This window comes from Stegodyphus dumicola, chromosome 2 (genome assembly GCF_044657685.1).
Source record: "Stegodyphus dumicola isolate Sdum_Otavi_A_Nest chromosome 2, ASM4465768v1".
Classification (NCBI taxonomy): domain Eukaryota; kingdom Metazoa; phylum Arthropoda; class Arachnida; order Araneae; family Eresidae; genus Stegodyphus; species Stegodyphus dumicola.
The window spans coordinates 73598174-73742352 of NC_140769.1; the positions used below are offsets into that span (position 1 = coordinate 73598174).

Here is a 144179-nt window from a genome sequence, read left to right on the forward strand (position 1 = left end):
GAGCGAAATGAAGAAGGATTCAGCATAAGTCTTAGTCAACTTAAATGTCATAAACGCCCATCCAAGGACATAACCTTATTAGGACATAAAACGTATAAGAACTTATAAAGTACTGGACCATGTAGGACTTATTAGGGTACTTATAAGGACAAATTGGACTTCTAAGGACCAAGAATATAAAACTATTGCCTAGAGTCTGACACCGTTGTAAGTCCTCTATAATTTTCAAACCTAAAATCATTTTTCCATATTCTTCCGGAGGAACAAAGAAGAATAAAATGTTTATATACCTGTAAAAAAAATTAAAAAATGTCCCTCTCACAAGAGAGTTACATGTAATTTGCACTGACCGTTATGTTTGCGTGAATGAAGCGAAGTGTACATGTTGTGTTACCATGCACAATTACTCCTAATCCACGCTAATATAACATATCAGTATTGCGCGACTAATATCAAGTGCACCTTAGCACTTCAAAAGTGCATTAATGTTAACAAATGCAGGCAATGTCTTAATTACAAGTTTTGCAGATAGGAACTAAATTTTCACCCAATCATGTATAGGGTTCACTTGTTTTTAACTTCTAAGTGAGAATCGTACTTGCAGTAAGTTCTGATAGGAACTACACAGAAGAAGGGTTAAAAGTGCCCTTTATTAACTCTTTAAAATTTACAGTGCATCAACTCGACGCACACTACGCTTCCCCTAGGTGGTAACTGAAATCACAGAACTAAACTAAAAATTTGAAGATATGCACAAGTATTAGAACAAAGCTACTGGGACCAGATAATTCCTGTTTTTTAAATCCGCGTCGAAACACTTGGCAGCAAATAAATGTGGTTATACCACGTAAACCAGCAATATCGCTGGTGGATCTTGAGGGCATCAACCTCTAGGAGTTTCGACCTCTAGAGTTCGCGATGTGCTCTGAGGCCTTTGACTGCAAATAGAAGAATAAGCGCTTTTGCGCAACTTATATTAGTATCTAAATTAAAAACATGAAAATGTCATTTGCTATATGGGAAATGTAAGTTGAAATCAAAGTTGAAACTTAATAAACATAGATGACGTAGATTATATATCAAAGAATTGTATTCTTGCGATGAGGACTTCAAAATTATTTGCGAAGTATAAATGCACTAACACTAAAATAATAAAAATGTGTTGAAAGTTGATATGGGTTGAAGTAAGCTACAACAAAGTCCTATTCCCGCTTTGTCTGGGGCAAAGACCATTTTAACTTTCATACTGAACATCGGTTTTTAAACTGTTTCTTCACGAGGCAGAATTTGCATTCCTTCACGCGCGTTACCAAATTTAAATATTCTATCATTGACAATTAGAGAAATGAAGGCTTATAGAAAGTTTAAAATTAAACATTAATTCCCTTCCATTTGTCCAGGGGTTCTTTTCCGGGGAATTCTTCGGGTTGTCTGAGGCGTTGTCATCTGGTCAGTTCTTCTTTTTTGTGGTGGTGGAGGTGCTGGTGCGGCCGAAACTGCCCTTGATGCTGCAGCCTCTTCTGATTCGGAAGCCTGCAAGAAACTAATCAACACATCAAAGTCTTTACGTTCATAGTATAGCTTTAAGTGATCCGGACTGGACTTTAATCTTTCGCCTGAATCTGAAGTAATATAAATCACAGTACCGGCGATCTGTTCAACGACGTAAGACACTTCAAACTTATGAGCGAATTTCGTTGCAAAGTTCTCGTGCATTAGATAAACTGAATTTTCTTTTCAGCACCTTATCCCCCACTGTAAAATCTGATTCACGGTGTTTGCTATCATAATATAGCTTCTGTCGCTCTCTTACTACATCAGAATTCTTCAAAGCTTCATCAATTAACTTTTGGTGTCAAAATCTTTCGACCCAGAAATAATTCAGCGGGCGTTTTTCCAGTAGCATCATGCTTGGCAGTTCTTAAATCATGCTTGGCTAGTTCGTCAATGCAGCCATCCCAGCGCTTATAATAATTTTTAACATAACTTCTAATTATTTCAACGATGTTTTTATTAACTTTTTCCGCGATGTTCAACTCTAGCCTGTACGGGAATATGCCGTATGTCAGGCCCTTTACACAAGTTTTCGAAAATTTGACTAACGAGCTCCTTACTGTTGTCACTTGTTACTTTTAACGGTGCACCGTATTTTAATATACCTATTTGAAAACTCATCTGCGACTATTTTAGTCGACACTCGCTTTAACGGAATTAAGCCCACCAGCGGCCGAGCGGTAAAGTCGTTGAACACTGGTAGTTAGGTCCGAGGTTCGAATCCCGCGAACGGGCTGGCTGCATGGGCGTTTTCGTGGTTTTCCCCATGTGTAACGTGTATACGAGCCAGTTTCCCTTAGAAAGTCCTCCACGAAGACATCCCTCCTCTTAGGCAGATAGCCCTCGAGGCTTTGCCATAATCACACACACACTTTAACGGAATTATTTCTAATAACTTCGAAAATTGATCGCCAATCACCAAAAGATATCCGTTTTTATTTAATTCACTTTGGGGGAAAGGGTCAAGAAGGTCTTCCCTCCCAAATCTATTCCATTCTATCTATTCCAAGAATTTCATTAGGAAAAGCAGCGCAAATACTGTTTAAATATTTTGGCATTGAACAATTAGGGGAATGAAGGCTTATAGGAAAGTTTTAAAATTAAACTTTAACTTGTTAGTTAAAATAAATATAAATCCCTGCACATGGTTTAATTTTTCAAACTTCCTTTATAGAAATCAAATTTTTACAAGAATAAAAACTCTTTCATATCAGCGCTCATTAGCACTATTTAACTTTCATATATATTTTTCCAGAACTATATGGGGGGGTGGGCGATATTTAACATAATAATTTACGCTTAATCTGAACGATGCGGTTCTTTAAGAACACTTATTTCTTAATATCATCTTAATTATGGAATTATATTTCATTCTAAATATTGAAATACAAAATTTGACTTAAATTTAATGTATCTATTATCATTTCTCATATTTCAGTTTCCTTTAAAAAGTCATCCAGAAAGGCATCCCTTTCCCTAGGTAGATAGCCCTCTGGTACTTTGCTGTAACCAAATAAAATCTTTCCTCTTAATTTCACTCGATAATAATTCTTCGGCATTAACGCTGGAATGACGTCGCTCCCTTAGAATTATTCGGTAGATTCACCTTCATGTATGCTGTTCTGCTTGTCCTTCATAACTCCTCGCTGCTCCCTCTGTCCATCAGAACTCCATCTTAGGTTCACTCGTCATATATATACACAGCTCCGTTTATCTTTCAGAACTCCTCGGTAGGTTTTTTCCATTTATCATAATATGATTTTTGCTCTAGCCACGTCCGAAGTCTTCATCACTTCATTAATTAGCTACTGAGCTGCTTTAATTTAAATTCCTACTACTTTTGCTGAACATAAATGATTTATCTAGGGCTACCATGATTTTTGGGCCTAGAAACAGTACTGCTGGCGTTGTATCACTGTCTATTGTTGCCATATGCCAACTCCTCAATATGGATATTTTAGCTATTGTGATGATGGTTGGCCATAGCAAGAATTCGTCTACATTATATTTCTATTCGCTTTGTCTGAAATAATCCATTAAGGTTTGTATGGGGTCATTTTTATGTACAGGTCTGTACACAGCTTCTCAGACATATTACTAACATTCTGTGGTCCATCACTTGAAAAGATTTTGAGTGAGACCACAATTTTTAATATTTATTATTTTGAAAATACGTCAGCAGCTGACTTCGCAGATGTATGACACAGTGGTATTAATTCATCTACTATAAAAATGATCTACGACTGCTAACATAGAAGTGCGATCGGAGCCTAGCAAATCTATTCCGAGAATTTCATTCAGGGACCTAGATACTAATTTTAGTAGTCTGCTGGTGAAACATTTACGCATTTACACTTTTTACAAGTACTACAACTCTGGTACAAGCTAGCAACTAAATATTGTTCAGTTGCTTGCTTGGTCATTTTCTCTGTAGGTGAAAACGCTTTTTCAATTATGTGGATCTTTTCCTCTGAATGCAATGTTTGAGTTATCTCAGCACTTAAAGATAATACTAAAGATTCATTATTCGTATTTCTGAAAAACTTCCTGTTGTACAATGAGAGCAGTAGATGCCCTGAACGAAAATCATCATCGGTTGATTGTCAGCCATCTTTCAATAGCTCGAAAAACATAACCTAAGTAGTGAGCACCACAAACCTGTTTCTACATTTGGGTGGTCCTCCTTAAATTTCTTTTGAAGTTTAAAGCCAAATTTTGCGTTAATATACTGCTCGTGAACTTAAAATCTTTTGAGAATTACAAAATAAACACAAAAATCACTTAAGAAAGCAACGAAAATACGGTAACTAATCATAGTTTAAATATGTGGCAAAAGAAACGAATATTGCAAAGATCACTAACAAGCAATGCCACATATCAGACATTGCTGTCATACTTTACTCGTGAATGTTTCATATAAATCTTGCATTTACTGTTTGGGCTGCTGAACAAGCATAGCATACAAAACTTAATAGACACTGTTGCTTGAATTCGAACACTTATTAACCTAAGAATACAGAATCTTCATTTGGTATATTAAATATAACAGGATGAATATTAAGGAATTTAATACCTTCGTTATCGAGCATACACATGAAGTGTTTTCAATTGCCGTCTGCCATCTGTGGACATAGTTTGCCAGCATTAGCTATAAGATGATCCCACGAGGTTATCCATCCCACATAAGATGATATTTATATCATAATAAGAGCATACTATCAAAAATATATCTTTATTTATTTCTTTGCGCACTCAAGTTGCCAGAAACAATTTAGTAATAATATGGTATTTTTCATAGTCGTACAATTTGACGAAGATTTCTATGCTGAGGTTAGGTGAAAGCTGTCGAGTATCTATAATGGCATCATTTTAAATGCTTCTGTCACACCCATATTATGTATTCATAACTTGTTTTTAATCTGTAAGCCCGGTACACAAAACATTTAATGCTTTCAACAGCATCTCATTTACTCAGCGCCGTTTGCATATTCAAACCTCTCCTCTCATGAGACTGTTGTTGTCAAATACTCTTGTTAACATTCACAACTAATTGTCTCCGTGAGAGATCAAAGATTTAAATCTACATGTTTAGCTTCGCTGTTGTCTTTTAGAGTCCCAGGCACGTGCTCAGAGAATTTAGGAAGTGAGTGGATCAAGGAATGCAATTATATTGTCAAAACTTCTTGTGCATAGGAAATACTGAATTTTGTGTAATGGATGGAACTTGTTTTTCGGATTTTCTTTGAAACTCTGGAGGTCGTGTTAAAGTCACAGAAGAATATTTTTGAATAGTTATTTATGTATATTGATAATAACATATGAGAAAAACATTTTCAGAGACAGATTGGATTCGACGACATGGCCGTGTAGAATTACATGTGCAGCGCTGACGTAACTCATACTATTCATTTCCTTGGCGCAGTTTGAATAAAATTATTTATCGACAGCAAGTTCAGAATTCACGGAACCTGGAGACACACAGTCAAAAGATCTATGTTCAGAATGATTAGTCCTTACTTTGTGTTAACTTCCTTTTGTAGTTAAATTAATCACTCATAAAATGGTTGTAAAAGACAAATATTTATTTAAAGATAAATCTTAATAACCTACACGTAACGTATTCATAAACATACATAACATAACAAACGTACTTACTGCATCGCACCATTAAGCATTTCAAGCGTACATCATCTCAATGTCTTTTTTTAAAATTATACATAGAACGACAACCAGAAATTAGCTGTTGCCATTTCTCAATATATATTTTGTCTAATAACAATAAATAATTTACAATCGTGCTTACATTTGTTCCACACTGTATGATCTAACTCATTACTGATATTAGCCAAGTGCTTGTTAATGGTGCCCGTATTAAACAAGTACAACACATTCAGTTGTTCACTTATGGGCATTGTCCTTAGTACGAAGGCTTTAAACGAATCTGCATTGATCTAGTAGTCTTAAATTCTCCCCTTTTTATATGCTTCTGTGGTTAGTCATTTAATTGGTTAAGGCAATTTTTTCTTTACATGGTCTTAGCTTAATTTTGCACAGTAAGCAGTCAGATCGGTAAGCAACTTCAACTCTTAATGGTAGCACAAACCATGTCTGTTACACAAACAGAAAGCAGTTACAGATTAAACACTTTCATACTTAATACATCTAAATTAATAACAAGGAGAACAATTAGTTACCAGCAATTGTTCTCCTTGTTCCGCAAGTTTCATTCAGACATATTTGCGCCTTAATGTTTATTAGCAAAACATAGCCTGGCATCTGTATTATCTTATGTATAATCCTGCTACTGGCAAGAACAGTAAATAATTAAGGATTTTCTGCTATGTTACCAATGTCATGTTCTGTTATATAAATTTATCTTTTCTGAAAAGAGCATTCTCACATAACAGTGTTTCAAAGAACAAAATCAGCATAAAAGCGACATCCTGTTACTTTAAATAAAAATAAAATCTTCTTTCAACACACGTTAAGAAAAGTTTTAAAAAGAGCTAAAGAACAATAGAGATATTAAAAACAATTTAACTTCAAGCTAAGGACTCAGAATCGCAATCTTAGAAGTAACACAGTGAAGTTTTATATGAAAAAAAGAAGGTAGAGAAAAGGAAGGAGAAGCTTGAAGTAACAATGTCCCTTTCAGGACGCTGTATCTCCCATATACGCATTCCCTAAGAACGTCTCTTACAGCCGGGTGTCCCATCCACGCATAGAATCGGTTTCGAAGAGTTTGAGTCGAAACTCTGGTACCACTAACCCTTTGAAGGTGCCTTTGCAAGAACGTGCGATTTTTTTCTGGCCGTTAGTGTTAAATACTAATCCTCATTCTGTGTTATTGCAATCAATCTTCGGCCCTCATTTTCAGTTTCCAAAAACCGATTCCATAGTCTGAAAATAACACTTTAAAAAACTTCTAACGCTTCCGCTATAAGGGAATGCGTTTGATCTGTCTCTAAACGACTGATAGCCCTTCAGGCTAACGATGCAACTAAGTTGTATTGCTGAGAAATCGTACTCACTATCATAAAACATTCAACGCGTGTCAATAGTTTTTAATGTCCTCCTATAGAAGAAAGGTCGCTTTTCACTCCTTGTGTAAAACGCGTAGTTTTTGACGTCATAGACAAAATTTATCTAAACTTCATAAACGGTACAATTTTCCTTTTTGACCTTCTTCTGTTTTAGACATCTTCGGTTATATGGTTATTTGGGCAACAGCATAGAAAAACCTTAACAAACCCTTTTTGGAGAACCGTTAAAATCTAAGCCATCTCATACTTTTTTTTTGGGGGGGGGGGGTTGGGTGTTTACTTTCTGTTTTTAATTTTTTCTCTCAAAGTATAAATTAGAAATATTATTTCTATTGATATGAATACATATATTAAGTCCGTTTGATGATATATATCCTCGTACCTATTGTAATGTAAAACAATGTAATATTGGTAAGACTAAGCTGTAGATGCTTTTAACACTAGAAGTTTTTTTCGGACACTAACGATCATAAAATTATTGAAATAATATATTAACCTGGCAATTTTTTATGTTCACTAGTATTATGCAAAAGTTTATAATTTTCCTTTTCTTCCGTGGCTTAATATCTATAATATCTTGGAGAATTTACATTCTACTGCACTAATTTCGAAAAAACTGAATTTGTGCAAAAACTCTCAATCGGTTCTCAATTTCTGCAGAGGAGATAATCTTATTACTATTCACTTTGCAATCTAGAAGACAATTTCTTTCACCTGTCCAAAAATACAGCATGCATATGTAGTAAAACGACCATCTGAACAAATAGACACGGATTCTTTAAAAAGATATTCACCGTTGGAAATTGAGGTAAAGCCAACGGTCAACGAAGACTTTGTACAATGAATCACAAGCAAGCCTGTTTATACATTGCATTAGAATCAAGTCAACCTAACATTTTTTGTGTGCATCCTACTCATTTATGCATTTGCGAAATTAATATTTGGTAAAAATTGTTTATTTTTAAACTATTAAGTTTAATTCAGAAGCGTCGTTTCAGTAATAAATGAAATTATTGCTTTGATTGATTTTGCACATAATAAAACAATTACAAATTACTAAGTATAACAGTCAAATAATAATAAAATTTAAATTTACCAAGGGGAAATATTCGAAATATCAATAATTTTTAATAAATGCAGCCTGAAAGACGATGGAAATTTCACATTAACATTAGCGTTCCGCTTAGAAAAACTTATTTCAAATTTCATGTTTTAACTCTTTTTTAATTGAAACAAAAATGCGTGGTTTTCCAAAGAGTAATAAAGTATTTTAATAATAATTTAAAATTTTGCTGTAATTAGCATAAACGAATAAAGTAATCTATTCGAGAGCTGAATCTGAGCTTTAAACAATGAAATACTCACAATCATATAATAAGGCTTTAAAAATATCTTTTAAAAATTGCATAATATTTCAAATATTTGTGATTATTAATTGAACATATTAAAGATGAATTTAAACTAAATTAATTCAATATTAAAAATAAAACAAAAATGTAAATTGTTAAGAAATAGGCTTACCTTTATATCGCTGATTTTTTTCAGAGTGCAGTAATCTGACAGGTAAATTAAAAATCTTATGTGATATTAAATAATCGTAATCTGGAAATTGACTATTTGTCCGACAGAGCAAAAGATGAATTAATAACCTATATTTCGTGCAGTGGTAACGCCACTAACTTAACTTATGATAAACATACGTTATCGTAACGTTAGTATAATATCTATCTGTCCAAAGATTTAGAAAGACTCCCTTAAAGATTTTTCTAACGTCGAAGGAAAAAAAGTAAAATAAAAACTAAATAAATGGAAAAAAGAACTGATATTTTTTTTAATATAAATAATAAATATAACTTTTTAACGTAGAGTAAATAAAATAAAATTAAAAAGTATAATGCAAGCCATAATTGGTAACAACTCTACTAAATTGTAAGGTATTACTCCCTCCTTACCGCATGTCATCGTGATATAATGGCAAACACGTCAGACTGGTAATCGAGAGGTCCAACGTTCAAATCCCCGGGAAGACAGTCGATTTCCCGGCTTCAGAAATATTCTAACGGCAGTGGCGCCCACGTTAAATTGTGCCACGTTAAATTGATAATTCCATTAGGATTTCGTGACTTGGTCTTCGCCTTCTTATTCGCTCTTTACTTGGAAGAGAATATAAGGTATTTTCTCCCTACTTACCGAGAGTAATTGTAAGCAAGTCCGGCTATCATAAGGAGACTCGGAGCTCGAATTCTAGAGAAGACATTGCACACTCTTTATTGCCTGCTTCGGCAAACCTAATGACTCTAGAACGCGGTCATCAAACAGAAGAGAAACATGCCAATGTAAAATTTAATCTATGCAAAAGAGCAGCTTAGTATGATGTAGATTTTGGTTATATCGATTCTGAGGAGATCATGTATAAGTACCTCTTCTTCAGGAACAAGAAAAAGCATGGCAAAATACGCTTCCGAAATTCGACAGAATTTTAATAGAAATCCAGGAAAAACTATAGTAGCTTTTTTAACTTAAATTATATGATCACATTATTAAAAAAGGAGTCAGTTAGATGAACATTACTTTTAAGTAAATATTTAAAATCTGTACTAAATACCATGATTTTTTATGCCATGGATTTCATTTCTCATAACTTTCTACGTTTTTCTCTTATTATTTAATTCCAACTAAAATGGTAAGGCATTAAAAACGTAGTCTCGTCTGCATTGACGAATTCATGAATTTTCCTTACAAGTGACATAAATATGACCCTGTTTTCTTTAGAAATCTTCTATGAAAGCGCTTTCTTTCAAAACAGATATCACTCAACTACTTCGAATTTAGCAATTGATCTTACTAATTCAACCCACTGCAATTAAATCAATTCTCAGCTACTCTCTAATGCTACCACATCTGCGTCCTTAATTATTGCTCATCATTGGGTGAATGGAAAAAAATGTGCTGAGTATTAGTAGTTCAGCCTGGGTTTAAATTCCAGAAAAAGAAGCTGGCAGCATGCATATTTTCATGGACCTCCCTGTATATAATATGAATGCCAGCTAGTTTTCCTTACAAAGATCCTCCATGAAGGCATCTCATCTCTTAAACAGATATCTTTCCAGTACTTCGCATAATCGATTGAACAACCAAGCGAATATCCATTGGATATGTGTGCATCATTGATTAGGCACCACTTAAAGTGTACATCAGAGCAAATTGCTTAGTCAGAGAAAAAATATCTAATCGTTCGGAAATAACGATAGACATAAAATACAGAAGAAATAAGATTACGGGGAAGAGGAAGAAACTTAGTTTAAGCATACAAAAATATATGAGGGCAAAGTGTTTAGCATAACAGTTAGCTATAATATACTAAAAATTAAATTCATAACAAATCGCAAACTATTTAATATATATGTGTACAGACCATCTGTAGACGATTTGTACTATATAATATATATATAAGTTTTTCAAGATATATAGAGATGTATATTTCAATAGGGTGTAGAATGTAGTTAAGCAATGCGCATATATAGAAAAATTAAGGCGAACGTAAACTCAGCTACATATTTGCCGCGAAATTTGTTGTGATACTCACTTTGTCAACGGACTGACAACTTTTAAGGGTGCTCTCCGGCCACAGGCATCTATTATCTGTAGATGACATTTTAAGCAACAGTCTTTGGGCATATTTGCCTTCAGAGACATTTTGGCCCGAATCACCAGATGGTTGATAGGTGCATCAAGCATTTTCTTATGCTGAAGCGAGGGGATTTCGTGCGATGTCTTGACTACCTAATAATGAAAAGACCAAGTGTGACGATTATGCGATAATATTTCCAACTCAATAGTTCTTCCGTACCTTTTTTCAAGAAAATGTACAGTAGCGCTTTCTTTCGAGATACTTGCCACTTTTCCGTTCATAGATTCCGCAAGTTCTTTTTTAGTTGTGATCTTGAGAATGGTATTTTCTAATGGCTGCTATTTTGGCCGTGTCATTTGCCTATATAACAGTATGAACATGGACTCACTTTTGAATAAAAGGTTTATTGTATTATTACAGGTTATGGTACATTTTAACAAGACATATTATTTTCTTCTTTAAACACTCTAGCCATTACCAAACGACCGCTGAAGATAAAGTTGTTGTGTTTAAAACTACGGAACATACCATCTCGATCACGAAAGGGAAGTAATTCCTTAAGATCTGGAATTATTCTAGGAGAAAAATCTTCAGATCTTTCCCCCCTCTGAAACTTGATTTAAAATCTGCAGATTGAAATCGCATCTGTACGTTAGTATCCGATCTATCAAAGCAAAGAAGATACGCATATAGTTCTGTTCTTGGGCAAAGAAGATCCGCATATAATTCTGCTGTTGATATAAGTTTGGATAAGCATAAGATCACTTACAAATTTCCAGTCTTCTTAAAGATTAAAAGCCTTCTTGTGCCCGTTATCTTCTAAATCTGCTGTTTACCTGGACAAAATGAAGAAGGCAGAATTACCTTTCAAGGACTACCCAAAAATTCTTCTTAGGAGCTTCAGAATGAAGATACAGATAAACGACAGTAAAGAAGAACGAGTATAGGATAGAAATTATATCACAATTTGGATTCAGATTCATAAGACCTGTTCATTATACGAATTTGGAAAAAATAAATTTCGTAGTTTACTTTCCGAAATCATTGTGCCCTGCGAAGAATGTAGGGAAATAAATTTAAAATGGGACTTGAAACAGCGGCGGAGATTTTTGAAAAATGAGATGAAAGGAGTCGAAAACAGTGAATTGCATGTTTTACATTCTTAGAGGCGTGCAGGCCATAAATGATTATGCAGTTAGCATGATGGAGGGCAGAGATACATCTGGTTGTTGGTCATAGAACTTGGAACACAAGCGTGGAACACCGTTGTGCTCAAGTAAATACACATTTTGATCTGTAAGAACTTAGGGTACGAGATTTGGAGGTCTTCTCTTTACACAGATCTTCTTGAGAAGAATTTACATGACTTTTATGATGAGGATATTAATTATGAGGCTTTTTTGTACTTTTGTGGATGAAGAGCGGTCTAGTGGCCATAACTGTAATTTAAAAATTCATATAGTAAAATCATAAAAAAATTGTGATTTTATAAAGTCTATTAATCAAGTTAATTTAATATACAATGCAAATAAACAAAATGTCAATTTATTATTTGTGTAAAATGTAGTACAGCCTAAGACAACCACGCAGTGTTCGACAGAATAAGATTTTTGAGGAGATAGTTCACCGTAGAGAACATAAACTGAAGCGGATAAAATGTACCAGTAAATATATGCTTTATTTTTTCTTAGAGATAGTCGCTTAGGGATGTCGGCGCATTGGAAGATCTCACTGTGGCTGTGTGTACTTATATACCACAAACGAAACCTCTCCCTGCGAACTTATTTACTTGCTTATTTTTATTTTAGCTTTTTTGAACACGGGATTTAGAAAATTTTGTTTTATGACCGAAAAATTCAGAGTATGGTAGAGCAGCAAAATATAGTGCAGAAGTAAATAGAATAATACTAAAGGGAATAAAACACCTACTTTTTTTGAAATACATGTTTAGGTCAATAATATTAATACACTATTCCTATACCCTTTCCAATATGCTTCATTCGCTAGAAATATGAGTACACTGCCTAATTTTTCCCACTCGATTTGCAGGGAGTGAAGCAACTATTAAATTTTAACGTTCTACAAGAATAAAAAAGGCTTCTAATTCTATATATGTATATTAGGAGAAATATCATAATTGAAGAACTGTATGATACAAAACTGTAAAAAAAATTGCACATTAAGCACAAAAAACATACTTTTAACAAACTTATCATTCTATAGCATTCTCTAATATGTGCTATTTTAGAATTACGGAGTTATATTACCCTTAATTTTGAAAACTTTTCGTACTCTTAGACCCACGATATTTTTCTACAACTTCCTTTCCTCGCCTTCATTACTGATTCAAACCTCAGAGAGAAAGACACGATCGCATAGAGACGGAAGATAACTTATCTCGAAGAACCCGATGACAGTTAACGTCATCTTGGTATTTTCGTCTGTCTGCAGAGATTTTGCCGTCGACATTGTAGCTCAGTCCTGACTGCAAGAAGAAAAGAAAATCTCTCTTCCTTTGATATCGTAGGGGAAGAGAGCAGGTGCAGCTTCGAAAGGCTTTCGTGTGGAGTAAATGCTTCTAAATACTACGACCTACTATTAAGGGAAAAAGAAGCCAAGATTCCAACTTCATACTGAAACAGCATTTCAATGAAATTTAACATACTTAATATGAATATAAATTGTAAATTAAACCAAGCCAAAAGTATACCATTAATACCTGAAGGGTTACTGTTGAGTCAAAAATGAATATCTAAAAGGAAAATATGCTTTCCCGTCGGTTATTTTTGAACCTCGAAATCAGTTTTCGGATTAAAGCTTATTAAAATAAGCAAAGGAAATAACATTTTTCCCTCTTAAAACCAGTTTTCTGCTTATTTAAAATAAAAATTAAGTTAATTAGTATAAATTATTAATAATTCGTCTTTCGAAATTTTCACGATTTTTCCAACAATTAACATAAAGTACATTGCTCTAAAAAAAACTGACTTCTGTAAAAACATTGTCATGTGTTTCAATTTTAAACTCTAGGAGCACACTTGTATATAAATGGATAATATCTTTCAGTACTTGTAATTCGATCTGTCTTCCATAATAAATAAGCCAAAACAACTTCCATAATTAAATAAACCAAGTCTCGCGTAAAGAGAGGTTGCATGAGTGTTTCCGTAATTTTGCCCAGGAAGTAACGTGAATGTAATCCAGTTTCCTTTAGAAAATCCTCCCCGAAGTTATTCTTTCCCTTAAGTAGACCACTTCAGTATGCTTTGCTATAATCAAATAATCCAAATCAATCAGGCTTTTCAGATTAGGATACTTAATTTTAAGTTAATAACAAATTACACAAGCTTACATTAAAAATTTTTAAGATCAAATACCGTCTCCTTTCATGTTTTCAAAAATGACATTGAAAAAATAGACTATTTAAATATTTGCCCTTGTAGATTTGAAAAATCAGAAAGCGGTAAATAGATTAGATTTAATATGTTTAAAGCCATTTAATAATATTTCTTTTTAAATAGTATTCTAACACATTACTTCTCGAAATCAATTCTTGGGATTGAAAAGAGTAACTCTTCGCAGGTTTCGCGCCTTCACACGTATTAAAAAAAGTGAATGTTCTTCAGATAGTTTTAGACGATAGCTAAGTTAGGTTACCGAATATAATAAATCCCATAAGGATGTCTGTCTAAAGCAGGGGTCGCCAAAGTGGTCTATATAGACCCCTAGGGGTCTATTTAACAACAGTAGGAGTCTATCTGACCCAAGGGGTCGAATGGGGGTCTATTGGGACTCGAAGGAAAAACAGTTCTTAATACGCAAATCACACATATCTAACTGCGTACGTAAAAATTTAAAATATTTTTATAATTGACTTAATATTATATTCTTTATAGAAAATAAAATAATAAATCAGAAAACAATCTGCCCCTTTTTTCCTTATGAGTTTTCGTATGTATACCCTGACGTCACAACTTGACCTTGTGACCAGTTTGTAATTTGCACATAGTATGTAGCCAGAAGAGCGATTGAGGCTTATCCGTGTCTCTTGCTGGTGAACCCATCAACCAATTAGGAGCCTTTGGTGCAGACTTGGCGAGCGACGACACTACCGTTGGCTTTCTATGCATTAAGCGCGAAGGGAATCTTCAGTACTCCGTTTTCTTTCTTCTTATGTGTGTGGTTTTAGTTCTTTTAGTTCTTCTACTTTTTTATGCGGCTGTTACGCATCGTGTCGTTGGTTCGCCCTTTGTCTCCATCGCAAACCATACGAGCCTTGCATATGTGCGCTTGTCCAATTCTACACTGGATGCTACAAACGCAAATATCATATGCATTTTCAGTTATCTTTGTGAACTGTGAACAGTATTAAATGCTTGTAGTGTCATTATTACTACTATTATATCTACCATTGGATAATTAGTTATTGTTTCTATAAAACTATTCGTTTAGTTTTGATATCAATTTTAATTATTGTTACTTGTGAAAAGGTAAGTTTTAATAATGTGGACTAGTATAATATACCAACTTAATTTTAACTTATTTACAGAACACTAATTTAAAAATGACAGCTTCAGTATCTAAAAAGAAATGTCGGTATTATTCATTGGATTACTTAAAATTTGGATTTATTTGTTCACAGACAAATGAAACTATTCCTATGTGTCTTATATGCGAAAAAACTTTTGGAAATGAATACATGAAACCGTCAAAAATGAAAGATCACCTTGAAAGGCTTCATTCAGATAAAAAAAAAAAAAAAAATGAAGAATTAGAATTTTTCAAAAAACTCAAAGAAAAATTCACATGTCGACCAAGTCTAAAAAGTTTTATGAAACAGTCTACTGAAACTGAAAATGAAGGAGGATTAATTGCTTCGTACAAGATTTCGCTTAATGTAGCAAAGAGGGGAAAACCCCACACAATCGCAGAAGAAATTGTAGTACCTGCAATTAAAGACGTCATTGAGAATGTGATGAAAAAAGACTCTACTAATGTTTTAAAGTCTTTACCATTAAGTGCAAATTCTGTAAATCGGCGTATTGACGAAATGGCCGAAAAAATAGAAAACACAGTAGTTTCGGAGTTAAAAAAATTGCAAGTTCTCTATACAACTTGATGAATCTGTTTTTGGCGTTTCTGCTATTCTTATGGCGTATGTTAGATATTTCAGTAAAATTAAAGGAGAAGTCATTGATGAATTTTTAATTGCTAAATATCTTGAAACCGATGGGAAGGGAGTGACAATTTTTAGATGTTTACAAGAATATTTAAATAAATATGACATTCCGCTTGAAAATATAATAGCAGTAGCCACAGATGCCGCACCTTCTATGGTAGGGCGTTACCGAGGTTTTGCTACATGCCTCAAAGAAAAAGTGCCCGGTATTCGTACTATTCATTGTGTGTTGCATAGACACAACTTAGTAGCAAAATATCTGAGTTCAGAGTTACATGAAGCTTTACAGTTTTGTATTAAATTTATTAATCAAATTAAAGCTCAACCTCTTAAATCAAGATTATTTGCCAAACTTTGTGAGGAAAACAATGAGTTATTTAACCAATTACTTCTGCACACCGAGGTTAGATGGTTGTCTAGAGGTGTATGCTTGCAACGGCTCGTCAATTTATTTGACTCCACGACAGAATTTCTGAACGAAATAAATCCTGTTCTAAGCAATGAACTCCAAAACAATAAGAACCATATTTTTTATTTAGCAGACTTATTTCGAAAATTTAATGACGTTCAAACAAAACTGCAAGGAAAAGATGTAACAATTATCCAAGCTCGGACAATACTGTTAGGCTTCCAAGTAAAATTAAATTTATTTAGATCTTCAATGCTACGTAAGGATTATAAGTATTTTTCAAATCTGCAACAATTAACAATTAAAGAAGACTTGGAAATATATACAAATCATCTTCAAAAATTAAGCGACGATTTTAAACTGCGCTTTGTTGATTTGGAAAACATCGACATCCCTGATTGGATTATTGCGCCATTTTCGGCGCAAATTGATAACGTCGACATCAACATACAAGATGAGCTTGCTGAACTATTGTCCGATCTTGAAGCAAAAACGCTTATTAAAAATTTGACAATACATAAATTTTGGACTAATATAAATATAAAGCAAAAATATGTGAAACTTTACGAAATGCTGGCGTTTCCAAGTTCGTATATGGTTGAAGCCGGTTTCAGTCACGTTAATTCAATTTTAACTAAAAACAGAAATAAATTAAATGTGGAGTTTCGAGGGGATTTACGGTTAAAATTGACTAATTTCGAACCCAATACAGCGAACCTTGCCAAGAAACACCAAGCACACCCATCTCATTAAGAAGTAAAAAATCTGTAGCTACTTTACTTACTGTTTCTGATTTATTAAATATTTAGACTAATATATAGTTTTATTTTAATTACCTGAAAATTACCTTTGTGGGGAGTCTATGGAGATTTCGAAAAATTATATAGGGGCGATGATCAAAAAAGTTTGGCGACCCCTGGTCTAAAGGAAGAAATGCCTTCATGGAGGACGTTTGAAAGGGAATTAGCTCATATCCATATTACACATGAGAAAAACTCTAAAAACCAAGCATGCACCAGCGCGATTCGCCTGTTATTGAATCCAGGCTAAATTATCAGTATTCAACGGTCTTAATCACTCGATTACTGGTGGGGCTTCTCCACAAGAACATATGCTAAGGAAGAAAGTCTTTAACATTTTTGTTATAATAAACAAAACATGTAATGAAATATCTTAACTATTACTAACAATGTACAATTTAAGTTAGGAAATTTTTTAAAAATTTATTTGTGATATTTTTTCCAGAAATATACATGTATAATTTTGAAATTTCAATACAATTTTGCAATGATGTAGCATGAGCTTGCGTGATGAATTTGTAGCATGAGCAAATTTATGCTTTTAATGTATTAACATTACCTATTTCTGTACTCCTGAACGTCTTGCAATATTACTTTGTTAATTAAACTGTTCTTAAAAATATACCTACATACGGTACTTTAGTAGAGTTATTTGTTATCATCACAGTTAAGTATCCGTCTGACGGCAATCATTTTTCACACACTTCTAGATGAAAAGACAAACAAATAAAACAAAAGCTTTATTTTTTTACGCTTGGAAGGGGATAATTAAACTAAAAGAGGTAGATTTAAAAGTCGATATCTTCTCAACAATAATCTTAATAGTTAGGCGATCTCGTTGGTCTATTATAATTACGAAAATAAAATTTTCTCGATCAAGACACCTGGTTATTTTGCTCAACTAATCACTATAAAAGCACTTAAAAATTCGAACGGCAAACAGCGATCGCTGCGGCTTCTGACAAATAAAAATTGACGCTAATTCTTAGAGTCGTCAAACAGCACTTTAGCAGAAACTAGCGGCTCCCAGCAGCCGAGCGGTAAAACCGCTAAACACGCTGGTAGTTCGTAATGGGTTCAAATCTCGGGAAATAGGCTGCTTGCAAAACCGTTTACGTGGTTTCCTCTCTTGTGTAAGGCGCATACGAGTTGAGTCCCCTTAGAAAGTCCTCCACAAAGGCATGACTTTCCTTAGGCAGGTAACATTCAAGTGCTTTTTCATAATCAAGCTGACTAACCTAATTAGCCTTAAATTCTCTTCCGTATATTCTTAATTTTCATAACTTTCTTGTACAAGCGAATGCATATGACATGATTCAAAGGAACTAGAGACAGTGTTTAAAATAGGCTAAACTGTTAGCAATAGATTATAATAACTGCGATAATTTATAAGGATTGTTTCTTTTTATGAAACATTAGTTTATGCTTCTGGAATTTATGATGAGTCTAAACGAATGTTTCTCAACTTTGATACCTGTAAAATATGTAGCTCTAAATGGCTAATAAAAAGCTATTCCCATGAAGCTTAATGTAAAAATTATTAAATTACGTTTTATTTTAAACAACTAACAAAATTGTATTCATTCTTTTCGTTAGATTTTAATAGACACAAAACATTTGTTCTTCTGAAAGATTTCTGGTGAATGATTTAATTTTTCCCTTAAAGTTAGCCATGAAAATTTTCAATGACAAAAAAACATGTTTTCATTATGTCATGCATCATAGCATTGATAATATAGAATCTTTTGATAAACCATTTATAATCTGTAAATAAGTTATAAATGCATCACTAATATTAATTTTTTGCTGATATTAATTGTATTTCCTGATATTAATTGGTTCTTGATACCTTCCATAACCAATTAAAAAATCACAAACACTAGCTAATTGCTTAGGGCCAAGTAGCGCTTCTATATGTTAAAAATAGGCTGCTTTTAAATGTCAAGATATGCAGAATTTATCCAAAAAAGCCGAAATTTTATTTTATCTTTAGGAAATGAAATCGTATAGGTAGTTTTCTAAACTAATTAATAGAACTGTTGAGAAGTGCAAATAGAGCGTAAATGTTCTTTGCTATAAACATAAAATGATTGGAAGAAAAGTAGGGTTAATATTTTTGAAAATGATCTATCTTTAAAACAAAAGTAAAATACTCAATTGATAAGACATTTCTTTTTCCATTTATGTCCAATACGATACTGGTCTGAAGCTGGTGGCTTGCGGGCCGCATGCGGCCACCGAAACCATTTTACGTGCCCCCATTCCCTGTAAATTAACTAGCATTATTATAACAAGATTTTGTAAATCTCCGGAATATCTAGAAAAGGAGATAATTAATTTACAGTGTGATATAAATCTTATTCAAAGACCTGAAAATACAAATTTGATTAACGTTTAGTAACACTTGTCAAAAGATAAATATCCTCAGTTAGGAATATTTCAAGAAGAAGAATTTCTTGGAAATACATTGATATGTAAATAGGTTTTTTCGCATAATTGAAAATTTATAAGTTTACGAAAAGAACCAGACTATATATGAGTATCTACCATTGGTGATGTAGATACTTTCTTATAATTTTTCTCGAAATTTACAAACTTAAAGAGAATTGAAACATGAGGTATTATAGCTGAAAGATGTAGTAAGAAACAAATAAGTTTATAATTATTTACAAGAAAATATGTATTTTTCTGGGTACGGCGTATAAAAATGAAGTAAATAAACAGAACATATTATTTATTTTCAAGTTTGGTCTCTTGGAGACTTCACGTACATTTTTTTTTTAGTTTAAATTAAAAGTAAGTTATTTATTTTAGTAAATTATTTTATCCTAATATATTTACTTCAATATATCAGGATTATGTGAATAAATGCCAATCTGAAAATTTTAATATTTAGTTGTCAATGTATTTTAATTACAAACGGTGATCAATAAATTTTTTTGCGCATACCAACCTTTAGATTTCAGGCAGAAAATAATAATAAATTTGAATTTTTCCTTTTCTGCATTTTTATACGTGTATTTTGAGAAATATCTTGTATTCTTTTAATTATTTAAAAAAAATTGTTTTATTAACAAAAAAAACGAAACAAAAAACTCCCCCCCCCCCTTTTTTTAAATTGCAGCTCATCAGTTACTATCAAACTCTGTATTTGAACCGCGTGAAATTTTAGCTTGAAAACACCGAAACATGGCATCAAACGGAATAGCTGCCACTTTAGAATACGCAACTTGTATACCTGAAACGATTCACCGTGCACGGCTGCAATGCTGAATGGCGAATCATTTTTAATCTATGAAATGAGTAAATAATAGCAGAATTTCAAATTACAGCAATTTTTATTTAAAATATATATGTATCAAATTTAAATATCTTTTGACAAGTACTAAAAAAATTCATAAAATTTGTGCATCACAATGTAAATTATTAGCAACACTTTTAAGAAGGAAGTTCCATTGAATAAGTTTATTCTTTACTGAAAATCGATCCTCACAATGTAAAATTGGATTTGTTAAACTCTGCCAAAATTATGTGATTTCTCTAGTATTAAAAAGATCAATTTTAGAGACAAACAGAGTTTAAATTTTATTACTTAAAATTTCAGTAATATTAATGCGGCTGTCTAAATTCTCTATATATTACCTTAATGCAACAGATATCGTTTAAAAATTAGCGTTCGAAATTGTAACCACAAAAGTACCTATATAGCTTTCCTAAAATTTTGGTTAACGATATCTAGTTGTATTTTTTTAATCAAAATGTGAGATTTGAACTTTTTTGTTACTGTTGTTTTGCTTGTTCCTTTAATTCGATTCGGAAAAACTGTCTTCTTATAAAACATCATACGCATAAATTACCTGTTAAAAATACTTTGAAAACAAACTTATATGATTCATTTTTTAATCTAGACCAGAGTTTCTTACACTTTTTGGTGTAGGAACCCCCTAATATTTATGAAAATTTTGTGGAACCCCATAAGCATCGCACAAATCTGACACACGCATAAGTGTATCAGTTTCTTCACTTGTACTGTAACATACTACTGCAGTTTTAGGTCATTAACTTTAATTTTTAAAGTAAAATGAAAGTTTCTATTATTATAAAAAAGGCGTCGAAACGTTTTCATTTTTCCTTTGTCTGTATGGTCTTATCTTTATCTATTTTCAGATACATTATGAAAAAATATTTGGTAATTGTAAAATTATTATAATAGGTTAAGGAAATATTAAAATTGCTAAACGTTTTGGCGACCCCCCCTACTGCATGTCCCGCAACCCAGATCGGAGTCCCGACCCACAGTTTAAGAAACTCTGATCTAGATAATACGGCTACGGCTAATCACGAAAGATATTTATTCACTTTTACGATCTTTTTGACATAAATGCTAAAATGAGCTGTTATCGTTATGAAGAAGAATGGACATGAATAAATTCCAAAGCGCAATAAAAAGTTGTCATAAATGATTACGCAAACAATGGCCGTTTGTACACATTTTACTAATTCTTACCTATTCGGACGTTACAAGCATACAGCTTATAAAATATTAGTGAACTCAAAGTGATGCAATCTCTCTTATATCACATTAACTAGATCTGCTTTACTAAGTCTGGCTGAAAAGCCAATAGGATTAGGTGGTGAAGAATTTGCGACGGTTTGTCACGCAAACTATGTCTGGCAGCTTTCTGGCACGATGCCAGAAACAGGAAAAGCCATGGAAAAAATGTGCCTCCGGCATTTTGTTCTAATATTTCAGCGTTTTTCTTTTAAGATTTTGAATATTAAAATAATCCTGTTATCCTGTGTAGGTATTTGTAAGGAAGAACATGAAAATCAAATATTAAACAAAAAAGTAATATTTTTTACTGCAAAGTTTGAATAAAATGTAAGTACAGATGTAATTTTCTGCTGCGGTATTAAGTTTCTAAAAAATTCAGACTTTTTCTTTCTTTTGACTGTGTTGCTGCAATGGTTCGCCGACCGAACAGGTTATTCACAGATCCCGCACCCAACTTCAGAGAGAGTGCACAGTTTTTCTTGTTTCTAAACTTTTAATGTTGTTCACATCTAGCCCCCGAATTAAAACAGATATAAACAGTTCACAAATTAAAAGGATTTTCTGGAATTTCGTAAACAACAATTTTTTCTCTGCAAATGTCAGATAAACTTATAATTTTAGATTTTTTCCATTTTTTTAAATTTCTGCAATAATTATTATATTATTTATTATTATTACCCTGCAATAATTATTTTTATTAAATTATTGCTGAAACTGCACAGTGCACAACGTGCAGTGGCTGTGTAAATTGTAATTGCACAGTGCACAGGGCCTGTGAAATGTTGCGCAGTGCCCGTACAAAGTATTATGATTAAATTTTTCCAGCCGATCCCAGTAAGCTGCTCACTGATAATTTGCGAAAATGATTATATAGAATCTTACTTATTTTAGTAACATACACTAAGTCAGTACCCTTAGTAAGACTGTCCGCGACTTCTTGCTAAGTCCTGCAAAGTATAACAGATCACTGCTAGGGGCGTAAAAGGCCCTTCTATTAAGAACTCAATAAGTTGGACAGAAGGCACTCCCGGTGCTTACACATCAGCCAGCATTTATGGCGTGAACTCAGAAGTAGAATGTTAAATTAAAACTAAGTATTAGCTAGCCAAAGGCTAAGGAGAGGTATTTAAACCAGCAAATTGGCTTTTAACCTTCACCGGCGTAGCAGCAGTATCTGCAAGACTAAAGCAAAGTCGGTGACAGGAACGATTATCGTAGATTAACAACTAGTAACGTGGCCTTCAGCAGGCAGCTCTAACTAAAACAATATCAAACCCTCACACGAGCTAAATTTGCATTCTGGTAGAAAAAATGAAAAAGACAAGTGAAAGCATGGATTGGTAACATAAAAGAAATGGTTAATTAACACAAATACCTTGCAATTATTAATACATTTCAGAACTCTTGCATTAAAATATCGCCTATTATAGAAATAGAACTGAATGTAATTATTTGTTTATCTTATAGAGATAAACAAATAATTACATTCTTGCGGATATCTTTCATAACGGATTTAGTAACTAAGCAAAGAAAAGTAACTTATTGTATTTAAAAAGACTTACAGTGTACCTGCAAACTACCTTTTGTTCCCAATCTCACCTTAAAAGGTTAAATTTTTACAGCATTTCAGAAATTCAAAATGTATACTTGAAAAATTAAAAAGGACTCCAAGAATTAATTGACATCTAAGAAGCAATTCATGAGTTCCATGAACTTGCCGAGATATATTTAGTATACTATGCAACGTACACGAAAGGCTAAACAATAAATAATTTGCATTATTAGTGTATTTTGCCATAGTGTGCTTTGCCATAATTAACTAAACCAACCAAGTTCCAACGGTTTTCATAAAAAAACCGTGATATTGCTTGCCTTAGTCTCAAAATACGTACTTGTGAAATTTCCCAGTATTGGAAGAATTTTCGATAAACTTTCTGCAGGAACACAAAAATTTCCATAAAATTCTCATGAAAGATATTTATTCAACAAAGAGGATGATTCAACAAGGGGACTGCAATGAGATGTGTTAGGTGGATAGCCGGTGTTGCCGAGGTTTGAGCTAAAAGTCTCTACAGTTCTCTGATGTTTTTAAGCGAAAGCAGGTGGCTGTGTACTTGGAGAAGAGAATATCGCAGAAAAATTGCAGAAAGATTTTAAGACGAGTGTAAGAGTTTTATTTTTAATGCGTTATGAAATTTTTATTTAAGAACTAAAATATGGATTTAAAATTGTTAAATTATGTTGACTTTTCGAATATTGATAGTGTTAATCAACTTAGATAAATATCGATAAATTGAGAATCTCTTTGAAATTGTCTCAAAAACCACCAGCTTGTATCCGATAAGTAACTTTCACTTTTTCATCTGTAAAAAATTCTCCAGAGTTGGGGCGTTAATACGTAAGTATCGTTTTCGGAGATTATCTATCTCAGATCACCTTGAAAATTCACAATGGTGAATGACTTCAAAGACTTACTATACGATATTTTTTCAAGATAACCGAACAGTTCCATAACTGCTTTCAAAGCATCTGATAAAACGGATTCTATACTCAGTATGTTCAAAAAGTTAGATTTCTGGGAATTTCATTGGAAAAAAAAAAATGAGACCGAAATATTCGATACACTTTACAAATTCTTGGTAACAGAAATTAGCATCTGTTTACAAATGACGTCAAAGAGAGCATAAAAACTCACTTAAAAGGCCTCCAAAGGTCGTTCAAACATTACTTGCTCAAATGAAGTGACAAGAACAACTAGATTTCAAATACTATCAATGAAAATTCGTTTAAAACAACCTGAAAGTTATCATTCTCTGAAAAAAAAAAACACTTTTCTGACAGTAATATTTCCTTTTTATTAATTTTATAGTATTAAAATAAAGGCATTGTAAGATATATTGCGAGAATACTGAATATAGGTTTTGTAAGTTCTTAAGAAGGGGGTTTTGGGATACTTTATTATATAGTCTGACTCATACAGGGACAGGCGAAATATTCAGTCTGTTTAACGGGTAAGTGGAAGAAAAAAGGTTGGGAATCGATGTGGGTAAGACAGATAAACTCCAGTAATTCATTAAAGGCTTCTTGTTGAACGGAACCAGAGATTTCATAGTTTTCTCCATGTGTAATGATAGTAAGAGATAATTTATCTTAAAAAGTCCTTCCCGTAAAGACAAATGGTTTTTATGTACTCTGCTAGTGTGAATTAACTATGACACCAAATCTTGAGGCCATTTTATTTTGTATGCAGTCAGTTTAAGAATATATTTACAGTATTTTGCAATTTTTATCCTCGCTGTTTGTAATTCGGGCTGACGATAGAAAATATCACAAGTTATTTTAGTAGTTTTATCAGAAAAATATATGCATATAATCGTCTAAGATAAGTCTTCAAAGGCTTTTTGTGCACTGCAGTTAAAAAGAAAACTTTAAAAAATAGCTTAGATAAAAGTACTTCTCACCATTGTTCGTTAGTTTTGAAAAAGAGCACACAAGTGAAAAGGAGGGCAAGAAGGCACTTGAAATATCAAACAAACTAATTCTTATTTAAAAAATACAAAAGAATAAAAAATTCTTATTCACATGTTCTTTGAAAAAAGAATGTTACATATGAATAAGAATTTTTTGTTCTTTTCCATGTTACACTCTTGGACTATCTGTCCACGAATATGAAATGTGTATAATATGCACACATGAAAATGCATAAAATATGCACAATATAAGATATCGAAACGAATTTGTCTGTTTTACATATGCAATTATCAATTCAAAATATATACTATAATGCTTACTTACGACCTTCTCTTTTATGGAAACAGAAAAGAAACACTCTAAGGGAAATATAAAATTAGTAATACAACCTTGAGATTTATGTAAAAATCTCAGTCGATTTCGAGGATAAAAAGTGCATGTCTCTCTTCGCCAGAGGAGCCCACCAGCGGCCGAGCGGTAAAGACGCTGAACACTGGTAGTTCGGACCGAGGTTCGAATCCAGCGAACGGGCTGGCTGCATGGGCGTTTTCGTGGTTTTCCCCATGTGTAACGTGTATACGAGCCAGTTTCCCTTAGAAAGTCCTCCACGAGGGCATCCCTCCCCTTAGACAGTTAGCCCTAGTGTGCTTTGCCATAATTAAACACACACACACACACACACCCCTCCACGAAGGCATCCCTCCCTTTAGGCAGATAGCCCTTGTGTGCTTTGCCATAATTAAATAATTCAGTCCAATGTAATCCTCTCTTCGCCAAGAGCAAAGAAATCTGCAAGACTAGAAAACAATTTGCGCAACGGTCATAGTTATACTCAATACAAAAGCGAACGTTCAGCCCATTGCTTTTCAGTCTTGCAGATTTCAATGCTCCTGACGAAGAGGGACCTTTACCTATTTTACCACGAAATTCATTGGGATCTTGACTTTAAATCTACTCCAAACTCAGGGTTGTTGTTTACTAATTTTATCTTCTTTTTTATTCTATATTTACCAATAGCAAGTGCTAGGAGTTCACATTAACTGTGATAATCGGGATTCTCTGGTAGGAACCCAATTATATAGGATGTATGTAGTTCAGTTCTCTATGGTAGTAATTACATAGATATAAAAGTATTGGATTTTATGTAATTTTATGTTAAATTGAATGATTAATCTTTTTTTTGGCTCTGTGATATTTAGTGACTGCTAATATTTTGGCTTTGTTACACTGAATGACTGTTAATTTTATTTGACTTTGTTACACTGAGTGATTGCTAGCTTCTTCTGAAAAGTAATTAGTAATCCAATGCATCGATAGCGATTATTATATTTGTCAGTTTACTAAATGAAAAATTCATTGAAACACTTCTCTTTTTTGACTTATGTTTTAATTACTCCAGTAATGATATCATGGCATGGCTAAACATATGAGAAAAAATGAAATAAAATATAAGAGAGATTGTATATTTTTAAAGGTTAAGGATCTCAATGTAAATATGGTATCATCATTTCAGATCCAGTATAAGAAATATGCTGAATTTCAACATCATTTTACACTTGTTTCTGAAACAATTTCGTGCTCTCATTCAACCACTTTTATAAGAAAATTATTGTAAAATAAAAGTGAACTTTTATTTAGTTTCTTCTAAAATTAATCAAAAATATTTTCTGTTGCTGTAGATTCTTCTAAAAACAGTGGTTAAAACTAGCAAAGAAATATTGCTGTATTCATAGTATTTGCAACTAAAGGAATTTTTCTCAAAAGGATTAACCGAGTTACGGATTTGGATTGGATTATTTAATTATGGCAAAGCACACGAGGGCTATCTGTCTAAAGGGAAGGATGCCTTCGTGGAGGACTTTCTAAGGGAAACTGGCTCGTATACACGTTACACATGGGAAAAACCACGAAAACGCCCATGCAGCCAGCCCGTTCGCGGGATTCGAACCTCGGACCGAACTACCAGTGTTCAGCGTCTTTACCGCTCGGACGCTTGTCGTCTCTAACCGAGTTACGATGTAGAGAAGCAGGAGACATGAAAAATGAGCAGTGCCCTCGCTGGGACTCGAAACACGGACCTCTCGAATACGCTAGGGAACCTAGTCGCCAAATCCTGGTGGTGGAGAATCATCATCCAGCACTTTTTTTTTTTTTTTTAAAGTTTGGGCGCCACTATAGAAACATTAGGTTTTTTTGAAGCGGGAGACGTGAAAAATGCGCAGTGCCCTCGCTCTATACGCTCGTATCTATGTATACGAACCAATTTTCCTTAGAAAGTCCTCCACGAAAGACAGATAGCCCTCGAGGCTTTGCCGTAATTAAATAACCTAACCTAAACCTAACCTAACCTAACCCAATATTTCAACAGGTGTTTATTTTTTTGCTATGAGTAAACCTACAAACAGGAAACTGTGAGCTACCATCAGTGAGCTGGATCGGGGTTCTTGTCTGTTTTATACTGCTGGACTTTCTGATTGGTGATTACTTCTTTTTATTTTATTCTGTGTGTGATTTTGGAAGCATCCCTTGCAGATAAGAAACATTTCACCTATGTCTATTTTTCGCAGTGACGTATTTATCTTGATTACATCATGTTCTTGTTGCTACTTGTTTAAAAAGATTTATAAGAAACCACGCAAGCATAAGATACATCTAGCTTGATATTTATATTACGCAGTTAGTAAATATGAATTATTTCTCTTCTAACATTGGCATAATTCCATAAATGAAACAATCAGAAAAACCAGTTAGGTTTTTAAACAACGGGAGATAAGCTGATAATAATCATTATTCAGAAGTCAATTCCTACTTTCTATGCCATATATTTAGAACATTGAAACTTATTTGATGACATTTATAAAAATAATTCAGATCTTAGTGTATTTGAATCTTTGATCAAAATGTCACATGATGTTACTAATTTAAGTCTATAATATTACGCTTTTCATCATTCCTGTATTGAACTAGTAAATACATAGTACTGTAAATGAAATTAATGTTTCATCTGTACCACTTGATTCCAGTCAATTGTAACTAAACTATGAAAAATTATCAACATTTTCATATGTATTTTACGAAATTTCACTCTATTTTCATTGCATATTATTGAAACTTTACAAAACAGAAACATATATAACGAGTATCTAAGTTTCAAAAATAAGCAGTAAATTGACAATAAAATAAATTTCAGTTCGCTAGAACAAAATGTTATTGGATAATATAAAGCTAGAAAAAATCTCATTCCGGATTTGCTGTTCCCAATAGCCAGATATTTGGAGTTTTACTGTATTGTGAAACCGTAGATGACATGATGTAGCGAAACGTTATATCTAATAAAGCAAACGACGGCAGCCATTTCGAATTAAAGTTTTCACCAATTTAGAGTTACCTGATAGCATTAGTTTTAAAGTACTTTACATTAGTTCTTAATTTTCTCAATATAATAGAAAAAAGTAGATAACATTATCCATAGTTCATATCACATCTTTTCACTTTATTTTACAATTCATCATTTTTTTTTATTTGAGAAAAAAATTTGCTATGGTTATTTAGATTATGGCAGAGCATTCGAGAGCTATCTGCGTAAGGAAAGGATGTTTTCGTGGGGTAAGTTTTGAAGAAAAATTTTTCGTTTTTAACTTACACACAGGAAAACCGTGAAAATTTCCACGCAGACAGCTCCTTCACTGGGATTTGGTTTCGTTTGGTTTATTAGATTACGTCAAAGCACTCGAGGGTTATCTGCCTTAAGGGAGGGATGCGTTCGTGGAGGACTTTTTAAGGGAAACTGGCTCATATACACGTTACACATGGGGAAAAATACGAAAACACCCATGCAGCCAGCCCGTTCGCGGGATTCGAACCTCGGACCGAACTACCAGTGTTCAGCGACGTTACAGATCAGCCGCTGCGCCACTGGGATTTGGACAAAGGTCAAAATTATCAGTTAGTGACATTAAAAGAATTTGCGTAGAAGCTTTGAAGTATCGAACTACATATATTGTTACACGCTTTAATATGTCTGCTTTGTTTCAAACACTAAAGCTTTTAAAATGCCTAATTCATAATTTTAAAACTTCTATAAAATACCCTCTACAGCTTTTTTGTGAACATTTCTTGCATTATCGCCATAATGATCTGAAGTCTCCTGGGCATCAAAATGTCCGAAATTTTATGAATTTATGGAACTCAAAAAGAAATTATATTTTCATGTTAACAGTTGTACCGAAGCTTCTAAAAGTTATATGAAAAATACAGCATGACTTTTACAATAAATGTGAATGAAATACCATAAAAATTAGCGTGAATTAATTAACCACTTACCATAATAAATCAAATATGAATAATGACAATGTAAACAATGAAACTTTCAAGTTGCTCGGGGTAACAAAATCAAACGTATTTTCGTATTTTCTGCCCATTTCTTAATTAGTGATTACATAAAATCATTAATTTTTCCCTATTTATTGCAACATGGGTAAAGACTGTGCTTTTTACCCCCTTCATCAAGATTAACTTCCGCACTTACGCTTTCAGTTGTATTTTTCGAACCAGAAACGAGCATAAAACTATCATCAAACTTATTATTAATGAGTAATTCTGAATTCAAACGCAATTTCTGTTGTTATGGCAGTAAAACAAAATCCAGAAACGTTTGGCGTAACAAACGTTTATTGATATACTTCAAATAATCTTTCCATGCATTCGCCTCACTTTTTGTTCCTTTATTTCTTTGTCGTGTAGCATCTAATATCTAGTATTCAATGCGACTGTCAAAAGACCTTACGTTTAATTTTCGTAATAGCTCTCTGTCAAAGAGTGTGCTTCCCTTTTATTCCTTTCCACTTACAAATAAACCTATTGGTTCATGCAGAATAGGACTGAGTTCATCCTACAGAAAAGTGATTACTGCAAACTATCATTCAGCATATATTTAATTTTTAAACAGTCTCGTTTTAAGTCATTGCCATGCTTAAATTGACCATAGGGCTTTTAGTTACAAAGCTAAGGATGAAATGAAATTCACGTTATGACTAGGGCAGCAGTTTTATCGCGAGTTGAATTTCAGCGAATTTTCTAACATCTCATAAATATCAGGTTTTTCTGAAAAATGTGAAATAAATCCAAAAATTTGGGTCTTACTATACCTTTTTAGAGTCTATTATAATTGTTAATATTTTTTATATTTAAATAATTGTCATGCTATTTCAATCAAAATGTCCGCAAAATGCTCTACAAAATTATATCATGTTCTGAAATTGAAAATAGAAGATTGAATTTCTAGTTACTCTAACTACCCTAAATATTGCCAACTGCTGGAAAATGAGAAAATGCTGTTTTCCGAAGTTACATAAGTAAGTCTTCCGATGTTTTTCAATACCGATAAGATGTTTCGATACCGAACAATTTTAAAATAATGTTTGATGAAGTGCTATTTAATAAAGAAAATCTAGTGCAATGTATGGAGTCAGCTTCCATTTGCATGTTAATCTTACTTAAAAGTAGCTATATTGAACAGATTTCTAGGATTTAGTTGGTTTGCAGATATAAACTCATTTCCAAAATTACCTTTGCATGTATAAAATCATGGATTTATCAGAAACTATGAAATATAATTTTTGTAAATTGGTGTGGAATGCTATATAATTTCGAAACACATAACTACAAAAGAATTTACGAGGATTGCATGTGATATAAATTAGTAAAATGAAACACTAAATATGGTAATATTTTATTACTTGGAGGGTTCAGGGAAAAGATGAAGACTTTTCAATTTAATATGGAATGTGATCTTTCCTGATTTGTACACATATATCACAATATGTTTTCAAATTGGCAATAACTTACTTAACCTCACAGTTTGGAGAATTAAGTTCAACTTTCCATTAAAGCGGTCTTCCGGCATCGTACAACTGCTTTTCCTAGATAGTCCCGTAAGTTCTCTATCTGGTTAGGATCGGAAAATTTAGCTGTCCATGACATTGTCAACCAGGTTTGCTCGATGTCTGCAAGCATTATCGTCTGTAAATAAAACGTCAGATCCGTATTCACCTCTCAGAAGTCTTACATAAAGTTCTAAGACCTCACCTCGATATCTCTGGGCGATCATAGTTGAAACTATAGTAACTATTGTTGAGAAAACATGTAGGGATAAAAGTCTATCGATATCACGCCTGCATTACCGAAAGGTTTATGTTCTGTAATGTATGCTCAATGGAAAATTTCATGTTTCTGACTCCTCCAGATATAAACACATTTAAAATCAAATGATGAATTAGCCCTCGACTAATCAGTAAAGAGGACATGAAATCTCTTCAATTCTGATATTTTTCGCACCAAGTGAAGCGGACCCCTTTTTGTTGCGAAAAACATTAAATGCATATCCTTGCCGGAAATAACAGTTTTAGTGGCAGTTGCAAGCTCTGAAGTTAACTGCTGAACAATAGACTTCCTGTTAAGGCGAACAGTTACTGTCAGATATCGATCTTGAGAAGCAGTTGTTCCAGAATTCTGAAATTGTTTCTATAGAGTAGAGCGTGTGTGTCTTTAAAAATTCAAACATCTCACTGCTTCTGTGATTGTCTGCAAAGCTTCTAAACGACCGATGATTGCCATTTCACAGATTCTCGCAGTGATTCTTCAGACAAACTTCTTTTAGTCCTTAGACATTTAAATCAAATGCTGCATTGCCGAAAGTTCACTGAAATATTCACTTTTCACTCTTTCAGATGATCTATCCTCTTGATTTACATAGCAGAAACAATGTGGTCATTTTTGACTGCGTAATGTTTATTAGGCTTGTCCTTCACACATTCTCTGCACAAATACTTATTTCGATCTCCGTATCGATTGGATATTTTATGGAATAGCATTATTTTTGGTACATAAAGATAAATATGAACATGAGTGTAAAAGTGTAAATTTAAAAAAAGTGTAACTAAACGTTATTTAGTTATTAGTTTTTTGTGCTATAGTTTCATTTATGGTTCTCTTTGTCCCTTATACATATATAGATAGATAGATAGATGTAATGTTAACATAAACATTCCACCGAGAAATTCTTCTTGCAAATACATGTCTCTTTCGCTAATTTTGACTATTTACTCCATAACCACCTCAAGAATCTCGTGAATTTTTAGGATTTTTATTACTTTAATCAACAAATTATATAATTTAGACCTTTACTTGCAGACTCATTAGGTTATTTTGAAGCAGAAGACGTGAAAAATACGCAATGCCCTCGCCGGGACTCGAACCTGGACTTCTCGAATTCTCGCCGAGTGAGCTACCATTACACCACAAAGGCATGCAGAAAGGAGGGAAAAAATAACTTTTATACTGTTACTTCTTCTTTCCATTTCCACTCCAGAATACAAGTCAACTCGCGTGTGTATAAACTGAGTTTTTTAGATTTTAAGACTGCGTTTTGTCTCTCGAGGCTACGTTACTAAGTTGCTGCTAACTCAGATAAGATTTATAGCAAACGTTTTAAGTTGGAAATTGGAAATCTTCTACAAACAGCTGAAATTTTTTTAAAACGATTAATTGAAAGAATTGCTCAATGATGAACTTCTGTAGTTCAGACATCAAATGACTTGAAAATTGAATGTACACATTTTTCCCTATTAACCTAACAGCCTACATGTTAAAACTGGTTTCCTAAGAATTAATCTTAACTGCGTTTTTGAGGAACTATTCTTGTTATTCTGAATCTTAGCACACACAGTGAACGGACACACGTTCAACGGATACTTTTAAATAGAGTTCAAACGTTGATTCCCAACCGTACATTATCAAATATGGAAGTTATCTCTTTTTCACGCGGTAGGCGTTATCTTCTGCAACAGCTTCTTCCTCCCACAAGTGGAGACAGATCTCAGAAGGGGATGTCGCTTACCCGACTTCCTGCGGTCAAACAAATACTTCGACTGAACTCAATCGAAATAGATATCGGCTTATCGGGGATTGGTTCTCTGCAGAAGCTGGACATCTCTCCGCCCTGGTGATGCTATTTTTGAGAGTATAAAGCAAAGTATGCGTTATAAAAAGCAAAGAATATGCTTCCGGACGGATAGGCTTATTGTTATCTAACAGTGGGATTTTTCAAACTGATAATCAGTGAAGAATTATCGTGGAATAACACGTGGAAATAAAAGCAGAAATAATGAAGTTTAACAATATTGTGTTTAAACAATGTCCTGCTTAACCGAAAAAATACTTTTAAAAGCACGAGTGTGGTAAACAGTTCTTCGTAATCGGGCACTGTTCGGGCTGTTTGCCTTACTCATGACTTAAATTCTCGCCTATTTTTTTCCATTGGGTTTTGAGGTAAATTTAAAACGTTGGTTTTGTGAAATATCCCCTTTTTCTGTCACACATGAAATGAGAATTTCTTCATTGAAAATTGAGACTTGTTGTTCTGTTCTTCTTTAATTTAAAAGAATAGCTGACTTTGAATCAGGCGCAAAACAGAAAATCAACGTTTTGAATAAATAATATAAAATATTTTTATTCAAGCATATGTTGAAATACGCAAAATATTTATTTTTATCAGATATGTTTGCAGAATCATTGAGCTAAATTCGCCTTATCGATAAGATTATGATTATTACATCTTTCAAAAAATAGTCTAGAAGTAACATATTAAAATCAAAATAACTCTGACTGTACCTTTTTCTAGAATCAGTAACTTAAATATTATGAATGTAGTACAGCTACAAAAGCAGCATGCAGTAACAATCTAATTAAGCAAGCGAAGTATCTAATCAATTCAGCAGCGTTTGTAAGTGAAGTACTGAAATGAATTTACGTTTTAAAGGATCAACTAGATTTATCTCTCTGACAAAATATTATCATTTCAATAAGCCAATATAGATAGTATCCAATTTTATGCCTTTGTGCAATAGATTGTCTGTTTAAACATAACAGTACATTCAGATAGAACATTCGAATTCCATGAATCTTAAAAATGATTCCATATTAAAAAATTGGAATATGTGTTCTTTTTACCTTATAAGTATTTTCTCCCTTCTTTCCGCATGCTTTCGTGGTGCAACGGTAGCACACTCGGCGCATATTCGAGAGGTCTAGTTTCGAGTCCCAGAGAGAGCATTGCCCATTTTTCATGTCTCCTGCTTCCAAATAACCTAACGACTCTACAGTGGAGCCCGAACTAAAAGGTGGTGGACAATAATTCGTCACTACAAGGATTTGGCGATTGAATCCCCTAATACCCATTCTCCCTTTAAAAGGGGGAGTGTATAAAGTATTCTCTCTCCTTCCAGCCGGTAGCACACTCATCGGTGCGTATTCGAGAAGTCCAGGTTCGAGTCCTGGCGAGGGCATTCCGCATATTTCACATCTCCTGCTTCAAAAATCCCTAATGATTCTCCAGTGTCATTGCATTATTTTGCATCTTTAGCCTTTAAAGAAACATCATCAATCATGAAAAGATTAAAATTATTGAAATCTAATAGAAAAATTATTAAACAAGACAGGAGATTTCTGCAAATGTGGAAACTTAATAATCCTATCTCACCGTAAGGTCACAATGTAACTGACTGTCACAATGCAAGCAGACTGTTATGAAAACTTAGAAAAACAAGTCTGATTTTTCTTACTTTTCTGAGGAGCATTTAAGGTTCCGTATTTAGTATTTATCTATATTTCTCGAAATTATTCCTTCGCCATTCCAGACTTGCTGTGAGGAAAAAAAAATAGGAAAGGGAAAAAAGTTGTTACTCATTTCCTTTTTTTTTTAAAAGGACCGAATGGACTATCAATCTCTAAACGCGATTTTGTATGATTTATTGTAAATGCTTCACTTTTCATTCGATTATGTTGCCATTAGGAAAACGTAAGCTGTTATTCTTTCATATGTAATCTGTCTGTTAATAATTAACAAGTTAACTATTTAAAAGCAGTAGATTTAGCTGTTAATATTTTTATAGAATTACATTACGTATTTTTTCACTTTTTAAATGTAAAGTACATGTATATATGTATATATATAATGTTCCTATGTTAGTTTTAATGCACATTGATCCTCATATCGTATAAAATATTTTGCTATTATTCCACCTGGACCACCTCTGTCAATATCTCTATTGATAACTTAACCTTTTTGGGCCATCATTAAAATCTGAATATTTTCAGATTTTAATGATGATTTTGTTTCATAGTTTTTCTATTTTGAAAGAGAAACGAACTACTAGGTTCAAGAATATTTATTTCACGCTTCGTTTGCTTAATTTCATTTTTATGTTCTTAATAAACATGCAGTGAACCCTATTTAAGATAACCATCCATAGCTCGAAAAGATTTTAGTATTTTAAGAAGGTAGTTGTCTTACAGAAGATGTTTTCAATGCGGACCTAAATTTCTGTTCTCAAATATAACGGTTATAGAAGTGATCGACGTAAGAGGTTTCATTATAGACGTGTGTTTAAAACCGTATTTATAAATTTGGTTTCAGTAATCGCAGATTTCAAATTTTGGTTGTAAGAATAAGAAAACAAATAAAAATAAGAAGATAAGAAAGGAAAAAAAATGTCTTATCTTTGTAGAGATCCTCACTGTGTAACTCTCAGTTACTGTTGAACGTGAAGAACTGATAAGCGAATAATCGCTTGAGTTCGTCTGATAGGAATCAACAAGTAGGAAGGGTAAAATAACCCTTTATTATTCAAAATAATATTTAACAAAACTCCATCAATAAAGCCGACACTTGGGCTTTGAACTTAAGGGACTAAGAATAATACTAAACTAATCTTAACTAAAGAGATATAGCCGAAGCTATCAAGATTCTAACCAAGTTGGCCCCTTAACGTTAATAGACTACGAAGCTATCAATAGCCTAAAGTACGGCCGAGCGTGATAATAGCTTACGAGAGATTAGCCTAAAAGAGGCGGATGCATGCAGACAGAATACCTGGTATCTCTCTCACTAAGACTAAAGAACTTTGCGGTTAAATACCGCTCTTCCTCATTATGTATTCAGACGTCATTCTAAAACTAAGCTCTGGCCGGAAGTAGTAAGTTGATGTTAAGAATCGACAGGAAAGAAACTTTAACTCAAAATTGAACTGTTAATAAAATTAACATAATCCTTACATCTTAAATTTTTTTAATTTAAGTTTTAATGTTAAACCTTATTTTCCCTTCTCATTAATTTTATACAAAAGTTTCGAGTTAGAAATAGGATTGAAGAAAATTTAAGATTCAGGCTAAGATTTAAGATTCATATACATACACGGTGCTTCCAACAATTCAGACCTTGGATAAAAAGAGAAACTATGGGTATTTAGAATTAAAAATTAGTGTAAATTATTACTTCTGGGCCACTGAGTCGGTGATGCGCACAGTGAGCGGAGCCTACAAAAAGAATCGCAGAGGGACTCAGGGCACGTGCGACTGCTATGTTATTACGGACGCATTGCAGTTCCTTTAGATTAACTCCTTCCTAGTTAATCACGGACGTCAATCATGCGTCTAACCCTGTTGTGACCTCATCTGGATTCCACAGTTTCCATGCACATGCTTAGGGATGCTATCCTACTAACAGGCTTCATTCTGTGGGGGGAAGCAAACCGGACTCCACATCCTCGTTACAACATGTCCATACTTATTTTGTACTCTTGACGCAGAACGCCTGCTGCTGCAACTCCTAGAGGGGATCCCTGGAAGCATATACTACCGATCAACACACGGGGACAAAACTGGGCAAAGTTTATTTTTGTCCCTCTTGCTCTAGGGCTTGGGACATCAGTAACCGTGTTTAACTTTAACCTATATCATACCAAGCATTGAAACAAATTAATACTTAATTGCTTTCAAAATGCATCGAGAACCAAAACTAACTCAGCCTGAATTTCACCCTGAACATAACGCACTTGCTTTCTACGCTTTGGTCTAGCTGGACTGCAGTCTGTCTGCTCCTTCTTTTTTAGTGCAAATTTATCTAAAATGTTAACTTTTTGGAATAGGCACAATTAATGGGCCAATTTGATTGTGGCCGCAACATGTTTATTGAAATAAAAGCTGAATTAAATATATCTTGACCGTCGAGTGTGTTACCGTTATACCACGAAGCCATGTTGAAAAGGAGGGTGAAAATTCTCCTCTTTTTAAAGGGTGGTGAAATAATTATTTTTCACTACCTTTTAGTTCGGGCGCCACTATAGAGTTATTAGGTTTCTTTGAAGAAGGAGATGTGAAAAATATGCAGTTTCGTCGCCGGGACTCGAACCTGGATCTTTTGAATTCGCTCCGAGTCTGCTACCATTACACCACGCATGCTTTAAAATGGGAAAAAATATCTTATAATCTATACATCCTTTGGGAGAAAAGTTCCAGGACAGTTATTTTTATTTCTGATTTTGCATTACCGAAGAAGGAACAAATGTTGTTTTTATGTTGCCTGGTATGTATTCTTACTTGGCATAACCTTGGCCATGTTTCGACGTAAACTTACTTGGTGGTGGAGCTGTGCTTAGCACATACGTTTCGTGTCACATTCGTTAAGGTGACACAATGGATGCTCATTGTGAGCAAAGAGTGAAAAGTAAGTTTTGCACCAAGACGAGAAAAATTCCTAGTGAAACATGGAACGTGATTAAGCAAGCAAATGCAGGCGAGGCACTTTCAAGAAGTCGTGTCTCCGAGTGGTACGAAAGGTTTCGCGAAGGCACAGAATCAGTGCAAGAACATCCCAGAGCTGGTCACCCGTCTATAGCACAAACCGAAGCAAACGTGAAGAGTGTAAAGTAGTTATTCGCGTATGATATCAGAAGTAACTGTGCGTATGATATCAGAAGAACTCAATTTAAATCGTAATGTCTATCTTAAGAATTTGCTCAAAACTTTAGAGAAACGGAACCTTTTTTGCAAGAATCGTCCCTTTCTCACTAACAGGTGAACAGAAAAAGAGGAGAGATGAAGAATTTCTGCTAAACTATTTGATAGAGCCAGACGCGATCCCACATTCCTATCAAAACTTATTGTGATTTTTTCTTATTTCCGTGAGTGAAAAGGTGACTGAAGGAGAGCTTCATCAACATTACTGCAGGCATCCAACGGGCTATGAGAAATGAGCTTTCAAGCATCGCAGTTGAAGGTTTCCCTGCTTCCAAGATTCCAAAAACATTGGCAGTTGTGTATAGGTAGACAAGGCAACTACTTTGATAGCAGCTAGGATCATTACTTGGCAAATGCATTTTTCTATTTTTTACGACCTTTGTCCTGAACGTTTTTCGCCAAAGGATGTATGATTATATACAAAAATTCACTCTCATTTTTTTAACCAAAACATATGACGAGCCAGATGCTTTCATATCGTACTTTAGTCCCGCATATAATTTGAGACCACTGCATTAAGATTCTGAACTGACTTTCTTAAGGCAAGTGTTCCTATTACCACCCATATAACTTCCGACCTATTGTTATACTATTAATGGGCTCCAATCTGAGTAGATCATTCGCGATGGCACCTTGTTGATATCACATCGTTTGGTTGTTGCTAAGAACAAATACCTGTCCAAATACGGTCCAATATAATCTTCCAACTGTTATCATCTCATTTCACCCAAACTGGAAGGAAATGCTGAATCACGATACATTATAATTAGATTCATGGTTCCTGCATCAGTGGTTTTAAGTAATCGAAATATGAAAGTTTATCACCATTTATACCTTTTCCTTTTAATTTACAACTCCTCATTTCTACAATCCATGTTATTGACAGGAAATATATGTGCATGCGTATTTATACTGTTTTCATATTCTTAATGTGCATTTATTTTTAACTTAATTATCATACAGCAAAGAAACTATTATAAACATGTAATTTTATTTACTTTCTAAAAGTTCATAATATTCAATACCATCGTGTATTTTTCCCAAATCGGCAGGCAAAAATCTTCTGATTCAATTCTTTCTCTTCAGCTGCTTCTTTCACTTCAGAGCATTAGTTTGGAACAAACAGATTTAACAGCTTTTTTGTAATATTATGAGCGGGTTTAAGCAGAGATAAATAACACTGTTTTGCCCATAAGTTCCCATAAAGTTGTCTGGCTATATAGCCGGAATTTAATCTCAGAGCCAAGCAATTAACATTTCCTTTGTTATGAATAACGAGATGTTCGCGCTGTTTGATTTTAGGATACTTCAAATTTTGTCTTGTTGTATCAGCTCTTCTAGTTATGTCTTACGAACAATATGTAGACATAATGTTCCTCCCAAAATGTCAAAGGGTTCTGGAAGCTTTTCGTCATTAATAGATTACTCCGATATGTTTTCGTAGGCTTGACCAAAGTTCAAACGTTGGTAGACGAATAAGTGACATTTGCATTAGCGTGAAGTGAGAACCATCATACTCAGCACTGAAATTCTTGTACAGTTGCAGATGCATTGTGGCTAAGTCATGTGGGATGTATTAAGAGAAGAATTCTAAACACGATGTCTCTAAATTCACAATATTGTGAGTTGGACAATATAAACTCCTGTACTTGGCGTACTTGCTGATACGCATGATTTTTCCATTGAAAAGCGTGCGTATAACAAAGACATTGTTGCCAATATGTGTCAGCTTCTTTGGGAGGGCATCTTTAGTCAATATCCATTGCGCTGAAAAAGAAAAAGTAATTATGAGTCATTTGATAAATGAAAAATAATTCTTGGTCTTCGTATATCAATTACAAACCCTTTTTTGTATTTACAAATATTTACTTTCTTCTTGAGAGTATTATCTTTTTCTTTTCGTTTCCAACTGTGATTCGGCGGAATGGATACTTGTTAGGCCTATAATCCATATTTTTAGAATTTCAAACGGAATCGAGGACGTTCAGCATATCTTCATTCAGAGGCATAGGCTTATTCTCATACTGGTATTCTAAGTCCATCTGGAAAATATAAATTCATAATACAAACGATGCAAGGACTAGAAAACGCTGAATAGTAAATATAAGTATAAACATATACTAAGAACAAATAAACTAAATTTTAACATCTAAATAAAAATAGTCGCCCAGACAGGAAAGGGGTTAGTGACTCTGACTGCGGTATTGAAGGGCCTGGGCTTGAAACCTGGAGAAGGTATGGATGTAAATTATCTGTCCTTTTATAGCAGGTAACGGTGGCCGCCTATTAGGTGCCTCCATAATAAAATGTCCACCATTCTGTCCTCAGTACTGGGCAAAGCTTAAATGGCTATAGCTAGCCTTAAAAAAATGTAATAAAAATAAATAAACTAAATGTAAACATCTAATATCTAAAAACGTAAACTAAATATTAAGACCAAATACATAAGTACGAACACAAAATGTAAAAATGTGTGATGAAATACTTCGTGTAACAAATCTTAAATAAGATGAACGAAAGCAAGAGTGAATCATACAACATAATAGCACGATTCGAAATGATGGAAAATGGCTCAACAAAACCTTGATTAGATTTATAAAATTCAGTCAGAAAGTACCGTGGGTGAAACTGTCGTGCTCTAACGGGAATTGTTGAACTAAAAGAAAATTCTAGTAAAGAATATGTATTCAGTGCAATCACGTAGCGGATTTGGCATGCCATTAGAGCAAAAGGCGTTCTGCATCAGGAGTGCAAAATAAATAGACATGTAACGAAGATGTGAAATCCGGATCACTTCACACCAACAGAATGAAACGTGTGATTGGCGCTTATGATAATATAACATGCCTAAACATGTACATGGAAAATGTGGAATCCGAATCAGATCGCAATAATAGGATTAAACGCCTGATTGACGTCTGTTAGCAACTAGCAATCCTTCTTAAACGTGATGCAAGGTGTTTAAAGTTTTGCCAAGGTATAAAACCGCAATGTTGCTTTTTAAGTCAATTTTCACAGTTAGTTTTAAGTTACATCAGTGCACATTCAGTTTGCCAAACTGCTAATAAAAGCACTTGTTAAGTTTGAGGTTAATTTATTTTAAAGAAACACGCAAGAGATATCTGCAGTATAATGGATAGCTTTGGGAAAAATATAAGTTCTTTTAAGGAATACTAGCTTATATTCACATTATAGATTGATAAAAGCTAAAGAAACATCACTGGGAATCGAATTCAGGACGAAGTAATGGTCAGCGGTCTTATATATACTCACTCATTGGTAGGTCAAAATATATGTTTAGAATTATTTTCGTAGTGCGTCATTTATCTTATAGCTTAATAAGTTAATGCACGCAGTTATAATTATATTTACAATTACTCAAAAAGAGTCATGCCCTCTGAATGATTCTTCGTTTTCGGAGCCAGATAATGTAAAGGAAGCAATAAGATCTGAAAATTACGCGCATGAACAAATTTATCATTATATACCCGAATATAGTTTTATTCCCTGAAATATTCAATCGATGTAACTCATTTTTGCGGGTACTATGTGAAAGACAAGTTTGCTTAGCATTATCCAATCGAAAGTGATCAAATGGTTCCTGATATGCGAGTCAAGGTATTACCTCATCTGATAGTAAATTGTTTTGCGCAAAAAGAATATCTCAGCCAGTTTCCGTAATACAGAGTTTGATTCCAGTGTGTGTTAACTCAAAAAGTTTTTTTACGGCTCAAGCATCTTTTGGAAGAAGTGGTGTGGCGAATGAACTATGAAGTGGCGAATCATTGGCCGTTAAAAATCAGGGTAGTCAGTTATGGAAGCAGTGAGATGTGTGAACATTTTCAGACAGACAGTCTCTGTGCTATGGAAAAATTTTAGAACTCTGGATCTGTTTTAAATAGGCTTGGATAATGTCGTAAACGAATATAAAGTGCTTCAACCGCCACTAGAACTGTTGTATCCCTGCAAACTGTATATAGAAGGTTTAAAGAAAAAGGCCTTTATGCTAAAAAGATAAAGGTATGTGTTTCGCTGTCTTTACAACAAAAGAATGATTTCTTTAATTGGTGCAAAGAACATCAGAATTGGAATGAACAAAAATTGTCCCATGTTCTCTTTACTGATAAGTTGAAATTTAGTTTAACATCTGATTCTAAATGTGTTTGTTTACATTTGGAGGTAATCAGGATCTCGAAATCTTCCTTCGAACACTGTGAAAAGTGACTGTTTTCGACACTGCAATTGCGACGGCATAGGGGAAATACAGGTCGATAGATGTTCGACCCTACAAGTTTCGATCGGCCAGAGATATCGGGATAAGGTCCTAGGATCTTCTTGTGAGACTTTTTAGAGGTGCCTATGAATCTGACTTCATATTAATTGACGATAATGCTGCTCTTCAATGAGCAAACCTCGAGACGATTTTCTTGAAAGTGAGGACACTGAGCAAATAACGCGGTCAGCAAAATCTCCGGATTTTAACCCCGTAGAGAATTTACAGGACTACCTTCTAAAAGAAATTGCATGGAGACATCTTTCTTCGAAATAAGCAAAAGCCCTAAAGACCACATTGTTGATGGAGTGGAACATAATTCCCCAAACTGTGTTTAACAACATTATTGCCATGATGAAATCTCATTATCATATAGGTAACAAGACAGAGGAAATCCCATTCCATATTGCATTCATAAACTTTATTTTTTTCATACTTCTTTTTTTCCCCTGAACTCTACGTCTAATATATTATTACAATTTTTATTGTTTCGTGCTACAGTTTTATACCATATTCTTAATTTTTTCCCTTTGTATTTATGTATTATGATGTTACATGTCATTCCACACTAAGTCATAAAATTATAATTCACATTTTCTGAGAAATCCATGATTTTATGCATGGAAAGATAACCTTGGACACGAAGTGCATTACCAGTTGAAGACAAGTTGACAAACAACCACACATTCTTGATTTTATTAGCAACTTAGGCATAAAAGTTAATTTCACGGAATTTATTGAACTTAACTGTAATTTATCTCACAGGAACAGGCAAATCTGTACTTTAATGCGGATGTAATGTCGGTTATAAAGACTCTATATGTTTCGAGCAAGAGTTCACGTATTCAGTGGCATATTCCAGTTTGATGCTTTCGCCTTCCAATACTTGCTTCGCTTAGCCAGCTAGATCGGAGCAGTTCTGGATAACTCAATTTCAAATAGAAAATGTTTCTTGGAAAATTTCTTAAAAAAAAAAAAAAAAAAAAATGGGTCGAAATCAATTTTAATTTATATGATCGCCTAGCTTTCACCCGCGGCTTCGCTCGCATTGATGTCCTTAAATAAGTTTCATCTAATTTTACACAGATCATTTTCGAAAATATAATTTTTGAATATATTTGCAAGGAAATAAATTTCCATTCCAAACTTACTTTTCATTTAGTTTAGATAAAGAACTTTGTATACATACGTATTTGCATTGGAAAAAAAAAAGAAATTTTTATGGCAAGACTCAAAATAAGCGGTATTTGGCACTTTTCTTCCCAGCATCTTGACTAAAAAAACGAATTCATAGAATGACAACATTACATTACAGTTTATTGAAATCCCTAATACTTCCGGTTTGGATAGCTTGTCCACGTTTTTCGAAATCAATTTTAATTTATATGATCGCCTAGCTTTCACCCGCGGCTTCGCTCGCATTGATGTCCTTAAATAAGTTTCAGCGCAGCCCATATATTTATTGCCGAATTATCGAGAGTAAATGCGACTTTATCAGCTCCTGATGAAAAGGTTTCAACTCCGCGTGAATTTTAAAAATACATTCCGCGAAATATTTCAGTAAATACTGCCCTTCTTCAATACCAATAAGCCGCGGATATTTTGTATATACGCGGAGTGTATCGCCACGAAATCTAGTAAAACTGCTACGTATATTTCCTAATGACTGAAAAATGTTTTTGAAAGAAGAGCCAAAAGCCAGAAAATCTGAAGGATTTTAAGTAATAAATTAAACTAAACAAATAAAAATTAATAAACGCTTAATTAATAAATGTTACAATGTCACGCTTTCACGCCTTAATTACTTAACTGATCATCATGAAATTTTCAAGAAATATTTTTGATATATTATAAAAGTTTATAAATAAAATTTTTACTAATATTTATTGTCTATAAAATGTTTGCGTGGTTTAAGCCACGCGCCTGCGCGAGCAGAAAAACTTTTACATCGTTTAACTTATCGTTATGAAACTTTCAATATTTAATATTTATACAACGACAATCATTTAAAGCTATAAAACCTATTGTATACTTTAAGATTCAACAGATCAAGTTACATTTTATAGCCTATAACCTTTTCTAATATATTAAAAATATTTCTTGAAAATTTCATGATGATCTGTTAAGTAATTAAGGCGTGAAAGCGTAACAAACAAACAAACTCACATTCGCATTTATAATATTAGTTAGGAATCATCGACATATTTTTGATAAATAACCATCTTTTCAGGTTAGAGATTTCACAACCTGTAACTTACCTACAAATGTGCTGCGATCTCCTGTTTACATTATAAATTATGCTCTTAACATTTAAGTAATGAGAAAACGAACAAAAAATTCTTTAGTAACTAGTTTTAAACTTCCTGATTAAGTACAAGTTTCTTCTTATCGGTTAAGAAGTTTTTTTTTATGTTTACTCCTGAAATGAGGGACTACGTACCTGTCTTTCAAAACGAATTTAATTTTTTTACGCATAGACGCGTGAACTTCTTAGGTAACAAGTCACGTGCCAATGCTTTGCTACTTTGTTAAAATTAGATTTTTACGAATACTTGTAACCAAACTACAATGCATTCTTTATTTCGTATTTTAATATAGACCATCAACCATAAAATGAACAAACAATACTAAACATTTTAAGTAAAGTTTTGATAAAACACAGTTATCTCTTTTCTTGTGTGGAAAGAGAAATGACTAAAATATTTCAAACCTGTTGGAAACATTCCTTTACTGATTCCAGACATGTTTGCATCGTAAAGGTTAAACGTTTGTCGATAAGCAAGCTTCTCAGTTAAACGAATTCCCGAACTCCCAAATTAGGCCATTTGTGAAGGCAGGAGACTCAAGAATCGGTCTTCTAAATCCCCAAGGGCGTATTCATTCTGAATCCTTCTCTGACTAATCACGCTCATGACACCCACTAAAAAGATTATGCCGCTGTATCTCCATCAATAAAGAGTTCGGTCGACAATAAAGCACCATCGAAAGTGAAGGCAACAAAAAAAAAAAAAAAAAAAAAAAAAAAACCCATGGGCTGAAAGGAGGCCATAATAACTTATTAAAAATAGACCCCGAAAAATCTTCTGGATTTGATAATTGCTGCTATCGACGAAGGGTGCGGCTAAGGTTTACCAACACGGCGTTCGCGTGCCTACCTGTGGGTGCCACACCCCGTATCACGTGACCTGGCAGTAAATATTCTGCTCTACAAAGGGAGATTCTGTCAAAAAAAGGTTCAATATACCTATTTTCTTGGGATGGAAATGCTGCGCGCGCTCCTAACCATGACCCCCGTTTCCTGCGTCGAGGGTCATTAAATGACAGAGTCTTTTTCTGCGAGTTGAGGAAGAGGTGCATGCTCACGGGAGTGAGAAGTAATAAATTGATTTCTGTTAGCGATCTGTCCTTCCAGAAAGAGTCACGCCACGATACGGGCCGGAGGTTTCCTTAGATTTCTTCTCTTGGCCATCGGTGGACGCCGTAGACTGTTCATCCTTTCACGCGATAAATGCTTGCTTAAATGGCGAAAAACTGAATTGTAGTTATTTTTCTTTATTAAAGTAGTCTTTATTAACTTACTTAAGCTTACTGCGACCACGAAAAACCATAGGTTCAATCAAGCTTGCGATTCTGAAGAAGAAACTCTGACCTAGGTTCGGATTTAATTGACGTTTTCCATTTGTTCTGGAGTAATATCTTGAATTCCTTACAATCATTCCTTGAGTTATTTTGTCCAAGACATTGCTTTTTTTGCTTTTTGTGAGCCATTCATGGACCAATGTTTCACAAACCTTTCAACATCATGATCCGCATGCATAGGAATTGGGATTTATCGTGACTTAGCAGCATAGATTTGGATTTATCGGATTACAGCAAAGCACACTACTACTGTCTACTTGAAGTCTTTAGATGATTGAAAGGCCGCGAGGACTATTTGTCTAAGTGGACTTTTTAAGGAGAACTGACTAATATTCACGTCACATGAAAAAAATCATGCCAACTCCAGTGAAGGAAATCTATTCACACAGATGGGTCTGGGTCATAATCCCGACAGCCGAAATCCCGACAAGCCAGAATCCCGACAGTCCGACTGTCCAAAACCCCGACAGGGCCGAAATCCCGACAATCCAAAGTCCCGACACGGTCGAAATCCCGACAGGGTCAGAATCCCGACAAGCCAGAATCCCGACAGGGTCAAAATCCCGAGTGTCCAGAATACCGACAGGGTCAAAATCCCGACAAGTTAATATCTAAATATAAACACTCAATTTAGCTTAATAAAATAAAATTTTTAACTAACTAGTACATATTACTAATTAAAAGTTTAAATCAAAAAAATCATAAAAATTATGTCATTACTTAAAATAATTTTTAACAAATTGAAATGACCGTTAAAATTTGAAATGAAGATTTATAAAATTCTCTTTATTAAGAAAAAGAAAACATCACACATGCAAACGACATATTTACAGTGACACATTGTGAGCGATAGCACGAAGATATTCCATCACAGGTCGATTATCACGATCGTCCACAACAGTCATAATTCTCCTTTCTCTGTCATCATCTACCTTCCTACGTTTTGGTTGTTGTTCTCCGCGAAGAATGCATTCAACTTGGTATTCCACATGCTCCTGTTCTTTTTGAAATCCTTTTATGATGTTATAAACGCCGACATGGACCCGTTCAATTAAGGTCTCCCATCTTCTGTGCCAATCCTCGACAGCATTTTGAGTGCGCGGAGCATTTATAGCTGCCTTTTCTAGATCACTAATGATTCTAGATGACCTCAGTTCAATATTATTTTCTTCAGCGAAATCAATTAAATCTTGGAATAATCTTTTGTAATATTCTTCAGATTTGCTAGTCATCAAAGCATATACTAGTTGCAGCTGTGGAAGTATGTTAAGTATGTTTTTGCTAGTCATCAAAGCATATACTAGTCTGTGGATGTATGTCATTAGGCCTTATTGGCATTTCGCCCTTGTCGGTATTTTGACCCTGTCGGGATATTGGACAATCGGGATTTCGACCCTGTCGGGATTTTGGTTTGTCGGGATTTCGACCCTGTCGGGATTTTGGCTTGTCGGGATTCCGTCTGTCGGGATTCTGGCTTGTCGGGATTATGTCCGGATACCCACACAGATATGAGCCTGAATCGAACTACCAGCATTCATAATTTTCGGGCACTGGTGCACGGGTTCTATACTTAGGAGAAGGGGTATTTTCATTGAGAACATTTTAAGCGAAAATTGGTTTGTATTCACATTAGATATAGCGAAACCCACGACTATACCCGTGTACCCAACTCATTCGCCGTGATTTAAAACTGGGTCGAGCTCCCGGTTTTAGTGGTCTTATCCGCTCGGGAGTTAGTAAGCTCTCCAGAAACACGTGCTTTCTCTCTGCAAAAAATACTGTGAAAGAAAGAAGGACACTTCAAAGAAAATTATGTAACAGGTAGAATAAGAATGTAATCTCTGAGGGTATTCTTGCAGAGAGGTCGCACTTTCTTTAGATCTGACTTATGTCCTATTTATGTGAAGATAAATCTAATTGTTTTCTTCGAGTCAGTGATTAGTGTATGCAATAAGTGTCCTAAATTTTGTGGAGATACGATGTATAGTTACAGAATACATAATTATTAACAAATAATTAAAAATGTCAGTTAATCAAATAACAAAGCGTAAAACTTCGAAATATTCGTGACCCATCAAACATTGTCTCACAACTCGCATTTAATGAAACTTTATTACAAATTAGGCGCGTACAGTCGGTAATGTTTACAACTCTTTGATGCCGTTCGCCAGTTGTTTTGAGAGTCAGTTATGGATATGACTACTCGTTTATGAATAAACTGAATTTACGTTTAAAAGCCAAATCAACTAATGAATGGTATATAAAAAAATGTCAACAAATGGAATTAGGTTAAAATGTTTGCAATCTCAACTTTAAAAGCAAAGGCTTTATTAAGTTTGGAAATCTCTGCGTGAAAAGTATGTAAACAGCAAAAATGTAAGAAAATAACTGCCGTTTTAACACAGGATATTGGGAGCAGATTTAAACAATTCGGAAAACATTTTCTTCCAGTATATTTCTTTCTACGATCTCAACTGTTATTACTCTCATCTGCGAAATAGCAAGCAGAATGTATCGAATAACAATACGATACAAAACTAATTAATGAATAATCGTTTAGCGATTTTTTTATCCGTATCTATCTAAGAAAAAATTATCAGCACTTCATAAATGCCTTTTTGTTCTGAAACATGCTCTAAAATAAAGTCTGTCTGCAAATATTTTTGTCCTGAAACGTACAAGACGTAAAATTAAAAAAAAGAAGTGCTTTGAAAGCAGCACGTGAATATATTATCCACAATCGCGATTTTTGAATTACATGACAGATAAAAATACGCCAAATTTGGTGCAATATGTGTCACAATTTTATTTCCGTTACGTGGCCTAGAAGTTCTAAGAGTTTGGGCATCATTGCTGTAGATCAATGGTCTCAAACTGAACGAATAAACAAGCAAAATGCCACGATCTAAAAATAACTGAGGGGCCATTTATTTTTCTTTTTTCTTTTCTTTCTTTATATATATATATATATATATATATATATACATATATATATATATGCTACCGGCAATGTATGAAACGCCGGCATTCTACAGAATACTTAGGCATTTTATATAATGCCTAGTGTTTTTAGACAAAGTATAAAACATGATAATTATTATATACATTACCTAGGCAATGCATAGACAACCTAGGCATTCTATAAGATAACAAATGCTCTTTAAGTAAAGTATGGAAAAAAGTCATCATAAGGCTATTATTTAAAAGAAGTTCAATCCTCAAAAACGCAAATGTTATTTTGAAAAAATAATGAAAGATTGCCATTAAAAAACTTTAAAATTGTAAAATAAAATGTGAGATGATCTTAATACACCATAATAAATTTATATTCTCTATCGACTGGAAATCAATAAGATCTATCCGACAGCGAGAATTAAATTCAGAAAAATCATAGGTTTCACAATAATGCTCTCTTTTAATGCCTTTTCGTCTTTTATGACAAGGTGGTTGTGCAATTCAATATCATTCCGTGTAACATTCATGTATTTGGTTTAGAGTTCCTTCAACATTCTGTCACGTTCTCCGTGTCTAAAGGCCAAATGAATTTCATGAAGTACATGAAATAATTTACGCTTTCTTTAACTGGATAAAGTAGTGTTTGCTTTTGTTTTCCACAAACATCACTTCATAGCGATTCAGCAACTAACAGTCCCGTGGTTCCTTCTTAGTAGTCATTTTGGCTTTTTTACATTATTTATTAACCTCTGGCAAGTAACTTCGGCTATTCGAAAAGATTCGCAGATGTATTTATATTGCTAAGGAACGCGCACAAACTCAGTTAATACACAATAATTTAATATGTTCATTATAATGTAGATTTTTTGTGGCAACAGTGATGTTTTGTTATATATCACTTTGAGCTTGATAACGTATGGAATGTTATTCTTTCTGTAATGTTTAGAATGCTAAATAAATAAGTTCGTTGTTAATTAAAAAGGTTTTCTCTGTGAAATATATTACCATTCGTCCGAAGTTATTAAATAAGTCAAGAAATTGATTAATTTCAAACAACTGGCGTCCGGTGACAGGACGGAATGGCTATTTGAAGAAAACGAAACAATGGTTTGAGAACGAAACATCGATTTCGTATTGGAATTTATCAATTGAGTTTATGATTTATTTGATTATATCCTTTATTATTTGAATATATTGGACATATTGAATTTAAAATCATGGAATTTTTATTACGAATGCGTAAGCCTCTAAGGCAATCGTTTACGATTACTGCCAGTGCGTTAGATGCTGAAATCCTAAAGTCTGACGTGGAGGTCAACTCCAAGTATTGAGCTCACAGTTGGAAGAAAAATTTAAGAGATTCGATGAAGTTCAATCATAAATTTCCGAACTTTTGTTGCAAAGTGAAAACGAAAGTGAATATTTGGCTGATTTTGACACGAATGAAACATATCGTGATAAATATATCAGTTTAAAAACAAAAGTAGAAAACAAAATGGTAAATTACACTTCTGTAATTACACCTGGAATTTTAGAAAATTCCACGAAAAGGAATTTTAAATTACCAAAGTTCGAGCTTCAAAAATTCAATGAGGAGACCCGTAATTGGTTAGGATTTTGGGTACAGTTTAAGAAGATCGACGAAGATGTAAATATAAATGACAATGATAAATTTCAGTACCTATTGCAGGCAACGGTCGTTGGATCCCCAGCGAGAGAGCTCATAGATAGTTAACGTCTCTGAGGCGCGAATTATAAAGAAGCTATCCACCAGCTAAAATCTCGTTTTGCACGAGAAGAATTACTGGTAGAAATCTTCGCGAATTATTAAAGTTGGCTTTGGCCCAAGCTAGCAAAAAAGGAAATATGACTCTATCCAACTTATATGATAAGTTAGAGACGCAACTCAGAGCTTTGGAGACGTTGCGGGTAAAAAGTGAGATTTATGCAGCTGTGCTGTATCCTCTTGTAGAGTCTTCACTACCTGAAGAAATTGAGGGCATGGGAGTGATCTCGCCAGGGTAGGGAGTGTTGCACACACTGAAAATTTGGAAAATTTATTGCATTTTATCCGAGTTGAAGTTGAAAGTGAAGAACGTCTTTAGTTGGCCCGTACAAGTTTTTCTGCTCCAGACAAATATAACTCGGTTCCAGCCACAGCAGCTTGTATTTATGCAGGAGATTCAAAGAAGAAACAGCTTAATTTTTGTGTTTGTTTGACAAGGAAACACATAATTCTTATGAGTGCTTTAAGCTGCACAGCCTTTCATTGGAAGATAAGAAAAATTTTCTAAGAAAGAAGAAAGCTTGTTTTAACTGCCTAAAAATTGGGCATGCTGCCGAAAAGTGTAAAAGTTCTGTGAAATGCCTATTTTGCAACAAACGTCATGTAACGGTGATGTGCAGAGAACTAAAAGGTTCTGGAAGTTCAAAAAAGGAAGCACCTAAAATAGCTAACGAAAGGAGTGAGACTATTTTCAAACCAAAAACTGCAAACAACTCTTCTCCAAACTATTATGGTGAAGATTGTCCATAATGGAAAAAAGGAGCTTGTGAGAACACTTTTTGACAGTGGGTCACAAAGACAAAGATCTTACTTACAGAAAGACATAATAAAGAGACTAGATTCAGGCCCATTAGATCAAGAGAATTTTGGCCACAATTTATTTGGTGGAGTTGAAACTGAATCTCAGGTCCATGGTATTTTTGATATCGAAAAACAAGGAACGGAAAATAAATTCAAATGCGAGATATCGGTTATAGATAAAGACAAAATTTGTGGATACACTCTTAGAATGAAACTCAAACATATATGTTGCTCACTTCAAGAACATATAATCAAAATCAGTGATTCTGGTAGAGGTACACCAGATATCGGATTGTTAATAGGAGCCGACTATTCCGTACTGAGCGCCGCCTGAGATAGCCACTGACTTGACTTTGTTGTAAAAGTCTTACAGTGTTAATAGTCATCCTGGCAGAAGGGAAAATTTCCTCCGTGTAAAAATATACATATAAATATTACATGGGCATACAAGGCCTGTGTATAAGCATAAATATGTTGATTACAATCATTGTCTTGTATAAGTTACATATGATAGATACATAACATCATGACAGCTATATGTACATTTAAACATTATATGAATTCATATTTACAATACTTTTACTGAGATAATCAAAATTAAACTTGTAATTCATTTACACATTGACTGGATTTTCAATATCATTTAAACTGCTTTACAATATTATTTTTATCAAGTACATACAAACTGGATAGTAATATGCTTACATTACAATAGTTTTGCTCTTACAGTCCTGTTATTATTATACGGGGTGAGCTATTTTCCTAGTGTTGATATTCAGTTGTTGTAGTATTTTGAATTGCTATTAAAATTATGCTGCGAAGATACAATTCTCAAGGGAGGGGGGAGAATTTCTTAGTATCTTGCTGAGCAAAGCATGATTACCTCCTCTATTTTAGTTTTCGTCTGCTTGTTGCCGCGGGTATTCTCCGCCAATTGCTGCCAGTATTCACTGTTTGGCATTTTTAAATGCAGTTTATCGGTTTGTGGGCAGTTGAAGAGGAAGTGATCTGCATCACCTACCGCACCGCATTCACACAAATCTGATGCTCCTATGCCGAATCTCTTAAAATAATGTGGGAAGGGACCATGGCCAGTGTAGAATTGAGTTTGTGCTCTGCTGTATGTATTAACTGAGCACGTGACTTTTGGAAAGAACTTGTAGGTTCTCCTCCCTGTGCTTTCCCTTTCCCATCTTTTCTGTCATTCTTGTAAAAGACTATTGAGCGTGGTTTTTTTAAATTCCGTACTGTTGATGACGAATAATATCATTTCAATTGGCAAAAACCTTATTGCCATTGGAACGAAATTGGGTTGGACCCTACGAGGCCCAGTGCAAAGTCATAATACTTTGCTTGATACCGTCGGACTTTGTTATTTGGATCTCACAGAACTATGGAATTTAGAGACTATTGGCATTAAAGATCCGGCGGAAGTGAAGACTAAGGAGAATTTAGACAATGAAACGATCATATTTTTTCTAGAGAACATTAAAGTAATCGAGGGCAATAGGTATAAAGTCTGTTTGCCTTGGAAGGATAGTCATCGGATTCTTGGAGATAATAAAGATAAAGCGGAAAAAAGACTTTTCGCCAATACACGAAAACTGCTGAAGATGGGATTTTTCGAAGAATATGATGGTATTAAAGGCTGGCACGAGGAAGGTATAATTGAAATAACTCAATAATAGTGATAATGATCACTATTTATCTCATCAAGCAGTAATCAAGGATTCCAGTCTGACTACGAAAGTGCGTCCTGTATTCGGTGCATCATTAAAGGATGAAAATGGGAATTCCTTGAATGCTTGCCTCGAAAAGGAACCGAATTTAATGGAAATGCTTCCAAAACTTTTGATACAATTCCGGCAACATGTAATTGGTGTTACTGCCGATATAAGGAAAGCTTTCTTACAAATCAGTTTGTGTGCCAGTGACAGAGACTTTTTGAAATTCCTGAGGTGGAAAGATTCAAACAAAACCGAGATTGTTACCTATAGACACTGTCGTCTCTGGGACTCTCATGGGACACCGTGAATGATGAAATCTATTGCAATTTAACCCCTTTGACATTTTCGGAGAGTGCCAACACGAAATGATCTCATCTGTCAGTCTCACAGAAGATATTCGATCCCATCGGATTTACAAGTCCAACCACGTTAATTCTAAAACTCATTCTGCAAAAAACATGGAAGATGAAACTTTCCTGGGATGAAAATCTTCCACAAGGTATAGAAAGAGAATTTCAGGCTTGGCTCAAAAGACTACACTTCTTGAATTATTATAAAATTTCAAGAAGAAGAATTGTGATTGGACCCTTCGATGGCTGCTCTATCTCTCTACATTGTTTTAGTGATGCTAGTAAGGTATCTTATGCAGAATGCATTTTCTTACGTACATATTTTGAGGGCAAAACTTCAGTACAATTGGCATTATGTAAATCAAGATTAGTGCCTGCCAACTATTCCCAGATTAGAGTTGTTTGGAGCACATATAGCTGCTCGGCTGTACCGTCAAGTCATTGACGCTCTTAAATTGACAAAGTGTCAAGTGTACTTTTGGATTCACTCATCTGTAGTTCTGACATGGATCGAAAAAGACTCCCACTGGAATGTTTTTGTGGCAAATCGTGTAGCTGAAATAAGGGGATGCACAAATCCGGAAGACTGGCATTATGTACCAAGCTCAAGTAATCCAGCTGATCTTCCTTCTAAAGGGTGCAATGCCAAAATATTACTACAGAGCAGATGGTGGGAGTGGCCGGATTGGCTTAAACAAGAGCCGGATAAATGGCCTCTCTCTGAAGAATCAGAACTAGAAACTGATGTATAGAATAGTAGAGAATATGTTGCACTTGTAAGGATCCTAAGTTTTACTAACGTTTATTTTATTTTAAATCTTTACTATCACTTCTTATTTTCTACTTCCGGCCAGAATTAAAAGCTTTAACTTATTTATGCAAATTTGTCTTGCTAACGCCAAATACTTAAGTTGTGGCTTTTTGCCAAGCAAGAGAGAGGAAGGAGTTATTAGAAGCAGGCCGCTTGCCATAGTAGTTTTACTCGGTTGCTGGTTGCCTTCAAGGCCAGAGGTTTAGTCCTCTTGATAATTTCAAACGTATCGTAGTTTTAGCAGCTCTCTGTACTACATACGGATTTTGTTAAATAATGGCCAATCTTAAAGTTAGGCACTTGTATATTAACCCAAAGTTAGTTTTATTTAGAGTTTTAGTTAGTAGTTTTATATTCTTACGTTCAGACCACAAGTGGTTGGTCTCTGTATTCCGAAGTTCCAGAAATCTCTGTAAAGATAGAAAAATAAAGGGTTTCGTATACCCTTCCTGTGTGTATTGTCTACTTCACAATTTATTGAACATAGCTTGAGTAAGCTCCCTGTTACGTGTCAGGACAGTTCATGTTTCCAAAGCAAGTAAAGAGGAATACAAGTCCTGATACACTTTCCTAAAATTGCAAGGTGAGAGGATGTTAAGGAACATGCACGAACTCAGTTAACACACAATAATTTAATATGTTCATGAACATATTAAATTATTGTGTATTAACTGAGTTCGTGCACGTTCCTTAACATATACTTTGCCGGTTTGTTATTTATAATTTCATAAAATGCCTAGGCAATATGTGAAATGTTTAATCTTTTCATACATTACCTACCAGTTTTTGGCATTCTATAAAATGCCTAGGCATTCTGTAGAATGCTGGATTTCATACTGAAAATATTTTATTAACAAAATAAAAAATATATTAATTTTCGCTTACCAAATTTTTGTCAAAACATACATAAACAAACTGAAAAAAGTCTAATTTATGTTTCATTTCTACGTAAAAGTTTGATACCTGGAACACACCTTTGTTGGTTACGCTTTGTAATTCAGATACTACCGGCAAGCCCGCGAGATAAGCGGGTTGTAGCCAAAGCTAAGTTCCATGTACACCTGAATAGAAAACGCATAAAAACATTTCAGTATGAAGGAAATGCCTAGGCAATATGTGAAATGTTTAATCTTTTCATACATTACCTACCAGTTTTTGGCATTCTATAAAATGCCTAGGCATTCTGTAGAATGCTGGATTTCATACTGAAAATATTTTATTAACAAAATTAAAAATATATTAATTTTCGCTTACCAAATTTTTGTCAAAACATACATAAACAAACTGAAAAAAGTCTAATTTATGTTTCATTTCTACGTAAAAGTTTGATACCTGGAACACACCTTTGTTGGTTACGCTTTGTAATTCAGATACTACCGGCAAGCCCGCGAGATAAGCGGGCTGTAGCCTAAGTTCCATGTACACCTGAATAGAAAACGCATAAAAACATTTCAATATGAAGGAAATCAGCTCATTCTTTCCAAGAAACAACCAATTCGTAAATAATTTTTTGTTGCCAAGCCAGGAAACAAAAAATTTGACACTTCAGGTTAATACCTATGCGTATGACGTCATCATTTAAATTTTATGTAATATAACCGCAGCAATATCATAACGTGTCAGTTATCTTAACCTGAAACTAAAAGGTTGCCAACAGCAGATTTTTTTTTATTTAAAATGCTGGCACTAATGAGAAATTTTCGACATACAATGACGTCACATGCAATCGCGTGCTTTCTTAAACGTCAGAATATGAAATACATAATAATAACATATTTAATATTTGACAATGCTATTTTTGTTTCATATTTTGTAAAACTTGCAAATTTTTATTAACAAATTCTATGATTTGAAAGCAAGCAGTAGCAACACATTTCGAAATAAAGCATTTTTATCTTCAGTGACTCCCGGGACTGTTCGCGCTTGGAAAAATGAGTGCGAAATTAGTGATTAAAAATTTTTAATTAATATCTTGGCTAATTCAAGTCGTACAAACATGAGAATGGTTCAAATGACCTCCCGCGAATTTTTGGAATCCGGGGGGGGGGTGTACCTCTTTCGTAGCTCATGTCAAGCTGAAATTTTGACTGAAGCATATCTGCTGAAGTATCTCTACGGATTATTTGCCAGATATGCAGCACTTTTGCTGAGAATTTTCACGTTTATTTTTCCCTGCTGTACTTAAAATTATAAATTCTTTATGTCACTAAATATGCTGCCAAAGTAAAGAGAGCTGAGAGGTAGTACGCCTTTTTTCTAACCTAGCGTGCGGGTTCTTCCAGGAACTACTCCGACTCGGGATGACGAGAGCCCTTTCTTCTCTCGTGATCAGCTACAGGAAGATGTAAAGGTGAATGTGGGGTGAAAGCTCCCCTCCCCGTTAGTGATTTTCTGGCGCAGTCTGGATGCACGCAATTCTCTAATCACAGAGCGGCATTTATTACACGTGACATACGCACATCACTCTGGACCTGGGTGGGCAATACTAAGTGGAACGCTAGGGAGGGGAAGATGTTATTGACATGGTAAGGAATAGCCATGAATCTTTAGAACTTAATGCTTAATTGAACGGCCTTTTCCCTCCTTCCCTTCTCAATGATCTAAAAGTCTCCGAAATTCAAGCACAATCTTTGGGATGAAATTTTAGTGTATCTGTACTTGCTTGTCAGCTGATTCTGTGACCCTTGTTTCGGTAACTGGGCTTTTACTAATGAAAATGATAATTTTATCATAAGGGATTCTCAAAGAGAAATTTTTATTCAGCATTAAATATCTCATGTATCTAGGTTATCTGCATTAGAAAATTAGGAGGAAAAGTAGAAGATTGGAATTGGTATAGGTTAAGTAGAAAATTCTACCGACTTCGAGACAATCAGATCGCTTTTTCAAAGAGTAAAGGTATTCTGATGTAGAGAGTGTAACCCAAATAAATAACTCAAAAGATCTGAAAAAACGGAAGAATCATTCTATCCAGAACATCTGAAATCAAAAATTAAGAATTTAAAAGTTTAAAATCTTCTCCACTCTTTAGATTAAAATTTGTATCACTATCCATAACAGGTAGAATTGTGAATGTGGAAGGCTAAAGAAAATTTAGCTCTTCCGGATATTTAAGCCGATGAAAAGCGAAAGTATGGTTCAGGTGCAGCAATGATTGGCAAATGCAAGAGATTTATTTATCTTCTCTTTTCTATGAAACCACTTTCAGTCCATTGTTAATTTCTGCAAACCTAATATTTCAGTATTAATATTTAGTCATTAATGGCAAATTAAATCAGAAATGGCTGAGCGTAATATAGAAAAACAATTGTGATCAAAAAATAAATTCATATATATATATCTTATACTCGTATATAAGCGACTTAAGTGTTTGTCGCCGACAGTTTATTGGTTGCTTTTGTAACTGTAAATTGTTTTATTCCCCGTGCAGTGCAGCGCGTGACGAATATTATGAGAAAGCTAAGCCCGAAAAATTAAAAATACAAGAGCACGTGCATTTAACATTTAATAAATAAATTTAACATCTATTTGTCGCCGATAGTTTATTGGTTTGCTTGCGTAACTGTACTGAGCGCCGCCTGAGATAACCACTCACCTGACTGTAAAAGTCTTACAGTGTTAATAGTCATCCTGGCAGAAGGGAATATTTCCTCCGTGTAAAAATATAAATATAAATATTACATGGGCATACAAGGCCTGTGTATAAGCATAGATATGTTGATTACAAACATTGTCTTGTACAAGTTACATGTGATAGTTACATAAAATCATGACTGTTTATGTGAGTATCGTTTGCTTCATTTTATTGTTGCAAACAGCGTAAATTTCTTTTGTTTTTCTTCCTTTAGTTTTGAACTTTATGTGTGGCAACAAGATAATTGATTGATAGAATTTTGTTTGTGACAGCCATGTAGAATGACTCACTTATTTTGTATCAATTATTTCGCATCGCTGACATCTTATTTATAATTAGTGTAATGAAATAAAAGTGAAGGAATACAGTCCATGTGTTAAGTGATTATTTGTTTTTGTGAAACATATTAATTAAAGATCATTTATTATTGGTCAAACGTCTATCCGGAGTGCTAGTGAAGATAGTGACTGTTCTAAGCGCATTGTAACAACGCAAATATGCATATGGTTGGTGAAACATTACTGCACTTTGTGAGGTAAGTGGATTTTGAACATTTATATTCTACTAAAAATTCGTTTATAACTGATTTTAAGAACAATGTTGTGTAAACTTCCTTTTGTAGTTAAATTAATCACTCATAAAATCGTTGTAAAAGACAAACAAACATTTATTTAAAAATAAATCTTAATAACCTACACGTAACGTATTCGTAAACGTACATAACATAACAAACGTACTTACTTCATCGTACCGTTAAACATTTCAAGCGTACATCATCTGAATATGTTTTTTTTAATTATAAATAGAACGACATCCAGAAATTAGCTGTTGCCATTTTCTCAATAGATATTTTGTCTAATAACAATTAAATAATTTACAATTGTGCTTACATTCGACCATCCTGACTTTTCAATTGTCCTCAATTGAACCAAATCTTGTCATACATTTAAGCAACAAATAAACAACAACAAAAATATAATAATAGTTAGGAAAAAAATAAAATGAAATATAATTTTAAAAAAAAATCCTATAAGTTCTACACAAAGTCTCTATAGCGCAATGGTTTGCGCACTGTTCGCTTGGGCCTTTTAAGTTCCTCCTCGTCTGCGTCATTATCGTCAACGTCGTCATTGTCATCATCATCATTTGCTTCTGCATTTTTCCAAGATTTTAGTTGACTTACATGAGCAGTTGATGCATAAAAGCGACCATCGCAGGCTTCTTCTAGTTGTGATATTCTATAAGTGTCGCCCGGAAGTACTTCTGTCACAACCATTGGTCCACGATACTTAGGTTGAGGTTTTGGTTGATTCTCCTGGTGTAGATTTTGAATTTCTTTTAACTACTACTATTTCTCCTTGCTCAAATGATAGAGATCCCGATTTCTTCTTGTCATAATAAGTTTTCATTTTTTCTTATCTCTAACTTCTTTTTGTAGTTTTTCCGGTTTCTTCCAAACTTCTGCTTCTTCATTAGCAAGTAATCTCAAAACTCCATCTTGAAATCGTGGTACATATCCATGAAGTATTTCAAATGGTATTTTTTTAATAGTTTTACTGATTGTGTTATTCAAGTTTCTCTCAACTTCTTTAATTCTTTTGTCCCAATCCTTTTGATCTTTACTTTTCATTGATGTTACTATCGTTGATAAAATTGCTGTGTTCGATCTCTCGACCATACCATTTTCTTGTGGGTGGGAGGATGAATTTAATGTATGAAGAATTCCCTTTTCCTTGCAAAAATTTTGAAATTCCTTTTAAGTAAAACAAGAACCTCGATCTGATATTATACGATCTGGTAATCCAAATTCTTCTATGAAACTCATCAATGATTTCAGTACGTTTTTCGAAGATGTGTTTTTCACAGCATACAATAGAACGAATCTGGTCATATTATCAATGAAGACTAACAATTCCTAGTTTCTTTTAGAACTTGTGATGAAAGGTCCAAGATGATCAATGTGTATTGTTGCAAAAAGTCTGCGGCCTGGGGGTATAGGATGCAGAAGACCCTGTCTTTTCCACCTGGAACTTTGTTGATGACGCATTCGAAACACATTGATATATGTCGACGAACATATCTCTTCATAGCAGGAAACCAGTACAGTTCTTTGATTTTTGAGACAGTCCTACCAACAGCAAAATCTCCCATAAGGTCTTGAAACTTCACAACTATGCTTTTTTTCATGTTTTTCGGTACGACGTATAATAACTTCTTCTTTTCTCCATCCTCCACAATACGGAACATTCTATTCCTTTTCAAAATATAACTCTCCACATTATGATTTGCTTCTTTGGTTCTTTCACTTGGGTCTTTCTTCAAAATTGTTATTAATTCTCTTAACTTTTCATCTGCATGCTGTATCATAAGAATTTGTTCGTCTAAATTTAAGGTCAGACAAGCTTCTAAATTATCTTTTATCAAAGAATGCATGGTGTTTGATGAATTAATAACAGGAGCTCTACTGATTGCATCGATATGAGACATTTTAATTCCTGGCTTGTGGCGTATTTCAAAATTATATTCTTGAATAAGGATACTCCAACGAGCAATTTGGGGATTGCTAGATTTCTTTGCATTCATGTAAACCAATGCTTGGCAGTCGGTAACTGCCGTAAATTCAATTCCGAGTAAGAATTGTCGAAGTCTATCTAGAGTCCAGACAATTGCCATTAGCTCAAGTTTACTCGAGTGATAATTCTTTTCAGCTTCTGTTGTCTTTTTACTCACGCAGTAGACAAGATACCATTTGCCGTCACTTCCGAGTTGAAGTAACATTCCAGCAATACCCTCTGAGCATGCATCAGTATGGACTTTTGTTTGAGCTTTAGGGTTGTACAAAGCTAAAATTGGTTCCACCATAAAATTGGTGGAACACTTTACAGTTCATTTTTCAGCACTGTAAAAGAATTCCGCTGACTTTCTTCCCATCTGAATGTTTGATTTTTCTTAGTTAGTTGAGTCAATGGTCCAGCTTTAATGGCATAATTTGGAATAAACCTTCTAAAAAAACTTGTTAAACCAAGAAATAGTTGAACGTCATGAAGGTTTTTTAGGTTCTGGGAATTTTGATATTACTTCAACTTTTCTTGATCCCGGCTTTATTCCGTTTTTATTGATTATAAAGCCTAAATATTCTATTTATTGTTTGGCAAATTCACATTTCGGTAACTTCAGGGTTAGTTTAGCTGCACTCTTCCTTCGAATACTAGTCCTTCGAATACTTTAATTAATTTCTGAATCATTTCTTCCCAAGTCCTTGCTGGAACAAGTATATCGTCAAGGTAGCACAACACTTCTTTATTACATAATGAAGATAATGCATGACACATCAATCGTTGAAATTCCGCAGGAGCGTTAGTCAAGCCAAAAATCATTCTTACAAATTGTCCACTTTCATCCGGTGTTACGAAAGCAGTTTTCAATTTTGCACTTTCAGTTAATGGAATCTGTAAATATCCGTGTGCTAAATCTGGCGTTGTAAACAGACTACACTCATGCAATTGTTCTAATAAATCATCTATTTTAGGCAGGAGAAATTTATCCTTTATAGTCTGACTATTGAGACGTCTGTAATCAACAACTAATCTGTATTCACCGGTCTTTTTCTTTACTAGTATGACAGGACTAGCATATGGGGATCGCGTTTCTGTTACAATTCCATTTTCTTTCCATTCTTGAACTATTTCTTTGATCGCAGCTCTTTCAGAGGCATTTGTTTTATAAAGCTTCGTACATACTGGCTTTGAACCTTCGATTTCTTTAATGTCCATTTTTAGGAGATCTGTGCTATTTTTCTAGTGTTGATTTTTAGTTGTTGTAGTATTTTGAATTGCTTTCAATTGCTGCCGTTTCAATTGAGACGTAGACAATTTCCTGTAAAACTTGTCTTTGCTATGACCATCAATAAGTCTCAGGGCCAAACGCTCAAGCGTGTTGGAATTTTTTTACTTGAGCCTGCATTTGGACACGGTCAACTTTTGTTACCTGTTCAAGAGTTCGTGAAAGACAGACTTAAAATTAAAAATAATTGATGGTCCTCTACAAGGCTAGCTGAAAAATGATGGAAAAAGATCTTTGACATGTTAATTAAATTTTATTATTTAAATTACCTTTATTTATTGAGATAGCGGTGGCTCTTAAGAAATGTACCGCCAGTGGTTTCCTTATTGCACTCTACTTTAAGCAATTAAGCAAGTAGAAGGGGAAAACCCCGTGGGGCAGTAAACAAAGGAGCGTCCTCGCCGCCTGCGCTGGGTAATTCAGTTTGAATCAGCAGACACCTTTGCACAAATCATTTTAATTACAATTTATAATATCTTAGAACTGGCAGAAATCTGATAGCTTTATTTTTAAGAAAGTGTCAAAGAAATGAATATCTTAGCTAACTTTTGCATCTCGTACTTGTTTAATAAACTGATTATGACGAATATGCTAGGCGTATCTGCCCAAAAGGGAGGATTTTATCTTAGAGGGTATTTCTACGGATGTAGAATTATGATTCTCGTTTGTAGAGTTTTATGTTAATTAATCCAGTTATTTTATTATTTTCCTTCACTTACGGTTCTAATTTAGTCAGCTCCCACCAAGATAGAGTTTAGTTAGTGAATGTAAACGCAAAGTTTAATACAAATCACTTTGTTGTATCTTATTTGTGCTAGTGAATTGCTTAGTTGGCTTTAACTCCGCTAGCCACAACTGCTTCGTGAAATCTTGAGGCCGATCTAAAGGGCAATAGAGAGGTGGTATTTCATATTTAATATTTTAATTTGACTTCTGATTTTATTCTTAGTTTCCTGCAAATTAATACCATGTGGAGGTTATGTGCTGTTATATTTTTAAGTTCCATGAAGATATCAGGCGGCTAACGTGTCGGTTTTTCCAAAACTTTTATCTGAGTTTTTAGTTACTTTGCTTTGGAATTACAACATGATGATAAATCATCTGTATATTCTACGATCTGACGCTTGTATATTCTACGACCTGAAGTCGTGTCGAATCATACATGTATTTACATTATAGGTGAAAAAACTATAAAACCTGATGGAGCCACTTTTTTTATCTGAAAGGGTGTTAGCCCAGAAGGGGTTTTCATTTCGTTTTGGGACATTTTGCATCGAATCACTTTAACGGAGTATCACTTTTCAAATTGTTGCCACCAAATCTTAGAGCCCTGCATTATATTTAAAGAAATTAAATGATGAAGAATCTGATTGAATGTATGATTCGCATTGTGATAAAACAACGATACCTAGAGCCATCAGATTCTGAATAACATAATCCTCCGCACAATTATGACATCTGGAAGCCCAAATTTGGGATTTGCTTTATTATCTATTTTATATTTTGTAAAACTTGAACGAATTTCTGGTTAACAAATTCAACGATTTCAAAGCGAGCACTGGCAGCACTGTAGGAAAAAAAACATTTTTATCTTCAAGCTCGCGAGACTGTGTATCGGAAATTCTAAAGATATGCTCTTTTTAAATTCTTTTGATATATTGCTATTGAATTGAATTTAATGAGGTAAGTGCGAAGAATACGATACTTAATAAATAAAGGTAACACACAAACGTTAAAAAAAGCCCTTTCCGCGTAATATAAAATTTGAAAAATTTCAGATTTTTTATTTTATTTATTTATTTATTTTAATTATTTATTTATTATCTTTGACAAGAAACGTGTCCCAGCGAATTGCTAATTTTCTGCAGGTTTGCCTCAAATGTCAAGAATTTGAATCATTCATTGGTCTTTCATCTCGACCTTAACTCGACCTTCATTGGTAGAGAGCAGTTGTAATTCTGATAAATTATATTTATTTATCTTTGCCCTTTTTTCTATGAATGGGTAATTTAAAGAAAAAAGAGGTCTCTAAAATAATATTACATCCTTGTGACAGAAGTAACTTTGAATAAAGTTTGAAAGTTAACAAAATACTGAAAGTTAATAAAATACAATAAAAAAACCTCTACATGTATTCCTGATTCTTAGTACATGGCGATTAAAGCTAGTTTTCTGAAGTTTTGGGCTAATACACCACTAAATAGCGCATATCGCAAACGACAACATGAATGAGAAAAATTAAGAGTTGACAAGCGCATTTCAATTATATTCGAAGTCAAACTTGACCTAGAGTAATACATTTAGAGAGGATTTGAAAATTAAGATATAAATTACTACCATTCCTGCATAATATGTCCAGCATTGTTGTGAAATATACATAATAAGATGACCTAAATTCTAAATACTTCGGATTTAGATGTGATAATAAATCACTTGCGAAAGTTTGCTTTCCTTCTGTGATCATAACAGAACAAGCAGAAGTACTGAAATTGCATTATTTACTGTTGCTGGATGCTGTTTATAATTTGGAATAAACTGTATAGTTCAGAAGTTGCTCAAGCAACAATATCACATATTTGCATACACCAATAACAGTACTGGTGTAGACCGTGTAAGTAATATTTATAAAATATTAGGAATTTTGTGTATATTACTAAATACTATTACATTTTATATATTTTTGATAGAAGAAATCTTCAGAAGTAACTGTGCCCTTGCTGCGAAACTGTATCGAATCTACCAAATTATGGAATGGAGGGGTTAATTCTACGTCGCAAAGAGCGCTTAGAAGGTAAGAGTTTTACTGATATAAAAATGACAAAATGCAAACAGAATAAAGGAGGAAAAACTTACTTTCATACAGATTAAAATTAAAATTAAATGAAAATATCATCGTATAAACTTTATGACACTGATATTTCATCCTGAAAAATTAGAGATTTTAAGAAATGGCATTCAATAATTGGTACAGAATATTAAAGGAAAGCTAAGACGGAAAATTAAAAATACAAGAGCACGTGCATTTAACATTTAATAAATAAATATCTCTTTTTGATTTCGAGAAAGTGCTAGAAAATTCTCGCGCATTTAAAAAGCTTATATAAGCGGCTTGAAAACCTCTCAATTTGTTGTTATTTGTTGACTGTAGCGAATTCGCGGATTAGCTTTCTTTAGATGTTTTGAATTAAGTTCTCTTGAACGCTTGAATAGCTAAAAGATAACTACTGTGAGATATTGTAATACTGCACGAATATCTGAGAAAATTTAAGCAATTTTGTTGTGATAATAATAAATTTTGTTCATTTTTCATCGGACGTGTGCATTCATTTCATAATGAACCCGTACGCACGCAACAATATTTAATATTAAAATTATGGTCATACTATAAACATTAACGCCCATAAGATTGATAAAAAGTTTGCAGTCTTATTTTGTATTCGTAGATCTTTGCCAGAAAAAATACGCAGTCCTCAGTGAAAACTTGCTGAAAAAATTTGGCATCTCTTTAGCAAACATTTCAGCAGTAACTGCAGAAAATAATGAAGAAATACATCAGTAAAGCATACTTTTGCTGTTGTCTGTAGCTTATATTTTTGTGACCATTCAGCAATAAATTTTATTAATAAAAATCATCAGTTACCTCTTGAAAGGTGAATACAGTTTGGTAATAATTAACATAATCTAAAGAAACAAAATTAAGTGAAACCATAAAGAGGCTATAGAGTGTGTGTGTGTGTGATTATGGTAAAGCTTCGCGGGCTATCTGCCTAAGGGGAGGGATGCTTCCAGGGAGGACTTTCTAAGGGAACTGGGCCCACCAGCGGCCGAGCGGTAAAGTCGCTGAACACTGGTAGTTCGGTCCGAGGTTCGAATCCCGCGAACGGGCTGGCTGCATGGGCGTTTTCGTTATTTTCCCCATGTGTAACGTATATACGAGCCAGTTTCCCTTAGGTGTGGTGTATTTAATTACGGCAAAGCACACTAGGGCTATCTGCCAGAGGGATGCCTTTCGTGGAGGACTTTCTAAGGGAAACTGGCTCGTATATACGTTACACATGGGGAAAATAACGAAAACGCCCATGCAGCCAGCCCGTTCGCGGGATTCGAACCTTGGACCGAACTACCAGTATTCAGCGACGTTACCGCTCGACCGCTGGTGGGGCAAAGGGGCTATAGGTAAGAAAACTCTTACGTTAATTGCATCCAGTTAGTTTTTAAAAGAGTACTGAAGATATTGAAGATTTTTTGAAAATAATAATAATGTTTCTGAAGTACTATCGAATAGTATTAGTAATTACAATTTTTAAATCCTTCACAGAATGCACAAATAAGTTCTCTGAAAACAAGCGTATGGAAAGAAGTCAAAATATTCTTCATATCATTAACAAAAGTTGCAAAAAAAAAAAAAAAATAAATCACGAAACGTTTTCTTTAACACTAGATGATGCAAGATAATGTAAGGTTTTAACATGTTAATAATGCAAATTATACTTTTTTGGGCAACAGTAGAAATAATGCAAACTTTTACGAAAAGGTTAAATGTAAGTTACTTCGTATTCAAAGACTCAAAAAAAAAAAAAAAAAAAAAAAAAAAAAAAAAAATCTGAGGCATGGTCTTCACAATTCGAGGATAATATCAGACTTCGGCTGCTTAGAAACTAAATACAAAGAAATTAATTTCAGCATCGTCCTGTACTAAGTCGCACTTGCATTCAGTTCAGAAAATGTTTGACCGAGGGAATATTTCGAAATAAAAAAAATTCGGCTCGTCGATATATAGTTAACCATAATCTTTATATTTTTGTTAGCGAGACTCATTGCTTTCAAACCATCAAAGTTCAAGCAGTCTATAAGTCTTAAGATTTTGGAGTTCGCATTCGAGTCTTGTGCTTGTAAAGCTCTACCATCTTATCATCAAAATCAGATCAAAGACTTTGCGCAATTCTTGTTCTGCGGCCAAGCAAGTTTTGTGAATTCCTGATCGTAAAACAAGTACATCATCCTGCACTAATTCAAAAGTCTGGACGGTTTATTTTTAAATTTTCACGGTTAGAGCAAAGTCAACATTTCTTTCGTCATTTATGAAAGGCTAACTTCTTGGGCTATGGGTTAGTTGTCTTCCGACGTAAAGCGTTTCTCTTGCAATTTGCTGTTCCATTTTTTTTTTTTTCTCCATCGACGCTTCTGTTGGTATAAAGTACCTCAAAACTAACGACCTGCAGATCTGTTGCTGTTGTCTTGCTTTACCTTGCAGTGGCGTAGCCAGAGCTTTTGTGCCTACGGCAATCCATTTGCCACCCCTCAGGCAAAACCTGCTGAAGTTCAGCACAACCACCCTTCCTTCTTTCATGTTCCCAAATACAAACAGTAATAAAAATTTGATATCTTTCTTTTCCAATGAAGAATTCTTCATTTATACCATTGTGATCATAATTTTATTGATATGCGTATGTTTTTATTCAAACGTTTTCAAGGAAGTATGGCAAGGGCATGAAGATGTTAAAATCTAGCTATGATTCCTTTGAACATCGTGTCTAGTGCAAAAGTAATCCTCTTTTCAATTTTTTCACAGCAATTCAACATCTCATTATTCTTCACCTCATCAATAATCAAGTGGATAAGACGATTGAATACTCATACTTCGATCTAGATCAAATCCCAGAGAAAGGGCTAACTGCGTGAACGCTTCTATGGCCTACGCTATGTGCAAGGTAGAACACGTAATACTGTATTTACGCATACATGACATAAGTGGGAGACAGTGTGCCTTTCATAATGTAAATGAGTCATTTAATAGTTTCTAACCCTACCATCTAGAATTTTAGTCCTCCACGAAGATATTACTCTCTCCTCAAGCAGATATCGCAGTGAGTTTTGTTACAATCTAACAAGTGTCAATTCTACTTTCCGCTCCATTGATCCGGTTGACTCAGGCCTAAAAAATTATATTTCACATGACAATAGGTCTTCCGAAAAATGTGCTGCCAGGATCGGGCCGCCCACTTCGCCTTCCGCGAGCTACTAAAAGTAGGCGCCTAAATAATGAAATGTGTGCATTTGCACTGCCAAAAGTATAAACAGTTATCTTCATAAATTTATCAAGGACTTATTACACTTTTATTATTTGGCATATAAAATTGTAAAAGAATTCTGTAAAGCGAATTATTAAAACTGTTGTTCTCATTAAACTACGTGAAAAGTTATTTAATTAAACTATAAGAAAAATTATTTTTCTCCTTTTAGTTCATTAATAATTTTATGAGTTTTTAAATAAAAGCTTATTTTTTATTATATTTATCTTTAGGGAATCTATTTAAGGATGAGGAAAGCGTCACGTGCATCGATGTGTTTTAATAGCCTACTAGTAGCCTTACATGTATCATTTGCATTTATTTGCATAATCCCCAAATGCAAGTCATACATATATCATTCGCATTTGCTTGCATAAGCCACTAATTCCCCCTTAGATCTGCAAGTATTTTTTTAAGAAAAGAAATGTACGATCATCAAAAGAATAATGCTGTTTGTATTTTGCATGGATATCATTCACTTTATTTATTTTAGTCAAATAAGTAATTGATAAAAAAAAACTTCTGATTTTTACTTTCTTTGGTTATATTGTATAAAAATTAATATCATACTCTAATTTAATATAATACAGATTTTCTGAAAACTGTCAAATGGACAGCGCACTTTGAGATTCCTGACGTATGTGTTGTATGTTTATGTCTCGTGTTAATTAATTAAACATTCCTTTGTTCAAAATTAACTCAGTTTTCCTACTGCAAATGTTTTAGCTACCTGTTGAAAGAAGCTAAGATGTCTAATATAGGCTATTTTAAATTAAATAATTAGGCAATATATGACATCAGATTTTCCACCTTATAACTTCAGAACTACCTAAATTTTTATTAAGTAAATTCAAAGTTATGTTAGTAAATCTGAATACATTAGTAATTTTTATTTAAATGAGTTAAATAGAGCACAAAAGATGGCTAAGTAGTTAAAAAAATTGCATGTATAATCTAAGTACTCCTGCACCAGAATCAGCCTTAATTTAATTTTGCATTAACATTATCAATAAATTTCTCGAGAAGTGAAAAATTGTCTGTGTATTTTAAACACTAACACTGGCCTCATTTTCAATCAAATGCTCAAGCTGTAAGGATCTTAAGTTTTACTAACGTTTATTTTATTTTAAATCTTTACTATCACTTCTTATTTTCTACTTCCGGCCAGAATTATAAGCGTGAAGGTTTTTATGCAAAGTTTGTCTGGCGAACGCCAAGTATTTAAGTGTGGCCTTTTTGCCAAGCGAGGGAGAGGAAGCAGTGAGTTCGAAGCAGGCCGCTTACCTTAGAAGTTACGCAGTTGCTATTTGCCTTCCAGGCCAGAGGTTTTAATCCTCTTGATAAATTAAACGTATTGTAGTGTTCACAGTCTCTGTGCTACATACGCTTCCTGTTATTATAAGGCCAATCTTCCACGTGTATTATTCTAAAGTTAAATTAGAGTTTAGTTTTATTTTTATACTTTTACGTTAGACCCCGAGTGGCGGGTCATTGTATTCCGAAGTACGGAAGTTATTGTATATAGAGAAAAATAAAGGGTTTTGTATACCCTTCGTCTGTATCCTGTCTACTTACTACAATTAGTGAACATAGCTTTAGTAAGCTCTCTGTTCCTAGTCAGGTCCTTGTATGTTCCCGAAAAAGGTTAGAAGGAACATTGAACCTGATAGTGGCGCCCAACGAAGAAGAATAACCATGGCCGAGTTTCAAGAAGAACCTGTGCTGCCTGCAGAAACGGCTCAGAATCCAGAAATGCCAGCTGCTGCCCTGGAAGGATTCGGTTACATCGTCCAGACCATGCGCGCTTCGATGAAACCAGAAGCAACGTTTATCGGAAACTCACCGGTAACCAGTTTTTTGGAAAAATTGGATGACCACTTCATGCTCTACCCCGTGCACGAGTTTCAAAAAGTTACCTTAGCTACCAGCGCTTTGAGGGGCCAAGCGCTTAACTGGTTCAAATGTATCGGCAGAAATCTCTTGGGTCAAGCAGGAAGTCCCACCTATACTTACGAAAATTTCAAGACTGCCCTACTAAAATCCTTCCCTGTTGTAAGGGATCGTGCGAAATTAGAAACGGAACTTTTTAGTATATATCAACAAAGAATCGAAAACCTCTCGAGCTTTATTTTAAGAAAAATTCACGTTTTCAAGCTCTTGTATGGAAACCGTCCGGATCCTGAAATAATTCAAGTGATTTTGCCGAGGTTAGTGCCCCAAGTGCAAGACTTTATTGAACTAAGAAATCCGACTACACTGGAAAAGTTATTTGAGCTAGCAATCCAGTTTGAAAGTAGAAGAACGGCGGACGTCGAAAGAAGACGCCAATATCAACAGCGAAACCAATTTGGCACGCCAAGACTACAGCAAACTCAAGCACATGGCTACGGAGAAAAAGCGAATCAGTGGGCAAGGAAACCCGAGCATTCAAAAACAGCCGGCGAACGTCGACAGTTCAATAGCAACCCAGGAAAAAAGTCTCAAGGCCAGGGGAAAAAGAAGGAAAGCATGGAAAGGAAAAATAATTTAAACTAAAACGGATTTCTGCTGACGAGAGGGTGCGGAGGCATATTACCGATATGCTACGTAAAAAGATCATAACGCCCATCTCAAGTAGTTATGCTAGCGCGGTGGTTTTATGTAAGAAAAATAATGATTATCCTTTGGAGCATCCAAAAAGGTGGAGATTCGCTATTGATTACCGTAAATTAAATTCCATAACGAAATATCCGGTATATCCGTTACCGATCATAGAAGAAATTTTAAGGAACATAAAATCAACCAAATTTATGACGACTTTAGACTTAACGACTGGTTATTTTCAAATAGGGGTGAGGCCTGAGGACGTGCCTAAGACTGCTTTTATAACCAAGTCTGGCACTTATGCATTTTTGCGTATGCCGTTTGGCCTTTCAGGCGCCCCGGCAACATTTCAGCGATGCATGGACATTGTGTTAAGACCTGTTCTTGGAAAGTCCACATTTATCTATTTAGACGATATCATTATTACTAGTGATAATCTGGACCAACATGTACAGGATTTAAGACAGGTGTTTTCTTTATTAAATGAGGCCGGTCTAAAAGTTAATGTCGAAAAGTGCAAATTTGCAGCCCCTGAATTAAAATATTTAGGTTACAAAATATCGCAAAAAGGGATCGAGACAGATGAATCAAAAATAATCGCTGTACAAAAGTATCCGACTCCAAACACGGCAAAGAAGCTCTCTTCTTTTCTAGGACTTTGTTCATATTATAGGTCCTTTATAAAAGATTTTGCGGCTATCGCTGAGCCATTGTTAAAATTAAAAAGGAAAAAGGCAAGATTCTCGTGGACGGCCGAAGCCAATAGTGCTTTCGAAAAATTAAAACAAGCATTAACGCAAGCCCCTGTGTTGAAATTTCCTGAAAAGGATGAAAATTTAGAAATTTCAGCGGATGCTTCGGATTATGCGGTAGGAGCGGTACTTTCGCAAAATCAGCAGCCCGTGGCATTTTTTAGCCGAACTTTAAATCAAACACAAAGAAACTATTCCGCGACCGAGAGAGAGGCACTTGCAGTTCTGTTAGCAGTGCAAAAGTTCCGAGTCTATTTTGGAAAGGCGCCGATAACAGTATACTCTGATCATGCGGCGGTAACTAGATTGTACTCAGGGAAAAATTTATCCCCAAGGTTAATAAGATGGGCACTCAAGCTGCAAGAATATAATCTGGTAATCAAGCATACCCCCGGAAAGGAAAATATCGTAGCAGATGCCCTATCACGAATTAAATTAGACGAACAGGGTAATACCGTAAAAGTTGCAATGCTTACAGCGTGTACAATAAATTCCCGAGAAACTGTAATAACCGAACTGGGTAAGGATCCTGAGTTTGGAAATATTTATGAGTATTTGAAGGATCCTGAAAATTTTAGCCACCAAGATATTGTGACGATAAGAAATAGGGCGGCCCATTACGAACTAATAGATGGTCTATTATTCTATACAAAAACTACGAATTCCAACAACGAATTTCGACCTGTTATCCCAGCTAGTCTTAGATTAAATATCCTGCATGAGCTCCATGACAGCCCTTTAGCTTCTCATGCTGGTATTCGAAAAACTATCCAACGCGTACGCGAGGCAGTCTACTTTCCTGAACTGCAAAAGTTAACAAGGGCGTATGTCCAGTCCTGCCCAACATGTCAAGCAGTTAATTATATTAATTTCCGCCCGGCCGGGTTTCTAAATAGTATTAAATCCGAATTTCCAAATGAAATAATTGGCATCGATTTATTGGGCCCTTTCCCAAAAAGTCAGTTAAATAAAAGTCGCTATCTCCTTGTTATGGTTGATCATTTTAGTAAATGGACCGAAATTGTTCCCTTAAAACCAGCCTCCGCGAAATTAGTTACTGATTCTATTTTAAATAAATATATTTTAAAATACGGGGCGCCCCTAAAAGTTATATCGGATAATGGTCCTCAATTTGTAAGTAATATATTTGAAGACATGTGCCAAAAACTGGGCATACGTCATTTAAAAATGGTCCCGTATCGGCCGCAATCAAATATAGCGGAACGGGTCAATAGAAATATAGTCAAAATTATTATAGTTATGTTAAAAATTTTCATAAAAGCTGGGATAACTATGTCAATGAATTTGCTTTCGCCCTTAGGACCGCAAAACATGATACAACGGGAAAAACTCCTGCTGAGTTATTTCTAGGCAGAAAGATTATAACACCGTTAGATAAATTATTTTATGTGCAACAAAGAGCCCCAGAATTTAAAATGGGTGATATATAAAAACTAATAAAAGAAGCAAAAAAGAATACGGAAGTAGCACAAAAAAAAACAGAAGTTATATTATGATTTGAAACGACGAGGAGTAACTTATAAAGTAGGGGATGAAGTTTTAAAAATTAAGCATTCACTTTCTTCAGCACCAGAAGATAAAACTGCCAAATTTTTTCCACGATTTGAAATGCCATATGTTATAGAAAAAATAACTCACGCTGTTGTAGTGTTAAAAGCCAGAAATGGTGAAACCTGTTCCGCAAACATTGATCAAATTAAGCCCTACTTCGATCGTAATAAAATGCAAATCTTTTCAGATCTTTTGCAGGATCCGGCACGGCAGACACCGCAGGTACAAGTTCCAGAGGTGGGAAAACGACAAGTACAAGGGCAAGCCAATGAGAGACAGAAGCAAGTGAAAAGAAAATTGCCCCGCGGAAAAATTGAATGTAACAAGAAAAAGAAGCCGTTCCACCGTCCAGAAAACAGAGTTCACGAACACCCCCAGAATGAAGAAGGGAGAAGGACGACGTATGTGAAGAGGACCAGGAGAAATGACGGGCAACTATAACCCGGCTTTAAAACGGAAGATCTACTCATCCGACAGAACTCTCCGCAGCAAAAGTCGCCGAACTGCGGAAGGGCCATCAGCGGCGGAGGAAAAAGTTCAAGGAAAGTTTGAACAGCCAGCAACGAGGTCCAAGCAAGAACACGGAAGAAATTTCCCGGTTCCGCCAAGACCAGCTGCCATCAAACGGCAAAGACCACAAGCAGAGGAGAAAAGGAAAGTATTCAAGGGTGGGCGTACTGGTGAAAAAAGGAAGCTTCCAGAGGAAAGCACTGAAGGGCGAGCCCGTACAAGAAGGAGGATAAACCAAACTACTATCTGCAGTACCTTTAAAGACTGGGCCCAGAAAAGGATGTCCGAATATTAGAAAGATAAGTAAAATTTTATGTTACTTTGCAAACTTAAGTTAATCTTTCATTCTTACTGCAAGTGGCAGATTTCAAGAAGTTTTACCTCATGCGAGGTCTACCTTTATCGCCAAAAGGGCGAGAAATTAGTTGTGACCGATTTTCGTATTATGTTTTTCAATTACTCGCGCGTAAAACTAAAGTTGATGTATAATAGCGTTGTGTAAAAACTTAAATATTGTAAAAAGTTATTGTATAAATTTTATTTAAAACATTCTAGCAAGAGAGAAGTTTTAGTCTGAAAGACTTTTTGAAATGTAGTATTATTTCAATGTAGAAAGAATTGGCACTTGCTTTGAAAAGAATAGAAGTTAACAATGTACTACTAATGTATGTTTTCAAATCTGTAAAATTAACGGCATGTTGATATGAACTGTTATTTTAAATGTTAAGAAATACCCCGTGATATGGTAAAAGTGAAAGTAATGTTAAAAATTTGTTATTCGTGTGACTGTAAAGATTAAATCATGGCGAATATGTGGTAAAGGTTGAATGATGTAGTTAGGCTCTCTGACGCTACACTTTAGAGTTAGCCACTTTTAGAATAGTACCTCAGGGTTTAGAGTTGAAATTAGGGTGTGTTAAGAGGTCTCGTTATGTTGAATTTTAACACGTTAGTGTTTTGATTGTAGGAGGAAGTGTGGCACACGTAGACAGAAACACATTCGTGTTTGGTGTTCTTTTACAACACATGTCAGAGAGCACAGGGAGAGATAATTAAAATAGTCATGAATGAAATAAGAATGTTAAGAGAAGTATATTCTATATGTTATTTGCAATGTCATTGTGTAACATTTCATTAAACTAGTTTTCCTTCCAGATCTCTGGAAGCAACCAGAATTGAATAAAGCTCCTGTTTAGATGCAGTACAGATGAAAAAAAAAATATTGTTGTATATCCTGGGAGCTGCTATTGTAACAAATTTCTTTCTTTTAAATTTCTAGTTTCTAGCAAAGTTATAATTGTAAAAGATTGGCCTCGCGTTAGGTTCTAAAGCTAAAAGTTTTCAACAAGGTCGTTTTAGACCTCAGTTTCAAACTAATTAACTCTGGCGGAAAGTATGTAAGGATCTTAAGTTTTACTAACGTTTATTTTATTTTAAATCTTTACTATCACTTCTTATTTTCTACTTCCGGCCAGAATTATAAGCGTGAAGGTTTTTATGCAAAGTTTGTCTGGCGAACGCCAAGTATTTAAGTGTGGCCTTTTTGCCAAGCGAGGAAGAGGAAGCAGTGAGTTCGAAGCAGGCCGCTTACCTTAGAAGTTACGCAGTTGCTATTTGCCTTCCAGGCCAGAGGTTTTAATCCTCTTGATAAATTAAACGTATTGTAGTGTTCACAGTCTTGTGCTACATACGTTTCCTGTTATTATAAGGCCAATCTTCCACGTGTATTATTCTAAAGTTAAATTAGAGTTTAGTTTTATTTTTATACTTTTACGTTAGACCCCGAGTGGCGGGTCATTGTATTCCGAAGTACGGAAGTTATTGTATATAGAGAAAAATAAAGGGTTTTGTATACCCTTCGTCTGTATCCTGTCTACTTACTACAATTAGTGAACATAGCTTTAGTAAGCTCTCTGTTCCTAGTCAGGTCCTTGTATGTTCCCGAAGAAGGTTAGAAGGAACATTGAACCTGATAAAGCAATGATAACGTACACTGTGCACTGATAAATCTGATATCACCATTCAATAATGGGATAGAGGAGTGACGAACTGGCCTGGAAAAGCGGTTCATATCTGAATTAACTTTTACTAAAATCTGAGCAAAATGCATGTTATGAGCGTACCCATTTGTATTGGCAATTAAGTAATAAGAGATGAGCTTGCTTTGTTGTTTTCATAAACACAAATACCTCATTAGGTACTCAACTGTAGCAAATATTTAATTTCTAATGATTTTGAATCCGCTTATCTTTTAATGTACATACAGAAATGCATAAATTTGTTAAGCAAAATATCAAGATTAATTAGAATGCGGTTTGCATAAAGAAGAGGTATTCAAGAAATTAACATCTGTTAATGTTAGATTTATTTTACAATAGCTGAAATAAATTTTTCCAGCTAATTAAATTCGCTCAAGATGAAAACTAATATGCAAAAATAAAAATTCGTGAAACAATATGGTTTCTCAATTTGTTCCTAGATGGCAGCACAAGATTTTGTGAAACTACTTTCTCATAGTTTTCTTGTAAATGATGGTATTTATTACATTTCAGACTCCGCTATGACGAACCGTCAGTTACAACAAACGTTGGCATAGCCAGGGAGGTGCAGGGGAATTCCCTTGCACCCCTCTAAACAAATGCAACTCTCTTTAATTTCAACTCATACAAGTTGGCGAAAACTTTTTCTCTGTGTTTTTTTTCAGTCTTGAAGTTTTAAAAGTAAGCAACTGCCGACCACCACTTAGGGTCGCAACACTCTTTTGTTGTCTTAAACGATATGAATGAGTAATGAATATCTGGTTGTATTTCCCGGAGTTTCCTGTAAAATCAGCAAATTTAATAACTGCGCATCAGTGTAATTTAATCTTAATACTATCTTTAAAGATTTAGTTAGTTCATAATAGCAAAGAAAGCGAGGGCTATTTGCCTAAGGGAAAGGATGCCTTCATGGAGGACTTTCTAATCTATTATCTCTAAAACTGTGATTTATTTTTTACTTCTTGTGGTAGATGTGACAATATTAGTCAGTTTCTTATGATTCATCATTCAGTTCTGACGCTTTTTGGCGTAATCAATTTTGCTTTTTGGATTGGATATAACAAACTACCGGTTACAGAGTTCCAAATTTCTGGGTCCTTGAAGTTCGTTATAGAAGGGTTCTATTGTATTTAGAAACGTTAAAGTTAGTAACTTTCATAAAGGCTTCATTAGCTTAGTTCAACAAAATTTATGTCATTCTGCTTTTCTTCTGTGAATATTTATTAGCGTTACTTTTGAAAACATTGGAATACTTCTAACAGCTAGTTACATACGCTTCGAGTTTAGCTTTTAGTACAGATGAATGCCAATTTTCTTGTCTAACTGGATGACCAAATGGGCAGTGCGAAAATACAACGGTACCCATAGCAATCAAATTTTGAATAACGTACTCCTCCACCCGAATATGAGCACCTAGAAGTTCGACTTTGGTTTATTATTTTATTTCATATTTTATAAAATCTTAACGAATTTTTGATTAAAGATCTCAACGATTTCAAAGCGAGCAGTGGCACTGTACGGAATAATTATCTCCAGCGAGTAAGACTGAATATCGAAAATCCTAATGATATGCTGTTTTAAATATTTTTAGCCCAAATGCTTTTGAAACGTGTATGTGCGTGTAAATGAAAAAACGCCCTTTGGAGGGCCTTTGGAAAAAACGCCAAAATATAAAACTATATGTTTAAGAATGTATGTCTATGTGTTTAAGAATTTACCGTGATAGCAGGAAAGACAATAAAAACGGAAAGTATAGTGTCATAAGTTTACAACCCCTACCTGAACAATATATTACTGTATATCAGTTTATGTCCTACGCCACGCCTGAACATGTATCACCTCAAGCTGCGATGTTCTTCCATCGTTAGCACATTACACCAAGTGACGACGAACATACTCTAAAATATTCCTAATACTTGTAAAACACTAATGTGAATATTTTACATATGAGATGCCAGAAAATTAGGTACAAAAGTTCACAGAAAACCTGATAATTTCAACTGAGAAACTGATAAATTCACTGAGAAACTGAAACTTTTACTGTTGTTACTGCAGGATAAAGTAGCAACAGTAATAATTATACAATTATGTTTTTGAATCGAACTTCTAGCTTAGACATTTTTTCTTCCTTTTTTCTTCCTTACATTGCGGCTTAAATTTATGCTGTTCTTTATCATTGTAATCTAAAAGTAATTGTTTCCTACCTTCTATTTTATTCAACGTCTAAAAAACTCGTAAAACTTTACACTGGTGTAATTTGTTTTCATTTGTACTAAAATTACATGGTTTCTAAGAATTAAAAGAATGGCAATTAACTACGTTGTGCCAATTATGTGCAGTTATAAACTAGTAATTTTTAAATTTTTTACAACTTCCTAAAAAGCTGAGACTTTTTCTCACTTGCATCACAATAATTCAAAAGATTTGTACCAATCTTAGTTATACGAGGATTAACTTAGAAACTCCTTTCTCGTTACGGGAATCTTTTTAAGATTTTTTTCCTTATTTTATGGAAGTGTTTGTTTCGGAGGTTACTTATTATAATTTTTCAGGTGAACCGACTATGATAGACTTTTTCGGATAAATTGAAGCTAAAATTAAGAACTAGAATCCAGGTGTTTAGTGGACTTCACGGATAGAATTGTAGACTTTTAATGGCTTAGGCTAGTTGCGTATTTCAAAAAGTAGTGTTTTTGGTCTTGCACCTTTTTTCATGATAGACTATGTTATTGTTCAAATAAAAGTTTTTCATTAGTATTTAGTTACCTGTAAGTTTTGTATTCCTACGTTAACAGTCAATTGCCTTAATATTTAAGTAACATAAGCTAGGTCCAAATCAAGATTATGTAAAGGATTTAATTTCAGAGCTCCAATATGAATTGTTTGATCACATCTTGTAGTAAAGGTACATTTTGTTAGTAAAATGTCTTAATAATAAGAAGTTTCTTGCTATTAAAAATATTTCACAATGACGAATTTTATTCATTAAGTCAATTTCTGCAATTTCCAACTATCCTTGAAGTAAGTGGGAAATTAAAAATATGATTATCCAGTAGAGTTCCATATTCGCGTATAATTTTGGGTTCGATAAAAATTTATTAATGGCTGGGCTCATCAACGGCTGAAAAGGCTGCTGAAGGGTGATAGTGGGACTTAACGGTCTGATCGCATATGCACTTTTAGGATTTTCTGGATGTGTAACGCGATTACGAGACAACTACATTGGGAATGTCCTCAACGAAGGCATCCCTTCCTAAAAGCGGAAGCCTTTACTTTGCTTTGTAATAATCTAATAAATCTAATCCATCCTATGAATATCCGATAATTAGAAAGCATTTCTGAGCTAGAACCTCACAGGAAAAAGAACATTATCTATTATACTGCAATCTATTCATTCACATCATAAGTTTAGACCGTCTTCTGCTTAACTTCTTTGATCTGACAGAGTCTATATCAAGTTCATGCATTGATGATGGCTAAGACAGAGCCATTGCCTGCTGAACAAGGCTTTGAGACAACACTAAAAATCACAGGCGACGGAAATCGAGGCTATATTATTTCTTTTTCCCTATCATCAGCCTCGTGAAGGGACTTTGCACTCCCCCATTTTTAACATCCTCTATGTCTCACGGGCACTATACATTTGCAAACACCCATGCCTTTTCTGGAATTCAAAGCCAGTCATATGACAGTCATCTTCGCTAATCATCATACCGAAAAGAGCGGCATGATGAATATAATATCGTTTGATAATATAAATTAATGAGAAACAAAGATTATTTAGATATGATTTAACTGTATTACTATTATTGTACATATCTGTAACTATTTAAATCCTTTTTATTGCATTGCCATAATACTGTGCATTGGTTTGCTTAGTTACTCGTTAATTTGCTTTGTATTTATTGCCACGTATTTTCAATAAATCTTTGTTTCTCATTTGGAATTGTTGATCTTTCGGTTCTCAGCATGGCTGCGTTTAAATTGTAAACATTAGCTCATATATAACATGACATATAAGTAAATAAGCTTCTCACGGTCCTTGGCCACCAAATCTTCGCAAAACTTCGTACTGCGCCAGACCCGTGCTCGTATTATATTACATAAATGCGGCTCCAAGAACTCAGATGAGTTTTCATCCTCGTACCGAATTACATTAATTAGAACTTCAAACTCTTGGTCTCCTTTACGGAACTGTTTGAAGTTTTTGGGAAATGCTGCTAAGAACAGTAAAATCATAGAATAACCGCTGCAGTATCTCAGTATAGGACGAGTTGCTATGTTGTTACTAGTTGTTATTTGACTGTGAGATTTATCAAGCGAATGGCAATTTAAACTTTATTCTGGAAGTGAATCTGGCAACTGATGATATTTCTGATGTGCTAAAGACTTACTTAATAACCATGTAATACTTGAGCTATTTGCTGATATTTATTGAGCTTCGCATATTTAAATTTTTGTAATAAACTGTTAATTTATTCCTATTGCCTGGAGTGATCATTTAGAGATATATCAATGAACTCGTAGCCTGCAGCAATATAGTACTATAGTTTACAAAACATAGTAGATATTGCAAGTAACAGCTAATAATGTAACAGTATTACTGATAGCAGATATTTCTCAACAAATGAAATGTTTAAAAGCCTGCAGCGTATATAAAACAATTGAACGTTTTCATCAAGTGGAGGACTTTTCACTGTTTCTTGGGAACATCGCCAGCAAAATATGCTGGCATTGTTCCCAAGGATAATAATCACTAGCATTCCCACTTCGCATGCGGATATTTAAGGCTTTCTTTATTACTTAAAAGTAATATGTTGAAAACATTGGAAAGTTACCGAGAACTGCGGAAATTCTCTTCACGTGTTACTGCAATGGTTCGACTTCGGTTTACTAAATTGGTAGAATTATTCAGATGAAGATTATCAGCGTTGTACGGAACGTTTTAAGCAGATACTTGTAAACACCTCAATTCATCCCAATGCTTACAACAGAAAAGAGTTGTTGATTTAAACAGCACTATACTACGCAATCACAATCAGTTCCTGGTCTATTTTTACGTTTGTTTACATTTCAGTCATTGTCACATTTGCCGCGTGAAAGGTTGCGAAGTTTACGTGTCAATATGTCGGTTAATTTTAACTTTTAATAACATACATGTGTTTATTTTATGGTAATAATCATACAATAGTCCCCAGATGCAATTTTGGATATTACAAAACTAAAAATAATTATCAAATTAAATTAATTAAGTAGGCTTAAAAGTTTAAACTTCTCTTACATTTTGTGTTGTATTACATAAGATATACATATAATATGCGTATATGTATGTATAATCCAGACATTTTCAACATTAAGCTTAAGAAGAAACTAATATTTTAAAATGAAGATTTTGCATTTCAAGTAACTAAAGAACTCATATTTTATTTCATAACAAAGGTACTGCAAAATATTATTTAATAAATATTCATTCTTTTAATTGAGCTTTGAAAGTAGCTGAAACCTTGAAATATTTAAAGTGTATATCGTGAATTAATGATTATAATCTATGGTCACAAACAAACAAGTCTATTTCTTCATCAAATAAAATTCATTTCTAAGCTTGCATAATGCTTCTCATAAATAATATATACTATTTTAAATAAATTAAATTCTTAAAATAGAGTTTATTTTGAAAGTCATATACTTGTTTCCTACAATATATTCTCTACAGAAATTAGATTAAATGCTATATAATTAAAATAATATATATCAAGTTAGACCATACAAACTTCTGACGTTTTTCTCAATTTCTTTTTTTTTTTTCTTTTTGATTGTTTATTTGCTTGTTTCAAAATAAACACAACATTGTAATAAATCAAGTTTCAGTTTTACAGATAGGAAATGTTAATGCATTTTCATTTAAATGTAAATGATTTTCTTTATCATTATGCAAGTATTTTGGGGCGATTTTACTTGGAATGCACTTTATCTTAAATTCCATATTACTGCAGTAATGTAATGAGGTACCTTTGACTAGAATAAAAAGCTTATTAGACTTCATGTTGTTTCCAAGGCAACTAGGAGAAACCATATGACGTTTCCCAAGTGTAAAATTATCAGCCGCTGCTTCAATCATTTAAATCTTGATTTCTTCAAATTAAGGTGAATAAAGGACCTAGAAAAATTTATCTTCTTTAAATTTTAAAATATTAGTTTATTTCCAAAGCAGATTAAAGACCAACTAATCTTTTAGTTGAAGCTGAAATTATTTCTGCTATTCTATTTTAAGCTGAAATTAAGATAGCTGTTTACTTCAAATTTTAAAATTACGTACGTTCTTCTTAGGTATGGATCATTTATTAAAATAATTATTTTTATCCTACGATACGCAACAAACTTTCGAAGTTTCGCTTTCTTCGCAAGTTGATTGCCGTTTAGTATACGCAGCAGTAACTGTTAAATTAGCAACTGTCTTGAAACTCACAGCAGATCTCAGAGACCTTATGTTACCATCATTTCTACTAGGTAGATTACGAAGTTTTTGTTTGGATTCTTCATTTTCAGGATCAGCTATGGCAAGAACAACGAAACTGCCATCGACACCCCCAACAACAACTGACAGACCATCATGGGTAGTAGTGAAATCACTGGCTTCAGCGGCTAATTTGTAATTTGCAATCATCTTTCCATTACTAACACGAAACAATCGTATTGTTTGCCTTCCACTGTGGTAGTATAAAACATAGTTGTCAGTTCTGTTGAATTTCGCAGTAACGGCAAATACACCTTCACTAACAGGTGGTATAAGTACCTTTACTGTTTTTCCGTTCCGTAGTTCGATCATTTCTAAGCCACCCTGGTTAGGGGCGACTAAACCGTACCTTCCGTCCCTGGTGCAGGCTCCATTCCACCTTTTGATTCCACGAACAAGTCTCTTAGTTTCAATATCAACAATCCATGATGCATCATTGCTGACGATGACGATGGTCGATGCTCGACCAGGAAACTGGAAGATCCCGCTAAATCCCAAAAGTTGTATGCTGACCAGAGGTATTTTGAACATGAAATTTCCCTTCTTAATATTATGCACCAGAACCACTTTTTGAATTCCATCCATGCTTAGTAATCCAAGGTTCACATTGTTTTTGGTAATGACTGCAGGTGACGGAACTTCACACGGAAAGTTGAAAGAGTATGATAATTCACCAGAAGGCACCTGTCGCATGGAACACTTCGATTCCTTATCACTTTCAGATGTGATGACAATGATAATCTTATCTTCTATTCCAAGAAGTAACTGTTTGATGTTTGCATGCTTTTCACGAAATATGACACATCCCTGCGAAAGAAAAAAAGGCAGTGAAGATACAAGAGTTATTATAAGGAAGTAAAATTAGCAATTTTTATAGCATTTAGCAGCTTCTTACCATTTTCATTAATAGTATGCGTACCTCCTCATAACAAAACCTAAACCATACTTTGTATACTATTAATTCTTATCGAGCATTTATTTGGATTTTATAAAAGATAGGCATAGTATGGACCGATTGTGTTACCCAACTCCGATAGATATTATAATGGAAGTAAAGTGGATCATATATTCTCTGACCTCGATCAACACGATTCTTGTTGGCACCTTTCCAAGCGTTTAAACCATTATCTACAAAAATATTCACTTGCTTGGCAACATAGAAAGACTCAGGTAAGACAAAGTTTCCAAAAACATTTTAATGTGCTTAGAAAAACATTTAACTGGACTAAGTTACTACAATATCCGCTAAGTTTGTTGCAAAAGCTGTTCAAATATTAAAAAAAATGCTAAAATATTATGGAAACTTTTGGAATGTACAAAATATTTTCAGATATACCTTATTGTAATTTACACTAAATAATAAGAAGGAGAAGCTAATCCTTCCTCATTAAATATTCCTACTTAGTTACTCATTTGAAACTATGTTTCAGATCACTAATGTAAGGTTAAATATTCATATTATGCGTGTATAATTTCTATTCCCATAAGTAATTATTTATTAATTCTTTCTTCTTGAAAGTTATGAGTGTTTATGAATATCTGTAACCCTTAATACACTGACTACCAATAAGAATTTAGACACATGTGATAGAAAAGAAAAACTAACTTTATTCAAAATCAATAGTTGGTAGAGCCTCCACGAGAGGTAATTACAGCGTGGACCCTCCGGGGTATACTTTCCACAAGTCTTTATATGACAGCTAGTGGTATTTTCTTCCACTCGGCTTAGAGAAGACATAGAAGTTCCTTCACCGATTTTGTACGGGTAGTGCACCCCTGAATTCGGTGATGCAAGTCGTCCCAGAGGTTCTCGATAGGGTTCAGGTCTGGACTCTGGACAGGCCAGTCCATTCGATGAACTCCATTGGCACCATACCAAGCCTTGGTTAACGTCGAAACATGACAACTGGCATTGTCGTCCTGAAAGTAACAGGGGTCCAACCCGTAAAACTGCCACAACGTAGGAAGCACATTGTCATCCAAAATTGTGCAGTAGGCATCGGAGTTGAGCTTACCATGAATGGGGTCCAAGGGTCCCAGCTCATACCAGGAGAAACACTCTCAGATCATATTCCACCTCCGCCGAACTTGACTGTTGGCACAATGCATTCTGGCAGAAGACGTTCTCCAGGTAGACGCCAGACCCAGACCCTGCCATCCGAACGGTAAAGGGTTAACCTTGATTCGTCACTCCAAAGAACCCGTTTCCACTGATCTACGGTCCAATTTCGATGTGCTTTGCAACACATTAACCGAGCAGCGCGGTTGGACTTTGTGATCAAAGGCTTATGGGCAGCAGCACGACCATGAAAACCAAGCAGATGTGCTTCCTTACGGATGGTATTCAGTGAAACAATACTCCCGGATGCCTGTTGAAACTCCTCGCGGATGAGGGCTATCGGTTGGGTGCGGTTCTTCCGAATTTCTCTGAACAGCATACGTCGGTTTCTATCCCTCAGTTTCGTTGGTCTGCCGACTCGGGGCACATTCCGACAATCACCGCTCACCTTCCACTTCTTAATCACATAGGCCACTGTCGATATTGGGTACTTCAGATCGCTAGATATGTCCCTTAAGGATCGGCCACATTTGTGATACCCGATAATTATACCTTTCTCGAAATCAGAGAGCTCCGAACTGCGAGGAATCTTGCATGCGACTAAAGCCGATGCTGTTTCCTACACGATATATACCGGCGGAGTCCGTGGCGTACCTTGGGACCGCAGATATCGTCATTAGCATTAGGTGTCCAAATACGTATTGGTAGTCAGTGTATGATAGTGCTAGCAAGCGTCAAACTGCAGGAGAAAAATAAAAATATATTTTTAATTCTTTAAAATTTTGCAGTTGCGTACATCAATCATTTAAATCTATTCTTGTAATTTTTTATTACAATTTATCGATTACTTTTATCTTTAAACTGCCTTCTGGTTTCTAACAACTGCCAAATTTTCTTTTACGCTCTTCAAAAAAAAAAAAAAAAATTCTGAAACTTGATCGCAGAGTAATTTTAAAATATATATTACATATTTTGTTGCTTAAATGATAACAATATTTTATTACTATTTGCAATATTTGTGTTTCATACTATCCTCGTCTCTCAATGCGTAAAAGACACGTGTATTAGTTTCATTACCAAAAATTGGTAAATAATATGGTAGCATCAATTGTGTAGTTTTTCTGACATACTTAGACCGGTCCGGGTGAGATACCTACGGTATATAGTTTCGAGGGTGTCAAAGAATATTCAAGCTTAATTTATTAAGAGTACGTTGAGTTGTATTGAAACCATAACTTTTACTTTCATATATATTTAAAAATAAGATTTTTGTCATATATTAAAATATAGTTTTTACCCCAAGTAAAAGTTCTAGTAAAATGCAGAATTTTATCATCCTTTTAATACATTTGTTAAAAAGTGCGGTTTTTAACAAAGGAACATGTCATATTTTATACTCATCTTTTTTCAATAAGATTGGAAGGATTCATTGCATTCCTCTTGCATACTTTGGAGGTGTAAATGATTAGCACATCTAGCTGGCAGCGGGGTGTTGAATGGCTCGACTTTCGACAGAGGCACAGTAGGTGTCTAACATTCCCACTTCTGAAAAGCCTAAAACTGTTTAAGATTTTCAGAAGGCTCTAGACCTTTCTTTAGGCCTAGAGTTTCTGAAAAGCCGTCATCACATGATGTCCATCAGTATCACGTCTACAAACTACCCTCAACAGCACGACGGCAGAAACATTTCCCAGAAATTTTATTTTCGGGATATCTGATTGGTTGACTTGTGCGAAAATTATTTTAGAGAAATCGTACAAGGAAGAGCCCTTCAAACTAAACATTTTCAGTTCAGTTTCCAAAAGTCTCGTGTAGCGAACTGGCTTTCAATGAAGCATGTTTCGGCTAGGAACCCTTTAGTGGTAAGCACTGGACTAGCTCCCTTCTAGGAAACGTTTCTTCTAGCGTCTAGCCTCATGCGTCTTCAGATGTGACAACGCCGTAATAAATCTGATACTGGTGCTCATGATAGACATCTCAACATCACTTGGATTTGGTCTACCGGATATCGTGCTTTTTTCCAGTTGCCTCTTAGCGGGACAAAATATAAGAAAATACCGCAATTTCCCTATGTGCTCTTGTAAGTGGTTGGCATATCCAGCTAACAGATCGAAGATCCGTAGTTCAAATCCCGAATAGAGTACAATGCTATTTTCGTGTTTCCTGTTTCAAAAGCTTAATATGCCTTTACAAAGTTACGTTATCTGATATATTCATTATTCCTGTGTACTTACTCTTTAGTATTTCACATCTAACATCCCCCTTAGAAACTAACATTGACAGACTTTGGAAATCTATAACCGCGGATCACCGAGTGACCCATTTCATAATTTTAGATGACCACTCGAGTTCCGAATATATAATATACAGAAATAAATTATAAAACATAAATACGAAATCAGCATTTGCAAAATACATAAAAAGTAAATTTAAATAATAACAGTAACACTTTTGTTTGATTACAAAGTTGAAGTACCGAGCATGCATTTATATTTTTTAATAAAAATTCTAACATAATTTCAAGGAGAAATCGATAAGTTTTGCAAAGCCTATCCATAATCCATAATTTTAAAAAATGCCTTTAGAATTTTGCAAGCAACTTATAAGTGTAAGATAATATTCTTATGGATAAAATTTATTTTCAATGAGAAGAGAAGCAGCTTAACTACCGAAAATTCAGATGCCTGAATTCGTCTTAAGACAATTAACTATAAACCAGTCCTGACTAGATGTCACAAATTGTTAGCATCAAGGGACCCATTGCTATTTAAGAGAAAAATAAGTTCATTAAGTTTTTAAAACAATTAAAATTATAGTTTTAATTTTTATGTTTAAAACTGTATGCGTATTGTAATTATTTCTTCCATGAAATTGATCTTACTATTCAAAGGAAGACTGTTCTAAAATGAAAATACCACTAACCCGGAACGTCTTCTTAATACACAAATTTTGGTTGCTTTTGACCCGCAGCCAAACATGTTTGCCGACGTTTGTAATAGAGCATAAAATATATGCATATGTACAATATACACAAATGAAAAGGCTGTATTACCACTCTTTGGCTTTTACTTTGTCAAGAGATGGTTAGCCACTGAGTAACAAACCCCCTTCTTCTGAAGAATCTTCTTTCTTTTCCGTACACTTAAAATTAACGAAGGTACTAAATACAGGATGATTATAATTAAAGTTGCAATTTCAAAACGCACTAACTTTAAAACTACCGGTCAGAATGACTTGATATTTTACCAGAACAATCGTGAGGCAATAGAATTTTGCTTGGTGAAGAAAAGAAAAAATAGTTCCAAAATGTGCCTATAGATGGCGTTGTTAGGGTTCACACGGCTTTTGTGGAGGAATGCACATTACTAAGACATATTACATGTGCCGCACAGACATAGCTGTAATAAAATGCAGAACACTAGCGGAGCACGTAATGCTTTGCCTGAGTGCTTCATCATGGCTGACAAAGAAGGACCGCGCTCTGCCCGTGAATCTTTTCTATCAGAACGGTGACTCTGCGTTAACAGCTATCAGGAAGTTCTGGACATGAAAAGGCATAAAATTCGGCCTCATGACCACTTAACGGCCCTCGGAGAAATGATAGATAAATTCGAAAAGACGTTTATTTGAGGTGAAACGAGGTAGCGAACAAAAATCAGTTACGGCGGCGGCAGGTACAAGATGGGGCCACAACATTCATTACAAGAATAGACGAATAGTGATGCAGGAATCAGCAGTTTACGGTTATCAGCAAGTTGCGCAATGTCCTATGGAACATCTTGCGCTGTTATCCGTGCAAGATAACTCGTGTACAGAAGTTGCTACTTGCACGTGAATCGTTTGTACATTGATTTCTTGCCTGAATGGAAGTGAACAATGGATGGCTAGAGAGCATTCTGTGGTCTGGAGAAACCCATTTCCATTTGCAAAGTTTTGTAAATACTCAAAATTGAAGGATATTAGTGATTTAGAATCCGTTCACGCTACAGCCATTACCTCTTCAGTCTAAAAATGTCACTGTGAGGTGCGGAATAATTGTAGCGTTTGTCATCGGTGCGTTCTTCGTCAAGATCACACCTGCGGTCCCGTTAACTGCACCATTTTTGTCAAGCAGTATGAAGCATTTTTGCTTAACCATGTCCTTGGGGCAATTCTGCAGCGTCAGTGTGCGGATCGCACAATATTCATGCAAGATGTTGCTCCTCCGGATATTGCTACTTGTGTGAAGCAGCTGCTGATCGCTCATAAAATTATAAGCCGCCATTCTCCAACAGGGTGGTCGCCACGTTCACGCGACTAAACCCGTGTTATTTTTCTGGTTTCGAAGATACCTGAAGAATGTTGTTTATATTGGGTAAATTGGAAATCTGGCCGACTTGGAGGCAAGCATCACGCACCACATTCATAACATCAGCACAGATATCTTCCTAACTATTGTGGAGCATGCCATTTTGCGCTTCCAACTAGTAGCGGAACAAGGCGGAACCCATATCGAACAACATATGCGTTAATCATCCGTTAGGTGTTTGTTTCTTGAAGCTCCTCTTTTTCTCTTGCCACTGTTATTGGTTTCGCTCTATACACGTATTATTCAAACTGTTCGCAGTGAACATGTCTTTTCGCCTGTCGTAAACCCTTGTAGTCTGTTATTTCCTTTTGTCTAACAACATTCCTGTGTTTAACCATTAGAAATTTCCCCTGATAGCGCCATCTATCGGCACATTTTTGGAACTATTTATACTTCGCCAAACAAAATTCCATTGCCTCACAATTGTTCTGGTAAAATATCAAGTCATTCTAGCCGGTAGTTTTAGAGTTAGAGCATTTTGAAATTGCAACTTTAATTATAATCACCCTGTAAATAAATAAACGTTTTTTAGCACTTCCTAAAATTAAAAGTGCCTCTCCTACAAAAATAGTGTCTCTGTCTCAGTTTTCATAAAAATGTAAAATGCAATAAGTAAAACTTTATAAAAGCTCCAAGATATATAAACAATATGAGACTTGATTTACTAATTTATGTTAATAAAATTATAAAACTAATAATTAATTCGCTTCAATAAACTACAGTGAAGGAAAATAATTACAAAAAACAGTATCCAAGGTTGAGGAATCAACTTTCTTCTCGTCAAGATGTTTTCTTAGATTGTAGACTATTCCAGCTTTTGATGACTGTCTTTGAATGAATTTCATAAGAATTTTATTTACTTTCAAGCTTTCAACGAGAAAAATACTTGTTGTTGTTCTATCTAGGTACATTTAATCCGCTTTAATCTATCGCATTAATTTTAGCAAATACTTTCTTGGAGATACTAGTAAATGACCTTAATGGTAGGAAAATTGATTTTTTTTTCTTTTGTAGTAGAGCCTTATTTCTTGGAGACTGACAATGCTAAGATACGGATAATGCCCTGTAAGCTGATCTGTGTTGGTCTTGTTTAATTTAGTTTCTGGGTAGATGTTGCTGCTCTCAATGAGAGTAAAGGTATTGAAAGTTATGATAGTTATGATATGATCGACATAGCTGTAGGTCTAGGTAATGTTTTGTAAATCATTAGATAGGAGTGCACGAAGGCATTGAAATTCTTTAGAAAGAAAGATACAAATTACAGATATGCGACGAAACATTTGTGCCCATTGGGATGTCTGTCACACACACACATAAAACCCCAACCATTTCTGAGTAACCCCTTAATACTTCAGCTGTTTTGGCGGTGTTTCGTGAATTAAGTTGAAACAGAAAAAAACCATGACTTCTTTAATAGGGAAAACGATATTTTGTGCACCTTTTTAAAAACATTTTTACCTTTCTCAAGCTCCAAATAAGAAGATTCCCTGATTCCGAACTTATCACATGACGTCCATCGGCTGTGATCACAGCATGCGTTACAATGGCCCCCACAGGTGAATCCACCAGTTTACTCCATAGTTTACCAGTCGGTACACTCCAGACACCAACGCTGCTTCTGGTAATAGTTACTGCCAATTCATCATCGGCAGAAAGAGTGACGGCATCAATGGCCATATCCATGCGATCAATGGTGTAGACTTTCTCGAAAATGTTCTTGATGTTCCAGACCTTTATAAATAAAAGACAATAAGTATTTTCAGACTGTGGAAATTATTTTATGTTTTACCAACAGTTATCTTGATTTAAACTCTGTCATATCTTTCCTTAATTCATATAACATAGGTTAGAATAGGTACCTTAATTCTGTGCCACGAGATGGCGGTTCTACACAGTCACATTTTAATGTCTTGAAAATAGCATGCTAAAATTGAAATAGCTTTACGCGAGTAGAAATAACTTAAAATGCGCATAATCGTTTTCTTATTTGTAAAACTGTTTCAAAAAGAAAAATGTATGATATTTTGCCTTGTATTATTTTTCTCAATTTTTGTTTTTAAATAAATGTTTCAAGCATAGTTTCATTACGTTGTATTTTGGACAATCACAAATATAACATTAGTCTAATTATTGATTTTTATTCATATTCTATACGAATGTATATACGTTATACTTAGTTATTGGTGGGGGAATAATGTTAAGACAGTCGACCGTAGCTGTTCACAAAATCGCATTGCAAAGTGTGTGTTGATTTTTCTAAGTGTCTAAAAGAAGTTTCCTTTTGTGTGAATCCAATTCATTATATTTTTTTCAGTAGATGCATATGTAAGCAAATGACGCGTTACACCAAAAAATGGTGTTATTTTTGCTATTAGAAAAATATACTTTTTTTCCCAGTTGAGCTGGAACAGGTGTCATACCAGAAAGTTATGTAAATTAAATCCTCCGCAAGAGAGTTTAAAACGTAGCGAAGGCTAATTTCAGTTTATGCCTTAAGAAACTAAAACCTGCCTTGCTGTTCATCAGAGCTAATGCTAATGTGTTCGGAAAGAGTTATTACTGGTCGGAGCCAGTGCCTTTGTGGCATGAGATAGGCAAGACCCCTTTAAAGAGATTGACTAAAGTTAAGACCAGGTGACTTCTCAAGAGATGATTTTAGTAACTGTAAATTTTAAAGCAGATAGCCTAATGTAGTAAAAATGTGTGTCGATAAGAAACCGATCCTTTTCATTGTAAATTGACGCTTCACTTGTAACCCACTAGGACTTCACAAACGAACTTCTCTTGAATTTTAAATCTGTGCCCTGCACATATGTAAGTTGATTGTAGCGAGGGAGATAATTAGCAAAACGTTTTAGCAAATTATGTTCAATAAAGTATTGTTAGTTGAATATGCTTTAAGATAGTTTATGTGGTAGCATTGCATGATGTTTCAAACGTTTTTCAACACACGAATATTGAATAAAAATTGATTTTCAAACATAAAATTTAAAGCAAATCACAATTTCATACTATGGCTTTTACTGTGATGTAAGTGATTTTACTGTCTACTGTTAATTTCAGTGTTTCCGCTTCGGCAAAATGGTAGTGTGCGTATGTTACTTCTTCGGCGATTAATTAAGTTTCAAATTTCCTGTAAAGGAGACTGTTATCTTTTCAGAAATATTGGCATTTTAAGTCCATCGAGCCTGATTTTCTGCTGAAAGATTTGTGACAGGTGAAGAGATAGATTATCTCTTGACTCCCTCCTACGGAGATATTACCAGACGAAAATTGGATGCCTCAAGCAAAGCATAACGATCACTACCAATTCTTAACGGCTGTGAACAAAACCATATGCAAAAGCGATCCTTCATAATTATTCCCGTAAACTTAACGGTATGGTTTCGAATCCAGAATTCGTAAAGAGCCACAATGGCGAAAATAATTTTTTATATTTTGTCGTAATACACGGTTAATTATTTAATGTTGCCAAAGGACTAAAAAATTAACTGGCTCTTAGATGGATAACTTCTCTGAGTAAAGCTAACTTCAGGAAGCAAGAAAAACTAGCTCATATGCATGCTAACACGAGAAATCCATGAATATCCATTGCAGCCACCCTTTTGCAGGAAACTACCATGAGCTTTAGTGACTGTGTATATAAATGTTATGTGTGCCGTAGTTTATGATACTTATTTTCATTCTTTGACTTGCAAATAGGCTATGTAGCTTCTGCTTCCTTTTGTTAATAATTGCTTTAAATGCCTTAATTGCCAAAAATGTATTTATTAATGCCTTAAATATCCAAATTATTGTATAAGTTGAGTCCCTAGATTCATTGCCTTCAACTATCTGTAAATTTTCGGTGCGTGGTTGTTCTATGCATGGAAACCATAATTCAAACCTATGCTTCTTAACTCCAACAAAATAATTTGAAAAAACAAATATTATTAAATACTGTAAATCTTATAAAAAAATAAACTTTTTTAAACAACTCGTTATCTATACTCACAGGGAGAAAGCAGATGAGAATACTATGCGACTTTATTTCCGAGGATGGTTGTTTATGTAATCCGAAACCAAATCACCATACAGGTTTTTAAATATCTAATTAAAAAAAGTGTGAAATGGATTGCAGAATAAATATTCTGCAAAGCGGGTTAAGCTCATTACTCGAGGAATTCAAATAAAAGGTAGTGGCTTATTCAGAAGAGACAGGTTGTCCCAAAATTATGCTGAACTTTCAAACTTAACGACAATAAGGATAACTGAGTACTATATTTGGCTACTGATACAAGAAACAGATTTACATTTCAATCGCAAAATACAAAGAATTTCTAAGAACGCTTTTACACTCCTTATTCGAAGAAATATTAATGGTGATATTTTTGTAAGTTTCATACAGCTTTTATTTCGTTCATATTAGTCATTATCACTATATGTGCTAATTCAACGGGCAAAAAATATGAAAACGTGAAAAAACGCAAAATAAGGAAAAAACAACCTTAGATGGGAGTAGATTCTAAATAAAATTCTATTGATTTCGAGGGCGATTTTAAAATCAAAATTTTTCATTTTGTCTAATTTATAGAAAAACACAAACTCACTCTTCAATATAATTTTTTTCAACAACACATTCTCAGCGAAATTGATTTGATTTCATACTGATGTAACCCTGGTCATGAAAGTATAATATCTAATTATTTTCTATAATTTTCAGATTATAAATAAAACGAAGCAGAGGAAAAAAGCTGCAATTTATTGCTTATGTAAGTCTTATGATGATCTCATAGCTAGAGAACCTAGTCACAAAGTTTTGAGAAACAGAGACCATTCATTTTAGTATACTGGTATTAAATTCCGAAGCTTAAGTGCTGGATGCCTGATAATGGAAAGCCTAGCTCGTCTCAGTCAGGCAGAAATGATTCTTAAACATGAAAAGTCTTAAACCTTAAAGTCTGAGGTTCTCAATCAATGCAGAATTCTTTCTCCCAAGGGGGGATGTGATCCGTCTTTTATTTAGTGGTTACGTATTTAATTTTAGTTTTTTATAAACATAAAAAAACTACTTGTAATCAAAAGTTTAGTGTTTACCAACATTTTCTATATTTTTATGCTTAATTTATAAAATACATTAAAAAGTAATCTAAATCTTAAATAAATGTATACACGTATTTTTCAGGATATGTTCGATCAGGGTTTCTTAAACTTTTTTCAGTCGCGACCTCTTTTTATCACTGAGATTTTTTCGCGACCCTCAGGACCCCATAATATTTATAAAAATTTTATGGGGGCCCCCATAAGTATTGCACAACTCCGACACACGCGGGAGTGAAACTGTCGATTTTTTTACATGTACTGTACTATACTATTGCAGTTTTAGGTCATTAGATTTAATTTCTAATTTTAAGACATAGGACAATGTGAAAATTTTAAATAATTTAAAGACGAAAGGACAGCGTCACGTGCAAAGCAAGGAAAATGAACGTTTATATTATAAAAAGAATAAGTCGAAATGTTTTCGTTTCTTTCTTTCTCTGTATTGTCTTATCTTTATCTATTTTCAGATACATTGTGTAAAAATATTTGGTAATTGTAAAATTATTATAATAAGTTAAAGAAATATCAAAACTGCTCAAATTTTTGGTGACCCCCTGCTGAGTCGCGACCCACAGTTTAGGAAACCCTGCGTTAGATGATCTAACGGACACCGTTGAACACTTCCTCTCGGGATCTTTATTTTTTTCTCTCTTGATGTGTATAAATAGTGCATTTACCAAAGGATTTAGTTTTGTAAATGATTAAAAAGTTTTCCTGCTTTTTTTAAGTATGATGTAAATTCTAATGTAATTGCGAATTTTATCTGTATTTAAAATATATTAATTTATATCAGTATATTTATAGTTTATATTATTCGCCTTTAAATAGTAGCTGATAGAGCGTTTTTGTGATTAGTTTAATCTTTTCTAGATTAATGGTTTTTAAATTAATAATAAATGTAAATAAATATCTTGAAATTAAAGCATGCCGTGTGTTTAAGTAAAAGGAATTTTGTTTTAATTTTATGCAACAAAAAAAAAAAATAATAATAATAATAACTGGAATCTCTTTTCTGAAGCACTTATTTTATAACACAACCGTCAATTCATTTTCTATCACCTAGTGCAGTGCTTTCAAACTGATATTGGATCGGACAGAACGCGCGATCTGAAAACGGCTCACGGGTCAGAATTTATTTTCAACAAACTGAAAAAAAAATTATTAACAAAATAAAAACCATTTAAATAAATTTTAAAATTCCCTTACTAGATATTTATCAAAACATACATAAACAATAATAATAATATCGCAAATAAAAAAATCAAACTTATATTTACTTTCTGTCTGAAATCTGAAGTTTGCTATTAGTAAGATACTTTTATTGGTTACACTTTGTAATTCAAATATTTTGCTATCTAAATATTAAGTTCTTAGACTGAAATTTCTTTTAAAATATTCTAATATGCTTAATTAAGCATTAAATAACTTATTTTAATTTAAACTAAGAATAAACATATTATGAAAACTTTCTAGTTTTCGGAAGAAAACTAACAAGTGAGACAAAACTTGAGAATAAATAATAAAAATTCAGTCCTTCTCTCATATTTATTAAAATTGTCTTCGATGCATAAATAAAAATATATATTTTCGTATATAAACAATTGTAAATTTCTTAATTTTTTTAAAATAACTTGACACTTGATGGCGTTTTGTTTCTGATAAAATTTGCAGATTTGAAAAAATATCTTCATCACGGACTGCAGATGCAAATCAATGCAAATAAATTTAGTTTTTATTCATTTTCAATTATATCACATTGTGAATTAATTATCTCCATTCATAGACTTTTTGATGCGCAATTCATATTCCTTTTTAATGGAAATGAATATAATATATACTTGGATTTCAAATAACTATAAAATCTTGAAATCTGTGAAACTGTATTTGCAACAAATAGTTAATTTAAATGTTTTCGCCACATAAAATTGCTTCAGGGGCCGCAAGTTTAAAACCACTGATTTAGCGTGTGTGTATGGGGAAGACCTAAAACAATGTAGTGTTATTCTCAATTTCGTGGCTACGTTCATCGTGTCAAAGTAATTAGAAATAATTCATTTCCTAGCATGAGGGATATCTTTTACAAGGAAGATTCAGTATTTTAGCCATTTGCAATATCCGCAATTTTTGACAAGATTGGCAAAAATATTACTAATAGAACATTAGTTATTTAAGGGCAGTTTCAGCATAGTATATTTTTAAAAATGGACATACTATTTCACTTCTGTGATTATTTTAGTTGCAAAACTTTTTGTCTAACTGTCGCACTTGTATATTAAAGCCTGCGAACTATGGTTCCAAAAATTATTAAACGTGTGTTTTGTTGTTACTAAACTATTAAAAATATCATATCTAGCACAAAATGTATCTAATTTCCACTTTTAGTGTGGCTGATGACTATAACAAATATTTTTGCCACTCCTAAATCAATAAATTTCTTCTCTTTAATAATATTCCTATGCAGTCCCATAGAATTCAAAGTCTAATTCCATATAATTGTGTAATGTTGCGCGCTTCCAACCTGCACGCAACAATAGTGGTGACTGCTAAGAACTGGAAAGTAGACAAAGTCTTGAGAAGGGTTTAAATCCCTTTTTATTCAACTTTAGAAATTACAAATGCGTGCTCTTGACGCTCACAAACTACGCCAACCCGGCGGTAAAATAAAAATAAGAAACTAAAAAGAGATAATAACAAGTGACTAACCACGAGGCTCTCTAAACGTAACTAACCTCACCGCGTTCTAAAATACCGCTGATAATTCAGCAAACTTCTGAATATTACGTTGAAAGATTAACAATTTGCCGAGGCAAGCACACAGGCCGAAACGCGTGGTTCTTCAATTTCTAACTAGCCACCTCCACGCTCGTGAAGCAAGAAAGCACACTTTCGAACTCGTTTCCCTTCTATTTAACTCAGATTACTTCCGCTGACAATTTGAATCCTTGCGCGTTCTACTAAAATTTACATACTCTGGCATTGGCAATTCCAGGGGAAGGTAAGGCTTGACAGGAAAGATAGTTTAAACTTAAAATAAATGTTAGTTAAAATAAATATAAACCCTACATTTTCCGCTGCCAGAATTTGGTAAATTTGGAAGGAGGTCCTAGAAACGACCTGTTGAAAAGTTTCCACAATTCTGAACTAAATTTTAAGAGCCTCTTTTACATAAAAAAAAATCTGTTATCTCACAAAAGGTAGAATAAATTTCTGTAGATACTTGTTTAATTCTCTCTTCTTACAGCAACCTTTCCTGGACTTCAGCAATCAATCTGTTCTCTTCCTTCCAGCATCTGGAAGGAAGAGAACATCTGGAAGGAATAAGTATCAGTATCTTTCTAAATACATTATAATTTACACTTTCTTGACACTGAATAAGTTTTTTGTTTTTGAACGATTTAATTTCCTTAGTTACTGCTTAATTCACATTCATTCAAGTATTCAAACATGAATTTAACTTGGCTCTCCACCGTGTGTGGTGTCAAACGAGAATATTCGTGTTTTAGTATTGCAACACTTCCCCTAACCACAATGATTTGTTAGAATTCAACGACCAAATAGACACACCTTACTCGACATTCTACAACTCGATGAGCTACTTTAACATTCTTAAAATTCAAGTGTAGGTGGAGAACCTACAAAACACATTCATTCTAAATTCCCCCTCATTCATCTTTAGGCATGCAGGCTTTCGCTCTAAAGCATGATTTTATCTACAGTTTAATACTTAAATTTGAATTCATTGCTTTTGAGCATTTACTTTTAGCATCTAAAATTTTATACTTCTAGACTAAATTCTACTTTTACATAACTTTCAAGGATTTACGTATATTTACAAAATTCTAATCCATATAATTTTTACAATTTACCATAAAATGAATAAGAGAAAAATAAATTTTTACTTTACTTATTCTTCGCCAAGCTGGCGGCACTGAAACTAAAGTTCTTATTAATACAAGAATACGAAGTTATTTTTATCTTTGGCCAAATTTTGGCTTTAACATAACAGAATTAGTCTTTCGACCAACAGAAACTGCTTGTTCTTAGATTTTATACTTAAAGAAAATAATACTTTTGCCTTAGCTAAATAAAGTGAAATAAAACTAAGTCTCAACAGAGACACATTGACTTCCGTCAAAACATAGAACTTCGTATTTACGCATAACATTTCGGAACAAAAGAAAAACATTTTATAGAAGATTCTAACTTATCTTTGAGTTTTCGATGATTGGAACTCCGACATCCTCTTCTGGCAGAACTGCTCCCACGTTATAGGTTTCATCGACGTCAGTCGTCTCCTTAGGGTCCTTCGAGTGTCGTCCACGTTGCTTTTTCATTTTCGCCCTCTGCATGCTGGCCTCTTGGAGTGGTAGTCGTCGGGTTGCTCTCTTTTCCGTTTTGCCCCTGGAAGGCTGGTCTTGGTGTCTTCCGGTCTGGAATCATGCTTGAATTTCTTCTGTTGGTGGTGGTCTTTTCGTTTCTCCTGCTGTCTTTTCGTTCTCGGGAACGGCGGCCTTGTTTGCACCTGACTCTCTGGCCCTGGAAGCGTTCTCCTCGATGTAGAATTTCTACTGCGATACGTTGTAAATGGTGTTTTCCTCTTTACCACAGTTTCTTTACGCGGCGGCTTTGCTTTCTTGTATTTCTTAAATGCTGGAGTCTGACTGTTTTCATTTCTTCTTTTCGGTACCGTCGCATGACTTGTAGAAGGGCTAGGTTTCTCTTCAGTTCTCTGCTTCTTGGGTGGTGGAACGGGTGACGTTACTTCTGGACCTTCTACTTCTTTTACGCTTGAGTCCTGCAAGAAACTTTTAAGGATTTCAAAATCATTTTGATTATAATATTTTTTCACCTGGTTGGGACTTGCTTTACAGATTTCCCCTCTCTCGTTTTTAAGGTACAATACGACTCCCTTGATTTCCTGAATTACATAGGGGGCCTTCAAATTTTGGAGCTAACTTTGCAGTAAAATTGTCTGGGGCACTTGATAAAGAAAATTTCCGCTTCAACACTTTATCCCCAACTTTAAAATCTGCTTCACGGCGTTTTCTATCATAATATAATTTTTGCCTATTTCTTGCCGTATCCGAGTTGTTAACCGCCTGGTCAATAAGTGTTTGCAAGTCTATCTGTTTAAATTCTTGCTCTCTTTGTTGCACAAAGAATAATTTATCTAAAGGCGTAATTAACTTTCGTCCTAAAAATAATTCTGTTGGGGTTTTTCCCGTAGTATCGTGATTTGCCGTTCTTAAAGCATAAGCTAACTCATTTATGTAGCCAAAGTAGTCATGTATCTTGTAGATTTAATCTTTCTAATAATTTCCTCTATAACCGGCAAAGGGTAAACTGGGAATTTAGTAATACAATTAAGTTTTCTGAGATCGATAGCAAACCTCCAAGCCCTTTTATCCGAAGGAGGAAACTCGTTCTTTTTCCTACATAGTACGACTGGACTCGCGTACTCACTATTTATGGGCGTTATTATTGTGTTCTTTAACATTTCCTGAATATGTTCTTCTATGATTTGCTCTTTTTGTTTATCATAGCGACAAGGTTTAGTCCTACAGAGTTTGTTGGCAGTTAACTGTATCTCATGCGTAACTATTTGACAGCTACTAGGCCGTTCTGAAAACAAGTTTTAAAAAGTACTCACCACTTGCTGGATGGCTTGACTTTCATGGTCATTCAAATGGCTAAGGTCAAATTGCGGTTGTTCCACTGGTTCCACCACTCTCCTATCCATCTCCAGCACAATAGAACTTTCCTGAAAATTCAGTTTGGCCTTCGCGGCTTTTAAAAATTCCATACCTAAAATAAGTAGACTTTGCAAATTTTTTACTACAAAAATTAATATTTTAAGGCTTTCGTTCTAAACTTGAATTTTTAAAGATAATTTTCCAATACAGTGACAAGTTTGTCCTTGCGCTGCTATGATTTCTGTGTTTTTATTTTTAAATAATCGAAACCTATTAAAGTTCTTCTTAAAAAACTATCACTCATAAAATTACCTTCTGCTTCTGTATCGATGAGGACTTCTACTGGTACATCGCCAACCAGGACTTGTATAATTGGTAACTGTGAGTTGACCGTATTTAAGTGTCTTCTTGAGGGTTTTTTCAAAACTTCCGGGGTCTGGACCCTCGCTTTCACAGGCCTGTCTACTCGTTTAAAGATTTCCTTTCAACTTCTGCCTTCTGGGTACGCGGACGGTTGTTTTCAAATTTCCTTTTTGGGCCTTGACCTTCGAGCTTCGATGAGTTAGCTTGGTAGCTCTTTCCCCCATAAGAGCGGTTTGCATTTCTGGTCTGCTCATTTGAAGATTGCTTTCGGATACTTTGAGAATACGATGCCCCTCTAGCTTTTTCCGCTATTCTGCGATTTTGAAACTTGACCGCCAATTCGAAGAGCTCCTGCAATGTGCTTGGGTTTCTAATTTCGAAGTAGTCTTGAACAGCAGGTAACAATCTTGGTAAGATTATTTCAATAATCTCCGCTTCGGGTTTCTTCCCATACAGCATATCCGTCAGCTTAATTTTTCGTAGAATAAAGTCCGTCAACTCTTCTATATTCCGTTGATAAAAACTATATAGTTCGGCTTCTAGCCTTGCTCGATCTTTCACTATGGGGAAGGCCTTTAATAACGATTTTTTGAAATTTTCAAATGTATGGCCCCCGAATTCCTCTAATAAAAATTTGCCTATATTCTTCCACCATAGCGTGGCCTGTCCTCTTAGTGCAGATGTGGCGATGGCAGCTTTTTGTCTTTCAGGCACAGGGTAGAGCTGGAAGTGATTGTCGAGGCCTTCTAGAAATATCGCCACCGATTTTTTTCCGTCGAAATTGACGTTTGGCTTGATTGACGCTCTCATCGTCTGGACCAGGTATCCAAATCCTTCCAATTTTCGGCCATTTCAGTTCGATAAGTGTTCGGGCGCCAATGTAATGTTGCGCGCTTCCAACCTGCACGCAACAATAGTGGGGACTGCTGAACCTGGAAATTTGACAGAGTCCTGCGAAGGGTTTAAGTCCCTTTTTATTCAACTTTAGAAATTACAAATGCGTGCTCTTGACGCTCACAATCTACGCCGACCCGGCGGTTAAAAAAAAAATAAGAACCTGAAAAGAAATAATAACTAAGAGTAAGTACGAGAGTCATAGAGACTAAGTACGTACTTAGTCATAGAGACTAAGTACGAGGCTCTTTAAACGTAACTAACCTCACCGCGTTTTACAATACCGCTGCTAATTCAGCAAACTTTGAATATCACGTTGAAATACTAACAATTGGCCGAGACAAGCACACATGCCAAAACGCGTGGTTCTTCAATTTCTAACTAGCCACCTCCACGCTCGTGAAGCAAGAAAGCACACTTTCGAACTCGTTTCCCTTCTATTTAACTCAGATTACTTCCGCTGACAATTTGAATCTTTGCGCGTTCTACTAAAATTTACATACTCTGGCATTGGCAATTCCAGGGGAAAGTAAGGCTTGACAGGAAAGATAGTTTAAACTTAAAATAAATGTTAATTAAAATAAATATAAATCCTACAATTGAACAGGAAATTTTACGGGCATTCAGTTTCGCAAAATATTCATTAGTTTATATATCAAGAGTTCATATATGTACAATATTTGTTGAAGAAATGCATTTACAGTAATTAATGTAACTTTATCGTAAAAATCAAAACTGATCGATTCATTACTATATAATTGTGCAAGAAATAAAATTATTATTGCAAATTTTAAAAAACGATATCTTCCTGCAAAAAGTGTAATATCTTATTACTATTTTTAGGAGTATTTAAATGAACTCACCTTTATAGTTTTGTCAATCGAAGACGACACAATCCCGTTGAAATCATCGATAATCAAAGATTTTATTTTCATGATCCTTGCAATGTGAGCATCTACTTCCTTCAAAAGCTGTCCATCTTTCAGATTCCATATGTACAAAGATTTCCTGATGCCGCCAACGGCATATTGGTTATGCTTTGTTAGAGCTAATGAGCTCTGGGAATGAAACGGTTTTGTCGATATATTCTTGACGTTACTAGGAAGCTGTAATGATACATTTTTGTTAGTTGCGAGATTCCACAAACAAAATCCTACCGGTGTAGTTCCCACTAGAAAATGTTCATCGGGAGAAAGTTCTAGTGCCATGACTCGGATTTCAATTTCTCCTATATCCTTCACTTTATTCCACCCATCTGTGGATGCTTTAAAATGGCAAACGTGGTAAATGTCCTCGAAATCCTGCGTTGCATAAATATCATTACTTTCTTGAACTATATATAAAGCGCTATCAATGGTAAGTTCATTAATACTATTTCCGTTTATTGTTGTTCTTAATAGATGATTGGCTCTTAAGTTCTCTTTGCCTTTCCTGTGACTCGAAAGCGCAATGGAGTAGTTAGCTTCATCCAAAAAATGCACATGTGATATAAAGTATTCTGTTTCTTCAATAGAATTAACTGATAATTTTTCCCCATTTGATTCGTGGAAAGTGACCCATTCTTTTGGTGTCCATGCTATGCCTATATTGTTATAAATATCAATTCCAGTAATAGGTCTGCTTTCAAACATATTTGTCACTATTTCTACATCACCAGATAAAGCATTGAGAATGATAATCTCGTTATGATTTGTATAAGTTATGGCATATTTGTCATCAGCGCTTAGTGCTAAAGCTTGCATGATACCAGGTATCTCAGGATCGACATCACAAGTAATTTCTCCTGTCATAAGATCGAACATGAGGAACTTGTTTGAAACCGTAAGCACAAAACGTTGATCGGAGGTAAGACAAAATCCAAAAATAGCGAAAGGATGACCTTCGAGGGAGTATTTAAGAGGTCCTCCAGGAGTATGTAAAATATGAAAAGCTGGTACTAAAGCACAGTGCTGTGTGCCTAAATTATCACACTGTACTATTAGCCCTTTGACTCTTGAGTATATATCTTTAACTGGCAAAAGCCTTCCAATAATCTGGGAGGCCAACATATCTGGATGTTGGGCTAAGACCACACCACCTAATCTCATGCCGTCAGCTACTATATTCAGTTGCTTGATAAGTTCGCTATCGTTTAGATGCTCCACCATATCTTCAAAATCGGCCAATATTGTTTGTAAGGGACAACAACTAATTTTACTATGAAGCCACATGTAATTGAAAAGAACATTTTCAAAAAGATCTTCATAGCGTAGTGAACGAACTAAATGAAATGGTAACTCTCCAAACTTTCGTTTATTATAACCCGATACACGACCGTCGTTTGTGTAGAAGACTAGGGGTTGTAAAGGGACTTTCCTATCAGCTGTACCTGCTTGTTCCTTGAGGCCGAAACGGTAACGTTGTATTTCTGTGTATTTGAATGGTTTGGGCTTCCCTCCTCCCCATGTTCCGAGAAAATACTCAGCGATGGAAGAATGGAAATACTGTACAAGTTCTGGTTTCACAAAGTAGCGTTCTATAGCAGCATCTCGGAACTGCCTATGGTACCAGTTCAAGACACTAACTCCATCTGCTTCTCTCTCTGAAAGGTAATTTGGTAAGTCTCTACGAATTCTCGTCCAAAGAAGAGGTGGTATTCTTCGAACCGGTGGCATATGATACTGATACACATCATCTAGAACTATATCATCCAAAGATATTAAATCTTCAAGTTCTGTTTCACTTAAGCCACTCTTGGAAGCTGTGATGTAAGATAGAGCATGAGCTACCAGCAACCGCCCATGCTGTTTTTCAATGCGATCGAAGAGTTTCATAATGCTGTCCATTACAGTATAAGCTAAAATAGTTTCTGAAGCTTTTGAATAAGATCGCCATCTCATAACGTCTGCAAATATTAGTTTAATAAATATTGGTAATGTACATTTACTGATTGCTTTTTTCACAACGTTCCACTGATATTTATTGACGTCTCTACCATTCATTTGTAACCAACATTTCATTGTATGTTCTGCCAACTCTTCTCCCAGCGGATGGACTTCTACAAACTGATTTTCATTCCCTAACATTTTCTTCAATAAATGATATTCCTTTGCCTCTCCTTCAGAAGCTGTTGAAATTACGATTTTAACATTGTCGGGAATCCTTGTGGGTAACCACGTTAGCTTATTCGAATCACTTGGACCAGTTAGCTGATCCACTGAATCCAGAAATATGTATAAAGCTTGTTCATATGTAATCTTCGTCAGCAGACGTTTTGTAAAAGCAATAAGAGGTATAAGATCATCAGGTATGCCTTCCCAAGGCATCATATAATTATACATTATTTGTTGACAAACGCTTGTAAGCATTGGTATGACACTAGAGCTATCTGGTGTAGTACCAAGAAAACGAAGAATGAGTATAGGTTTCGTTCCCTTGGGACACCATGTGGTTACCATACTCGCTGCTTTAGCTAAAAGAGACGTCTTTCCGGAACCACCTTTGCCATGAAGGACAAAAGGCTGCACACAGTCTGACTGGATATAACTTTTAATTCGATTCAGCTCATATTCTCTTCCTTGGAATGTAGAAACTGAACTTTTCCCAGCTTGAAGATGCTGTAGTATCTCTGTTACAATGTGTCCTTGGCTACTGAGATCTTCCTTCCTCATAGCACGATCTACCAAACGAGTTATGTGCTTATAGAAATGAGCTGTGAATTCGCGAAGATAATCTTCATGATATTTTACTGCTAGACCTTCTTTACCAGTCCAGTTAATAGTATACCTGTTGAAAGAAAATTAACTTTAAAACATGAATATTACTGAACCATACTAGTGAAGATTTATATACCTTTCGAACAATATTTGATATGAATATTACTTTTCAATATTAATAATACTTTTATAGATTATTTCATAAGCTATGAGGTTAAACATACCATGAAATAAAACAATTGGGCCGAAACTTATTGATCAGACTCCTAATTCTTATGGAATGCCAAATTTCATGAGAGAGAAAATCGTGATCTTCTAAACAGTGCAATTAGGTATTCATAAAATCTTAACTCAGTTAGCTCTGCTGGTCAAGGCAATCTCAAAATATCTGAATTGTCCAGAATCTGTTCAGACACTTCCCGCTATTAGTAACCAAGACCAAATTAAGATTAGTGTTGGCGCCGCTGGCTGCACAATATCTTCTATTTAGCGAATATCTTTATTTGGGCTACTACACGAATCTATTTCGAAATTTTCATTGCAAATCGTTTGGTAGATGTATCAATACAAACATAAGAAACTCAGAACGTAATCTTGGTACGTTTTTCAGAAAATATGTTACTGCCCTCAAAATTCAACTTTTTTAAAATAATGCAATTTAATCTGAACACTCTGAAGTCTTATAGAGAGGAATAGGTTTGTCAAAATTTAGTTTTCCATGATGTTAATCATATCAAATCCTGAAGCTGACCCAAATGTTTTTCAAAAATATAAAAAAAGCAGTCTTTAGGACGTAAATAATTAATAATACAAATTTTATTAATTTTTCTTTCGGCTACCAGGTGGTCAAAATAGAGAGGATGATGGGAAAGATAGAGAATGATTGAAGGGATGCAGCATCAAAATTTACAATACTTCTGTATTTCCCAGTCAACCATTTTTGTCAAACAAGAGCTGTCGTCAAATACCGCGTGGCGTCCTAACACTTTCATAAGATCTTTGTTTTAGTTTTTACGTTTCGGCTATCCGATCCTCAGTTAGCCAATTTAATTTTTATTAAGTTGACTACTATTTCTCTGTTATTCTGTCACATTTTGAAGAAAGGATTATTAAAATTTTGGATCTGCCTTCTATAGAACAACAAGCAGTGGAGCATTTTCAAATGTACGGGGCTAGTAATACTGCTACCCATATTCAAAGCATTGAAAGTATGGGGTTGGATAAAATGGCGCTGCGAACAAGTATAACATTCATTTTTCGTCTAGTTCATAGTGTATATGACTATATTATTGTTTTCTATGTTGCGCCTAGTTCACAATGAATACAACTATATTATTAAGTAATGTTAAGAAATTTCGCCTTCCACGATCACTGGCGTAAGTCTTAATGAATTTATTAAATAATCTCAAAGGTTGAGTTTCTGTTTATTAAATCTGTGATTATCTAATTAAAGATTGATCTATTCCTTTACACATCCGTCAGAATTGTTTGGCGGAATGTTAATAGGTCATATTGTTGATAAGCAAAACCATGGTTTTAAACATTTCATTTAATACCTCTATGTACGTCTGCCGAGTAAATTTTTCTAATTATTTCAGCAGTGTTATTAGTGAGAACACTACGAACTAATACCTTTTATTATATATTTTTAATAGAAACTTAAAAGTAAAAAATAACTTACTTCACCATATTAGAAGCTTCTATTTTTGCCGGAAGCCTGACATCTCGAAGATCAGTTAACAACCTTTGAGCTTCTATGTCGACTGTCCTTCCCAAGGTGTCGATGAATTTGCTGACTTCTTTAAGATTCGTCATATCCACAGCGTTAATTTGCCGAATGTATGCCAGGCAGTGGTTCCTTGTATTGGAAACTTTGAGAATTCCATTTATGACTTCACGTTCTGTCACTAGAGGGCAGCATCAAAAACCTTCACTGTTTTTATGATACAATTATCAATATTTCAGCACTTTAAAAAGCGAAAATGCTGGCATCTTAACCAAAAATCTACATTAATAATTTTAATACTTAATTATAATGTTGTTAATGATTAGGCCAAATGACCTATTAATCTCGAAACACGATTTCACATTGATTCACAATTTCACATTTCATTCGAGTCCCTTGCCATTCAGGAAAATGTAAAATATTTACCTTTTTAATTTAATCTGTTTGTTATTTATTAACAAACTAAGATCTTTAAAAGCAGATGCAATTTTAAAGATATTGTTATTATTATCATTATTTTTTACTATTTTTTAATTTCACTGATTAAATAAAAATGCGTTTAAATCAATATAAACTTAATTAAAAACATTAAATATTTCTAGAAAATTAAATTATATATTTTTTAACTTTTTAAATCTAGAGAAGATATATCACATTCCAACGTTAGCCTAAATGTACTATATTCACCTAGTATCCGATAAAACGTTTCTCTTTTCCTTCTGGACCATCTCCGTGTATAATTTCTACTGATAAACCATATTAAACGTTAAAAAACTCTTTTTGGTCGCCCTTAAAATCTGAATGCTTTTTAATTTTTTTCTTTTGTTTCATATTCTGATTTCAAAAGACAACATAAAATTGTTAACGGAAAGGAATACCATCATAAAATGGATAAGGCAAACAAAATTATGTTAATTATTATAACGATTGATATTATTTAACGTTCTAATCATTTAAGAGCTATTGTAAGGTCCTAAAAGCAGAAATGACAGCAAGCCTACATGGAAAAGTTACAAAATGATACTCAGTGACATAATTTAACGTTTCATTTCATGTTTTAAATTATTTGTAGCAGCAAAAGGCACTTTTTTAATGAATTAACATTATTTTTACTTCATTATATTTTTTTAATTATACATACGTAAACAGCGATACCTATCTAGTTTTATGGAAACTTTTGACAGCATACGAGCGGTTAAAAATTTGCTCATGACTTTTGATATTCGGCTTAATTATAAGGTGGGGAGAGAAGACTTGCTCCTGCTTTGTTAGAGTATCAACTATCCATATGTAGACTTAAGTAAGTTACTGTCGTAGGACCGATGAACATCAGATTATGTAATTTGCAAACTTTGACCAAAAAAGATCCTTTTTATATCTTCAGTATTATTGTTACTCAGCTCTAAAATTATTCATCATTAAATGCTATAAATACTACCAATAAAAGAAAATGAAATTTATTTATATAATCTGCATGTTTTTAATGTTACTTTTACGAAGCTGTTTTACGCAAGAGATATTCACTCACCAGACATCATGTAATTGTGCATTGCCTCAAGATCTATTTTCTCAGACACATAAAGAGAGTGTGCAGCTTTCCGTAGGAGTTTCTGAAGCTTTTCTAGTGTGTCCCACCAAGTGGCTTGGTCGGCAGCTTGGAGCTTTGGGGCGCGCTAGAAGAAGACAATAATGCATGTCACTCTTCAACTGGCAAGCAGTTAAAATTGTGATCTCAGAGAATAAAATATAATAGCCTCTTATTTATATTTTATTTTTGTATTATTTAGAGCAAGGCATTTTATTTGTAGTTCAGCAGCACAGAAAATAACCTACTTGAAAAAACAATCATTGATTTATTGATTATCTTAGCACAACCGAGTGATTCTGCAAAGTTTTATTGTTGAACCCATTAGAACAAAGAGACGAAAGAAAGAAGTATTTGAAGAAAACAGTTTCACCACTATTCGTCTTCAACGTGCAAACTTTAATTCTGTATGCTTCATGATATATTCATAGGGTTTTTGGAAGATTTCACAGACGTAAAAGAATATAGTTCAGAATATGTTAAATCTAGCAAATAATGAAATGTTTAACAGAAGTTAAGCAGTTTTTTCTAGTTGAGGGCTTGACGATAATTTTGTTACGTAAAAGGACAATAGAACTCCGCTATGTGATATAGTGTCTTCTGACTGACACGATGGACTCTTTCTTCAGAAATCGGTTTTTATAGAATATGTGTTTTAATTTTCCCCTCTAAACATAAATTTCTCATGAATTATCTCTCCTAATCAAAAAATTAAAAATAAAATTTTAACTTAATCTTTGCTTACAAGCCTGAGAATTCACTAAACGATGCGAAATTTCTCTTACTCACGCAGATGGTCGTTGGTATCTCTCTGAGTTGTAAGTAACATACAACTTCCTTCACCAGTATAGCAGAATGGGCATTACAACGATACTTGATCCCCGATCAAAAAGCGTATGAAAATCAATTAATAGAATTTTGAAATCCTATAGCGCATTCAATAATATGTGTTTTTGCAAAAACTGGAAACACATAATCATTTTCAGCCATTTTGCTTTAAGAAGTGATTTTCTAAATGTAGATTTCTTAAGTATACCTATGGTAAAATTTTCTATTATTTGTAACTTAAAAAATTTATTTGTCTGTTATTTGTACTAGTGTGATTTTTATAGTAAATAAGCTTTGCTTTTTTACTCTTCCAAACGGGATTTTTGTTTAAGTACACAATAGGGATAACTGATTCCATTTTTTTAGGGTATATGGTTCTGTGTCTCAAAGACCCTAATGAGTGAATTCCAAGTACTAAAGACGTAACCAAATTGGTTTCTTAAAGTTTTTGTTTAGTTCATTCATAATGTTTCACTGTGAGCGTGTAAGGTTTATCCTAAGGTTTTAACAGTTATCTTTCGTTAAAGCTACTTTCATGTCCCTTCTAATTTCAGCTTACAAATTTCCTGCCAGAGTGTTGTTTTCAGAATTGCGGTTAAATGCAATTGAAGTAAGAGCAGTACTTAAAGTCGAAATTCCACTTACTTCGTCAGAGAGCCAGAGATTCTGACTAGCACGCGTTCGTCTTTTGACTACACTCTCTCTAGCTTTTACTACGCTCGGCCATATTTCAGACTCTTGATAGCTTCGCCGTTTAATTAGCATTTAAGGGGCCAACTTCTGCAGAATTTGATACCTTCGGCTATATCTTTTTAGTTAAGCATTAGTTGAATTTTATTTATTAATATTCTTGAGTTCAAGCCTAAGTGGAGGCGTTTATGTACGTCCTGAGAAAGGGCCATTTGCGAAATTTTGAGCAATAAAGGGTAATTAACCCTTCTCAAGTTTACGTATCTGTCTACTGAATTAAAGCGATTATTCGCTTACCAGTTCACAAGTTCCACACATTTAGCTATAAATTCTAGGTTGGAACATTACATTGGCGCCCTTATAATTGTGACGAACTATGCCGTTAGAAAACGAAAAGTTTTCATTGACCCCTCCGAACTTTCAGGTCCCTCAGACATCAGCAAATCCGATGGAGGGATTCGGATTCATTGTCGAAACAATGCGATCCGCAATGAAGCCAGCCGCAACATTCGATAGCAAAGGCTCGATGATGACTTTCCTGGAGCAGCTGGATCTACATTTTACCTTGTATCCAGTGAACCAGCTGCAAAAAGTTACAATAGCTACGACGAACCTAAAAGGCTAAGCTCTCAGCTGGAATAAAGGAATTGGCAAGTTTTTGTTGGGGGATCCAGGTTCGAAGCGTTACAATTGGGAAAATTTCAAGGTAGCGCTGTAAAATCATTTCCATTTGTGAAAGACCATGCGAAGCTAGAATCAGAATTGTTTAGTAAGTACCAGACGAATTTCGGAGACGTAACAGATTTTATCTTAAGAAAAATTCAAATTATCAATTTACTATATGGAAAGAGGCCGGATAGCGAGCTTATTGAAGTGATATTACCGCGTTTACTCCCGTCAATCAGTTCAGGACTTTCTTGAAATCAGAAACCCGTAAACATTGAAAAACTTGCTCCAATTAGCAATAATAAAGTTCCAGAGTGAGTGAGTGCACTGCTATAATGGCTTCCGACCACGAACATGAACCAAAAATAAAGTTCCAAGAACGCACGTGCAAATCAGTTTCGCCAGTATTCAAGGTTTTCTCTGCAGAAGAAACCTCAAGGTCAGCAGAATTCGTATCGGCAGACGGGGAAAAGTGAAAAGCCCGATAACAGAAAGACTGGTAACTCTACTTTCGGATGTAAAAAGCAACATAAAAAAGGAGCGGACAAGGAGAAGTTAAACTAAACGCGATGATCGAACAGGGGGCCCCGTCACCGAGTGGGAAGAAAGGTTCCTCAGAAAATCCACTTGAACACTAGTAGTGGTACAAAATTTGGCCTTGCCAGAGATACATATTTTACTGAATAATGTTCCGACTCCTGCCCTTCTCGATACAGAAGCTCAGTATAGTTTATTCTCGCAAAAGCTTTTTAAAAAGCATTTTCGTCGTGATAGACTGTTCAAAACAACGGGATAATGGGTAATTGCCCTCCAGGGAAAACAATGCGTTTGTATGGGAAAAATCGGGTTGCATGTGCAAATTAAAAACGAAGTACAAAAAGTCAACTTTCTAATAGTAAAGGATCTGTTAACTTCAGTAATCTTGGGAGTTGATTTCTTACGCTCAGCTAGCGTGAATCTTAATTTCTAGAATTAACTTTGCAGGTACACATGGACGCTGTGGAAGAAGAGGAGGGGGCAATGGCGAAAGTGGCTTTGATCGCCTTGGACTAGAAGAAAAGAAAAAGCCTAAAAATTGGTAAGAAATTTTTATACATTATTCAACGACAAACCTGGCTTCTGTCAAGTGGTTTCCCATGCCAATGACACAGGAAACGCCCCTCCAGTCCGGTCTAAGCCGTATAGGTATGACGGCGTAAAGGAATGTATCCTGGTTACTAATTACTTCTAAATGCTAACGCAATTTGGAACTTACCTTTGAATTTTGAAATATTACTTTGGTAGAATTTTACAGTAGCAATATTTATTAAAATGTCAGATTCAAATTTTACATGAATTTTTTCAGTTTCCTGTGACATTAAAAATTTCTTTCTTATAAGATGATAATTTAGCTCTTCTGTAGATAATGAAGCTTTTGTTGATTACATTAAAAATAACAAAAACTGCTCAATAATATTTAATAATATTAAATTTAATTATGCACATGAAGTACAGTGGCATGTGCAAGCAAAAATTTCTTAAAAACTACTACCATTAAAAAATTATTTTCTTCATTTTAATGTAAAAATTCTTCTGGTATTTTATGCCTGGATTTACATACTTTTAATATATTGCCTTAATTTCTTTGACATATTTTAATATGCACGTATATAGGTTCTCACAGATATCACAAAAAATTCTATATACACCACTGGCCATTAAAATTCCAACACCGTGAAGGAAAGTAAATAAAAAAAAAGATATTTATTGTACACAAACAGTATGCCATGAATACAAAATGATTAAATTTATAAGCAGTTTAGAAGTTTACAGGGCTACGATATTAGTAGAAACAGCTACCATCCCTGGTAGGTAAAACGGCACTTGCCCCATTAGGCATAGAGTCAAACTGGGCTTGGATAACCAAAACGGACAACTCATTCCATGTTGCTTCAAGTCTACGCCACACTTCATCAACCATATTAGCTGGAGAGGGGTGGCCGGCCAGCCTCTTAGCAACATATGACCAAATGTTTTCAACAAGTGACAGATCTGGAGACTGGAAGGCCAGGCCAGCAGTCGAATACCCTGTGTATCAAGGAAGGTCAGAACACAACATGCAACATGTGGTTTTGTAGTATCTTGTTGGATGACAGCGTCTGGGAGCCTCGAAGATAGTGCGAAACCACTAGACGTAAGTTATCAGAAATGCACCGATCTGTGTTAAAACTGTTGTTGATCTGAACTAGAGATGTGCGCATCGTGTACCCAATGGATGCCCAAATGATTACACCAGGTCCAGGGCCCCTGTGCCAATATCGAATGCAAGCAGGCGATGTGTGGTCTCCTCGGACACTCCAGACATGTATACGGCCATCAGAATACTGCATACAGAACCAGAACTCGTCTGAAAAGGCGACATTGTGCCAGTCTTATATTCAGCTTTACCGTTTGGTGCACCAGAGATGCCATCTCTCTCTATGCTGTATTGTCATGGGAAGACTAAGCAATGGTCGCAGTGCTGATAGTCCACACTGCTGCAAACATCGACAGACCGAATTAGCTGATACTGGGCATGCTGCAAACATGCCCATTTCTTGACTAATGGTCCGTGATGTGGTCGTAGAGTATTGCATGGCTGACATCACATTATGTCTGTCCTCTTGGGCGTTAGTCATGGGAGGGCATTGAGATCCTGCATGCTGTTCAGTATGACCCTCAGCAACCTATTGATTCCATATTCACATGACAGTAGTTGGATGTCGACCAGTGTGACGGGTGATATCACAGAACGATAATCCACATTCTCATTAGGCAACGATCCTGATTCTATCGAATTCCGACACTTGCTTGTAAACATTTCCTCTTCTTATTCGAGGCATAACATGATATTCTGAGCAAACTCCAATCTTACAAAGCGCTTTCCAAATGAAAAATCTACAGCACTACTTTTCTTTTACGCAGTGCTTTAGACGTCCTTTCTCCCTCCTGCATCGTCTAAATGTGCTGAAATACTAATCATTTGCACATCCCAGCTTCTTTTTCCCTTCACCTGATTTTGACGTTCGTCAGATCATTCCTCTACGGTGTTGTAATTTTAATGGCCAGCAGTGTATATACGGCCTTGCCGATTAGAGAGTTAAAAAGCAAGAAAATATTTGTTTCTAAATTAATATTAGTTAAGTGATTAACTAATAAATTAACTAACTTAAGTGATTAACTACAAAGTGAATAACTGTATCTGTTGTGAATGGTTTCTTGTCAAGAAAAAGATATAAATTTCTATTCAAAAGTGAGCTAGCTTGAAAGCAAAGAAAGCTGTGAGCGCCTTAATATTTTAGGTTAAGTAAACTGTGAACTAAAAGTTGCCTTTATTGTAAATTAGTGCTGAGTAAAAAATGTTAAAACGAAGCGCACGTAAAAGAATAGGTAAGTTAAGTTTCAACTTCAAAACCCTTTTCTGTGGAATATCTTTACCAATGTAAATAAAAAAGAATCTGAAATTAATGAATACTTTAAAAATCTGTAATCTGGAGACAGATGCCAGAATGAATTTCTAAAATTTTAAGAAAATACATTTGTTTAAAAACTTGTCCAGAAGTAGGTAAAAAAGAAAAAGATGAAGATTTTAAAATTTTGATTACAAAAAAAAAAAAAAAAAAAATATTCAGGGTGCTAAAATAAATGGAGTTCATGTTGTTCCTTAAATCGAAAAGCAACTTTTTATGCATTTGTTACAGTCATTCTTATAATTCAAATTCTAAGAATATAACAAAGCAACAAAAGAAAACCGAAAGAAGTAACAAAAAGTAGTTAACCAGAAATTATGCCAAACATTTCCCCATCAAACGTTTAAAATACTCTTTTATCTGGCAAATGATCAAACTATACTACTAAATGGTATATTTTCATGATAACAAAGAATGATAACAAATGCATGGAAACTGAATATAAAGAATTTCTCCTAGTTGCATAACTTGAAAACTGACTTATAAATGCTTTTATATTGTAGTATATCATTACATATTCACTAGCTTTTCCTAGGTTCTCTTGTTTTCGCACAATTGGTTTCAACAGAATTAATTTTATATATTGTGGCACATTCTGTAGACAAATGTAGTACATGAATGTCACTTACCATTACATTTCATATACTACTCACCTAACTTTACTTACATTTCATATGTTAGACAATAACTTATAAATGCTTTCACATTGTTATTATATTTATAAGTTCTTTCTGAATTCAATATAATTAATTTTATGTGGTATGCTATGTAAATAAACATAACACAAGATACATCACCTCCTATCATATTTCAAATATTGTTAATCTCAATGTAATTTACACTTATATGCTAGAAAATAATTTAGGATATCCTCATGAATTATAATATACCACTCTTTTTGCTAAAATCAGTTTTTGTTTAGTTGCTTTCAAAAGTATGAAATGCTGTACACAAACATTATTCACAATACATCACTTTCTATTACATTGCTAACCTATTTTTACTTAAATTTCACATGTTACTGCTTAAAAACTTGTTGCTTTAGTTATTCTATATAGCAATGTCAATAAAATATTAAGTAAGAGTAAATATATATCAAAACTTATATTTATTAAATTTTAAACAGCTTCTAATTTTGATTATGGCATCATTTTGAATATATTTTAATATTTAAGAAAAAATTTATAATTAAATCAATAAAATATATTTTTGTTATTCTGTATAATATTTCATATAGCTGATTAAATATCTGAGCTTTCCATGTCATCACCACCATAATGTAACACTTCCTTTAGATGATCTGCTGCTTGCAGTTTTTTCTTGTCATGATTATGTCCAAGGACATGAGTTTGTTTCATCTACATGCATGTTTAGATTTAGATATAACCACATATTTTAAACATACAGCAAACGAACTTCGTTACGGCGCTAATACAAAGTTGAAAGTAGATGTTCTTGGCACCCAAGGGGAAAATAATATACATTTTGCCGTTCTTACAGTAAAAAGGAATTTATTGGCTCACATGGCGAAAAATGTATGGAAACCATAATGTGCCAGTCTTTTAAATACCCTTGAAATGTTCATGCATAAAGCAAAAATTCACCTAATTTAGTTTTTTTACGTATTTTACTTACTTACATTATTTTTTATTTTGGGGAATAAACAATGAAACTTCTAATTTTTGAAGAAAATTCGTGCTGCCTAGAAGCTGCTAGCCCGTTTGTTCCTTTACCCGCTACTAGTGACGTCACGATCGCAGTGTCGAGGCCTTGTTTTTCCGGTAGTGACGACTTAGCTCCTTGATAGCTTCGCCGTTATTTAGAGCTAAGGGGCCAACTCTGTTAGAATTCTGATAGTTCGGCTATATTGTTTTAGTTAAGATTAGTTAAGTTTTAATTTCTTAGTTTTTGAGTTCAAGCCCGAGTGGAGGCTTTATTGTAAAACTCCAAGCAGGAGTTCTGTGAAATTAATTTGGAATAATAAAGGGTCTTTAACCCTTCTCAAGTTCTATTTACTGTCACACGAACTCAAGCTATTATTTGGTTACCAATTCTTAAGATTCTTTAACTTAAAAGTACACAAGTTAGAATCTTACAAACTCAAGGATTTCAAAGCGAGCAATGGCAACATTGTACATAAAAACACATTTTTATCTCCAGCGCACGAGACTGTGTATCGGAAATTCTAAGGATATGCTCATTTTAAAATTATTTGCTTTTGAACTAAATTTTATGGTTTAAGTACGAAGAATATGATATTTCATAAATAAAGGTAACACACAAAATGTTAAAAAAAAGTCCCTTTGGACGTAATTTAAAATCTGAAACTTTTCAGATTTTGTTTATTTTTATTTATTTTCTAGGCGATGATTTGCTAATCGCTGTCTTACCTTGTTATTGAAATGAACGAGAATAGAGCTGATTGGTTGTAGAACAAAGACCGATGGCACTGCATTGGTATCCTCTCGGTACCACCGATCCAAAAGGGATGTATCTAATGACATAAGACTTAGTACGTCTCTGATTAATCGAAATTCCTTTCCGTCAATGATGGTCGGTATGGGCCGGTATCCATACTTTTGCCCCAGGAATGTCTGTGAAGGAAATATTGTTTAAAAAACATTAAATAAGAACTTCGAAAGATGTTTGAACACTATAACGAATCCTCGTATATAACTGATGAACCTTTTGATCCCATCCAGTTTCGTATACTTTTATAGCGAACTTCCAAGAGTACGAAAATCGGATATAGCAAATTGTATGGATGTCTTCGATTAAAACTTTTTTTACTTTTCATACTTTTTCAGAATCTCTGCAAGTTTTAACGAAAAGGTTACTAACCATTTAAATCATTCAGGCTTAGGATATTAGGATCCATATACCATTCGTAAAAGAAAATACCTTTACGTTAATTTTATTCATCTTCACCCCACTGTTCTCTGTTTCAAACAAAGGTTATGCGAGAGAGCTTCTATAAAATCATAGAAGGAAGAGGGTATAATAAACATATCTTAGCTCGCCATACGGTGTGCATGACCAATGAAGCAATAAAATTTTAATGAGTTCTTTGGTTCTATTGAAGTTCTGTGACTGAGCTGTCAGACAGAGCTATATTCAAGGTGCATGCTCCGATGTAAATTTTGAAATTTACTCTATTCAGAGCAACAGAAAATAATAGTTTTTATAAGTCTGCGTCTTTAAAGTTCTTCTTTTAGGAATGAAAAGATTTGATTTTTATTATTTTGTTTTGTTTGAGTACAAATGACCTTTAAGTTCTGTCTTCGAAACTGGACTTTCGAATTCTTTAAACATAAATTTCAAGATCATAAGATATTCTTTGCGAGGATTACTGAATCTTTATGTTGCAAACATACATATTCTCAATCTATATTCGTCCTCTGTCCCGTCACTTGAAATTAGTAAAGACATTTAAATATTATGAATAACATAAATTGATAATTTAAAAAGAACTGAATTCCAAAAACTGAAAAATCAATCTGCAAAATGCCTCGAAGTGCCTATCATTAAAGGTTTAAAAATTTAGTGTATGCCTATAATAATTCAAAAAAAAATAATAATCCATCAGAAATCAGAGATGTTATAAAGGGCTTTCTCCCTCCTTTCTGCATGCCTTCGTGTTGTAATGGTAAGCACAGTGGGCGCATATTCGAGAAGTACAGTTTCGAGTGACAGCGAAGGCATTGCTCATTTTTCACGTCTCCTGCTTCCAAATAACCTAATGAGTCTACAGTGGGTACTAAAAGATGATGGACAATAATTCGTCACCACAAGGATTTGGCGATTGGGTTCCCTAATACCCATTCTCTCTTTAAAAGGTGGAGTATGTAAGGTATTCTCCCTCCTTCCAGCATGCCTTCATGGTGTAACGGTAGCACACTCATCGGCGCGTATTCGAGACGTCCAAGTTCGAGTCCCGGCGAGGGTACTTCACACTTTTCACGTCATCTGCTTCAAAATAACCTAATGTCTCTACAGTGGCGCCCGAACTAAAAAGGTGTGGTGGATGATGATTCTTCACTGCCAAGATTAGGCGACGGGGTTCCCCAATCTCCAGTCGCCCTTTAAAAGGAAGAGTATATAGGGTATTTTCTCCCTCCTTTCTGCATGCCTTCGTGGTGTAACTGTGGCACACTTGGCGAGTATTCGAGGGGTCCAAATTCGAGTCTCGGAGAGGGTATTGCTCATTCTTCATGTTTCCTGCTTAAAATCCTAATGACTCTACAATGTAAAATACAAAATCTTTTTTTCAAAATGGGAAAACCAGATTGTAGAAAAAGTATTTGTAATAATATTAGCTTTTATAAGTAACAACACAGGGGTTTTTAAAATCTCAGCAAAATTTTGTTATTCTTTACACTAACAGAGTTCAATTTATCCTGATTTTTAGTTAAATATATCCAAACTGTGTTACATCGAAATATTTATTTTAATTAATTATTTCAAAAACATCATTAGCCATAAAGGCATTATTATTTGAAAATTCCAATAAAAAGAATTCATTAGAATGATAAGCTGAAGTTATACTTACCACAAAATTGGGGCCCATGGACAATCTTTGGCAATTCTCAATTTCTCTCATACACAGATCCGTCGTCATATGATCGTCCGTAGCTTCGTCTCTTACACCCCAACGCATGTCAACAACCTAACATGGTGGCATTGAAGAAAAACATGATATATAATTCATAAAGATCCCTTCTTCAGTTTCGTACACAATTTAAGTCTCTGTACCTTTATATTAAACCCTTACTTTGACATGTAAAGGGTCTAAACTAATTATTTTTTTAAACATGCTACAGATTGTCTTCTGAAGCCTTTTTAAGTTAACTGTGTCTAGAATATAGTACTTACTTAATTACATTTCATTAATATTATGAGTGCTATCTCAAGCGAATATAAAAATACCAAGTAAAAAATTCACCTTTTCGACTTTGATTAGAGCTCTTTGTCTAAAAGGACATATTTGGTACTATCAGCATTCTTTGTAAGTAATCCTACTTTTATTTGTTAATGCTTTTGAATACCTCTTATTTGCAGGCATATATAATATGGCAGCACAGTTTGAAACAAATCAGTATCAGATCCACAAAGATCTACCCCATACCCTACTGCATAATTTATTCCTTTACACATAATTCACCTTTATATTAAGTAAGATGATGTGGTGACATACTAACATAGTGATGAATCAGTCGTAGAGAAGTTTCATAGTAGGAAGTTCGAAATTTGCGCTTGAAAAGTAAATATAGATTGTATTTACTTTCTAGTTCAATATTAGAAAAGCAAAAAATTCACTATGTAAGCGCTTTTCAATCTTTGGTCCGCGAACTTCGCTTGTGGTCTTCGTAGATTTCAAAAGTAGAAAAATAAAATTCAATTTTACTACGTATACCACACTACAGCTGAAGATCTTAAAGTCTAGATATTACGCATGGCATTCATTTACCATGTTTTCTTCCACGACTGGCAATTTATGAAATTTATTACTAGTTACCCTACCACGGACATTCTATTCTAGTCTTAGCTACAAATGATAGATTTAAGTTGTGTAACTATGGTACTTCTTACCAGCATATATCCAGACACAGAACAGCTGTGCAAGAATCTGTAGGCTTATCCATCTCATTAATGTGAGCACCAGCATTTATATAATTTTTAATTAAGAAGATAAATAGTATTCAAACTTTAATAGTCTTTAATTATTCAAAATAAATATAAATTTTCTTCTGTTAACTTAATTACTTAATATCAATACATAATTTATTTAATTTTATTTTAGAAACATACGCTATAAAACTGCTTTTAAATTGGAATGGGACAAGAGTAATTGTGGTCTTCTAAACATTATAATTTATAAAAGTATTCCCTCTTGAAAAAAGTTTGAGAACCGCTGCGCTGTGTTATTTTGATGGAGTACTTTTGCAGCAAAAATTAAAGTGCTTGTATTATTTATCATGGTTACGAATGGGTTTTATTTCAAAATATGAGGTTGAGCCATAAGTATTTGAATAAGAAAATTTCAGTTTTTTTCAATAGAACTTTTTCAAAGTTTATTAAAATATTGATGCCATAAATTCGATAAACTTAATTTTCAGTCTCTTCATTGATTAAGATTAAAATTTAGTCATCAGCTCTAGTTTTGCTTAAGTAAAAATAATTTTTTCTTCCGGAAGGTTCTAGCAGGTCATTGCATGATACTTATCTCAAATGCGAAATTAATGTTTACTTCAAAATAACAGGGAAATTTTGGCAGTGAGAAAAGACTGTATTAATCAATCAAGAACACAATTTTATTCAATTAAAACACAATTAAAAAACAAGTTATACACTTTATTGAACACTAAAGCTATTAAGCATGTGCAGATATTTATCAAAGCATCAAAAATATATTTGCTTTATTATTTAAATTTAAATAAAATGGGATATATTTGCGAAGGAAATATCACATATAATGTCTTGATCACATGCATATAAACTGTTTAAAGAATTATTTTTGCGGCAAAGAGTGTTAAAACATTGAAAGTAAAATTTCCGTAACTTAAGCTGCATCTTTCATCCAATGTTTTTAAAGAAAAATATTTTTCATAAATATGTATTACCTCAAAAGTTAATTAAAGACTCATTACTATTTTTTTTTAAATCAAACGTACTCTTTGTTACAAAAAATTTTTTTTTGGAAGTGCAAAAAAGAAAGAAATATATTTTATACTCTCTTAATAGTTAATTTCTTTAGTGGCACTCAAAAACTAATTCAAACACTAATAGACAAATTTTGTAATGGCATAAATGCAACGTTTTGTAATAGCTTTCAATAAAATCGCCACGGTCTGGGTTCTAAGCTATATTTTCCTAAATTATATTTAAATTCTGGAATTATAAATTCATTTAGTCTCTTCATTATAATTTTTGGTCAAGTAGCTAGTATAATTAACCTGTAAATGAAATTTCAAGTGCACCACATTTTTATCATTTTATTACACATATGCTGTCAGCAAAGTATTTTTTAATAAACTAGTAAGGATAATTTGAATAGGAACATAAAATTTTTAAATCTTACTTAATGCATAAAATTTTATAAACAAAAATGTATTCGATGAAAACATAAATTTGTAGAATGCAGGAAACCTTGGAAAAGATAAATATATGTACATTATTTATGCATTTAATATATATGTACAAGTATTATAGAATAATTTTTAAATATAAAATAATAAATTCTAGAGCTTAACAGCTTAGAGTGAAAAATTTATTGATTTTACAAAATAAAATGTTTTAACTAGAAAAAAATTATACTATTCTGGAAACTGAAAACAAACTATTGCAAAATGTATACATATATATATAAACACATGAATTTACTTAGCGTATTACATATTTATTAAAATACGTACATGTTTTTATTCACAAATTTTGTTTCTTTTGCTTTACACTATTTTGTAAGATGAATCTAATATACATCACAAATTGGTATCAAACCTGTGAAATATTAAATCTACTTAAAAATTATATATGACTTTAAATTTTAAAATTACATAACAAAATAAAAACTTATTTGCATTATAAACAAACTTATTTGCTGCAACATACTCTTACGGCAGTCAGTATTTTTCATCAGGCTTGTTAATTTTTATCCCGGAAAATACTAATCAAACCTAAATTGCTTCTGAAATGTAACATATCGACTTTGGTCTAATTATCATTCCCTTACAGGTTTTAAAATCTTTAAAGGTAGCGCATGTTTAAAATTGTCATGCCTACATACACATAAACACACTAAACACGCTGTTTTATTTGTTTCCTTCAAGTAGTATGAATCTATTCATGTATTTTCGCAGAGATAAAATTGTGATTATTACAAAATTGAACGCAACTTGTACCAAAATATAGCTCAACCCTAGCAAAAGACATCAAACTGATAAGTATTGAACAATTTTAGCTTTGGAAATACTTGAACAAACTTGTGTGTTCTCTCTTTTCTGGTCTATAAACTGAACAATTTGCTTTTGATTTCTTCTAAACTTTATACAAGTGATTAACATTTGCAACTTATTCCTAAAACTGCAAATACATTACTTAATTCCCTTATAGCCTAAAACATTCTTGAAGTGGTATGTCTAAAAACTGAACTTTGGCTATATTCAGTATCAAGATGAATTATGGCCCAAAAAATTAATAATATTTTACAAAATGAATGAAGCAACTAAACCATATTTGTCATTGCTCTATTTTTATATTTAATATATTTGCTTTAGAAATTTTTTATAAACTAACAAAACACAAATTTCTGATTTGCAGAGCATAAATGTAACTTGCTTAAAGAAGCTGGCACTTGCATTAAATTGCATAATTAAACAACAAAGAGGTAGAAATCATGTAATCTTAAGTACTAGAAGTCAAATTTAAGCTTTATTTATTTAATTCTAAGACTTTATTCTCATTGTCGAGTAAACTCCTAAGATGAAAGCTGTCTTTCTAATCACCTGTTGAGCACCAAGAAGTATTTAAGCATTTTACTTATTTAATTAAGATTTGTATAATTATTCAGATTGAATGAAAACGGGCTTGACCGAAAAAAAAAATAAAAAAAAATAAAAAATAAAAAAGAACAGGAAATCTCAACTCCTAAAAATTAACTTTCTTATTTTAATTGTTGCACAGTTAAAACTAAATGCTCGTGATCAAACGTAAAACTATTAGATAGCATAAATTGATTACTTAATTAAGTTTCTGCTTGAATTTTAAAGTTATTTTCTGAAAGCAAGAAGTAAACTTTAATACGATGGTCTTTAATGAGAAAGTTATATCGTTACTATAAGTTGCAATATAACATTTACATTAATGTATTCTGTAAAATTCTTTAATGACTCTTGCATTTCCTGAGATAAATCCTAACCTTCACAAATACGTAAATGTATTACGTATGTTTTTATGTTATAAAGAAAAGTAATATTTGTTAATTTTGAACTAGTTGAAACATTACCATCAAACTAAATGGTTGCAATCAAAACACAATACGAAACAATGACACTTGCCATGGTCAAAAAGAGACTTCTATCCATATGAAACATATCCCAAGCGGTAAAGAACAAATCCAGCTTGAAAAAATCAAGGAAAAGTAGTAAATGTAATACGTCAATTTTGTCCCTTTTCTCTGACCGAAAGAAAGCATGAATAATATACTCACGTTTGTGAAAATTGCAACACCAAGAAGGAATCGTCATAATTGAATGCAATTTAATACACAGTTGAGTGGTAGTGGTACAAATAAATGATTAAATGTTCAAAGCAAACAAACAAGAACAAGAGATCAGAATCAGTATTTTGTGTGGCCACCACGCGCCGCAATAAGTGCTGCTACACGACGTGGCATGGAGTCAAACAAAGTTTGAATGTCTGACTGAGGAAGAGCATTCCATATCGTTTGTACGCGTACCCAAAGTTCGTCTGCAGACGCAACAGGACGAGGATCACGAGCAAGACGCCGACCAATGACATCCCACACATGTTCAATTGGCGACATATCCGGGGAACACGCAGGCCAAGGAAGAAGCTGTACCTGCTGCGCTGCAAAGAAGGATTTAACAATCCGAGCAGTATGAGGGCTGGCATTGTCCTGTTGAAATACAGCGCCTGGCAAGCTTTGAAGGAAGGGAACAGCTTCGGGCTGTAGAACTTCACGGATATACCGGTTGCTGTTCAGATTGCCCACAATTCGTAGCAATTGAGATCGTCTATGATATGCTATGGCGCCCCAGACCATAACTCCGGGTGTTCGTCCACTGTGGCGTTCGATAATGCACTCCGGAAGGTGGCGTTCACCGGCATAGCGTCTGACACGAATGCGGCCATCATGGTACCACAAATTAAAGCGGGATTCGTCAGAAAACACGACATGCTGCCAATCAGCACGCCAGTCTCTATGCTGATTGGCCCATTGTAGCCGCAGGCGGCGATGGTCGTGCGTTAGGGGGATCCTGTATAAAGGAGTCCGTGCGCGCAGTCCACACTGCAGCAGACGTCTACGAATTGATGAAGCACACAATGAAACACCTGTAGCTATTGACCACAGTGCTGCCAATTGTCTAGAGGAAGCTGTACGGTCCGTCCGCGCCATGCGGACCAGGTGTCTATCATCGCGAGCTGACGTCACATTTCGGGGTCCACTCCCGGATTTCCGAGTTGTCCGACACTCGTCCGTCCACTGCTTCATCTTCCGAGATCCACTGCTTCATCTTCAGAGTCCGTCCACTCTGTAAGTTGTTCAAATCTCGCTCTCTTTCGTCGACGAGGCATAAGTACAGATTGAGTTAACGTTTACCACTAGCAGATAACCACCGATAACCATACACGCCTCGCTACAGCCGTCTATTTATTCGGATCCATCAGCCGTTCAGAGGGCGCTGCTCAGCATACGCATGCGCTACGGATTTGCAATTCTAATCATTTGCATATCATGCGCTACTTTGCATTTCCTGAAAATTTCAGCTCACTCGCGTAAGTCCTTCATGGTGTTGCAATTTTCACAAACGTGAGTGTATCTTGTCGGAACTGCTTACGGAGGATATCAACTTTACATAACTTGGAAGCTGACAGAGTTAAGGAAGTAATCCAAATCATAGTCCACACAAATGTAATTACACCGTATATTAGTAGATCCGTTATGTTACCAAAACCATTAAGCTTAGGTACAGTGACCAGATTCATAAATGCCATAAAAGCCAGAGTGTAAGCAAGGAATGCGCTGAACGACAAAGTTTCTTCTATTTGACGATGCATTACTGTAGCACGATGCAGGTGATTTATGCTTTTCCTTAAACTCCAAAATGAAAATTTACTGCATATGTTTCGTTGCACTTCTGTTATCATTTGCTCCACTGTTCTTTCATATGTAATATATATGAAGCCAAACATTGTCATTGATAAAGCAGGAAAAGTAAGGACATGTAATAAGTATGCTATGTTATAAACAATTATTAGAAAGAGTGCAAACTTTTCTCCTGGATCAAACAGAAATAAAAAATTGTATAGTTATCAATTTTTTCTTGATGGTCTTTTAAATATAGATGGATAGAATACATGCCGTTAATCAGAGGCAGAATAATGCTCGCAAAACAAAAGAATATCAGTCGATTTTTTGATGTAGGGTATGGTTTTTGGCATATATTAATAAAACCTTCAAGCTCGTATAAAAGGGATAGTAATTTTGACTTATTATAAGCAATAGAAAGCCTTAGAATTAGCATAGATAAGTTGACACATACTGCTGTTACTCGAAAACATATATCTAGATCTCTAAAATTGATCATACTGACTAACACACAATAAACTCCATAAAACAGGAAGAAAATTTCTAAGCATTTTTCCAATACAGTTCGCAGGACTGATTTTTTATTCTTCCTTGAATTTGATTCACATGTAGGAAAAGGTAACCCAACAATAAAGAAACTGTAACGTATAACTGAAATTTCTTTTCTAAGATTTGTCATTATATTCGAATCTTGAAATGTTGATGAATCTACAGAGTTTTCACAAAATTCACAAAGAACCAGACTTCTATTACTCTTTCGTCTTAAATACTTAAAGCGACATTTTTGACTTTTGACCTTCATATATCATATCTGAAGGGAAAATAGAGTATTTGAGATTCCATAAATTTGCATTATAAATTATAGAAAAGGTGTTTTCATGACCAGGATAAATCAGAAGACTTAACACACCTCAAGACAAAATGAAGTTTTCCTTTAGATATTAGCGGTTTTGAAATATATTAAATGTACATTCATCAAATAGTCTTGCTACTTACGTCGTCGGATCTCGTATAACTGGTTAAATGCAAAACTTCCTAAAGCAACTAATATCTTTCATAAACACAAAAAATTAGTGTTCCATAAAAAAGTAAAACACTTTTCATGTTATTAGTTGTCCTTTTCTAAAATACCTCTGAATTAAAAATTTTCCAAAATGAAAAGTAATTCTCACTGCATAATATAAGTTTCCAATAAAATAATATAACTTTTATTGCATAGTTTGAAGCATTTTAAGACTAATAAAGCTGCAGTTGGGTTTAAAAATGGTCTGTAAAATTACTTTTCAATCACATTTCCATTTCAGTTATACGGAGAAAGAGGTAACAGAAGTTTTTATCTCTACAAAGCTTTTAATATTATCTTGATTATTTGATAATGAAATGGAGAACTTATGTTTTCTCAACTAAATAAACACTTTAATCCTTTTGCAAAAAGTCAAATCTATTAAATATATTTAAGTGACCATCTGTTCTTTATCAGAATTAATTTATATTACGCTCTGATACATAATTCTGGAGTAACTATTATTGTTTTCATTACTTTTATTCAAATTTAATAATAATAAAGCACTAAAATATTTCTGGAAAATTTATCTCATTTATTAATAATTACTTATCTTCCTATGTCTGACAGTATCTTGTTGATTTATCAGACTTTTCGTTTAAGAAGTCATAATCTAAAATACATTAACACCTATTGTGTCACAAATTAATGCAATCTCTGATCACACTGACAGAAATTGTTTTAACTGAAATTGATGAAGGTAATTCCAAAACTCGTGTATTTTCTGAGTCCATAAACTGATATTGTTTCATCTTAGTCCATATCTTTTGAGAGAGCATATATTTATGTTATTCATAGAATACACTGCAGCAGCATGTATCTTGAATTCATTAAATATAAATAAACCATTATATATAATATTCAAGAAAGGTTTTCATAGAGTCTTTATACCATGAAATTAAATATACTTGTTACTTAATAGGTAATTTTTATTTTACTTAGGTAATTTTTATTTATACTTAGGTAATTTTTATTTTGGCTGCTTAATCTGTATGCATACATACTAGTCTGTATCTCGTCTGTGGATCCACCTCGGCACGATGAGAGGCGGCAACTTTCGTCGGACGGAGAGCGGCTAATAACTGTCTCGCCACCAAGCTGCGGATGGCATGGCCTTCCAGCATGGAGGTAAGAAAGGACTAACTTCCTACCTCCATGCCTCTCAGCATGGCGGGAAGGGGGAAGTGAGATATGGTCAACCTCCTGTAGTTGGCTATGGGTGAGCAGATCTTGGTCGTGCATTTAAACATCACACTCATAAAGCAGTACACATGTATTCTGTCCTGGCTGGCGATGCTCGTAATGGGGTCGTATCGTCGGGGCATATCGGTGATAGGACGTACTTTAATCTTGGAACCGGTTAATTACACATGATATATACATATACATTGCATGTTTGATAATAGTTTAGTTTGAAAACATGAATGAGAGAATTTTAACTTTCATTCTATACATTTTTCATTTCAAATTGCTTTTCTTTCTAATTTTAAAATCAATTGTATTCAAAATTCCTTAACTAATTGCTAACATGGGATATTTTTATAGAGCTAACTAGATGACATAACCACCTCCCCTCCCCCCAAAAAAATAAAGTGAAATCACAAAGATCCCTGTGCTATAATAATTCTTTGCTTAATTTTTAAAATCAATCAAATTAGTTCTCTTGTAGCACTTTCTGTTAGTGAATATTTTAATTAGCAGTAACTTAAACGCAATCATTTCAACTACTTCCAACTCCACCTCTAAATGATGACTTTAGTATTTAATGATATCCCCAAACATGTTGCAATGTACATAAATAATATATGGAGATAACTATTCTTCAGGTAAAATTTTCCAACGTTGTCTTAACATATGTCAGCGGTGGCCAAAGTGCGGCTCGCGAGCCTGATACGGCTCTCACAGGCAATTTGTGCGGCTCATGAATATAAAATATATGCATGAAATATGGTAAACTAAAACTATTCAGTGTCCAAAAGGAAGTAATTAGTTAGTTTAGACTCATTTTACAAAGTCATCAGGGATTTCTGTCTATTTAAAACCTCCTCCACTACTTCTATAATGATGTAAATATGAACTTGTGGCTTTTAGAAAATCTAGGCTCTCGAACATTCCTGAATTCAAACGTGCGGCTCTTACTGACATGAAGTTTGGCCAACTCTGGGGTATGTGCACGGTATCCACAAATGTCTTTACCTGGCCTTTATTTCTGCAACCGTTGCTCGTAAACATATACTTCCAGTTATAAAAGTATTTTAAATTATGCAAATAATCATGTTTTGCATTTTCAAATAAATAAAAACGCTTGTAAATATTACGATAGTTAACCTTTTATATCTTCGCTTAGTCAATATATTTACAATCAAAAAAATTTATTGTCATTATAACAAATAAAATAAAAAAAGGTGTGATTTTCGTGCGACGAAAGTATATTTCATTCTGAGTCTGGGTATCATATCTAAAGGCTATACACTAACTGAAGAGTGAATGTTTCTATTTATACGTAAAAAAAGAAATTCTCAGTTTAAAAGAAGTGTCTGATGCTAATAGATTAAATGACGAGTGTTTTTACGCAGATTTCTGTGAAAAATATCGATCAATTTAAGTTTTTTCAAAAAAGAAATCTTAAAGAATTAGTGTTCTAGAATATAATACGCAAGCTTCAGGATTGGCACACAACAGACTTGTAATATTATATGCAGACATTAAAAAATTAAGATATTTTTAGTTTAAGGAATTTGTTTCACGTGATTATTAGATTATAGTTCTAAAGTAATAAAATTTCATGAGAATATTATTAACTTATTTATATTGTTCAAAAACTTATAAATTCTGCGAAAATTCTTTCGGAGTATCAATTGCAATAACGTTATAAATTAAAGAATGTAACATGCTAGTAAATCATAAAGAATATAACTGAAAGTTATTTAAAAGAAAATTACCAACCTCGAATTATTCTACTTTCTTTAATAAATGACTCTTTAAAGCAACTCGTTAAGGAAATCAGATATCCAAACCTTGAAATTAAATACTTCTGGTGAATTTCGTCTGGTAAGGGAATAAAATATATATAATATGTAGCAGCATAAGTTCCAAAAGGTCAAATCTCGAATCTATCATCCAAAAGCTCGAAGTTCTGAATAACTGTTGTACAGTATGTCCAAATGAATTCCGCATATACCATTTTTCTCAAAAGTAATGAATAAAATCGAATTATTTAATTCGAGGTGGCATAAGCAGCATCAAAACTCATAATTGTGAACTGAAAACTTTAACATGAATACGCACGCAAAATACATTTTTATATAATGTATAAATTAAAATAATTAATGTCACGGAAATTGTTTTGCCCCCCCCCCAATTGGTTTCGAAAGACTTGATGTCTTTAACTTGCAGCAATATACTTCTACGCCTGCATCTGTTGAGAATCGCATCTACATTTGATTCCACTACATCTATTATATTCTTGAATGACACAAATTCTGCCACTGAAAGTTGAAATTTTACCAAGAAACAAATGTTTTAATTTTTATGGCGTCTTAGCATCTGTTGCGGTTAAATTTAGCATCAGCGTTTTACTACGTCATTCAGTCCTTGTATTTACGAAATTTAGTGCAGAGATTTATAAAAATATCACGAATACTATTTTCTTCTAATTATGATGCTGCTGTCACTCATTTTAGCAGAGTAATAATAATTTCATATAGTAAAAGATCCATTTTCATTTCATGAACGTGAAAGTTTGTATGAATTGTGCTGCAAAAAGTTTTGCTAAATAAATCTGCAAATGCTTTGGGTAAAAAAAAATATCAAGATTTTACACAATTATTTCAAAAAATTTCGTAGACACGCAAGTAGTTAATAAACATTCGTACGAGAACACCTTGAAAGTAACAAAAAAGGAAATCTAATTTTTTGATAAGAAAGCATATAAAACAAATAAGGAATTAAAAAGATGTGTTAAAATGAACTATTTTATAATTTCAGAATCTCCTATTAATTATAACCGCAGACTTTCAAACTGGAGTTTTACATTCTTTTTTAATAAAAGTTAAATGTCCGAAATAATAATGAAAACAAATTCTGTGTGAAAAACATTAATACCCGAGCTAGACATTTTGAGGAAGATTGAAATTTTCTAATAAAAATGCCTTAAAAATGAAGTATTAAAAACATCCGTAAATTGTTTCTAAAATGAAGACATGCAAAAATGCATTTTTTAACGATAATTAAGAAAGAAACGAAACCAAATTGTATAAATAATTTTAATTATAAAAATTAGAGGTAGAGTAGCAAAAGATCAAGGCATTGCCATAGTTGGGAAATAAATTCACAGCTTGCTATTCTTGTATTTTAAAAAATGACGAAGTTAAATTGTATAAAAATATTTAAATTATAAAAATTGGAGATTTTTTAAATGCTACGAGAATTAATTATAAAAAAATTAAATGCATGACGTTAAAAATCTAAATACTTAAAATAACAAAAATTAGATATTTGGACAATACTTGCACACACACACACTGGAGCCTTTGCAGTATCTAACGCGAATATTAGCGTACAAAATTTAGGCTATTAGAAGTTAATTATTGTTGAAATTATGTATCTAAGACAGTAAATTCATTTTCCTACATCTGCCTTGAACTCTGCAAGTAAAAAAAAACACTCGTAGCATTTAACGTAGTACGAAAGCATAAACATAAGTACGACTTTTTTCTTTAGAAGAGCTATATAAAATGTCAAATACTGAAATTACAATCATTATGTCTGATGTGATTATTATCATAAACATTTCGGTTTTGAAAAACTCCGCAAACTTCTTAAACTTCTGCTTCATTACTTATCTGGGAACCATGTTTAATGAGCACCGTTATAGTATCTTAATACATTCATAAGTCATGAAATTTTATAAAAATGCTCTAGGATATTAAAAAACTGTAGTTCTTCCATAATAGTTCTTTTTAAATAGTTATATTGATTGCTTTTATTTGAAGAGAGAGACACTCCTTTTTTTGTCCAGTTTTATAAAATGTATAACATTATTATTTTATTTAACCATTTATGTATCATTTCAGCTTTTACTACATTTTTTCCTTTCCGTTTTCCTCACCAGAATGCAAATGAGATAACTAATATTTAAACTGAGGATTTTGAATTTTAAAACATAACATGTTTCTGCCTTCGCATGCACATTACGTGTTAGTTCCTGCCTGCTCGGATAGTTGTAATGATTCAGCTTTGCGTTATAGCGCTGCTGACATTTTGATTCTGATGCTCCCGTAGAATTACTAAGCCAGGTTATAGCAATATTTAGTTGTGACTACTGTTCTACGTTTCATTTAAATTTGACTGTTTTGCTTAGTTATATCAGACGAGCTGTGGCTGATATTGTAACACCAAAGAGAGCATTTATGTTGTAAAGTATGTTTAAATGAGAAGCTTATTTAAACCTTCTCACGACTTTTTAGTTACTTCTGACATAACGACAATTTGCTTAACGTCTGGAGTTATTGGATTAATTATCAGTTCCATATCAAGTAAAATATCACAAGTATGTGTCCGGATGTATATCAAAAAGAGACTGTTAGCATTTCTTTTGTATTCGGTAATAAGAATTAAAGAAAAAATTCAAATATAAATATTAGAATACCTGAAATTCAAGGCCATGTTTTTCCCGACAGAAATCCTTGATTCGAGGATAAACTTCTTCCATGAGCGCATTTCTCTCCATTGACATATCTTGGAGAATAGAAATTGATTGTTATTAACTAAAATAATATTATTCTTTAATGCAATACATTATAATTGATTAACGCGTTAAAAATTCAGTTACGTGCAGATCTAACATGTTACTCATGTGTGTTTTGCTTTATAATGTTATTTCCATATGTTCATAACTTTTAATTTAATATTGTAAATCAAACTTTTGTGAGCTATATGAGAAAATTATGCTAAAAATATACCAGTAAGTAAGGTAGTATTTGCTATTGTTTTTATGTGAAATTCAAACTAAATAAAGTCGCATCAGTGGCGGATGAATATCTATTCCTTGTCATTCGCATTCTACTCGTATATAAAATTTTGGTAGTACAAAAAAGTGTGCAGTTACAGAAGCTTAATTACTTTAGGATTAACTGTGAAAGAATACATACAGAATAAATTTAGTTATTGTTTAGTTTCGATATTATTGTCATATATATGTATAAAAAATGCATTAACGTTAATTATCCGAATATTATAAGGTATTTTCTCCCTCTTTCCAGCACGTCTTCAACGGTAAGCACACTCGGTCGTGTATTCAAGAGATCCATGTTCGAGTCCCGGCGAGAGCATTACCCATTTTTCCCATTTCCTGCTTCAAAATAACCTAATGATTTTACAGAATAATACATGTATTATATAAGCAGTAGACCATTAAAACTGAACAGCCTGTACTCTGGTATGCTTTTTATATTCAAGAATGATCAACTGTTAAAACAACAATTTAAATAAATTGGAATAAAAATGTGAAGGAAACATAGAAATAAGCTACATATAAAATAAGTTTCGTTCCTCAGTTATATATACTTATTCTGTATACAATTATGTAAAATAATTTATGTTTTATAATTTATGTCCAAACATAACTTTTTCTGTCAAAGACACTGTTTCACTAATGGGCTTTTCTTCATGTGCCACAATCTTACATAATTCTTTTAGAGCACTATCAATTTTGTGGAATAAAATATTTTTCTTTTCATTTCTATACCTGCAACTTTTAAATCTCTTAATATTTTCTAGATATGACTTTTAGAAATGAAAGATCCCTCTGAGTGCCGAGTTGATGACATGGCTGAGCACTGGTAATCCAAAAGAAGCTGATTCTTAGCCGAAAGGCTGGTTACATGAGCTTTTGTGGTTTTTGCCAAACGTATTGCAAATTTGTTTATTTTCCTCAGAAGGACCATTACGAACACACATAGACATCTCTTTCCTTACAGAAACAGCCTTCGTGTGCTTTACCGCACTCAATTAAGCAAATAAATAGTAAATGATCTAAGAAGGAATGAAATATATAAATTTAACTTTAACAAAACCTGTGTTATTGCCTACGATAAGAAAAATGAAATATGGTAAATACCTGTAAAAGTGGAACTTGTGAAAATCCGAACTATTTTGGAACTCACTGGAGGAAGATTTTCTAGACATCCCAAGAAAATTGCATCTATGGCACGATCATCCATAGTAATCCTACATAAGCAGCAACAATCATTGTATTTATAACAGGTTACTTATAGTTATTTTTGAATGATCCCATCCTGATACAAAAGTATTTTCAATGAAATCCAAAGAATAATATGATTTTTAAATTTGAGAATTAATTAAGTATTGAAATTTTTTTATTATGAACTCAAATGCATAGCGTAGGAACCATCCCCATTTTTACATGTTTACTCTGTCATGTGAACAATTTTTACATTAAATTTTCTTCTTATTCTTCTTTCCCCTCCTTTTTTAATTTCAGATACATATATATATACTATATATATGTAATAAAAACAAACTTAGAAGTAACGACTAGCAGAAATTTTGATGGCACAGATGTGTTGATTCATAGTGAATAGGAAATTCACGAAGGAAGAGGCGAAGGAAGATTAAATCTTCATTTTTTATTTCAGAAAGCATGTTGCGGCCACAAACAAGTTGGCACATTAATTGTGCCTATTCTAAAAAGCTAACATTTTTGATAACTTTGCAGCAAGAAAGAAGCAGCAGACACACAGCAGTCTAGCTAGGCCAAAGATTTAAAGCATGTGCATTATGTTCAAGGTGAAATCTTAATTCATGCTGAGTTAGTTTCGGTTCTCAATTCATTTAGATTCGATAGTTAATGTTACTGTAAAATTACTATTGGCTGCTAGAGTTTTAGTTCCATTTACATCACCTGAAATATGTAAAAGTCATATGACATGGATTAATCTAGAAATGACGCAGTGCAGAAAGAGGTTACCATTTTTAGAATTGAGAAGGGCAATTTACGTTGCTAATTTAATCTTTTACATATTTTTTATTTTTCTTACATATATATATATATATATATATATATATTGTTTCACAAGAAAATAGTAAGGTTAAATTAAATTTAAATAATTCTCTTGCGCCATTGCTGCAAGGAATGAAATTTGAATTTAACAAATGTTCTCTATTCGTATAAAGTAAATATAAAGTTCTCTATACGTATAAAGCAAAAATAAATTAATTTTAAAAATTTAATTCAGAAATTTTAATTGCAAAGAAATAAAAATAAAAATAATTATTATAGCTGCGAACTAATTTATTCATTTAAATTCTAAGAGCATATGTAAATTAAATGAACTTATCTAAAACCATGAAAAAGTATATTATTCCGATAAATTAAATTTATTATTCCTAAAAATTGCATAAGTGAATAACTGTGGAGCAGGCAGGAGACAGACTTATCAAGGGAAAGTTGCCCCCATACCTAACTCTTCAATTACTCAATTCGTCTTTCGTCATCCAAATAAGCACGGGTAAAAGTAAAATTCAAAACCAAAAGTAAAATCATGGGATTCACATCAGAAGATGGGAATTACAAAAAAAGAAATTTAAACAGTGGAATTTTGAGAAAAGTAAATGACTAGAGTTAAAATTAAATTAATTAAAAGTCAATTAAGAGTAGAAAACCAATTTTTTAGAATACCAAACTAATTTAGAATCTCTTGCCTACAGGAAACTTCCCCTACACGAATTATGCATGTAAACCTAAAATAAACTATATACAACAATTAAAATAAAAATAATAAAAAGGCAGGTAAATAGCAAGTTTTAATTTAACTTACCTAGTTATATATTTGAATTTCTGAGCAGTACCAGCATTTGCTAAACAAGCTGAGTTGAGTAGTTTGTACTGCTAATTGTAAAAATAGAGGTCTCTAATTCAATGTAAAGTTGAGTGAAAAGCTGCTATCTGTAAAAACTATTGTAAAAACCATGTTGTGAATCCAAAAAATGTAAAAAGTAAAATGCTCGTTAGTGTCCAAAATGTTGCCAACTATGAATCATTGTAAAATGTGTAAAAGCAAAAATATGTAAAAAAAGCACGCTACTGTTTGTAAAAGTAGGTGTTGCAAACAAGTAAAGAGTAAAATTTTTTGAAAACATTTTTTTTAGTAAATTAATTTAATTGGTTTCGAATAAATAAATTAATTGAATAAATTTAAATTGAATTAGAATGGAAAAGAAAATTACGAATTGAAATAGAGAATTATTATAAGAAATTTTTTGTACTAGACTGCATTATTTAAAACTGAAGTTACAAGTTCAATCAAAACTTAACTTAAAACTTTCCAAAGGTAAGGAAATTAGAAAATTAGATAAAAATCTTCACTCAATTCGGGCTATATAATTGAGACTTTTGAAAAGAGTTGGCCCTTCATTAGTAAAAGAAAAGAATCCAGTACTGATAAAATATACATTTTTATAAATATTTACAAGTACTACCTTAACTCTTCAAAATCCTCTATTATCCTCCATTTAAGATTTAAGGTAATATTATCATACCATAAAGAGGTAAAAAATTAAAAAGAAAAGTTAATGCCTGCCTTTTTAATGTAGAATTTAATAAAATTTTTTGGGACATGGTTATTAACTTGAATATTAATTAGTTTTATTATTTCTTCCTTTAAAGTAATAGGTAACACTTTTTATAGCCAAATAATTAGAATTAAAAATATATGTACTGAAATAGAAGTTTTATAGGAAGAAATAATAAAAATAATTAATATTCAAGTTAATAACCAAGTTCCAAAAAATTTTATTAAATTCTATTTTAAAAAGGCAGGCATTAACTTTTCTTTTTAATTTTTTAACTCTTTATGGTATGATAATATTACCTTAAACCTTAACTGGAGGTTAATGGAGGATTCTGAAGAGTTAGGTTATTACTTGTAAATATTTATAAAATTGTATATTTTATCAATACTGGATTCTTTTCTTTTACTAATGAAGGACCAACTCTTTTCAAAAGTCTCAATTATATAGCCCGAATTGAGTGAATATTTTTATCTAATTTTCTAATTTCCTTACCTTTGGCCAGTTTTAAGTTAAGTTTTGATTGAACTTGTAAATTCAGTTTTAAATAATGCAGTCTAGTACAAAAAAATTTCTTATAACAATTCTCTATTTCAATTCGTAATTTTCTTTTCCATTCTAATTCAATTTAAATTTATTCAATTAAATAATTTATTCTAATTCAATTACATTAATTTACTAATGTTTGCAGCATCTATTTTCACAAACATTAGCAGTGCATTTCTTAAATATTTCCGCTTTTAGACATTTTATTATGACTCATAGTTGGCAACATTTTGCGCACTAACAAGCAGTTTACTTTTTACATTTTGGGATTTACAACATGGTTTTTACAGTAGCTCTCACAGGTAGCAGCTTTACACTCAACTTTGCATTGTATTAGTGACCTCTATTTTTACAGTTAGCAGTACAAACTACTCAACTCAGCTTGTTTAACAAATGCTGGTACTGCTCAGAAATTCAAATATATAATTAGGTAAGTTAAATTAAAACTTGCTATTTACCTGCTTTTTATTATTTTTATTTTAATTCTATATAGTTTATTTTAGGTTTACATGCATAATTCGTGTAGGGAAAGTTTCCTGCAGGCAAGAGCTTCTAACTTACTTTGGTTTACTAAAGAATTTCTAAATTACTTTGGTTTTCTAAAAAATTGGTTTTCTACTCTTAATTGACTTTTAATTAATTTAATTTTAACTCTAGTCATTTATTTTTCCCAAAATTTCCCTGTTTAAATTTCTTTTTTTTGTAATTCATAACGTTTGATGTTGCTTTTGGTTTTGAATTTTACTTTTACCCTTGCCTATATGGATGACGAAACACAAATCGCGCAATTAAAAGTTAGGCATGGGGGCAACTTCCGCTTGATAAATCTATCTCCTGCCTGCTCAACAATTATTTACTTATGCAATTTTTAAGAATAATACTAAGTTTAATTTTTTGGAATAATATATTTTTTCTTGGTTTTTGATAAGTAGAATTAATTTACGTATGCTCTTAGAATTAAAAAAATATTGTAAATTAGTTCGCAGCAATAATAATTATTTTTTTATTTCTTTGCAATTAAAATTTCTTAATTAAATTTTAAAAATTAATTTTCTTTTCTCTTTATACGAATAGAGAATTTTATATTTATTTTATACGAATAGAGAATATTTATTAAATTAATATATATATATATATATATAATATACATGCATATAGATTGAAAAGGAAAGTTAAAAATTAACTAAAGCCTAAAAGTACATTAGATGTAGCTAACTCCTGAGATTACATGACTCTCGCAGTTTTCGCCTTTTTCTGCTAATTTTACACTTTGTAACCAAAAGGAAGGCAGTGCGCCTTATTTCTGAAAAGACGGCTAAAATGATAAAGGTAGTATATTAAAAAGCCCCGTACGCTAATATTATTAAATTATGTATTTCAAAGAATATATAAGTTTCAATAATATTATTTTCACTTTAAAAAATACTTTCTTTTTTTCGAGGATTTTTGACATTTTTGACATAAATAAGAAGTTTCTAAACCAGTGGTTTTCAACCTGTTTTGCCCCATGCACCATACGCGAGAGATGGAGAAGTAGGCGCATAAATACTGTATATGTTTGTATATATATTTTACATATAGTGTCATCAAAAACCGAATATTTTTTAGAATCATATTTTAAATATATGAAATTTTAAAGTCTCTTCAGTTTTGCTTATATTTACTAAATTTAAAGAATTTACATTCCAGTTTTGCGCTTTCACAATATGTTCATTCTTATAAAATTTTCATTGCTTTTCTTTGTATTTTGTTTTTCTATTAAAATCACAAAAATTCTGGCCGAAAGGTGCAGAATTACATTGCTTAACGAAGAAGAGAAATCTGTCTGAGATCCTTTCAAAAACTGTGGGAAATAATTAAAATAAACTTCAATGTGAATTTTGCGTAATTTTAGATCTAATTTTTAGTTTCGCATTTGTATACCCTCCTCATTTTTGCTCCCCATTTTGAAAAGGCTACCGACTTGGAACGCTGAGCTCATAAATTTAATTCTAATGATGCAAATCAAAGTCTGTCAAATTCTATGAGTTAAGGATCCCTTTAATATAATGCGTATTATTAACCGCCATGTCTCATTTTATTATATTTTTGAAAATGAAATCAAATAACATTTAATTTTCAATAATTTCATTTTGACTTCTGATTATTAACTCTGATATTTTCAGGGATCCGTTTGCGAAATCGTGAATCAGAGTTCATATAAATATGATTTAATTCAGTTTATATCAATATAAATAATGAGCTTAATATAAATATGAATTAATAATTGAGAGCTCCAGAAGTATATTTAGATAAAATATTAACATTTTACAAATCTTTCAGTCTCTTATCCTTAAAACTAATTTTCAATTTTTAATAGAAAGAGAGAAGTATCGAAAGTTAGCACAGTATTTTGTCAACTCCACGTTTATTTTAACGTCAGAATCTAAACCTATTCTCCAAAAGAAAAGAAAAAATGTTCGTAAGAAATTAATATGAATCCACGTTTCGTTATGGAGAAGTAAAATGTATTAAATCTTTAGAAAGTTGATAAGCTTAACTTTCGTAATTCCTGCAATTCGGAATTCCTGCAGCTACAAAAGTAAGAACCATAAAGTCTTATACACCCTGGAAATTTTCTCATGCACAAACTCGTAATATGAGCTTGACTTAAAAAATTCGTCTCTTATTATTGATCAGGCAGAAATAATTTTTCACGTGATGGTATTTTTAATTTTTATTCTTATTAATTTAAAACCTTTCGCCAGTTTAGCTTTAAATTTAAAACAATAAACAGTATTTTTCAAAAAGGTCACTACGGAAAGGAAACTACATCTGGTTTTCAATAAAGCATTTAAAATTACCGAAAAAATTTTTCTTAAATGCCTCTTAAACCTTCAGAAAAGAAAATGCATACTTACGAGTCGTTGGTTGCATCGATAAATTAATTATACTTTCCTAGGTAAATTCTTTAATATTATTTCTGGCTTCCTGAAATACTAAGATGTTACAAATTGCATGGCTCTTCTTGCTTAAGAGCGCAAAAGCTTTAGAAAGAAATCAATACTTATCTTTGGTATTACATCCATTTCGCGTGCAATAATTACGTTCTCTTGTATTGTAACAAAAACGCAAAGAATTCGATATTTTTGTATCTACATTTAGTTCTTCTAGAAGGATAACTGTATAAAAATGTTACTTTAGGTTTCCATAGTAATAAGATAGTTGAGTCACAGAGTAAATTCCTTTCAAAACATTCTTCTTATTCTGTGTCTTATAGGAGTATTAATCCTGCTAAAGATTTTAAAAATGATTGTATAATCTAATTAAATCTTGGATCATAAAATCATTCTTTTTATCTTGGAGGTACAGTAATTCTTTTAGAAAATATATTAGTACGAAGTACAATGATTTGCTTTCCTCAAAATACGGTCTATAAATTAGTTCTTTATTGTTCTAGCATGCAAATTCTAACATTTTAAATATATAAAAGGTCATTCAACGTCTTGTAAAAATATTATCTTACTAATCATTGCGAATTTTAATATATAATTTTATTATTTAGTAATTAATTTGTTAAATCTTGGGGGAACTGCATTTCTTTTTAGAAATTTAGAACTATTGTAGTGGCCTTATATAAGACGATGCTTTCTTTTCTTTGAAATGCCGTTTTATAAAATATTAAATTTTTCTGGATTTCAAATGGTAATAATATAAAAATATATAAGGTCATGAAAAATCGTTAAAAAATATTATCCTACTAATCATTGTGATTATTATAATCAAGTATTAAATAATTCGTTGCATTTCGGGGGGGAGGGGCTGCAGTCCGTTTAAATGTTACCTCGACTGAATATAGAAAGATTTTTCTTTTCCTTAAAGTATTGTTCTGTAATCTAGTATTTTAAGTAAATGCCTTGCTCTTGAAATGCAAATTGTTACATTGTAAAATTAAACTGTAAATTTAACTGATAACAACATATAACTCATTTAACATCTTGTAAAAATCCTTATCCCAACTCCTCTTGAATACCTTGAATAACACGTTGAACATTTTTCATAGGTTGTCATACTCTCAGATTCTGAAACTGCTCGTCTAACCATTTCTTCTTTTGAATCACCAATGTCTGTTGACGTTTTCAACTGTCAGCAGTTTCTAAGCAGCTCAGGAGGGCAGAGAGGTTGCCTTAAAATGGATACATCACACTGCGGCGTTTATGAAAATGATAAGGCATATTTGTTGGCAAAGAAAAGAGTTAATTTTCTCCAAATAACTGATAACAACATCCCCTTTACTCTGCCAAACGAGTAATCAAAAATTACTACAGAGAAGCATTTTGGAAAGACGTTGCCGAAAGGAACGGTCATAAAATATGGGTTAACAGAATTTCGAACACTTCTTTGTGGGTCTGAAAGAAATCTGTTGCTATTTTCCGTCTTGTTACCGACCACGATTGCCTTTTAAAATATCCGCATCGAATAGACATTATCCTAACCCCAGTTTGTAAATTGTGCAACCTTCATGAGGAAATAGATGCCTCACATCTGAATCGCCGCCCTGTTCTTAATGCTGTATCACTTTGGGGGAGAGATACTGGGAGGGGAGACACAAAAAACATTTTTAGACCATACTGTGCGGACTCTTTTTATAGTATAGCTATTCTCTTTTATCTTTGTTTGTTCTTTCTATAGATGCCTTTGTAATCTGGCATTAGAAATTAAAAACAAAAGCACAGCCTGTCGTCTCGCATCTCGTAACAGTTCGAGGTGCGAGACTGCTGCCTGCGACCTGCGAGGGCACAGCATGTATGAATTTCTTATCTTTGTCTGATCCGCCGCATATCTTACGATACAGCATCTGAAGACAGAAAAATACCATTAATAGATTTTGACTACCCTTTCGTCAAGAGTATGCATTTTCCGCACGAAAGGCAATTAAGTTTTTAATGCCGCTTGTTGCAACTTACAAATGTGAAACTTGTTTTTCTAAAAAATAAATACGGAAACTGATTGGATGCCGAACCATATTTAAAGTTACCTTCTTTTTACGTGGACCTGAATGTTCTCATTAACGAGAAATAGGCTCATACTTCTTATTAAATTCTTTTTATTATTTTACATGTTTTATATATTTTTGTTACTTTCATAATGAACGAAAAATTATTTGAACATTAAAATTTGTTTAATTACCAATATTAGGCCATAAACATTTTCTTGGGTAACGAAGGAAAACAATTACAACAACAAGGTCATAAAATAAATAGTCCAGGAAATCCTAGTCTCTTAAAAAGCGTAAATAAAATAGCATTAGCGTCTTAACTACGTTAAGAAATATGATTTATTTTTCTAAATCAATCTACGCCTCAGGATCATTTGACGTTTATGTTGACAGGAGATTTTAAAGAAAATATCAGAATGTTCTATTCTTTATCTAAAAGTGCATTAATTCGTTTATCGAAATTTAGTTGCGTAGTTGTAGTTATGTTTCAGCAAACGCAGAGGTCTTCCCCCCCTCCACCCCTGCGTAAAAGAAAAAAAGAAATGGAAAAAAAAAAAAAAAAAAACCTAACATTGCAAAATCCTTGATTGCAAGAAAAATATAACCCATTTTTTTCAATATGAAATTCGAGTGTTTATATTTTTTATTTTAGTTTAGCTTTTAGTATTTTTATAATGTTTGTTATTTATTTTGTGGACATAACAATCTGCAAAGGGATAGAACGCATTTGATATCATTTCTACTGCATGTTTCACTGTAATAAATGTAATTAATTCCTCTATTTTCTATAAAATAATACTTCTACTACAAGTGAGTATAATTTAGAATATATTAACAAGTCAAAAAACGCTTACACAAGTGCGTACACTGTTCTCATGCGAATAAGTGAAATCCTTTATGAAAACCGTCTCACAATCTAGTATGAAAAGCACTGTTTTTTCAAATGTAATAATTTACCTGATATTCAAAACGTGTTCCGCCAAAGAAAAACCTAACGTATATTATAATAAAATATATCATTTAATTTCCCTAAGTGTATAAAACAATAGATAACTGTTGCTAAATAGTAAGATTTTTGCGATGTGTTGTCAAAGCACCTTCTTAACGTGGCATAATCCTTAAGGCTATTAAATAAAGATTGCTTTGTGCTTCAAACAAACCACAAACAATCTGACCATCTGACCACACACCTGGTCTGTCAGAGTGTATGTCGTTGCAACAAAATAAGCGCCTAAACAAGGATAAAATAAACACAACACAATTAAATTTAATTCGACTATTTATTTTCATTAGAATAATATGGGATGGAACTAATTTTAAAACTACCTGGGAGCTAAACTAAAATTTAATCTACACTTAAATTAGATCTTAAAAGACAAGATTTTCACTAACGAGTATAAACTTAAACGTTCAATTTACGAGAAAGGCAGGTTAGAACTCGTATACTCCCTTTTGATTAACACTTTTGGGGATTGTAGCGTAATATGATCTATAACGTAAAATATTGAGATAGTAGCATAGCTTAAGCTACATCATGAATGATAAATTAACAAAATTAGACATTGCAGAAGCAGCTATTATCCAATGGAGAACATTTTAGCCTATAAAATTTCTTATATTACCATTAATTTGCATCTCATCTGCTAAAAGGAAGGGGAAAAACAAAAAGAATTATTTGAAATACAGTGATGGTGATCGGGCCTGAAGAAGACTGTGGTAAAAACCTCAGCAGGGTTATACAAAGCCATAAAGTCGATTTAATTCATTAAGGAAAAAGAAAGTCATTTTTAGATCCAAGTCTGAAGGTTGAGCAGACTTATGCAGCTGCCGCTAGCTAGCTCACTTCCGTGGCTCACAACCTCCGGCTTTCGGTCAAAATCTTGCCATACGCTGTGACAAGTCGGCAGAGAAGAGCTTCCCGATCACGTCTGGATTAGGATTTGCCAGCAGAAGCGGATATGATTCTGCGAGCTTAGCGGTGTGTAAGATGGTAGAATTCAGAATAGCACAAATGCCATAAGATAGTAGTTAATTCCTCTCCACAGAAACCAAGATGTTATTGCTTCTTTGTTAGATTTTAGGTATAATTATTTTCCTCTTTTTAATTAGTCACAGCTTACTGCTCTACAGCTGGCCGTTGGTAGGAAAAATAATAACTCAGGTTGGCTAGAACAAATATAAAATAAAAAGTAATAAATTCCATTTAGCAAGCAGCTAGGTTTTTGAAGCAATGGAATCCAGTCTTCAGCAGGTAAAACATCTTTAGCTGGTCAGTGGATTAAAATGCTATCTGTAAAAACTAGATATTCCGTTGATAGATGAAGGCGCCTCCCAGCCTTTACAATGGTTAGTGTCGCTGACTTACTGACAAGCCTGGGCTCAAATCCAGGAGATGCATGGATGTTTCTATGTGGTATATATTATCTGTGTGGCAAAAGGGCACTCAATTAACCAAGCCTAAAATTCTTTCGAGTGGTTGGTAGTAAGGGAATAGGAGTGGAGACCCTCAGACCGCTGGGGTGTTCACCCTCAAAATTTTGGCGGAGGTGCGCAGATAGTGTGATGGGATTCCGTCTGTACAGTCTATGGCTAAAATAAAATTTATTATTAGCTTCATGGCAAAAATTGCCAAAACTATTCATTAATAAAAACCTCATTTCCCATAAATACTTCTATTCCTATGATAAACGACCCACAGGTCGTACTTAGAAACGTGGATCGATTACTGATCCTACTATTTAATAAATAATATCTCCTCTTCTCCCACATACTTGGCTATCTCTTCTAAAGGTAGAGTAATTGAAACGAATTTCCCTTCACTCTCCATGTCTCATTTACTTTTTGCATAGTCATACCTTGTTATTTGATTTAGCATTTATTTAATAATTCAAATTATTTGTAATCTGTTTGTACAAGATTACCTTGTATATAAATATGCTCAGACAAGTGCCATCATCAGCAATACTATTGATTTTATCTTGTATTATTTGGAACAAAGCCTATGGTTTTCTCTTGCTCTAGTGCTACCATTTCTTTCAGCAAACCGCTAAACTTTCTGTAACTGTTGACCTTGTGACATCGCCAGCAACATTCGCAATTTTACCCAATAACAAGTTCTTTGATTCTACCGCCTTCATTCATTCAATTTCGACTGCTATGATGGAAGCCATAGCACAGCTTCGTCTGCGTCATTTTCACCAACTTCACTTCATTTTCCACAGCTTCGTCTGCATCATTTTCACCAACTTCACTTCAAAATTTGGAACTTTGCTATAACATCGCTTATCGTCAACTCTCTAAGAACATTTTGATGTTCGAATTTCGCCTATTTTTACTTCTTTACGAACTTTCTTTTCGAAAATCTATTCATAAAATGTTGTTCACAAGTTACGTTTCAATATTAAATTTAACAGTCTGGAATAGAGCTGCGGGCAGGAACCCGTACAACTTGGCTTACGGCCAGTAAGACATTCCCGCCCACTTATACCTGTCCCTGATAGATGGAGACAGAACCCATTCGGAGAAAACTTTTCACCGGGTCTACCGTTGTGAACCCACAAGACCAGCAAAGGTAGCTAGAAGTTACCAAAAAACCCAAAGACTTGACTGTGTGTCCGAGAAGTAGAAGAGATTTCAACTATGCCATGCAAATTCTAGTGGCGTTGAAAACTGTGATGACGACAAGACTGCCAGGCTGCTGAAAGGCAGTACTGAAGTTAATTAGGACGACATGAAAAATTCACCGACCAAATAACAACTCTTTCGTCCTCATAGATAAAATCAGAGCCCTCGTTACAAATTACAAAGCTTCCCTTAGCTTCACCTATCACAAAAGGAGCGCGAGAGGCGAAGATTTGTGTGAACTCAGAACATCAGTCAAAGGTCAGCTCTCTTCGAGCGTGCAACCCATTTTTAAAAGGGGTTTGAATCCCAGTTCCTTCAGACTTGACCAAAAGGGAAAGATTCTTTTCTAGTTCCAAGCCGAGAAGAGACCCATGCAATATAGTAAATTTTCCTCCTGGGAATGTCAGCCCCCTATCATAGCCAATATAAATGACCTTTCTCCCCAGAAAGAATGCCCACAGATATTGAGCAAAGAATGAATATCTATGAGTGAACAAGATTTTAAAATATGTCTAAAATGTGACTGTATGAAATCCAGAGATAATCATATAAAAATGCGATTAAATGTAAATAAT

General features: G+C 33.8%; 1 protein-coding gene and 1 long non-coding RNA gene across 2 annotated transcripts; both read right to left on the reverse strand.

The window, feature by feature from the left end:
* Positions 1-38969: 38969 nt before the first annotated feature.
* On the reverse strand, positions 38970-45783 carry LOC118192990 (uncharacterized). Its single transcript, XR_004758862.2, has 3 exons — positions 44981-45783; positions 39867-40039; positions 38970-39764 (listed from the first exon to the last, which is right to left on the reverse strand). It is a non-coding gene; the product is annotated as an uncharacterized LOC118192990 (long non-coding RNA).
* A 35024-nt stretch (positions 45784-80807) lies between these two features.
* On the reverse strand, positions 80808-117631 carry LOC118192991 (NACHT and WD repeat domain-containing protein 2). Its single transcript, XM_035364019.2, has 7 exons — positions 117524-117631; positions 115365-115568; positions 107246-107390; positions 105673-105898; positions 101160-104061; positions 89723-89995; positions 80808-82664 (listed from the first exon to the last, which is right to left on the reverse strand). The coding sequence occupies exons 1-7, from the start codon at positions 117629-117631 to the stop codon at positions 81705-81707; spliced, it is 4818 nt and encodes a 1605-aa protein (XP_035219910.2). The 3' UTR covers positions 80808-81704.
* Between the last annotated feature and the right edge of the window lie 26548 nt (positions 117632-144179).

What these genes read in the sequence shown, in the direction of transcription:
- LOC118192991 (XM_035364019.2), bottom strand. Translation starts at nt 117,631, where the DNA reads ATGCGTTGGGGTGTAAGAGACGAAGCTACGGACGATCATATGACGACG. An exon ending in TCGTTCATTTCAATAACAAG is followed by an intron (nt 107,391 to 115,364) that starts GTAAGACAGCGA and finishes GTCTTCTTCTAG; the next exon opens with CGCGCCCCAAAGCTCCAAGC. An exon ending in GAAGCTTCTAATATGGTGAA is followed by an intron (nt 104,062 to 105,672) that starts GTAAGTTATTTT and finishes TTCTTTCAACAG; the next exon opens with GTATACTATTAACTGGACTG.